This window comes from Giraffa tippelskirchi, chromosome 5, assembly GCF_054371585.1.
Source record: "Giraffa tippelskirchi isolate mGirTip1 chromosome 5, T2T-mGirTip1v1.2.pri, whole genome shotgun sequence".
Taxonomy (NCBI): domain Eukaryota; kingdom Metazoa; phylum Chordata; class Mammalia; order Artiodactyla; family Giraffidae; genus Giraffa; species Giraffa tippelskirchi.
In genome coordinates this window covers 181,937,028-182,067,575 of record NC_137279.1, presented here as the reverse complement: position 1 = coordinate 182,067,575, position 130,548 = coordinate 181,937,028, and the positions used below count along the sequence as shown (strand labels likewise).

At 45.7% G+C, this 130,548-nt stretch overlaps 5 protein-coding genes, 1 long non-coding RNA gene and 2 other non-coding genes across 22 annotated transcripts; 2 read left to right on the top strand and 6 right to left on the bottom strand.

Annotated features, from left to right (window-relative positions):
• Nucleotides 1-14,818: 14,818 nt before the first annotated feature.
• On the bottom strand, nt 14,819-14,921 carry LOC145508040 (U6 spliceosomal RNA). Its single transcript, XR_014055309.1, has one exon. It is a non-coding gene; the product is annotated as a U6 spliceosomal RNA (small nuclear RNA).
• Nucleotides 14,922-22,552: 7,631 nt separating this feature from the next.
• LOC145507809 (uncharacterized) lies at nt 22,553-25,735 on the bottom strand. The gene is made up of 2 exons (XR_014055135.1): nt 25,514-25,735; nt 22,553-25,361 (listed from the first exon to the last, which is right to left on the bottom strand). It is a non-coding gene; the product is annotated as an uncharacterized LOC145507809 (long non-coding RNA).
• Nucleotides 25,736-25,832: 97 nt separating this feature from the next.
• On the top strand, nt 25,833-33,418 carry MANEAL (mannosidase endo-alpha like). 2 transcript variants are annotated; one of them, XM_081495231.1, is made up of 5 exons: nt 25,833-26,455; nt 27,697-27,806; nt 29,906-29,982; nt 31,851-31,894; nt 32,128-33,418. In XM_081495231.1, exons 1-5 carry the CDS (start codon nt 25,912-25,914, stop codon nt 32,202-32,204), a joined length of 852 nt encoding a protein of 283 aa, XP_081351357.1. In that variant the 5' UTR covers nt 25,833-25,911; the 3' UTR covers nt 32,205-33,418. The 2 variants fall into 2 exon arrangements, with proteins under 2 accessions (XP_081351357.1, XP_081351356.1); XM_081495230.1 differs by having other exon boundaries at nt 31,851-33,418.
• Nucleotides 33,419-34,396: 978 nt separating this feature from the next.
• On the bottom strand, nt 34,397-37,815 carry YRDC (yrdC N6-threonylcarbamoyltransferase domain containing). Of its 2 annotated transcripts, XM_081495232.1 has the most exons (5): nt 37,415-37,815; nt 36,738-36,852; nt 36,497-36,616; nt 35,394-35,536; nt 34,397-35,065 (listed from the first exon to the last, which is right to left on the bottom strand). In XM_081495232.1, exons 1-5 carry the CDS (start codon nt 37,795-37,797, stop codon nt 34,996-34,998), a joined length of 831 nt encoding a protein of 276 aa, XP_081351358.1. In that variant the 5' UTR covers nt 37,798-37,815; the 3' UTR covers nt 34,397-34,995. The 2 variants fall into 2 exon arrangements, with proteins under 2 accessions (XP_081351358.1, XP_081351359.1); XM_081495233.1 differs by lacking the exon at nt 36,497-36,616.
• Nucleotides 36,820-39,097, top strand: C5H1orf122 (chromosome 5 C1orf122 homolog). 4 transcript variants are annotated; one of them, XM_081495237.1, is made up of 3 exons: nt 36,820-37,303; nt 38,155-38,356; nt 38,621-39,097. In XM_081495237.1, the coding sequence occupies exons 2-3, from the start codon at nt 38,309-38,311 to the stop codon at nt 38,714-38,716; spliced, it is 144 nt and encodes a 47-aa protein (XP_081351363.1). In that variant the 5' UTR covers nt 36,820-37,303; nt 38,155-38,308; the 3' UTR covers nt 38,717-39,097. The 4 variants fall into 4 exon arrangements, with proteins under 4 accessions (XP_081351363.1, XP_081351362.1, XP_081351360.1 ...); XM_081495236.1 differs by lacking the exon at nt 36,820-37,303 and adding an exon at nt 37,895-37,982; XM_081495234.1 differs by lacking the exon at nt 36,820-37,303 and adding an exon at nt 37,895-38,064.
• A 5,045-nt stretch (nt 39,098-44,142) lies between these two features.
• Nucleotides 44,143-81,220, bottom strand: MTF1 (metal regulatory transcription factor 1). Of its 9 annotated transcripts, none has more exons than XM_081495220.1 (11): nt 81,141-81,220; nt 78,936-79,394; nt 64,138-64,376; nt 63,161-63,292; nt 60,523-60,596; nt 59,930-60,066; nt 56,808-56,891; nt 51,102-51,198; nt 49,778-50,373; nt 46,128-46,191; nt 44,143-44,893 (listed from the first exon to the last, which is right to left on the bottom strand). In XM_081495220.1, exons 2-11 carry the CDS (start codon nt 79,341-79,343, stop codon nt 44,463-44,465), a joined length of 2,262 nt encoding a protein of 753 aa, XP_081351346.1. In that variant the 5' UTR covers nt 79,344-79,394; nt 81,141-81,220; the 3' UTR covers nt 44,143-44,462. The 9 variants fall into 9 exon arrangements, with proteins under 9 accessions (XP_081351346.1, XP_081351348.1, XP_081351349.1 ...); XM_081495222.1 differs by having other exon boundaries at nt 46,128-46,188; XM_081495223.1 differs by having other exon boundaries at nt 56,814-56,891.
• On the bottom strand, nt 51,898-52,019 carry LOC145508144 (small nucleolar RNA SNORA26). The gene has a single exon (XR_014055401.1). It is a non-coding gene; the product is annotated as a small nucleolar RNA SNORA26 (small nucleolar RNA).
• A 1,130-nt stretch (nt 81,221-82,350) lies between the features above and the next one.
• INPP5B (inositol polyphosphate-5-phosphatase B) lies at nt 82,351-122,685 on the bottom strand. 2 transcript variants are annotated; one of them, XM_081495219.1, is made up of 18 exons: nt 122,609-122,685; nt 105,630-105,726; nt 103,689-103,856; nt 102,443-102,544; nt 100,854-100,968; nt 100,104-100,220; nt 99,273-99,460; nt 97,522-97,633; nt 95,009-95,118; nt 94,006-94,141; nt 92,182-92,292; nt 91,108-91,270; nt 89,148-89,383; nt 86,561-86,674; nt 85,093-85,177; nt 84,596-84,723; nt 83,410-83,521; nt 82,351-83,170 (listed from the first exon to the last, which is right to left on the bottom strand). In XM_081495219.1, the coding sequence occupies exons 3-18, from the start codon at nt 103,823-103,825 to the stop codon at nt 83,028-83,030; spliced, it is 2,109 nt and encodes a 702-aa protein (XP_081351345.1). In that variant the 5' UTR covers nt 103,826-103,856; nt 105,630-105,726; nt 122,609-122,685; the 3' UTR covers nt 82,351-83,027. The 2 variants fall into 2 exon arrangements, with proteins under 2 accessions (XP_081351345.1, XP_081351344.1); XM_081495218.1 differs by having other exon boundaries at nt 91,108-91,234; nt 122,611-122,685.
• Between the last annotated feature and the right edge of the window lie 7,863 nt (nt 122,686-130,548).

Sequence of the window (130,548 nt, the reverse complement as noted above, 5' to 3'; positions counted from 1 at the left end):
TGCAGCCAGGACACAGGCAGCCCTCTCCGCGACCACCCCTTTCCCCAGTCTGCTCAGAGCCTGGAGTTTCCCCCTTTATAAACGCTCTCCGCCCACCCCAGGGACTCGTGAGGAAAGCAGAGGCCAGACTCCCAGGCATCAGCGAGAGAGGAGGAGTAATCCTCGCAGAGTTCACCCAGCGCTGAAGGAGTCGAAAGGAAACGTGGAGCACGACCTCTGTCTTGTGAAGGTCATTTATGTGCTGGCTGGGGGTTAAGGCGTTGATGGTGGGAAGGGCTCGAGCCCTCCAGGATGAGGGAGGCGGCTACTGAGCGCCACCTTCTGGACTGAACGTGAGCAGAGAAAGCTCCACCCACCCTGTGGCTTTTCAGAGCTCTTTTCTTGGGGGGCCTAACCCCTCTCCTTTGGAGGCTATATTAGCCAGAGAAGCTTTGAGAATGAATGTGAGTCCTGCATGGCCTGGATGTCTGTGCATTTTGTATATATGTATTCCACACCCTTCAGCCACCACTCACTGGGTGCCATGTTCTGGGCTAAGAATACCTGAGTGAATCACCCTGTCTCTGCACAGTCCATACCTCTATGAGCACCAAACGGAATGAAAATTTCTGACTTCGTAGAGCAATGGTCGTTTACAAACCACTTTCATGTGTCACTTCGTGTGTGTATGTGTGTGGTATGTGTACAAGCTTACTCAGAGACATACCTGCTGGACAGCAACAGTAGGAAGAGAGGCCGGGAGGAATTGAGTTCCTTTGCCCTTACAAAGAAAGGTCATCAGGAGAGGCTGAGGCTCGGAGACCGCAGAAGACAGAAGCTCGCTGAGGAAGCATACGGAGGTGTGGCATCGTGCAGGCCCTTGGATGCAGGCGGAGGCTCTGAAATCAGATCTACCTGAAGAAGGGCTCTTACACCCCCACCTCCTTCCCATCTTTATTCTCCACACGCTCGATTTTCCCCTCCCCCTTTCCCCAGCGCTGGGAGATGGTATTTTTAGAAGCTGCTTAGAGACCCAGGACTCCTTTCATTTCAAAATGAGTCCTCACTCAACCACTCCTCATCCCTCTCTTCAAAACGGGGTCCCATCTTTTTTGCAGTCTCTAAGGCTCCAGCCACGGCTTCTTCCCTGAACTCCGGCGACTTCAACCCAGAGGTTCTGACCCCATGTACTAAAACAAAATGCAGCCTCCTTATGATCCTCACAAGGATCATTCAGAAGTCAAGCAGATGGAGGAAATTGTCCGAGGAAAACCACATAGAATGACCCAACAAATCCCTGGTTGTCCGGAGTCTGTTTCCCACCTCTCCTATCACACATCCCTGCAGGCTTCTCGGGGAAATCACCAGATCAAGACCCTAGTAATAGGGAAAGAAGAGGAAAAGAAGAAGTGAAATAAACCTTGTCTTTCTTCATCTGAACAATTCATCTATAATAAAAGCAAAACGGAGAAGCCCCCTGTGTATGCAGATATATGCAAATCAGCTGGATCTTAATAAGAGTCGCTCTAAGGCGACTTCACTCTCACCAGGAGGCTGTGGAATAGACACCTCAGTAAAGAAATTCAGGAGGGCTTCAGATGGAAACTGAACTGCGGTTTATTGTGAGCTTTAAGTGCTAAATATAAAGGCGGTCAACCAGGAACCAGGTTAGATCCCTCCATAGAACAGCAAGTTTGTGGCATGAGGGGAGAGCAGGGGGTTCTGTCCATGGTACTTAATTATGAGACCAAGTGTTAATGGCAGTCTTGTTTCTTTCCATGGTGCCGAACCTACCAGGGTCAGGACCCTCCATTTTCAACTGGACCTGGGACTTCTCTGCTGCTGCTGCACTGATTCTCAGCCCAGGTGTCTCTGCCTGCCCCTTCAGCCTATCACCAAAATCCAAATATTCAAGTCTCCAGAAGACAATCAGCCTTACTCCCTGGAATAAGAGTGGAGGGTCCTGGAACGCTTCCTGAAACTCCAGTTTTCTCTGCTACTCCTTTCAAACCCCATCTGACATAATGATGCAAAGGATGCTTCTCTCTACTTCTACCTCATTGTCTCCAGGATGCTGAGAGAACACTTGGTTGAGCTGAGAAGCTTAATTCAACATCCAAATATAGAGAAGTGGTCTTCCAGGGAGCAGATCCAACTTTCCTGCAATGTCCATCTCCAAGTTGTTGAAAGTTACACATCTGGAGGCTGAAATTTTTATCTCTTCCTTTTACACAGATGCAGAAAGTACATTTGTCATGGCTGAACAGAGAAGGTCATCTCCTTCATGAAAAAGACCAAGATTGCTCCAGAGAAATCAGGGTCAAGCCCTGATCTCAAGAAAAAGGACAGGGAAGGTGCAAAAAGCATTGGGGCCCCTACTGCTCAAAGAAACATTTCTAGTTTGTCTCTTTCCTCTTCTGTTCCATTTCCCACTCTCCAGACTAAGAAAGAAATCAGTTCAGTTCAGTCAGTCAGTCGTGTCCAACTCTTTGCAACCCCATGAACTGCAGCATGCCAGGCTTCCCTGTCCATCACCAACTCCAGGAGCCTACCCAAACTCATGTCCATTGAGTTGGTGATGCCATCCAACCATCTCATCCTCTGTCGTCCCCTTCTCCTCCTGCCCTCAATCTTTCCCAGCATCAGGGTCTTTTCCAATGAGTCAGCTCTTCGCATCAGGTGGCCAAAGTATTGGAGTTTCAGCTTCAACATCAGCCCTTCCAATGAACACTCAGGACTGATCTCCTTTAGGATGGACTGGTTGGATCTCCTTGCAATCCAAGGGACTCTCAAGAGCCTTCTCCAACAGCACAGTTCAAAAACATCAATACTTTGGTGCTCAGCTTTCTTTATAGTCCAACTCTCACAACCATACATGACTACTGGAAAAACCATAGCCTTGAATAGATGGACCTTTGTTGGCAAGGTAATGTCTCTGCATTTTAATATGCTGTCTAGGTTGGTCATAGCTTTCCTTCCAAAGAGTAAGCGTCTTTTAATTTCAAGGCTGCAGTCACCATCTGCAGTGATTTTGGAGCCCCCCAAAATAAAGTCAGCCACTGTTTCCACTGTTTCCCCACCTATTTGCCATGAAGTAATGGGACCAGAAATAAACATACCTAAAGGTGAATTTTTCCTAGGACACTCAGGCAAACATAATGTTTAAATTTTATTGTCTAAGGCAAAGAGACTATAACGCATTAAATTTATTGACTTTGAAAATTAAGCAGTAAAACTTTAAATTATCAAACACAAGTGCTTAGCTTTTATGTGCCTCAACTTTCCTATCTGTGAAATAGGGATAAAAACACTTTTCAGAGTTATTGTGAAGTCAAAATACATTCTAGATGCATGGCCCAGCTCAGTGCCTGGCACATTTTTCTGGTATATTTTATGATTCAACTCCATGGTTAATTAAAGTAAAAAACAGAAAGAAAAAAGGGTAAAGGAAATTAGATGTGAGGTAGCAAGAGAGAGATAGTCATAGAGGAAAAGACAGAATGAAAGATAAGGAAAGAGAGAGTTTGCTGGGATGAATGTGGCCAGAAAGCACAGGAGTCTGAAGGAAATATGCTTGAAGAGACAGGAGTGTCATCAGGGCAGACTGGCTAGCCAGCTGCCAAGTGGCCTCAGAGGTGACATAAATGTTGAATTCATCATGGTCCAAGCTCATAAACTTGACTTTAACAGCGCTAAGAGAGAGCCCATATATTGGGTGGGGGTGGGGTGGGTGGGTGGGGAAATAGATAATACTAGCTCAGCTCTTCGGAGAAGGCAATGGCACCTCACTCCAGTACTCTTGCCTAGAAAATCCCATGGATGGAGGAGCCTGGTAGGCTACAGTCCATGGGGTCGCTACGAGTCGGACACGACTGAGCAACTTCACTTTCACTTTTCCCTTTCATGCACTGGAGAAGGAAATGGCAACCCACTCCAGTATTCTTGCCTGGAGAATCCTAGGGATGGCGGAGCCTGGTGAGCTGCCGTCCATGGGGTCGCACAGAGTCGGACACGACTGAAGCGACTTAGCAGCAGCTCAGCTCTTAGTCTGCTATTTGAGGGGAAAAAAAACACACACAATGTATTAATATACGATGAGAAATGGAACTGCCAAAGGGGCCAGAATGTTCACATTGCCATGTCCAGCAATTCTTCTCCTGTAGAAAATGTGTATAGGAAGCCAATTTATGATGTGAAGGCTGCTTTGAGAGTGTGTGAGAAGAGAGTTGGATGGTTTAAATATCTGATGGCATCAGGCTCTGAGAACCTTGTGCCTCCGAATCCCCGGTAAGAATAATCCTGCTGCTGACACCTAGTGACTCTACATGGGCCAGAGCTGGGGATGGGACCCATTAACATATGCTTCTCTCTCTCTCTCTCTCTGTTTTTTTTGGTTTGTTTTTTGTTTAAATCCTTGTTCCATTTCTTAGAGCCCATTTTAAGATCAAAGCAATTGTTTTACATGTATTTATTTGTTTACTATTTAATTTTCTCTTTTGCTGTGTGACTTGTGGGATCTTAGTTCCCAGACCAGGGATTGAAGCTGGGCCTCTAGCAAACACTTAGAAAACACTTAGTCCTAACCACTGGACCACCAGGGAATTCCAGTCCTTTTAAATTTAAATCACCAAGATAACATAAACTAATAAAAATGCTGCAAGTAAAAAGTGAAAATATCCATTCATTCCATCCCATATAGTCCCATTTCAAAATTTAAACCATGCTAATAGATTAATATGTACTCTATCTGGTATTTTCTTTTTTTTAAAATTATTTTATTTTGGCTGCAATATGTCTTTGTTTGCAGTGCAAGGGCGCTTCATTGCAAAGGGAGGGCTCAGTTGCCCTGCAGCATGTGGGATCTTAGTTCCCCAACAGGGGATTGAACCTGAGTCCCTCACATTGGAAGGTGGACTCTTAACCACTGGACCTCCATGGAAGACCCTCTGGTATTTTCTGTACACACACACTAATATATCTGTTAGTCAGGTAAAGAGCACTGATTATTTACCCAAGACCTTGCTCCTCTCATGTTTTTAATTGTTGAGAGAGCCCCAACTTTGTTTGGATGTTCATCTTCTATACTTCTTTGCTCAGAGAAGATGACCAACCCTCTCATCAAATTCAGGGAAGAGTAAAGATTGTTATTGGCTAATCATTTTCATCCCATTCCATGTGTCATGGTTAGCTTAGGCATGGATATGTGACACAACCCAGATATTCTGATTGGAGGTTCTTGAAAAGATATTCCCTCCTAATAAAAAGAGATGTATGACCAGCAATATCCCACTTCTTTAAATCATATCTGCATCTGACATCTGCTGCTGCTGCTGCAACCATCTTGACAATATCAAGAGAAATATCTCAACACTTTAAGAGTTTTCAGTTGTATATAACTGGAAAACTGAGTAAAACTGGCTTAAACAAAAATGAGGATTTTGTTTTGGTTCATGTAACTGCGTTGGATAGATCTGTGTAGAACAGTAAGAATTTCCACTGGGATTGTGGTAGGGTGCTAGGTGATCTCCAAAGAAGTACAATTGCAATCCTAAGACTCAAACATACAACAATGAATTTAATACAATAAATGGACCTAATATCAGATTAGATACGACTCATTCTAGGACTAAAGAGCCAGAAGACAAATCAGTATATAATATCCTTACTGAAGTATACAGAAAAAGAAACAAACAAAAAATATATATAAAAGAGAGAGTAACAGACATGTGGGACATGGTGAAAAGGCCTAAATACAATAAATTAGAGTCCTGGAAAGATATGACAGAAAGAGTGAGAAAGAAGCAATATTTGAAGAGAGAGTAGTTTAAAAATTTCTGATTGATGAAAAACATATACCCAGTCCTACACAGGATAAATGCAAAGAAAACTGTATGCACCTCATAGTAAAACTGATGAAAACCAAAAACCAAGTATTAAAAGCAATTGGGGGTGGAGTGGGGAGGAAGATATGTTACCTCCTAAAGAACAACATTAAGACTAACAACTGACTCTATAATATAAATAATAAAATTCAGAAGACGATGGAATTTTTTGTTTGTTTGTTTGTTTTTTGGCCACACCAAGCAGCATGCGGGATCTTTGTTCCCTAACCAGGAACTAAACCTGTGCCGCCTGCATTGGGAATGTGGAGTCTTAACCACTGGACCTGCAGGGAAGTCTCTGAAATGATATTTTTGAAGTGTGGAAAGAAAATAACAGTTAATCTAATCTTCTATATCCAGTGAAGATATCATTCAAAAGTGAAAGAAAAATGTGTGTTTTCAGACAATCAAAATCTGAAAAAAATATCTGCTCATCAACAGACCTACACTAAAAGAAGTGCTAAAGAGAATTTTTCAAGCAGAATGAAAATAAATCCAAAGGAAGTATGACTATGAAGGAAGAAATATAGAACAAGATAAAAGGTAAACCTATGGGTAAAAAAAAATGAACAATGACTGTATAAAGCAAAAAATGTCTGGTAGAGCTTTAAACATATGGAAAATTAAAACACAGCACAAAAATGGCACACAGTGTGGGAACTGATAAATGGAAATAAAGTATTTTAAGATTCTTGCGTTGTTAATTTATATTAAACTTTAACAAATTAAGGATGCCTGCTGTAATCACCATGGCAATCATGGGAAAATAGTTTAAAAAACTATACCTGTATATGAAACAAGTGAATGTAGGAAAATATGGAATAATAAAAACAATCCAAAAAAGATTTAAAAGAAGAGAGGGAAAAAGGGAATATTGAACACGTGGGAGAAGTAGAAAGCAAGTACTATAATATTTTGAAACTCAAATGTATAAGTACATATTTTAAATGTAAGTGGAATAAAGTTAAAGAACAAAAGTGTTAGTTTTAATTATTTTTAAAATTTATTTGGCTGTGCCAGGTCTTGTTGCAGCATATGGCATCTTTAGTTGCAGCATGCAGGATCTAGTTTTCTGACCAGGGATCGAACCCAGTCTCCCTGCACTGGGAGTGCAGAGTCTTAGCTATGGGACCACTAGGGAAGTCCCCCAAAGCAACTTTTTACTGCTTTAAAAAATCTGAAATATAAGGATACAGGCATGTTAAAGGTTGTAAAAGACATACTATACAAGGAGTAGCTCAAAGAAAACCAGTGAAGCTAAACTAATATACAACAAATTAGACTTCAAGGCAAGAAACATCAGTAGATACTGCATAATGACTAAAATGCCAATAAACTAGGAAGAAAACAACTCTAAATTTGTATGCAACTAATACAATATCCTCAAAGACTATAAAAGCACACCATACATGTCACATCTCCAGGTCTGCAATATGAAGATCAGCGAACTAAGAGTCCTGGGCATCTGGGGAAAAAAAAGGATTTGCGTGGAGGAATGAATGTGGAAGACAGAGTGCATCCAGGGATGTGAACATAACCTAAGAGTATCCGTGCAGTTTAACTGCCAGCTGCTGCAACAGACAAACCTCCAAATTTCAGTGACTTAGCAAATTTATTTCTAGCTTTCATTACGTGTCTGGTAAGGTAGGGACTCTGTTTATTCACAGTCCTCAGGGAAAGAGGCTGGCAGAAGCTTTGACACCTTGACCCGGCACCACTGGGAACATGTGACAGGGAAAGAGGGTGATGGATGAGACACACAAACTCTTAACAAGTGAATGCTCAGAAGTAGCGAAAGTCATGTCTGCTCACCAATCATTGGCTAGATCCAGTCACACAGACCCATTCTAACTGCAAGTGTTACTGAGTCTAAGCTCTTACTGCCTGTTGCAGGACAGGCCAAAAAATTTGGGGGGTGAAGAATAGCAGTTTTATTTGGAAAGCCAACAGATGGAGAAAATGGTGGACGAGTGTCCCAAAGAATCATCTTCCCTGAGTTAGAATTCAGGCTTCTAAAAGGGAGGAGAGTTTAGTCCTGGTTCCAGCCAGATTCCAGAGTGAATGTATTCTTTTCTTCCTTCCTGCAGCCATTCACATGCAGTCCTGGTCAGGATGTTTCCTGTGAGCTAAATAAAGGTAACATATACACAGTGGAATATTACTCAGCCATTAAAAAAAATACATTTGAATCGGTTCTATTGAGATGGATGAAACTGGAGCCCATTATACAGAGTGAAGTAAGCCAGAAAGAAAAACACCAATACAGTATACTAATGCATATATATGGAATTTGAAAGATGGTAACGATAACCCTATATGCGAGACAGAATAAGAGACAGAGATGCATAGAACAGTCTTATGGACTCTGAGGGAGAAGGTGAGGGTGGGACGTTCTGGGAGAATAGCATTGAAACATGTATATTATCATATGTGAAACAGAACACCATTCCATGTTCGATGCATGAGACAAATGCTCAGGGCTGGGGCAATGGGATGACCCAGAGGGATGGGGTGGGGAGGGAGGTGGGTGGGGGGTCCAGGAAGGGGAACACATGTAAACCCATGGCTGATTCATGTCAATGTATGGCAAAAACTATTACAATATTGTAAAGTAATTAGCCCCCAACTAAAATAAATAAATTCATTAAAAAAAAAAAAGGTAATTGAGCTTAACACTCATTACCTGAGAGGCAGGGTTCCCAGAGATGGGCTATGAAGTATAATTTAAGCTTATGGGCAACATCCCTTTCGTGATTAACTTGTAATAGAACACGAAGGTTCTTACCTATTACATAAGGAGGATGGGAAATGTAGGGAAGCCCATGGAATATTCACAGATTCCTTAAATCTTTAGAGGAAAATATATTCTCTCTTGGTATATGACATTGTTTGAAAATTATGTTTTAAAAAAAATCATCTTTTCTACTTTCCCAGTTATCTCGCAGTTGTTCTGTCTTTAAAATATCATCCATTTTTCAACCTCTCTCTCCCTCTCTCTCCTTCACTCCCTTCTTCTTGCCCTTTTCTCCCACATAGCGTCTTCCTTTAGCTTATTCAAAACTCCTAGGAGATGGGGGAGGATAAATTAGAAATTTGAAATTACAGATATACACTACTATATATGAAACAGATAACAAGGACATACTGTATAGCATAGGGAACCATATTCAGTATCTTATGATAACCTATAAAGGAAAATATTCTGAAAATATTATATATATATATTAATATATATAATCACTTGGCTGTACCCCTGAAACTAACACAACATTGTAAACAACTATGCATGTGTGCGTGCATTCTCAGTCATGTCTGATTCTGTGTGAACCTATTGATTATAGCCCGCCAGGCTCCTCTGCCCATGGGATTTCTCAGGCAAGAATACTGGAGTGCTTGCCATTTCCTTCTCCAGGGGATCTTCCTGACCCAGAGATCGAACCTGCATCTCCTACACTGGCAGGAGGATTCTTTACAGCTGAGCCATCAGGGAAGCCTAAGACTATAAGCCTGGATTTCTTTACCATGTGAGATTCTCAACACAGCTGCTCACTTCCTCATGTTCACAGGAGAGTCTCTCATCTCAGGGGGCATCCAGTACCTCTTTTAAGGATTTTTTCATAATTAGTAAAGAATAATCTCCCTTTTAGTTAACACAGAATCAAGTGATTTGGGACCTTAATTACATCTCCAGAATATGTCTTGGCTATTGGCTAGTAAGCCACAGATTCCACCCACACTCAGGGGGAGGGGATTTCAAAAGGACATGAACACAGGAAACAGGAATCATGGGGACTGCTCTAGGATCCGTCTGCCACAGACAGAAATATATTTTTAGATATTTTTAAAATTAATTGTTTGGCTACATTGGGTCTCAGTTGTGGCTTATGGAATCTCCCTTGAATCATTTAAGATCTTTCATTGCAGCCTGCAGCCTCTCTGATCATGGTGTTAGGGCTTCAGTGCTCACAGGCTTCAGTAGTTGTGGCATATGGGCTTTGTTGCTCTGATACATGGGGGATCTTGGTTTCCTGACGAGAGATCGAACCTGAATTCCCTGTGTTGCAAGGCAGATTCTTAACCACTGGACCACCCGGGAAATCCCCAAACAGAAATAGTTAAACCTACTCAAGTGAATCAGCTGGAATCAAGATTGCCGGGAGAAATATCAATAACTTCAGATATGCAGATGACACCACCCTTATGGTAGAAAGTGAAGAACTAAAGAGCCTCTTGATGAAAATGAAAGAGGAGAGTGAAAAAGTTGGCTTAAAACTCAACGTTCAGAAAACTAAGATCATGGCATCCAGTCCCATCACTTCATGGTAAATAGATGGGGAAACAATGGAAACAGTGACAGACTTTATTTTGGGGGGCTCCAAAATCACTGCAGATCATGACTGCAGCCATGAAATTAAAAGATGCTTGCTACTTGGAAGAAAAGCTATGATCAACCTAGACAGCATATTAAAAAGCAGAGACATTACTGACAAAGGTGCGTCTAGCCAAAGGTATGGTTTTTCCAGTAGTCATGTATGGATGTGAGAGTTGGACTATAAAGAAAGCTGAGTGCCAAAGAATTGATGCTTTTGAACTGTGGTGTTGAAGAAGACTCTTGAGAGTCCCTTGGACTGCAAGGAAATCCAACCAGTCCATTCTAAAGGAGATCAGTCCTGAATATTCATTGGAAGGACTGATGCTGAGGCTGAAACTCCAATACTTTGGCCACCTGATGCAAAGAACTGACTCATTGGAAAAGACTAGGATGTTGGGAAAGATTGAAGGCAGGAGGAGAAGGGGACAACAGAGGATGAGATGATTGGATGGCATCACCCGACTCAATGGACATGAGTTTGAGTAAATTCTGGGAGTTGGCAATGGACAGAGAGGCCTAGCGTGCTGCAGTCCATGGGGTCGAAAAGAGTTGGACATGACTGAGAAACTGAACTGAACTGAACTGAGAGGGGTGGGATGAGGGTGCAGTGAGAGGTGGGAGAGAGGTCCAAGAGGGAGGGGAGATATGCGAACATATAGCTGAGTCACTTCATTGTACAGCAGAAACCAGCACAACATTGCAAAGCAACCGCTGCTGCTGCTGCTAAGTCGCTTCAGTCGTGTCCGACTCTCTGCGACCCCAGAGATGGCAGCCCACCAGACTCCCCCGTCCCTGGGATTCTCCAGGCAAGAACACTGGAGTGGGTTGCCATTTCCTTCTCCAATGCATGAAAGTGAAAAGTGAAAGTGAAGCTGCTCAGTTGTGTCCGACTCTTAGCGACCCCATGGACTGCAGCCTACCAGGCTCCTCCGTCCATGGGATTTTCCAGGCAAGAGTACTGGAGTGGGTTGCCATCACCTTCTCCATGCAAAGCAACTATAGTCCAAAAAAAAAAATTAAAAAAACAAGGGAGACGATAGAGAAAATACGAAACAAAACTTGCTGCTGGTTCTATGTCAAATATACGCTAAATGCCTTGTTTTCATTTAATCCTCACTACAAATATGTTTGTTTAGTCTCTGAGTTGTGTCTGACTCTTTTGCAACCCCATGGACTGTAGCCCGCCAGGCTCCTCTGATTTCCCAGGCATGAATCTGGTGTGGGTTGCCATTCCGTTTTCCAGGGAAGCCCCAGTATAATTGTATATAATGGCTACTGCCCTACATTTCCTTCTTCCCTTCCCATCCAAGATTCTAAAAGGGTTATTTACATTCACTTATCCATTTAATTTCTTTAAATTCACTCTTGTTTTTAATCAAATTATATGTAATGTTAAAAGTCAACTTATTATTAAAATAGAAAGTCCCAGCCTCTCTCCTACCCTCTCCCTGAGTTTCCTCCCCCAGGGTCAACTACTTTCAACATTTCTGGTTGTATCTCCTGGTATTACCTCACATTTGCTGCAGAAGGTACTGAGTCTGACACAAAGTGGACCCTTTGCAAGTGGGGTTCTTTCTTCTTCCTACTCTGCTGTACAAACCCTGGGGCATGGTCAGTTGGGAGTGATGAGTCTGTTAGTATATATGAAGCACTTAATGAACAACTCAGCTAACAGTTACTAGTTTAGGAGACAGTATTGCACAATGATTAAGAGCACAGGCAGATGTAGGCTCAAATCCTGCCCCATTCTCTTTCAACCTCTGTAAGCCTTTACTTCCTCACCTGTAAAATGGGAGGACAATACTCATGACGCAAGATTGATCAGAGATAAGGCTGTGGGCATGGGCAACCAAGTATCCTAGCACTTAGCTTCTGCTCCATTCCATCAGACAGAGAAACCAGGTCTGGAAGAGGTCTTGAAAAATGGGTGAATTTGAACGGAAGGAAAAAGAAAGGCTATTCCAGAAAAGAGAAGAATTGAAGAGCAGATGTAAAGGCAGAAATGAAGAGAGTGTGTTGGAGGAACAGTGAAAGTCGACCGATGTAACTGAATGTTGGATTTAGGAGTAGGAGGTCACGTCAGACAGGCAGCTGAGGAAAGCTCTGCCAGGGTAGACCACATTATTCCTTAGGGTGGATGGGCAGGAATGAGGCAGAGGGCAAAGAGCACTTGCTGAACAGCAGCCAAATGGACTGAATTCAGACAACGGGCAGACTCAGGTGTGGTATAACCAAGCTTTGCCTGGCTCTCCAGAGACCTGGTTGAGAGAGTTCTCAAAGAAGCAGTTCAGTTTGTGCCTCATAAGATAGCGTTATCCTAGATGGTCTCTTAGAACCCTTTCACTCCTAATGTTCTATAATTCTCTTACAGAATTTATGTAGTGACAGTGGAAATACAGAAAAAGAAGGAATCCAAGTGTTTGGCAAAGAGGGTCAATGTGACTTGTCACCATCTGGACACTGAGAATAAAAAAGTGCACTTAGAGTGACTAAAGTTTATGTACGGGTGTCTGAGACTGGAGTGCCCCTCAGTGGGGAAGCGGGTAGTGGAAGTGATGATAAAACATGCGAGGGAAAATTCTAGTAGATGCACGAAGAATAGATCAGGCATGGTCCTGTCTCCAGGACTTTGAACTTACTATTACCTCTGCTTGAAACTCTCATCCTTCAAACTCTCATCCTTCAAATGTCTGCACTGTGTCCTTTATGTCTCCCTTCAGGTCACCTTCACAGTGAGTTCTTTCCTGACTAGCTTACTAAAACTACAAACCTTCTCCAGTCTAACACTCCCTCTTCCCCTACTCCTGCTTTGCTTTTCTCTGTAGCACTGAGCATCACCTGGCCACTTCATTTTATTCATTGATTGATAGACATCCTCATATGGGAACTATGTAGAAACAGTATTCGAAGGTATCATTGGGTTGGAGAGTTTGGGGAATACAACGATGAATAAAGATATAGAAAACAAATCAAATGATAAAAAAGGAGGAATTATTAACCCCAGAAGAAACAAAAATTGTATAAGAAAGGAAGTATAATCATGGTTCACACTTGGCGCAATGGTGAAAAATACTATATAAAATATTAAGTTTATTGGAGACTCAACCTAAAATAATAATACCACCACATGGGGCAATCAAAGAGGAGAAGAACTGTGAAAGGAGTCGTTTCATTCATTCCTGGAGATGCTGTCCTGGGTGTCTTCCTGCTCCTCTGGGGTAGACTGCTCTTTGGACTTCCACAGATGTCATCCTTGTTCTTCAGTTGCTCAGTCATGTCCAACTCTTTGTGATCCCATGGACTGCAGCACACCAGGCCTCTGTGTCCTTCACTATCCCCCAGAGTTTGCTCAAACTCATGTCCATTGAGTCGGTGATGCCATCCAACCATCTCATCCATTTTTACCCCTTTCTCTTTCTGCCCTCAATCTTTCCCACATCAGGGTCTTTTCCAATGATCTGGCGCTTCACATCAGGTGCCAAAGTATTGGAGTTTCAATTTCAGCACCAGTCCTTCCAATGAAAAGGCTCTTCAGTTCCTCTTTACTTTCTGCCATTAAGGTGGTATCATCTGCATATCTGAGGATGTTGATCTTTCTCCCACCAATCTTGATTCCAGCTTGTGATTTACCCAGCGTGGCATTTCACATGATGCACTCTGCATGTGAGTTAAATAAGTAGGATGACAATATACAGCCTTGATGCATTCCTTTCCCAATTTTGAACCAGTTAGTTGTTCCATGTCTGGTTCTAACTGTTGCTACTTGACCTGCATACAAGTTTCTGAGGAGGCAGGTAAGGTGGCCTGTTATCCTGGGGCCCACTAGAGCTTTTCTTCTGTTGGATTTCCTTTTTACCAGATTTCAAGTTCCCCTTCACCTTTTAGAGTTATCCTCTTATTATATCCTTTAGTGGTTTCTTGAGAAGGAGGGCATAGGAAAAACAAAATGGAGACCTTGTAGATCTAAAAGTGTCTTTATTCCCTCCTCACACTTTAAAAACTGGTTATAGAATTCTCGATTCAATAGTACTTTTCCTCAGAATTTTGGAGGCAACTCTCCCATCTTGTTGGTTTCCAGTGTCATTCTAATTCCAAGTCCTTTTTTTTTTTAATCCCAAAAGCACTTGGATCTTTTATTTGCTTTCAGTATCCCAAAATCTCATAATGGTTTATCCTATGTGGATCTCTTTTCATTCATCTCTCAGTGGGAGGGCTACTGAAATCCAGAAAGTTATTGTCTAGGAAACTTTCCTGCATGAGTTAAGTTTCTCCTTTCAATGTTATCTATATTTCCCTTGTGGAATTTGTATTAGGCATAGAACTCCAGGATTGGAAAAATTGGAAAAATTTTCCCATTTTTCCTTCCAAACTCCACCTACAAGTTTGTTTTGCTTTCTCGTTCTACTTCTTAGGAGATTTTTTGGCTTTATCTTCCAAATTTTCTATTAACACTTTAAATTTCAGCTTTTTAAAAAAGATTTCTTTGGTTAGTGTGCGATTTTTATTTTAATTTTTTTAATGTATTTCTTTTTAACTGGAGGAGAATTGCTTTACAATGTTGTGTTGGTGTCTGCCATACATAAAAAAAAATATGGGATGCTTCTTGAATTTGCGTGTCATCCTTGCATATGGGCCATGCTAATCTTCTCTGTACCGTTCCAATTTTGGTATATGCTGCCGAAGCAAGCACAGCTCTCCTGCTTTTAATTTCCTGAAGTTCTTTCTTGCTCTGTAACCCACCCCTACCCCCACTTTATAAACCATCCTGTTCTTGTTTCATGAATTAAACATCTCTGAGGAATTAGATGGTGGCATTTTGCCTGTTTATTTGGCTAGCTGAATTATTTCTGATTCCTCCAATCTGGTTGCTCTTGCCCTCTTGCTCTTTCATTCTCCTCCCTTTTTCTTTGTTCTTTTTGTGCATTTGCTTATTTTTTTTATCTCTGCCTTTCCTACAAGAGGCTTTCACTCAATGTCTGGGAATCTTGGCTGCTTATTCTTGTTTAGAGCGAGGCACTAAGAAGCTGATTAAAGACCTGAAACAAGGGACAGATTTGCTGACTCATGCATTTCAGTCTGGGTTGATCAGGTATGTGTAGGTGTAGAATTTTTCTCAAGGTTCTTTTTCTCCAGAGAAGAGTCACTTGGACTTCTGCTTAGAAGGAAGTGTTCTAGGGGCTGGTCTTCCTATATTTATTTACATATTTTTACTCATTCCCCTGGATTTCAGCATGGCAACTCATCTCTTCCTTTGCTGCTGCTTGGTGCCCCTGAATTTGGAGGCTTTCTTGCTCCACTCTTCCACAGAGTAAATCTGCCATCTCTTACCATGGTTCAGATGGTAAAGAATCTGCCTGCAGTGCAGGAGACTTGGGTTTAATCCCTGGGTCAGGATGATCCCCTGGAGAGGGAAATGACAATCCACTCCAGTATTCTTGCTTAGAGAATTCCATGGACAGAGGAGCATGGAAGGTTACAGTCCATCAGGTCGCCAAGGGTCAGTTTCATGGTTCTCTCAACACAGTCTAAGTTCTATGAGGAAGAGGGGAGAATAGACTAGGGGCACTTGAGGGGGATATTCTTGGCTGTTAAGCCAGCCCTATTTCCTCCCTTCTTTCTGATTTTGTTCACACTTCTCTAATGGTCTTGGCAAGGGATTGGCTCAGGCGTGAGCCTATGGCACAATTCTGGCCAATGGGAACTGATGGGACACTGACTGGGAGCGTCTCAAAGAGTTTCTTTTACTCTTAAAAGGGTTACAGGGACTTCCCTGGCATCTGGTGGTTAAGAATCCACCTGCCACTGCAGAGGACATGGGTTCAAGCTCTGGTCCAGGAAGATTCCTTGCCATGGGGCAACTAAGCCCGTGTACCCCAACGACTGAAGCCCACATACCTAGAGCCTGTGCTCTGTAACAAGAGAGGTCACTGCACTGAGAAGCTCACACATCACAAGGAAGAGTAGTCCTTGCTTACTATAACTAGAGAAAGCCCATGCACAGCCAAACCTATATAAAAATAAATAAAATTTAAAACTTAAAAAAAAAGAGGGTTCCAAGACAACCATTTTCTTCTCTGCATCTGAAGACTGTCACATGGGCATGTGATGCTTAGAATTGTTTCCCTCTCTTTTCAACCATGAGAAGAAGGCCAAAGAAACCTCAGACATGATCTGATGCCCCAAGGTCTTTGCACCACTGGATTAACCATCCCTGAAGCTAGCCTAACCTAAAGACTCCTCGAAAGGTGGAGTAAAAAAGCCCACAATATTTTAAGTCCCCAAATGGGGTCTGAGCCCATCAGAATCAGCATTACCTGAGATCTTACTAGAAATGCAGAATCTTAGGCCTTACCCTTGACTTATTAAATCAGAAGTGAAAGTGAAGTTGCTCAGTCATGTCCAACTCTTTGCAGCCCCATGGACTGTAGCTTGCCAGGCTCCTCTGTCCATGGGATTTTCCAGGCAAAAATACTGGAGTGGGTTGCCATTTCCTTCTCCAGGGGATCTTCCCAACCCAGGGATCAAACCTGGGTCTCCCACACTGCAGGCAGACTTTTTTTTACCATCTGAGCCGCTAGGGAAGCCCTTTACTGAATCAGAATCTACAGTTTAAAAGAATCCTCAAGGGACTGATATGCTCATTAAAGTTTGTGAAGCACTACTTTAAGCTGTATTTAACTATTTCTCTTCTTAATTGCAGACTTCCCAGGTGACAGTAGTGGTAAAGACCCTGCTGCCAATGCAGGAGATGTAAGAGATGCAGGTTCAATTCCTGGGTCTGGAAGATCCCCTGGAGAGGGGAATGGCTACCCACTCTGGTATTCTTGCCTGGGGAATTCCATGGACAGAGGGGCCTGGCAGGTTGCAAAGAGTTGGACATGACTGAGTGACTAAACAGCAACCCACTCCAGTATTCTGCCTAGAGAATCCTGTGGACAGAGGAGCCTGGTGGGCTGCTGCCCATAGGGTCGCATAGAGTCGGACACAACTGAAGTGGCTTAGCATGCATGCGTGCATTGGAGAAGGAAATGGCAACCCACTCCAGTGTTCTTGCCTGGAGAATCCCAGGGACAGCGGAGCCTGATGGGCTGCCATCTATGGGGTCGCACAGAGTCGGACACGACTGAAGCGACTTAGCAGTAGCAGCAGCAGCAGCAGCAGAGCGACTAAACACAGCATAGAGCAACCATAAAATGGGAAATCATCCTGGAGTATCCAGTTGGGCCTAATGTATCAAATGAACTCTTAAAAGTACAAAAAGAGGAAGGTAGGTGAGATGAGGCAGAAGAGGAGGTCTGAGAGATTCTAAGGGTGAGATGAGCTGGATCTGATGTTGCTGGCTTGAAGATGATGGAGGAAGGGGTCAGTAGCCAAGATATGCAGGGAGCCTCTAGGTGAGAAAGATCCCCCACTGACAGTTAAAGAGAAAACAGGAGGGACTTCAGTTCTACAATCGCATAGAACTTGAATTCTGCCAACAATCTGGGGTATGGATTCATTCTCAATGCTTCCACAAGGGAACCTGGTCCTGTCAACCCTTTGCCTTGCGTGACTTTAGGCAGAGAACCAGCTGAGCCACACTGTGCTCAGAATTTTTACTTCCAGAACCTACAAGATAATACATTTTTTGTGCTGTTAAGCTGCTAAGTTTGTGGCAATTTGTTATAACAGCACAGTCAGGGTAGATAGTTCTGTGCAGCTTACATTTACTTCTAATTGGCAGCATCTCACTTCAAAGATACAACACATCTTTCTGTCCTAAGGCCAGCCTCAGGACCTCCTCTGATATCACGGAGTCTGCTTGTCACAAAGGAGATCAGAAATGTGAGGAAGTTAATAGCCCTAGAGAAAACTCTCAACCAGCAGGTGGAGCGGGGCTGTAGATTATTGGTTTAGCCTTGATCTTCTTAGTTCTGGGTGGTATTTGTATACTTCTCGGTAGTCCTGGTAGAACCAAGATCCCGTTATCTACAGCAGTGATGCAGAAACCCAGCCTCTGTATACCGGCATCAAATTGAATCTCAGAGACAGAGTTTTGGGTAAAGTAGAAAAGAATCGCTTTATGGCTTTGTCAGGCAAAAGTGGCCTCAGTGGGGTCATGCCCTCAAAGCTGTGCGTCCCAACCTGGACAGGGTAGAGAGAAGTTTTATCATAATGGTTCAAGAAGGAGGGCGTGATCAGCTTGTGGACATTCTTCTGATTGGTTGGTTAGTGGTGCGGTAACTGGGACTTAGCATAGTCAACCTGGTTCCAACTGGTCTAGGGTCTGCGTGCTTCCGGGCTGCATACAGTCAACTTCTTTCACCTGGTGGGGGATTCAGTATCTGCAAAACAGCTCAAAGATATTATTATGTATGTCCCTTGAGGGGGCATCAGGATCCTGTCCCATGGCTGCATTATTGTGGGGTTTTTTTGCATTAAATGTGCAGTTCAATTTTTTTTAAGTTGGAGTATAATTGCACTATTGTTTCTCGATTCTTCCTCCCTTTTCTCTGCATCCGCTCCCTTCCCTGATTAGTAACCATTTGAACCTGTCCTCTGGAACTCAGGGATGGTCGTGGAGGCTGAATGAAGCCTATTTCCTCCAAACAAGAAACAGGGAACACAGAGAGGCTTTTGTCCCCAGGAGCCCCACAGGGTCCTGCTTGGTGTCAGCAGCAACTTCCATAATACATCATCAGACTGCCTTTCTTTCTTTCCTGTCTCTTTCTCCTCAGTTCCTCACACTTGCTTCCGAGAATCTCCTCCCAAAGACCTCCCTGCTCCCAAGTCCCTTTCTCAGTCTCTGCTTGAGATTGACTGGTGTAAAAGTTGATGAAAGGAAACCTAAGTAAAGTGGAGTCAGAAGACACAAAGGTGGGGCTCTCCTGCATGTACCATTCTACATCAGGACAGACCCCAACAGGAAGAGAAGGTACCTTGCTTCTCCAACACAAAGTGACGCTACTTGATTGTATTGCCAGCAGGAGTGAAACCGTGCAACTGCAACAATGGGACACCCGGCCCCCACAGGCCAGGACTTAAACCCAGCTAGAACCCACTGATTTTATTTATTTAATTTTTAAAAAAATTTTGGCTGTGCTGGGTCTTTGTTGCTGCATGGGCTTTTCTCTAGTTGTGGCAAGTGGGGGCTACTCTTTGTTGTGGTCCAGGGGTTTCTCATTGTGGTGGCTGCTCTTGTTGTGAGCACAGGCGCTGGGCATGCAGGCTTCACTCTCTGCAGTATGCAGGCTCAGTAGCTGTGGCTCTTGGGCTCAGTAGTTGTGGCGCATGGACTTCGTTGTTCCTCAGCATGTAGGATCTTCCTGAACCAGGGATCGAACCCATGTCTCCTGCATTGGCAGGTGGATTCTTTACCACTGAGCCACCAGGGAAGCCCCCCACCATCTTTTAATTGAGATCACAAACTTGGTCTCAGGACTTAATAAAGCTCAAGTTCTTGATGTCTCATTACAGAAAGAATTCATCAAGAGACAAAAGTGATAGGTAAATAGAGGATCTATTTAGAGAGAAACACACTCTATAGAGTATAGGCCATTTTAGAAGGTGAGAGGCCCCAAAATATGGGGTGGTTTGTTTTTATGGGCTGGGTAATTTCATAGCTAATGAGTGGGAGGATTATTCCAACTATTTCTGGGAAGGGATAGGGATTTCTAGTAGTAGGGCCATTGCCCACTTTGGGGGCTTTTATAGTTAGCTCTGAACGGTCACATTGCTGGTGGGTGTATCATTTATCATACTAATGCATTATATTTTCATGCTAATGTATTATAATGAAGCTCAAGGTCCATTTGGAAGTCAAATCTTCTGCCATCTTAGACCTACTTGGTTCAAACCAGGTTATATAATGTCTGAAAGCTATTTCCTAATGGCAGAAAGCAAAGAGGAACTAAAGAGCCTGTTGATGAAGGTGAAAGAGTGAAAAAGCTGGCTTAAAACTCAACATTCAAAACACTAAGATCATGGCATCCAGTCCTATCACTTCATGCAAATAGATGGGAAACAATGGAAACAGTGGGGGTCTCCAAAATCACTGCAGATCGTGACTGCAGCCATGAAATTAAAAGATGCTTGCTCCTTGGAAGAAAAGCTATGACCAACCTAGACAGCATATTAAAAAGCAGAGACATTACTTTGCCAACAAAGGTCCAACTAGTCAAAGGTATGGTTTTTCCAGTAGTCACGTATGGATGTGAGAGTTGGACTATAAAGAAAGCTGAGCGCCAAAGAATTGATGCTTTTGAACTGTGGTGTTGAAGAAGACTCTTGAGAACCCCTTGGACTACAAGGAGATCCAACCAGTCCATTCTAAAGGAAATCAGTCCTGAAAATTCATTGGAAGGACTGATGCTGAGGCTGAAACTCCAATACTTTGACCACCTGATGAGAAGAACTGACTCATTGGAAAAGACCCTGATGTTGGGAAAGATTGAGGGCAGGAGGAGAAGGGGATGACAGAGGATGAGATGGTTGGATGGCATCATCAACTCGATGGACATGAGTTTGAGCAAGCTCTGGGAGTTGGTGATGGACAGGGAAGCCTGGCATGTTGCAGTCCATGGGGTCGCAAAGAGTTGGACACAACTGAGCGACTGAACTGATTGACAGCTATGGCATTCTTTTAAAGGTTTGCCCTGTCCCCTTCCCTCCTATTTCAGCAGCCATACAGACTTTCTCTTTGCCTGGCAACAACTCAGCCAATAAGAGACTGGCACAACTCAGACACTGAAAAGCCACTATAGTTCAAACTCCCAGTTTCCTCCAGCGGATTTTTTGTTTATAGTGGAAGTGAAAGTTGCTTAGTCATGTCAGAGTCTTTGCGACCCCATGGCCTATACAGTCCATGGATCCTCCAGGCCAGAATACTGGAGTGAGTAGCCTTTCCCTTGTCCAGGGGATCTTCCCAACCCAGGGATCAAACCCAGGTCTCCCGCATTGCAGGCAGATTCTTTACCAGCTGAGCCACAAGGTTTTGTTTATAGTGGCCCCTCCCAACTCTCCCTTCCCTATAAAGTTTCCTCTCCTTTGTTTTAAATGAGTGGTTCTCCAAATACTTGCTTGTCCCAAATTGCAATTCATTGCTTCTCCTGAAGAAACCTGTTCTTCAGATGAGACAACTGGCTGTTTCACTGTTTTAGGTTAATATGGGCAACCAATAAAGTCTGCTCCTTGAGCTCATCTTGCTTAGAATCAAAAGATAACTTATTAGACTATTTCAGTGTCTCACACTGAAACCAGGCCTCAAGGAAAACAAATCAGGAATGCCATACCACTAAGTTCTTCTCTGTCCCTGTTCCTTCTCTTTTAACAGCATTACCTTTTGAGAGAAAGACTGAATCTATCCTCAGCACCAGAGAGAAAAATTCCAAAGAAGGATTGTAATCGAGGACCCTTGGGTCAGTGTTCTTGATTGGCAAAATGGGAAACAAGGCGTATGTCCGTTCATCTTGGGTGAGAGTTCCAGTCTTGGATCAAACCATTATGGATGGGTGGTAGTGTCAAGGACTCCAGGCATGGCCAGTGGGGACCACTACTGCACTGCAGGACAGTCCCAGAAACAGTGAACTGATAGAGAGCTGGGGAACCTTCCCACTAGTTATCTAAAACCACTACTCATTCCCAATTGTCTTCCTCTTTAATGATTCTTTCTCAGTTTACTTCACGGGTTCTTCCTGTGCCCATCCCATATATGCTGGTATTCCTAACCGTCTCAGACTTTTTCTTTTCCTCTTATTTTTACTCATTTCCAAAGTCATCTAATTCCATTAGTCATCTAATTCCATCTAATGTCCAGAAGACATTATGGTCTTCTCCCCAACATTTAACTAACTTCAAAAATTTAATCAAATCCAGTCATGGTCATTCCATTCCCCCATGGCAAAAATCTGTTTGGGTTGAACAGGCCTAAATCATATTAGATCAATGTAATTCAAGGAAATGCTTGCTTAGGACTTCTGGAGGGCAGCTTTGCTCACCACTATACCACCAATACTGCTTTGGACTGTTGGGAAAGAGAAATCAGTTTTACTGTTGTTTGTTGGATGGCAAAAGGAAGTATACAGCCTCAGCTGTCTGTGGCCATCATTTTGTGTTTTGAGTGGAGCCAGTTTTGGTATGAAGTCAATGATGGGGATGGCAGAGCAGTGAGGTAAAAGCCTCTCAGGTCCCTGATGACATTGTTGAACCAGAGCATCTGCCCACGCTGCTCTCCTATTGGATTTCCTGCATTGTGAGATGGTATATTTCTATATTGGGTAAGCCAGTTTGATTCATATGTTTGCTATTGAGCTGCAATTAAAATTCTACTTGATTCACACTGTTTTTTCTCTTTTTTAAAATTTATTTTTTATTGACAGAGTTGAATGATAACGTTGTGTTAATTACGGCTGTACAGCAAAACGACTCATAGGCACATATTCTGTACAGCAAGGTATACATAGATATACATTCTTTTTCGTATCCTTTTCCATTATGGTTTACCACTGGATATTGAATATAGTTCCCCATGCTACACAATAGGACCCTGTTGTTTATCCATCCTCTATATACCAGTTTGCATCCACTAATCTCAAAGTCCCAATCCAACCCTCTCCTACCTTTCTCTCCCTTGGCAACCACCAGTTTATGTCCCTCATTCTGTTTCTGCTTCATAGGTAGGTTCCTTTGTGTCGTATTTTAGATTCTGCATGTAAGTAATACCATATGATATTTTTCTTTCTCTTTCTGACTTACTTCACTTAGTATGATAATCTCTAGTTGTATATATGTTGCTGCAAATGGCATTATTTCATCCTTTTTTATGGCTGGGTAGTAGTCCAATGTCTACAGACACCACATCTTCTTTATCCATTCATCTGTTGAAGGGCATTTAGGTTGCTTCTTATAGGTTTCGACTATTAGAAATAGTGTTGCTATGAACACTGGGGTGCATGTATCTTTTTGAGTCAGGAGTTTTCTTCAGATATATGCCCAGGAGTGGGATTGCAGGATCATATGGTAACTAGTTTTTTTAAAGAACCTCCACACTTTTCCATAGTGGCTGCACCATCTTACATTCCCACCAGCAGTGTAAGAGGGTTCCCTTTGCTCCACACCTTCTCCAGCATCTGAATAGCATTCCTTCTTGCTAAGGAATCACATGGGGTTTTGATCTGGATTATGTAAACTGTCAACAATACATCACTTAATGTATAGGCCTAACTCTGCCTTGATTTCTAATGGGTGAAACAGTTCTCAGATTTCTGAGAGGCTCTTCCCAGCTTCTAGTCCTCAAATTCTGCTCGAATAAAAATTTCCATTTCTGTCTTAGATCACCTGGTTAACTTTTCAGCAACACTACCACGAATTCCCTCGAATGCAGTTTCCTGGGCTCCAAAGCTACCCACATTTCCCAGCCTTGCTCCTCCCCTTCCTGGGTTTCCTACAATTCACTTACTCGTGAAATAAGAATCCAGTGCCTACTACTATGCCAAGCTCTGTTTTAGACACTGTAGATATAGTTGCTCATGAAACAAACTTGCTGTCTTCATGGACCAGAGAAGGAGGCAGACATAAACGAAACTTTTTCTGAATAAGTGAAATAATGAATAATGCACAGTCCGGACTTAACATTGAGTGAAAAACTTATCATGTCTATAGAATATTACACCAAACTATTCACTCCACAAGCAATCCTGGGAACTGAGTGGCAGACCCTGTTCTTCAAGCCCCTGGATTCTTAAAAGGTGAATGTGACCCAGGGCCTGCCCTCTGGAGCTCGGAGTCCAGAAGGAACTTCCAGCAAGTGTTGAGTGCTAATTTTGTTCGGCCCTGAAAAAGTGCTTTATGGTAGCCATCTAAAGAGATGGGAATACCAGACCACTGACCGCCTCTTGAGAAATCTGTATGCAGGTCAGGAAGCAACAGTTAGAACTGGACATGGAACAACAGACTGGTTCCAAATAGGAAAGGGAATACGTCAAGGCTGTATATTGTCACCCTGCTAATTTAACTTATATGCAGAGTACATCATGAGAAATGCTGGGCTGCAGAAAGCACAAGCTGGAATCAGGATTGCCAGGAGAAATATCAATAACTTCAGATATGCAGATGACACCACCCTTATGGCAGAAAGTGAAGAACTAAAGAGCCTCTTGGTGAAAGTGAGAGAGGAGACTGAAAAAGTTGGCTTAAAGCTCAACATTCAGAAAACTAAGATCATGGCATCTGGTCCCATCACTTCATGGCAAATAGATGGGGAAACAGTGGAAATAGTGGCTGATTTTATTTTTCTGGGCTCCAAAATCACCGCAGATGGTGATTGCAGCCATGAAATTAAAAGATGCTTACTCCTTGGAAGGGAAGTTATGACCAACCTAGACAGCATATTAAAAAGCAGAGACATTACTTTGCCAACAAAGGTCTGTCTAGTCAAGGCTGTGGTTTTTCCAGTAGTCATGTATGGATGTGAGAGTTGGACTATAAAGAAAGCTGAGCGCCGAAGAATTGATGCTTTTGAACTGTGGTGTTGGAGAAGACTCTTGAGAGTCCCTTGGACTGCAAGGAGATCCAACCAGTCCATCCTAAAGGAGATCAGTCCTGGGTGTTCATTGGAAGGACTGATGTTGAAACTGAAACTCCAATACTTTGGCCACCTGATGCGAAGAGCTGACTCATTGGAAAAGACCCTGATGCTGGGAAAGATTGAGGGCAGGAGGAGAAGGGGACGACAGAGGATGAGATGGTTGGATGGCATCACCGACTCAATGGACATGGGTTTGGGTGGACTCTGGGAGTTGGTCATGCACAGGGAGGCCTGGCGTGCTGTGGTTCATGGGGTCACAAAGAGTCGGACACGACTGAGAGACTGAACTGAACTGAACTGAACTGTAGGAAGTTGTCCAAGAACAGAGTGTTTGGGACAGCTGGGTCGGGAGCAGGCAGGGTGGACAAGATTTCTGGCAAGGAGACAGTCCTGATCCTTGGACTAAGGCCTGGTCCGTGTGACCTTGCGCAAGTTACGGTCTCCCTCGTTCTCCCAGGCTCTCGCCAGGGTCTGTAGTATTTTCCCTGGGGTTTTCTCGAAGCCCCTTTAACCCGGGATTCATATTCCTCTGGGGTGTTTGAGAAGGGGTCCGAGGAAGCGGGACCTAGGGCAAAGAAGGAAGATCTCTGAGACAGGTAGAGAAGGTGAAGTCAGTAAAGAGGGTACAGCGGGGAAGGAGGACCGAACTATCACAGGCACTGCTTTCTTCCCCACCTTGCCCTCTGCTCCCACGCCCTCCAGCGCCATCGCCCAGACCTTCTCTTGGGCTGCGGAAGGAGAGCGGTCCTTTTCCCCCAGCGGGCTCCTCCACCGCTGCCCCAGGCTGAAAGGCGACAAATCCTCCGCGAGCCGTCCGCCTTGACTCAGACCCCGGCTCCTTGACCCGGGATCTCTCAGCTCGGCCACCCTCGGTCTGGGTCCGCGTCCACTCCCCCCGCGGCTCGCGACCACTTGGTCTGCGCCGCCTGCATTCTCTGTGTGCTGGGCCCGCCCGCACTGCGGGGGAGAGGCGGGGGAGCCGCCCACGCCGCTCTCGGCGTCGCCGTCTCCCTGGGACGCGCGCCGGCTGCGCGACGCGCGGGAGCCGGGCGGGCAGCCATGGCGCGGCGCACGCGGAGGTAGCCCGGCGGGACGCGGGGAGCGCGGGCGCCGCCATGGCCCGGCGGCGGCGCCGCGCCTGCATCGCGCTGTTCTTGGTGCTGCTCTTCGCCTTCGGCACCCTCATGGGCCTGCGCACGCTCAAGGCTCCGGACGGTCTCCCGGCGCTGGGCCCCGGCCTGGAGCTGGCCCCCTTTGAGCGACACCCGGAGGGAGCCCCCGCGCCGGCTGCCCGGGCCCCGGCCGCCCCCGCCGCGCCGCCGCCGCCGCCGCCCCGCACCGCGGGCCCGGGCAGCTCCCCAGGGCCGGCCCCAGCGGAGGCCGAACCCGCCCCGGGGCAGAGTCTGCGCGTCTACTCGGACTTGCACGCCTTCTACTACTCGTGGTACGGGAGCCCCGGGCGCGAAGGCCACTACATTCACTGGGACCACGTTATGGTGCCGCACTGGGACCCCAAGATCTCAGCCAGCTACCCCCGCGGCCGCCACAGCCCTCCTGATGACTTGGGCTCCAGCTTCTACCCGGAGCTGGGGCCCTACAGCTCCCGGGACCCCGACGTGCTACGGGAACACATGATCCAGCTGAAGGAAGCCGCCATCGGTGAGCTCTCCCCTCCCCCATCGCTCGGGCCCCCAGGCTCGCCCTTCTTCGTTCCCACACCCCAACTCCCACTGCTCCTATCACCGGGCCTTTGGCCCCTCTCACTCAGCCTGGCTTCTTACCCCTTCTCTTCCAGAACTCTAATTCCGTGCTCACCAAGAGGCACCGCCCCCATCTCTTGTATTCCGACCCCTCCACCTCTGCCGTCTGACAACCCCCTCCCCCACCCTCAATTCCAGGGCCCTTTCCGATGGCGGAGCTGCTGGGAGGGTCAGTGGAAGGCGTTTGCACCAGGGCTGTCCCAGGGGCAGTGAGGAGAGGAGGGCAGCCTTCATGTCTGTTGGGCTTCTAGTTTTGGATAAGTGAGCCCTGGGTACTCTGGTCCCCGAAGGAGTCTGGAGTTCAAAGCAGTAGCACCTGGGATGGCCTCTGCTTTCACACCAGGGACAGGGTAGAGCCTCAGCCCTTCCTACTTTTTCTGGTAGCAGAAAGGAAAGTTTGCACATGTTGTATGACAGACCCTGTTCTATTTGCAGTAAGGGGCCTTGGGGGCTTTTTCATCAGATACTCTGCTTGAATAGCAGTCCATCTGTAGGCAGGCTGGGGTGGGGAAGCTGACATTTTGTCAGATTTTGTCACTGAATTCTGCTGGATTTTACAGTACATTTCAATTTCTCTGGAAATGGTTAATGAGTGTGAAGGTGGGGGGGGGGAATTGAATGCCAGAGACAATGGTGGGATGTATTCACAGACAAATAGCACAGAGACTGTCCCTCAGGACAGACAGAGGGTCGACAGTTGAGACAAATGTGATTTCCCACAGAAGGGTAAGGTAAGATGACCTCTGCTCAGGGCTCCTCTCCCTGGGGGACCTCAGAGATGCTCCTCTCCTCCAGAGATAGGGCTGTGGATTCCTATCTTCCAGGTGGATGAGGCATTGTCCACCCATTCCCCTTTAACTAACTACTTGCTAATGCAGGCCAGAGGCCATTCAGGCTCTAGGGCTCCTTCCTGGCTTGGAACATTGGGGTTCCTGCAGCCGTAGAGCTTCAGCACCGCAGGCGTGGACAGCTCCAGGACTCTCGGCTCAGGGATCTGATCTGCAAGAAAAGAACCTGGCAGGAGCGCCAGTCAAGATTTCATTCAGAAACCATTTGGCAGTTGGAGATGCTTTGTGAGGAAGCAAATCTCTGTTGTGGAGTACTGTGTGTCTCTGAAGTATCCTCTGTGTTGTGTCTCAGGCGTCCTGGTCCTGTCCTGGTACCCACCTGGCATGGCTGATGATAACGGGGAACCTTCAGATGACCTGGTGCCTGCCATTCTGGACACCGCCCATCAGTACAACATCCAGGTGAGTCTCCAAGAAGAGGTCAAATGCTCTCTAGCCCATTCTGGAGATGTCTCTTCCTCCACCACAGGGATGGTGCCTCTTGGCATTAGTCCAGGTATGCATATATATAGTAAGTGTGATGCTGGGAGATAGGGATCTGATAAATACTGCCTGTGTCACTCTTTATTTTTTGAGTTCTGGAAAAAATACTTTGGGAAAAATAAACAGAGGATAAATGGGAGACTAAATAAATATTACTTGGAAGAGAAGAAAAAGGTAAGGGAGAAAGGGAAAGATATACTCAACTGAATGCAGAGTTCCAGAGAATAGCAAGAAGAGATAAGACAGCCTTCTTAAGTGAACAATGCAAAGAAATAGAGGAAAATGATAGAATGGGAAAGACTAGAGATCTCTTCAAGAAAATTAGAGATACCAAGGGAATATTTCATGCAAAGATGGGCATAATGAAGGACAGAAATGGTAAGGACCTAACAGAAGCAGAGGAGATTAAAAAAAGGTGGCAAGAATACACAGAAAAACTATGAGAAGGTCTTAATGACTCAGATAATCATGATGATGTGGTCACTCACAGAGAGCCAGACAGCCTGGAGGGTGAAGTCAAGTGGGCCTTAGGAAGCATTACTATGAACAAAGCTAGTGGAGGTGATGGAATTCCAGCTGAACTATTTCAGACCCTGCAAGACAATGGTGTCAAAGTGCTGCACTCAAAATGCCGGCAAATTTGGAAATCTCAGCAGTGGCCACAAGACTGGAAAAAGTCAGTTTTCATTCCAATCCCAAAGAAGGGCAATACCAAAAAAATGTTCAAACTACCATACAGTTATGCTTATTTCACATGCTAGCAAGGTACTTCTCAAAATCCTTCAAGCTAGGCTTCAGCAGTACGTGAACCGAGAACTTCCAGATGTGCAAGCTGGATTTAGAAAAGGCAGAGGAACCAGAGGTCAAATTGCCAACATTCACTGGATCACCGAGAAAAGCAAGGGAATTCCACAAAAACATATACTTCTGTTTCATTGACTATGCTAAAGCCTTTGACTGTGTGGATCACAACAAACTGGAAAATTCTGAAAGAGATGGCAATACCAGACCACCTTACCTATCATGTTGAGAAACCTGTATGCAGATCAAGAAGCAACAGTTAGAAGCATACACGGAACAATGGACTGGTTCAAAATTGGGAAAGGAGTACGTCAAGTCTGTATATTGTCACCCTGCTTATTTAATTTATATGCAGAATACATCATGAGAAACGCTGGGCTGGGTGAATCACAAGCTGGAATCAAGTTTGCTGGGAGAAATATCAACAACCTCAGATATACAGATGATATCACTCTAATGGCAGAAAGTGAAGAGGAACTAAAGAGCCTCTTGATGAGAGTGAAAGAGAAGAGTGAAAAGCTGGCTTAAACCTCAACATCCAAAAAACTAAGATCATGGCATCTGATCCCATCACTTCATGACAAATAGAAGGGGGAAAAGTGAAAACTGGTGGATTTTATTTTCTTGGGCTCCAAAATCACTGCAGATGGTGACTGCAGCCATGAAATTAAAAGATGCTCGCTCCTTGGAAGAAAAGCTATGACAAACTTAGATAGAATATTAAAAAGCAGAGACGTTACTTTGCCAACAAAGTTCTGTATGGTCAAAGCTATGATTTTTCCCATAGTCATGTACAGATGTGAGTGTTGGACCATAAGGAAGGCTAAGTGCCGAAGAATTGATGCTTTCAAACTGGTGCTGGAGAAGACTCTTAAGAGTCCCTTAGACTGCAAGATCAAACCAGATCAAACTTCTTTCTGTAGTTTCAGGCAGCTAGTACCGATCACTGGGAGCTGGCACATTAAGTTGAAATCTATTAGCTTGCAATAGCCCATTGGAATGATTCCTAAGGCTCTGCTGTGGGAGGTGGGGAAACTTCTCACTCCTCTTTTTTTGGGCCCGAAGGGCAGTGATTGCTTTTATTTACATTGTGCCCACCACTGCCAGGTCTCTCCTGAACTCTGCTTCTTCTTCAGGCCATGGCTGGAGCACAGACTTCATAGATTTTGCCCCTGGACCGATGCTCACCTGACCAATATCTCTTGTGTTTGTGGCAGGTGGCCTTCCACATCCAACCCTACAAGGGCCGAGATGACATCACTCTGCATGACAACATCAAGTACATTATCGACATGTAAGTCTCCAAGGCTTGGATTTTGTTGGGGATCAAAATGGGGGCAGGGATAGTTTGGAGGTGTAGGTCAAGAGACAAAAGAGCAGAATGCCTGTGTCCCCAGCATCTAAAAAGAGTGAAACAGTACTGGGCTTGGAGACAGCAAGCTGGATTTGAATTCTGGTTCTATGGTCTCCATTTTGTGATCAGAAGCAAGCCTCTTAACCTTTGAGTCTTGTGAGAGTTGTTTCATCACTAAGTCGTGTCTGACTCTTTTGTAACCCCATGGATCACAGCCTGCCAGGCTCCTGTCCATGGGATTTTCCAGGCAGGAATACTGGAATGGGTTGCCATTTCCTTTTCCAGGGGATCTTCCTGACCTAGGGATCGAAACTGCATCTCTTGCATTGGCAGGCAAGTTCTTTACCGTGGAGCCACGAGGGAAGCTCTTTGTGCGAGTTACATAAGCTAATATATATGAAAAGTGGCTTGTAAATGGCTTGCATCTATCATTCATTCATTCAAAAAACATTTATTGAGTACCTTCCAGTGTCCAGACACTGTCCTAAGTCCCAGTTGTTTAGCAATGTGTAGGGCTAGCAGCGGAGAAGGCAATGGCACCCCACTCCAGTACTCTTGCCTGGAAACTCCTATGGATGGAGGAGCCTGGTGAGCTGCAGTCCATGGGGTCGCTAAGAGTTGGACACAACTGAGCGACTTCACTTTCACTTTTCACTCTCCTGCATTGGAGAAGGAAATGGCAACCCACTCCAGTGTTCTTGCCTGGAGAATCCCAGGGACGGAAGAGCCTGGTGGGCTGCCGTCTACGGGGTCGCACAGAGTCGGACACGACTGAAGTGACTTAGCAGTAGCAGCAGGGCTAGCCGAGTTTACAACCTAGCGTGTGTTTGGAGTACAGTGGAGCAGACAGTAGTTATAGACGACAAAACAAATAGTGACCCGTTCTATGAAAAAGTAATAACAGAATAAAGCAGAATAATGTGTTAAGAATGTGCTCAAGAAATGGCTTTAGAATGAGTGGTCAAGTGAGCTTCTCTAAGACATGTGAGCCGGCACTTAAATGAAGAGTCAGCTGTGCAGAGATCTGGGATAGGCAGAAAACCCCATGAAGAGGGCTGTCAGATGCAAAGGCCCTCTGATGGGACAACTTTGACAGCAGCCAGTATAGCTGGAATGTAGAGATAGATGGGGTCATAGCAGGAATGGAGGTGGGCAGGCCAGATCAAGTGGGTGGGGCCTTGCTGGTCTCAGTAAGGAGCAGTGAGATCTGATTTACACTTTAAAAAGAGACTGGATTAAGCACAGCCAAAAACTAAATAAGTAAGAGGCTGGATTATAGGGAGATGGAAGTAGGAGCCTGGAGGCCAGTTACGTGGCTGTTCAGTATAGTCCAGATGGAAGATGGTGGTGGTTTGGCCTGGGGTAGAGATAAGTGGTTGTAATTTGTTGTGTTAATCACTCAGACTCTTGGCAACCCCCATGGACTGTAGCCCGCCAGGCTCCTCTGTCCATGAATTCTCCAGGCAAGAATACTGGAGTGGGTTGCCATTCCCTTCTCCAGGGGATCTTCCCAACCCAGGGATCAAACCCGGGTTTCCCACATTGCAGGCAGATTCTTTACTGTCTGAGCCACCAGGGAAGTCCTGGGACGGGGAAGCGAGGCTTGAATAGAGGAATGACAAGGCTGGGGGGAGGGAGAGAACTGGATTCTTGCTTAGAGGCATGATGAGTCCAACTGTGGAGTCCAGCTGGATCCAAAATTGTGCTTGGGTATCAAGAAAGGTCTCATCCATGGCCAGTCCTCTGGGTGTGCAGGCTTCTTTCCTCTTAGGCTGCTGGCTCAGCCTTTTCTTCTTCCTGCTCCTCAGGTATGGTTCCCATGGTGCATTTTACCGCTACAAGAACAGCATGGGTAAGAGCCTCCCACTTTTTTATATCTACGACTCCTACCTGACGTCCCCTGAAGCGTGGGCCCACCTCCTGACACCAAACGGGCCCCACTCAATCCGCAACACCCCCTATGATGGGGTCTTCATAGCACTGCTGGTGGAGGAGGGCCACACCCATGACATCCTGGCCGCTGGATTTGACGGCATGTACACCTACTTCGCCTCCAATGGTTTCTCCTTCGGCTCCTCCCATCAGAACTGGAAAGCTGTGAAGAACTTCTGCGATGCCAACAACCTCATGTTCATTCCCAGCGTGGGGCCTGGCTACATTGACACCAGCATCAGGCCTTGGAACAACCACAATACGCGCAACAGGGTCAATGGCAAGTACTATGAGACGGCCCTGCAGGCGGCCCTGACCGTGAGGCCCGAGATTGTCTCTATCACCTCTTTCAACGAGTGGCACGAGGGCACCCAGATTGAGAAGGCCATTCCCAAGAAGACGCCGACTCGGCTGTATTTGGACTACCTGCCTCATCAGCCCAGCCTGTACCTGGAGCTGACGCGCCGCTGGGCAGAGCACTTCATCAAAGAGAAGGAGCAGTGGCTGATGTGAGGCGCCTCGAAGCCAGGGCGGGAGGTGCTGAATCCCAGCCTCTCTGGAAGATGGCACCACATGGGGCTCGGCTGAGGTTATAGGCACTTGCTCCCGAGTCAGCAGCTAGGTGCTTCTGGGCCCATCAAGTCAGGGCCCATGGGGAACGGAGCTAGTTCCTCAGGCAGGTGGGTGTCCTGCAGGGACAGGAAAACTAGGGGGTGTTCCAGAGAGGGAACCCCAGGGGCTGGCAGGGGACTGCACTTAGCCTCCGGCAGCTCCATGTCATCAGTGAGAACACTTTAAAACAATTCCTTCTAGCCTGGAACTCAGCTGGTTGGTGTTGTGGAGTCACCAAGTCACTGCTTGTAGAAGGATGTCAGGGCTCTGGGCCAGCATGCACCTGCTCTTCTGCCAGCCTGCATCCTCCCCAGGCCTCCCTCCCACATAGGCTGTCTTCCCCAAGTCTTTCCCTTAAGACTTTATAAAAGGGAAAATTCTCAGTTTAAGCTCTTCCCAGTTAAGATTCCCAGACCTGATTATCAGGATATAATCCTGAGCATTCACACATTTATTCAACACACCCTCGGCGAGCACCTTGCCACGTGCCAGGTGCTGGGGGAAAGCCTGCCCAGGAATGGCTCCTGTCTCCCTTAGACTTACAGGAGCCAGCTCTCCTTACTCCCTGTTTGGTGTGGCCTTGGAGCTAGTGCCTAGCACAGCTGAGTTTTTCCTGTTTGCAGCTTTGCCCAGTGCTGGGAGCTCACTTCATTTTCCTCGAAGAAAACACCTCTGTGCTCCGGAGCCTTCATTTTCCTAGATGAGTATTTAGCTCCAGGAGAGGACTAGGACACCCCCCTCCCCATTAGCTGCCTGAATTGAATGAGGCCCACTCACTAGAGCCGTTTTCAGTGCTACTGTGATTTGTATTAAATATGACGTGTTGTTCCTATTCTCCAGCCAGCTTTCCTTTTGCTCCCTTCAGGTCAACAAACTTTGACCCCTGAGTCAGATTCTGTGATGAACTGACAAGTGGGATGGGCTGGCTACCATATTAACACAATGGAAAAGCCAAGTTTGCTTAAGAAATCAGTAGTTTCAATAAGACTTCTAAAGGGAATATTTAGCAAACCAAGGCTTATTTACAAACTAATATGCTAACTGCTGGGATCCTTGAAGCAGGCCCTGGGATACCCTCTTGGCAAGATTCTTAAGATCTACTTGAAAACATGCTTTCGAAACCACTGTATTGAGTTTATGGGCTTAAGACTGAATCCCAATTCTGAGAACTGGGATATGAGGTGGGAGGGGAGGAAGTGGGCCCTACTGGTCGCCACAAGGATTTCCCAGTTCTGTTAGGTAATAGGTACTAAACCCCACCAATGGATGGGGCAGGCCTGGTCCCCTTGCTGTGATTCAGTTGCGGAAAGAAACCAAGGCAGGCAGGGACAGGTGAAAAGGGCTGGATGGTGACCTGGAGTAATTTACAAGGGAGTGACAATGAGGCTTCATCTCACACATACACATTTTTAAAAACACTAAAAGTATGGTCAGACCAGGGGGAAGGGGCAGTAATTCTCACACACTGCTGATGGTAATGCAACTTGATTCAGTTCTTTTGAAGGCTAACCTGTATCAAGAGCCATAAAAATGTCCATATACTTGGACCCAGTAATCCTACACCAAGGAAATAATTCAAAAGAAGAAAAATATACAAAGATGTTTAATAGCATTCTTTTCTATTAAAGAAAAAACAAAGTTCAACTGCCCAACAATAATTATGTTTAATACTTGATATATATATATATAAATAAAGGCTGCAGAGTAGACACTGAATTTAAATGAAGGTATTACAGGTATAAGTCATTATAATTTATATTATGAATAAATAAGAATAAATAAGAAAAAAGTGGCTAAAAAGAACAGCAGAGATTTTCCAACATTCTTTAATAATTTGGACCCCACCCCCCAACCAAGCTTAGACCAAAATGATGACTCTGCCAGGCAATTACAGCACAGAACCAGCCCTGGTTCAGAGGAAGTAGTGTTTAGCCTATGGCTCCACAGGTTTTATCCTAACCTGGTTCCAGCTTCAGAAGCACAAAGTGCCTTTGGTCACTTGAGACTCTTAAAAAAGCATCAACTGATGCATTAGATGATTTGGACCTTAAATGCCACTACCCACCAGAGAAGAGGCTCTCATTAGATTGCAAACTGGTTATTTATTTTTCAAAAATCAAAGGAAGAAGAAAGCTATCTGTTATCTGAACCAGGCCATCCTATAGGAATGGACTTAAAATTTCTATTCAGCTTTTAGCTAATATAGGAAATTTTAAATTAATATAACCTCCTAAACCAGGTGTGAGGCTTAACCAGCAGCTTCTGAGTTCAGAAAGAAACTCTGCCTTAAAAGATCCGACTACTAACACTGTAGCCCTAGCAGCCTCTGCAAATGAGGCCTTGCCAGCTACCAGCCGTCGGACACACAGTGTCCAGCACCAGTCACTGGGCCCGCCCTCCTCCCGAGAGTCACAGGCAGGATCCATGCGAGGGGAGCAGCCCATACTCCTGGAGGATGGCTGAAGTACTTTCAAGGGCACTGGGGAAGAAGGGGAGGACAAGTTAGGGTCAGACTCCTTAAAGCCCTGAGCCCACCCGAGTCTGGAGACCAGGGACCTCTAAACTCTTGGTAACATGCTCTGTTCATCAAACCTGTGATGGACCCTTTGAATCCTGAAGGCCAGAAAACCCTAGCAAACTTAGTTGCACTCCACCCACCACGTCTCCAAACTTCCCACCCAATTCAGGGCAAGACAGGAGGGACAGTGTTTTTTTTTTTCTCCTGGTCAAGGCACTTTTGTAAATTGCATTTCACAAACCCCCCTCAAATCCTATCCCTGTGCTACAGGGAAAAAAAAGAGACTCACCAACCAGGACGAATGATGCCAAACTTTCCAGGCACAGACAAGTCAACCACAGTTGAGCCTAGTCGACACTCTGGGCTCTGGCCGTCCCCAATTGGTCCCCCATCAATGATCAAGGACAAGTGAGGCCACAGGTCCTGGAATTCCTGAGAAGAGGGAGAGGCATCTGCAATGTCACACCACACACACGGCATATACGCAGAGACCACACAGCTCTAAAGCAGCAGGCATCTTCCTCTAAGCAGGGGAAGGAAACTCAAGGTCAGCTGTGACAAAGACACTGCATTTGTACCCAGGATACCACATCCTATGAGGTTTGGAGCTCCCTACATTAGCACCCCAAGGAACACCTATTGAGAGCTTAAAGAAAATCCTGCTATGGCAAGAGGAAATTCCACACACTGCTTCAGTTTGGGAGGGAGGAGTAAAAGGACTGGAGACCTCGGCGGGAATCCAAAGCTGCGGACTCTACCCTTGACTTTCCACCAAATTCTGTGTGACTGTATGCAAGTTGTTTTATCCAGGACTATAAATAAAGGGGCTGGACTGGATGGTCACTAAGGGTCCCTCCAGCCCTACCACTCTAATCCTGAATATCAGCAGAACTCTGGATCAGGGTAGTAAAGAGAAACAGGTGGACTCAGCAAGTGCATGCCATTGGCGCTCAATCCCTGGGCTGTGGAAAGGAGTTTCCCTTCAGAGCTGTGGAATGAATTGTTAAATGACCTAGCTTGTGGCAGAGCTAAGAGAACAGAAAAAGGAGTCCCTGGGATAAGTGATTTAACTTGTCAGTCTTCTGCTGGGGGGAGGGGAGAAAAAAAACATACTTATGACGTCTATTATTGTTAAAAAGACACTAAGGAAAAAAAAAAATCAATCACTCCCCCTTGATTCTTCAACTTTAAAACTTTACTGAGGTTATTCTGGATTTCTCCCACCCCACCCCCTGCCAAATGGGCAGACTTCCTACTATTAAACCAAAAGGGTGGCTCTCCTGCCAGGCAATTCCAGTGAACCATCAGGTGCCCCCCACCACCCCTGCCCCCCTTCAGAGGAAACTGTGGCCTGGCTGATGTTTCTGCGGGGAGGACTGGGTTTACTCTCACCTCAACATTCAGAGAGCTGGACTGGGAGCTGAGGTTGGCACTGGTGAGAGCCAGTGGCCCCTCAAACACCTGGGCCAAGTCTTGCATGAAGGCGTGGGCAGGAATCCGGATGCCTACAAGCTATGAGGCAAGGAGAAAGGGGATCATAAAAAGGTTGGAAAGGCTGGGGAATGGGCCTGGCCTGGATCCTAGCGAAAGCCAATGGCAGGAGTCTGGGGACACAAGTGAAAATCTGACTCACAGGAGTGAAAGGATTCAGGTCCTTGTTGAGCTCCTCTGAGCGTTCCATCACCAGGGTCACTGGTCCTGGCAACAGGTCCTTCAGGAGCCCCTCAGGTACTCTCACACGGCAGTACCTGAAAAACAAAGGGGGCGCAAATCCAACCAAATGAAAGGCACTGCTGGTCCTATTCCAGAACCTAGGAAGATCTAAGAAAGGTGACCTGAGGGACTACAATGGGATCCGCCTGTCTTCCCTTTTCACCCCCAAGAGCTTGAGCAGAAGGCAGGGCTCCAGAGGAGCACCCCAGGTTTGGATCCCACAGATCTCTGGTCTGCGAGACTACAACAGCTGCACCGCTACCGCGCTCCTAGTTTTATTTTCTTCAAAGTACTCTCTCTATTAATTTAAGCTACCGTGCTCCTCCTTTTTGCTTTAAGCCGTGGGAGTACCCCCACCCCATTATCACAAAAAACGCCAGGAGAATAGGGACCTCGCCTGCCTCTTTCATCGCTGAGTCCGGGATCTCGTTCAAGGCCTGGCAGACGCTAAGTGCTCCACACACATTTCCAGTTCCGGATTCCTGGGTGAGCCTGGACAAGCCCCTCCCGCTCTCTGCGCCTCAGTCTCCCAAGCCTGTCACCGGAAACCCCTCCCGCGGTGCCGCCCCCCGTGGGGCCGGGTCGGGGCGGCCTCACCTGTAGACGTCGGCCACGCGGCCCAGGCATACGGCCAACGGCTTGGTCTCGCTGCGGCCCTTGACACGGTACACGGCGCTCAGTGCTTCCGAGCAGCTCGCCGAGCAGGCCAGGCCGTACAGCGTATCGGTGGGGACGGCCACCACGGCGCCGGCGCGCAGCTCGGCCACGGCGGCCCGCAGCGCCTCGGTCCAGCCGCCGCGCTCCGGGTTTGCGGCCCGCACGGCCCCGCTCCCCGGGAGCCGCAACAGCCGGGCCCCCGGCGCCGGACTTGGCGGGCGAAGGAGGCGCCCGCTCCGGGCGGAGCCCGCCGGCCCCTCGCTCAAACCCATGCTGGCAGCCACCGCGGCCCTCAGCCCCCTGCACGGACGTGCCGGAGACATCCGCCCAGGCCCGCTTCCGGGAGGAAGTGACGCGTCCCGTCATCTTCCGGTCCAGGAGGCTCGGCCCCACCTCCGCGCCGGGCAACTTAAAGGGACCGCGACCCCCAGGAGGATTGAAGGAGACCGGTGGGGACGGGGCGGGGCGCTGCTTTGCGGAGCCCTAGCGCGGCGCTGGGGGCGGGGGGGTAGGGGCGGCCGAAAGGGGGGTGGTGGTTGGGCCGCGCAGGCGGAGATGGAATGGGGCCCGGGCTCAGACTGGTCACGGGGGTGAGAGGGGGCCCGTCGGGGCGGGGGGAAGGGGTTCTGACCCGGCGCAAGCGCCGGCCCTGACCGACTGTCTCGCTCTCTCCCGGGCAGGGAGGCTGCCGGCGTGGACCGTGGGAAGGCGGGGCTGGGGCTCGGCGGGAGGCCACCCCCGCAGCCGCCCCGGGATGAGCGCGCCCAGCAGCTGCTGGACGCGGTGGAGCAGCGGCAGCGGCAGCTCCTGGACACCATCGCCGCCTGCGAGGAGATGCTGCGGCAGCTGGGCCGCCGGCGCCCGGAGCCAGCTGGTGGAGGGGTCAGTGCCCACCCCGGGCTGGGCCTGGGAGGTGGGGACTGCCCACTGGCCGCACTTGCTAAGCCCTGGCTTCCCCTGGAGGGTGGACGAGTGTCCCCACCGCTTTACCCCCTACTGCCTTTCATCTGGACGAGAGGCTTTGAAAAAGTTAAGTGCTATCCATATGCCAAATGGCCATCTCTTTCGGGGCCTAATCCAAGGCCTTTCCTCCCAACCTCACTTTTTCTTTTCTTTCCTTTTTTTTTTTTTTCCTGTTCCAATCAGAATGTCTCAGCCAAACCTGGAGCGCCCTCCCAGCCAGCTGTCTCCTCCAGAGGTGGCTTTCCAAAGGATGCTAGCGATGGAGCTGCGGAGCCCTGACCATCCCCGAGCCGGGCGCCCTATCTTCTCTCCCTCCCCGGGGCTGGTGGCTGAACTCTGAACAACTCCCCTTCAATAAAGGGGCCAGTCTTCACTGGCAATGGCTGGTATTTGGCTGTCAGCCTGGGGAGGCAGCTCTGCTAGCAGCTGGGTTCACTCCCACTTCATCCTGGCTGAAGGCAGTGCTGAGCTCCGAAATGTAGCCGACGAATGAATACCCAGTCTGATTACCCAGATTTGGTCAGACCAGCAGTGCTCGCCAGAATTATCTGGCCTGCTTTTGGGGATCCAGGTGGTGTTACATGTCCATTTCATGCTTTGGGGGCTCCTAGCCCCACAAAACACTTTTAGCAGAGCCTTTATTAAAAGGAATCCTGCAGACTCTCCTGGTGACTGACCTTTCCTTTCGGTCCCCTCTCTGAAGACTCTGATGACTGGGGAGGGGGGAATGGTTGAAAACTGTCAGCCATGGGTAGGGATGGGAAGAAACGCCACAGATACTACCAGATTTAAATAAGCATTTAATTAGGATTTCATTAGTATTTAATATTGCTTTTTTCAATTCCAAAAAGTTAAATTTTCACTTCTTAGCAGATATTTTAAAGTACAATATTAAGTTTATACAAAATGAGCAATTAAGCAAACACCATTATTTCACATTCTTCAAAAATACAAATTCGTATTTATTCTTTTTTGGGTTTAGAGGTTTCTTCCTTTGGAAGTACTGAACCTGTAACGTTTTCATATCGCTCAGTGGAAGTCTGTTGTTCCCATGTTTCACAAATAAATTTGGTAGGCTTTTACATAATCCAAATAAAACTATTTGGGATTTTAAAAAACTTTCAACCAAGACCTCTGGCCAATGACTAGTGTGTGTCAAAAAAAGAAGGTTGTCGTGGGTCTTGCCTCTCCTGGCCAGACAATCTGAGCCAGAGATTCAGCAAAACCCTGTTTCCAGCCACCTTCCCCAAACAGGGACTAGGAGTTTACAGGGAAAGAGAACAGCCACCTTGAACTCCGACCCCCCACCCCCATATTCTCCAAAACAACAAAGGATGTAGACTGTTGAGTCAAACTGCGCCCTGGGGAGGCCTGAGGACACAGGGGGAAAGGGCAAGAGAAGCCTCTTGGACTTGGCACCACTATGAGGATAATAAGGATATTGCAGAAAACACCCCTGGGTTTGGTGAAGAAAAGATTTTATGAAAAATTTCCCCGTAAGAAAAAGAGTAGAAACTGGATTGAGCTGAGAAAGTGACATGACATCATCACCCAATTTGGGGCCCAGCAAGCACACCACCAAAAGGGCAGTGTGTGGTTTTAAACTTTGCTTCCAGTAAAAAAAGCTTGTACTATGTACACATTGGCATAAAGATCCAGTTTAATTTGCATTTTTCAGTGCAGACTGAGAAGCCCTCTCTTGAACAGGAGTAACAGAAATGCCCAGTGATCATCGGCTTCCCCAAAAGGTGTGAGAAGAAACATGGGACCCTTTCTCTTGCCTCCCAACATATGCAAAAGAAAAGAGAAAATAAACTGACGACCAATCAGAAATATGCTTAATTCAGTTTGGTTGCCTCTCCCCTCCCCAATATTTAGGAATGGTCAATTTCTGATCTATGTCATAGCAGAGCTATTTGCATATGATCTATGGAAATCTTTCTGCTTTGGCTGAAGTATGTTTTAAAACTTCTCTATTCGTTAGTAGCCTGAAAACTGAAGACAAAATGGGAGGGGGAGAGGAGTGAGAGGGAAGGAAGAAAGTTCATAAATCAGATTATTAACAGCTTTGTTTACTGGATTCAATGAGGGCTGGAGGCTTTTGCTTAAAGAGCCGACAGGACAGCTAGGGTTGTGACCCCCACCACCTTCCCCAAACATATTTCTGATTGGTGGTGTAGGAAAACTGTAAACTCATTAGCAATATTGTTGCAGTTCCACAAATCAATGATTTCAGTGACTCTGGAGAAGTCTTTAGGATTAAGGACAATGGCCCTGATTACAAATGTAAAAGTCTAGAAAGTGCCAGGTGTCTACCTAGGAACAACTGGTTTCTTCCTTTCAGGCATCACCGTGTAATGGTGAAGGGGGGAAAGATGGCAAAGGACCAAGAAGAAGTGATGAAAAAGGGCCTCAACAGTCAGCAGAAGAAAACAGGACCCGCAGCAGTCCTTCAGAGAGCCTGAGGGGGTGCCCTTGGGCACACAGGGAAGGTTTGCATAGATTGAGCAGTTGCTGAGAATGCATAATAGTGTTTCCCTATGGACAGCCTCATAGCACAGGGCTGACAAGAGTGGAAAAACGCGGCCAGGCCAGGGTCACATGGGACAACGACCGTCAAGCTACACATATTGCACCAAGGTAAGTGCTCTTCTTGTCACACCTCAATTTAACTTTTTTTCTGAGCAAAAAATAAAACTTTGTGGAAAGTATATATATGTATATATATACACACACAAAAGAAATTGCAGCAATTGAGTTAAAGATAAAATAACCTAAAGTGCTTTTTTTAAAAATTATTTCTTTAATACACCAATATGAGGTTCTGCAAACCCGTCCCTTTGGACACATTCAGCATTATACAAAATCTCTCAGAAAATCCCACCCGCCCATTATCCCCGTCAGTCTGCTGCCTTGACCCTGAAAGTAAAACTCTCCAGTCTATTAACTCTCCAGAGATGGTGAAAAGAAGTCCCTTGCTTCTACCCAGAGCAGTCTTCACACCTTAAGGCCCCTCCTGGGCTTTGTACCATGATCTCCTTCTAAAGGGGGATGGGGTGGGGTGGGGTGGGATTCAATGAGTGACACCAATTCCTGTCATCAAACTACTGATGCCCCCGAGAGGTTGGCCAAACTGCCAGGAAAGGTAGGGCCACTTTCCCTCGATGCCTCCCTCACCTACCTGGGAAGGGCCAAATTCACTAAGGCAATTTGGTGGTACCGACCAAAGTTTCTGGCCACCTGCCAAGCCCACAAACCCCCAAATTCCCCAGGCTGACTAGCACCCTGTAGAGGGGCAGTCTAACTGGAGATGCCAGTGGGAGCAGGAAGTCTCAGTCTACAGGGGGAATATGATTAAGGTTACGGCGGGAAGAAAAAAGGCGTGATTTTACCTGCTGGAAGTCTGCACACCTTCCCTAGCTTCACCCTAGGATCGTTCCTGGGTTTGAAAACCACTCTTCATGAAGCCTCTTTGTGGCTCCATTTTCAGTGGCCCTCTCTTCTCCAAGGCCCTTGGCACTCGAGACCAGGCTGACAGAAGGGGGGTAGGGTGGGGAAGAGTGCTAGAAGAGGAAGGAAATGAGAGACTGCCTACCCTGTGGAGTAAATCTGCTCTCCACAACCACTCACTAGCACTTTAAGCACATCCCTGATGTTTTCAAAAGCCCCCCTGTATCTCTAGTTGCCCTCAAAAGGCAGATGCTTCAACTAGAAAAATCTGTCAGCCTAAAACTCGGTTTCTTCATCACCCTCAACCTTAGGAGAGCAGAAAAGTCACTGACCTGAGCAGACCCAACACAAGCGCAGCAGTGGGGAAGCAATATTTCAACCATGGGCACTTCCGACGGCCTTCACCAGGCTCCTGTTTTCCACCTCAGCTCCCAGGAGCCACATCTCAGGCGAGCCTAGGGTGGGCACATGGGGAGGTCACTTGGGACCCCACTGTGCTGCTCTCTCTCAGAAGGTGTAGAGAAAACAGCCAAGGACCTACCGCAGAGCTTCCCACGAGCTCAAGGCGGAGCGACAGCCAAGGACAACCCATACTCAGCAGCTGTTTTCCAGGGAGATGAACCCACCGTGGTAACAGAAGACTCCTCCTGCCTTATCAACTTCTGCTGAGGTCAGTGGTCACCCAGAACCCACCAGTTTTTTGGACAAGAGAATGCGGAGGGTCAAAAAAGAAACGGATTCTCCTGACTAGACTGCAGGAGTGAGAAACCAGCAGCTGCTTTGTAGTTAAGCCCACTTCTCCTCATGGCAGTCACATTTACCACCTCTGCCCTCTCATCCGAATCTGTCCCTGAACATCCTGTTAAACGCAGGGCCCCTGGCTCCCAGGTAAATGATTACTCTAGATACTGTCTTGGCTGGCCCTGAGTAATGGTGCAGGGAACAAGAGAGTGACAAATGCAGATCTCGTAACCTTAGGGAGTGAAAAGGAAGGCAAAATTACGGCTGTTTTCTGCCCGACATTGTTGACTCAGTAGGGCAGCCGTGTGTGTGGCACCCTGCTTCTCGCTCAAGGCAGGGACGAGGCCCTTGGGAGGCAGAGGCCTCGTTAGACCTTGGGCCATACCTAGTTTCTGAGTTCAGTGAGTGTGGGGAGCACTCGTGACTACATTAATATAGCCAGTTAAGAGAAACTTTCCATTTTAGTGTGGATTGTATTTTATGTTTTAAGAGGCAATGACTGACTCGGAGCCCAAGGCAGAGAGATGGATATAATTCTATACACAAATAAAAAGAATTTTTTTTCCCTATAACACAACTTAATGAAACATTCCAAATGAGATAACTTATTGCAACATTTCAGGCTTTTTGGTGGAAGGGGAATTTTTTTTTTTACCCTGAGTAGAAGAACATCGCTGTTTTTTTTTTTTCGTTTTTTTTTTTTTGTTTAGAAATCATATGACTAAGCCGAGCAAGTCACATCCTTCTTTGCACTGTACTAGGCTGTATGCAAAATCCAGAGGGGTGAGAGGCAGAGATGGGGGGCGGGGCAACCAAAAGCCTGGCTGGAACCCAGAACCAGGATACCTGGCCTGCCGATGACATGCCACCGAACATCACTCCCATCAAGCCGCACCTTCTCCTGATCAGCAAAATGCAGCTCTTCTGCTCCGAGGAAGATGATACCATTCAAGGAAGGCAGACCACCAGCCAGCAACTGGCCATAAACCACATGTCCACTCTAGGACAAACAGGGATGTTCCCCAAGAAAAAATCATCACTGTGATCTGCAAGACCTGGAAACCAGCAGAGAGAGAGAACCCAGAGCAAAGAGTATGATCACGTTGATAGAGCCTGCTCTGCACAGGTGTCAGGGACAGACAGAGAGCAGTCAACAACTTGCCTGGGGCTCCCGCGGAAGCGGACAGTCCCCACAGCCTCGGACCAGGATTTTGGATGCCCGTTTGTGATGCCGCTGGCTGCAGGGTGACATCAGCCACAGTCACCCTCAGCTCCACCATCACCAAGCACAGACCACAAAACCACCTCGCCCAATCCCTGTCCAGCTCACGGTTGTCTGACCTGCCTTTGCCACTTGCCTCTTGGATGGAGTGAGGGTCTGGCCTTGCCAGCAAGCTTCAGCCTCAAAAGACACACAGGGCACTGCAACATCCGACACACTGAACGCCACTGCCCAGACTGCAAAGACCCCAGTGCAAGTGATGGGCAGCATCAGATTGATGGAAACCACACCCTTTCATTTAGAATTTTTATGCATACGAGTAACCTTAATTTCCAAGTTCACATGACAATAAGCAAAAGTGACATACAGTGCAGCCAAACAGTTCATTTATAACTTAGCTTTTTTTTGTGTTTTTGTTTTGTTTTTTCCAAAGATCGGTTCATTAAAAATGGATGCTCCTGGGATACGAATAAAGAAAATACGTCTGAAAGGTGAGGATTTCAAACAGTAGATTTCTTCATCCTTCAGATTGCTGACCCCCACGATGTTAGGCATCACACACCTCCTGCTTCCTGCTCGGCCAGCTCCAGGAGGGGAGCGCATGCGGGCCTTTCACTTGGAGAAGCTGCTGGTCAGGCCCATCTCTTCCTCTTCCTGCAGTAGTGCTTCAATGGGAATCAGATTGGAAGTGGCGTCCAGGCTCTGGAGGGACAGAAACTCTGACATATCTATGGCACGGAGCGGCTCTGTCTGCGGGTCTGAAGGAGTCACCACCTGTCTGCTTTGCTCGCAGGAAGAGGCGGCAGTGGAGGAGGATGACAGGGGGATCGGGGGTGGGGAGAAAGTCTGCGGTGGCAGCTTCAGGCTGGGCCCGTCAGGAGGCTGGGCGCTCAGCGTGGGAGGGGGCGGGGAAGCACAGCCCTTCCTCCTGCTGGCCGCCCGCTCCTTGGCAGAGTCCCGGCACGCACACTGACACTGACAGGCCTCCTCTTGTTTGATGATGATCACAGGAACACTGAGGCCAATCTGCTGTACAGCGCTCCCTGCGAGAGAGGCGAGAGAGACTGCTCTTCAAGTAGCCGCAGGGCAAGGGCAAGGGCAAGAGCAAGAGGACAGGAGGGTGTGAGACTAGCTGAGCACCACAGAGGGCAAGGGCAAGAGGACAGGAGGGTGTGAGACTAGCTGAGCACCACAGAGGCAGAACGATGGGAAGGGTGGATGCCATGCTCCGGGTTTTGTCCTGCTTTAAACTGGGCTGCGTTCTTCCTCAAGTAAGAAGCCTCTGACACTCCCCATCCCCTCCAAGATAGAAAAGCCACACACCATCTAAATGCACCCTATTCTCCTAGCTTCATCTCTGGCCACTCTCCCAGGCACCCGCCATGCCAGCCACAGCAGACGCCTCTGTCTCTGTGCAGGTTCTTCAAAGCTCTGGGCTCAAGAGCTCGTCCTTCTGCCTCAATCGTTCTGTAGAACTTCACTCATCTCTGAGTTCATTCCTCTCCTCTCCCAGTGCCTCCCGGCAGTGTTTGCAGCAGGCTTATACCTTAGGGCTGGCCTGAGGGCACTGAGAGCCAGTCCACACTGTACCATTCAGCCCTGCCTTCCCCAGAGGCTCTGACCTCCTTGAGGACATCCTGAACTTTGCAGCCGTGGTCTCGGACACACTTGTGCACACATTCCTTCTCTTTTGCATATGTCTGTTGTGCACAAGCACACTCTGAATTCAGACAGACTTCGTGTGTCTCAAAAGAGCTAGAGACCACAGGGCAAGAGAACAGGGAGGGGGCGAGGCTGGTCTGAGAACTAGTGCTTTGGCTCTGCCACAAACTCACTGATGCCTTTGGGGTACTCGTTTCATCTTTCAGGGCCTGAGTTTTTCAATGTATAAAATAAAGAGTTTGAGAAAAAGGACCTTTTAGCTTTATAGGAGTTTCTGACCCAGATGCTATTTCTTCATTACTGTAATTAGAAAAGAGTCCAGTGAATTAATAACTTCTCTCTTTAGCATTAACTGTGATTCAGACTTTTTTCTGGCTACATTAAAGGCTACATGTAAAAGGGGAAGAACCATTACTAAATGTTAAATCTGGTATTTATGCTATAAGTGCAGTAACTTTCAATAGCTGTAAGAATATGAAATATTCTAATAGAAAAATAATACATGAAAAATTTAATTAAAAAAAAATTAAAATCCAGGGCAAAGCAAGATTAACTAACTGTGCCTCAGGGGGCCTAGAGAGTTGACTTCCATTTAAATAACACAGAATTACATACCTGTGCTACTGGCTACTGGTACTGCAGTGGTAAAAAACACCTTCTCAACCTTAGATGCTTGCTGCTAGGGGAAAAAAAAAAATCACATTTATGGCTACTCAAATATGATAGATCCCCAAGGACATGAAGCCTCCCCAATTGTAACAGTCATCCAAGAGAACAGAAAACCCTTAGTGTTCAGGGATTTTTGCACTGAGCGAGGTTTTGTTTGTGCTCTGACATGAGGTCACCACACTGCTGGACATTCAGTGCTAACAATGTAACCGTCTTTGTCCCCTACTCCTTGGCTGTCTCCCAGCTGCTTAATCCAGTAGGTTCTATGTGCACAAAGGCTCCTCCAAGGTTGCTTTTCTCAAGTGGATGGTCTTCTCAGGGGGAGCCCAAGGGCTAGCTTCCCTTCTAAGCTCTCTCCTTACTCCCTGCTGACTCCCAGAGTTCTTTTTACCCCTTGAGGACTAAGCTGCCTGCTAAGGACAGGCCAAGACTTCCTCTCATAGGCAGAAGACCTCCTATGAAGGCCCTAAGCAGTATGGTGTAAGCTGCACAGGATGGTGCTCAAGGGTGGGCCCTGGACTTAGCCACACCAGGATTCAAGTTCAAGCTTGGTCACTTATTAGTTGTTGATGTCAGGCAAGTAATTTAACCTCCTAGTTTTGGTTTCCTCACCTGTAAAAACTGGGATGACAACCCAAAGACTCTCCCAAAGGCCCCAAAAGGATGAAATGAGATGATGCATGTGAAGCCTGGGGCACATCATGGGGATTCAGCAAATACTAGCTGTACATGTGATTACTGCTTAGGACCATCAAGTAAGTGCCCAGAAATCACCCCTCACTTTAGTACACTTCCTATTCAATTGGCTATGGGGTTTATGCTTTCTCCAAGTCATATTAAAAAGGGCTTTATCTTTCATCCTTTTAAGGAAAATAAAAAGTGCCCCTAGGATGAGTCTAGGAGGAATATGAATGCTTCTGGCTAAGTTATAGGGGAAGACATTATAAAACAATTATGGAGGAATGAGACTCACATGCAAATACATGAAAATGTGCATGTGCTTAGTCACTTCAGTCATGTCCAACTCTTTGCGACCCTATGGACTGTAGCCTCTGTCCATGGGGCTTCTCCAGGCAAGAATACTGGAGTGGGTTGCCATGCCCTCCTGCAGGGGATCTTCCCAACCTAGGGATCCAATCCAGATCTCCCACCCAAAGAACTGCAGGTGGATTCTTTACTGTCTGAGCCACCAGGGAAACCCACATGAAAATGAACTGGATGGAAAAAGAATCAGCTGTTCCATGCAGTCCCCCAGGGCAGCTCAGATCCAGAAAACAAGAGATAAAGAAACCACATGGAGGCACGTGGTTGCCAGAGAGGAGAGAAATAGGGGAGGGAGACAAGAACGACAAAAGTCCAGTTGCAAAACAGATGCGTCATGGGTATGAAATGTACAGTGTGGGGAATACAGTCAGTAAGTATGTAAATCTTTGGATGGTGACATATGTGGTGGTGTCACATATGGTGACTAGACTTATCGTAGTGATCATTTTGAAATGTACAGAAATATCACTATGTTGTCTAACAGGAACAGAGGCAGGTCCTTCAAAACAAACAAACGAACTCACTGAAAGATCAGTTTTGTGCTTACAGGAGGCAGGGGTGGGGTGGGGAGAGGGGGAATTGGATGAAAGCAGTGAAGAGCCAGACCTCCAGTTAAGAGATAAAGCAAGTACTAGGGGCACAGGGCACAATGTGATGGACACAATTAACACTGCTGTATGTTACATGTGAAAGCTCTTTAAACAGTAAACCCTGAAAGTTCTCACACACATTTTTTCCTGTATCTTTAATTTTGTATCTATCATGTGATGATGGATGCTCACTAAATTTGTGTCAAATTATTATGCTGTACTCCTCAAACTTATACTCTGCTATCTATCAATTATATCTCAATAAAACTGGAAAAGAAAAAAAAATGCCATTATCATAAATGAGATAGTAGGAGCATTTTCTGTATACAGCCATCACCAAATATAAGAACAGTAAAAATAACGGGAAAACAAATTTTTTTGGCCGTGTTGGGCAGCATGCAGGATCTTAGTTCCCCAACCAGGCATTGCCCTTTGCAGTGAAAGTGTGGAGCCTTCACCACTGGACTGCCTGAGAAGTCCCCAAAAATAATTTTAAATAATGAAAACAATAGTAACAACCAAAAAAATCCGACTACCTGGAGGCGGATTGGATTATAATGCTGAAGAGACCGTTCCAGGGACTCTGGCCATCTGAAACTAGAACTAGGGTGCCTCCAGAAGTGGTTGGCACCCATCCCATTTATGGAATTTGAGTGCTCTTACCATCAAGCTCTAACCTACCTTTCCAGTTTGTTTGATAGAATCATACATCCACCCAGACCTACTCCTACTTAGTGCAACCTTTTCTCCACCGAATTCCTACTCATGCCTCAAGGAGGCTCACCTGACCTGTATGGCCACGCAACAAGCCTTTAGTCTCTGAACCCCTCATGTGGCAGCACAAAGTAGCAATCAGGAGCATGGATTCTGGGACTGGTCTGTCTAGGCTTTGCCATTTATAAGCTGTGCGACCTTGGACTAGTCACTTAACTTCTCTGGGTCTCAGCTCTCCATCGATAAAATCATATCTACTTCCTAGGATTGCTGTGATTAAAATACTTAGCATGGGGGGTGACACATCTAGAGATACAAACATATAAAGATGTTAATAACCATTTATCAATATTAACTCACTTAAAGTAAAAGTACCACATTGATATCAGTTGTTAGTAATGAGGGAAACTAGGCTGGGGGTGGGCAGGGAGCAGCAAGTGTATGGAAGTTCTTACTATCTGTTCGATAAAACCTAAAAAATATATATAATCTAAAAATAAGGTACCTAAGGTAATGACTGGCACGTTAGATCCTCAATTTTAATAAGTGCTTAGTTAGCACAGGAAGCCCATACATATAGTAAGGGCTCAATAAGTCATAGCTATTGTTATTTTTTATTACCATTATTTTTATTATTTGACACTTTATCTACTGGTAGTACTAACTTTCTTTTAGGCATTTTAGCCTCTTTAACTAGAATATAAGTTTTTATCAAAAAGAAATCATGTTTTTTTCACTTTTCCAGGTTTCCAAGAGTATCCTGTGTGGTATCTGGTATACAGCAGGCCCTCAAAATATACTCAGTTGAACAACCACATCATTTCCTTAGCCGCTGAGACCACACACTTGGGTAGAAAATGGCTCTACGATGGACTCTGGGAACACAGAGTACTTCTGACTTGGCCACTGCAGTCCGTTTCCACCTGATGGGGTCCCATCAGTCCCTCCGTCTAGGCTGGACTCTGCCTTGGAGAACGTTCTCGGGCTCTCCTGTTGGAGCTGACAGAATCAGACCACAGCTGAAATACTTAGGTAAATTTGAAAACTGTTTCTCTGGCCCGCTATTATAGGTATTGACCGCAACATTCCCAGTTTTACACTGCTTGATTACGGGGAAATGGCGGGTAGAATGATGTGTTTCAGGGTAGAAATGACAGCCGTTTTCCTTTTTTGAAGTAAAGGCCTCTGAACATGTCACCCACAGAAATACACTTCACCCCACTGGAGCCCTTTCCACATCATACTCACCATTTGTTCTTGAGTTTGCGGTGTGCTGGTGGCACCATTTAGTATCCACTGTAAGTTCTGCTCTCCCATGACTAGGCTGGGCTGCAGGATAGCCGCGCTGGGAGTCGGGGTGATGGTTATAGTGGGATTACTAGTTAGGACAGAGTTGCCATTCAGGGGCAGAGTCTGGACCGTGGCTGGCAGGGGCTCAGTAGTACTTTGTGGCTGGGGTGGTGCTGCCATGGCTGATGCCACTGCCGCTGCTGACGCCAAGGCCCCAGCAACAACAGAGAGTCCTGGTACGATGGGCTGAGGTGCCTGGAGGTGTGGAAGAAACTCTTGATGATTAGCAGCAAACTGCGTGCTGTGGGCAACAGGCACTTCTGGAGGTTGTAAGAGAGCAGGGGGGTTGCCAAATGCAGCTTGCTGGGAACCAGTTCCTAGGGAGGGAGCAGGCAGAGGAGCAGATGGTGCTGAGGCTGGTAGTAGAGGCTGGGGTGGCTCGGAGATGCCAGGCTGCAGTATAAGTGGAAGAGATAAAGATGCTGAATGTCTTGTGGATGGCGGAACATCACTGACTGACTCCGCATCACCATTAAAACTTTCAATCAAGGCAGCTGGCAAGAAAAAGAAATAGAAATATAGATACACATTCCAACCCTTATATAAGCCACAAAAACACAGTCTCTATGGGCTACACCAAAGACAGCTGAAGTCTGTTAAAGCCGATCCCTTCACTGCAGACAGGCTGGCTCTCTGCTTTTCATGTAATGACCCCTCTGGTCAAAGTACCAGGCTTCATGATCAACCTCACTTTCTAAACATGAAGACCTAGTATGGGTCTAACCATAAAAATAAATGTGTCCTGTGGCTTTTGTGGAAAAGAGATTAGATATTCTTTTCTTGGCATATGACCACCGAACATACTTTCTAACTACTGTGAAGCTTCAGGGACATATTTTCATTCAAACACAGTTTCATCTACATATCTGAAGTTTGGTTTGTGAATTCTGCCCACTCATGAATGGGGGTCACATCAGAAGAAAGTGCTCACGACTCCTCTCATTTTTTGAAGCCAACAAAAGCTTTTGGAAAAGGGGACCCTCTTCATTTGAGGGTCTAAGAAAAGTAGATCCTCAAGTAAACCCTTGATGAGGGAAGCAGGGGGAAAAAAACAGATGGAATTGAGCTAAAAAGCCCATCCTTCTCTGATCCTTCAATGAAAGTACATTTCATTCAAAGCACCTGAAATATATCACTGTGCTTGACATCTACTGTGTCAACAAGTGTGAATTCTCCTTCCCAGTGCACAGATCTGAGCAGGAAGAGAGTCTGTGTAACAAACCTGTCTGTTGAGGATCTTCCTGAATTGCCGGATCATCTGACTTCTGGAACATTGGTCCAAAGATGATTGCTGGTGAGAGAGTGCTGAGATTCTGGCCCTGTGTCAGAGACAGAGACAAACGTATGAGGCGCACCATCCAAAAGCAGGTCTGCACCCCGAGACAGCACAGAGCAGCAGGATGAGAATGATCTTTGGCTATGCTTCTTGTTTCTAACTTCTCTTTTCCTAAGGTGACATTTATTCCCCTAAGCCTCAGACACTGAAGATCTGGGTCTTCAAACACTCTAAAGCAGGAGTTGGCAAACTGACTTGCTGGCTGACTGCCTGTTTCTGCAAATAAAGTTGTACTGGAATAGGCACTCTGGTTCACTTTTGAATTATCTCTATAGCTTCTGCACTGCAATGGCAGAGCTGAGGAGCTGTGCAGAGAATGTATGGGTCACAAAGCTGAAATTATCTATCTGGCCCTTTACGAAAAAAAGTTTGCTAATCCCTGCTCTGAAAGATAAAATCCTACATAAAAGTGGGGTTGTATAATATCTAGTACTTGGAACTTGCTTTTCTCATGTAATAAGATATTGTGAATATCTTTCAAGGTTATTATATAACATCTATAATATTCTAATATATACACATGGTGGTGAATCAAACAGACAATAATAATGGCCTTGTCCTCACCACTGTCATTCCAAGTTTCTTTCTTTTTTTTTTTTCCAAAGGTCAAGTTTAAATTTAATGACTTTGGTATTAACTATACACATACTAGTAAGTGCTAAGACTTAAAATCTTCTGGTTCGGTTGTGACTCCAGACAGGATCCAGAGAGGAGTTCTAAAATCTCTTCTCTGGGTTTTATGGAGACTTTCTTTACCCTCCTGTGTTAGCCTCTTAAGGCACTGCATCAGCCTTAAAAGGGCACTGGAAAGGGCGCCAAGTTTCTTTCTAACTTACAGTGAAGAAAAGGTCAGAGGCATTTTGAAAAGCTATGAAAAACCAAAACACCTAGTGTCCTGACTCCTGCCAGGCACCAAATAAAATGACCACCTCTAGGCTTCCCTTTAGTTTAGTTAGGGGAAGGGGAAAAACAGTTCTTTGTGGTCCACTTCCACTTCACATTTTGTAGGGCAAGAGTGACAAAAGCAAGATTCCAAGAAATTCAGTGAAGCTGACAACCAGTGTGATATACGGCTGGCCAAAAAGTTTGTTCATATTCTTTGTAACACGAAGGCAGAGACCTATGTCCAGCCTCTAGTCCAGAGGGAGTTAGGAATCACAGGCCAAGAAAATGCCTTGAAACTTTTCATCATGACACAAAGTAGGAAATTATATAATATATAATAATTTATTAAAGTCAAAGTCAGTCATGTCCGACTCTTTGCTACCCCATGGACTGTAGCCCACCAGGCTCCTCTGTCCATGGAATTCTCCAGGCCAGAATACTGGAGTGGGTTGCCATTCCCTTCTCCAGGGGATCTTCCCAAACCAGGGATCGAACCCAGGTCTCCTGCATTGCAGACGGATTCTTTACCATCTGAGCCACCAGGGAAGCCCAAGAATACTGGAGTGGGTATATATAAAAATTTATATCATATATAATTTATAAAATATATTACATACATATGAATGTATAACTGAAACAAGTCTATGAAACAGAGCCTGTCCTTATGATCTGCAATGTCTTCTATATTTTCGATTCTATTACTGTTCTCAAAATGTTGATTATAAACCACTATTTTATAACCCAATAAAGAGGCACCACCCAGTTTGAAAACTAGTGAGCTAACAACTACCACTAAGCCGCAAGCTTTGCAACTTCTTCATGGTTGTTATTTTTGTTCTACTTGTTTATGAATCATTACAGGAATAAGACTGTTTAAAAGGAATGAGTCTGTGTGACTTCAGAAGATGATGTACAAGAATTTTCACAGAAGTACTACTGTAACGGCTTCAAACTAAAAACTTTCCAAATGCCCAAGGGCAGGAAATAGAACATACTCTTATATTCACTTGGTGTAATAACTGTTCAACAATGAGAACAAATAATCTATATATTATCATATGCAACAACATGGATTAATTCCTCAAACAAAATGTTGCAAGAAAGAAGCCAGGACAAACGAGTATAGGTCACGTTCGAATTATAGAAAACATAAAAACAGGCAAAATTCATCTTAGGTTGTGAGAAGCCAGGATAGTGGTTATCCTTAGGAAGAGGTAAGGGCTGTTAAGGGACCTGATGGGGGTTTCTAGGGTGTTGGGAATGTTCTATTTGTTGATTTGCGTGCTGGTTATGACACAGGAAGGGGGCAGGGCACAACCTTTAAAAGAATGGCACGGCCTGTTGTTGTTTAGTCGCTCAGTCGTGTCCAACTCTTCTGCAACCCCGTGGACTGTAGCCCACCAGGCTCCTCTGTCCATGGGATTTCCCAGGCAAGAATACTGGAGTGGGTTGCCATTTCCTTCTCCAGGGGATCTTCCTGACTCAGGGATCGAACCTGTTGTCTCCTGCATTCCCAGGCAGATTCTTCCCTGCTGAGCCACCAGGGAAGCCCAGTGGCATGGCCTGAGGACACAACATAAAGTGATTAGAAGCAACTAGGTCCAAAATGGCCATGAGTTGTCTTCCATAAAGGTCAAACTGTGGGCAGTGGCCTAATTCCTGGAAATCCCCACCCTTTCCCCAAGATAGCCGGAATACTCCTCCTACTCATTAGCCTATGCAGTTACCCACCCCTATAAATTCTGACAGCTGGATACCCTGCTGCCTCTGGGGCCTCCCTTGCCTTCCGAGATGGCCCACACTCTTGTGTACGGAGTGTTTCCTCCCCGAAGAGACCTTCTTTCACTCTACTATGGCTCACTCTTGAATTCCTTCCTGCAAAAGCCAAGAACCTACACTTGGTGGCCATCCCAGGGACTCAGATGTGACCATCCTCTGTGCCCCACATTCTCGCTCCTGCAACAGTTACAGGGATATGATGAACTGTGATGACTCATCAAGCTGTATATTTATGACAGGGGTACTTTTCTGTATGTATATTATACCTCCATAAAAAGTTTTTTTTTTTTTTTTAATTAAAAAATATAAGTGCCAAAGGGACTGACTCAGCCACTGCCAGGATTCAGGGCAATAACCCTAGGGGCAGAGCGAGTGGGAACCACCCCCTCAAGTGAGGAGAGAAGAACAGGTTGAGCCTCTGGGACCTGGAGCAGAGAGAGATGAGAACACTGAGCTGTTTGGGAACAAGATGGATCCTGAGGCTCAGGGGCCAACAGGCCCACTGGGCCATTCCCCAGAGCTTCAGCCCAAATTCACACCTAGGACACAGAGAAACATGTAGGTTGCCCAGGAACCTGGAAAATGATGATCTCATAAAAATACATCATTTAATTTTAACAACTCATTATCATTTCTTTTAAAGCAAGCCAAGCAAAATCCATCCTATTCAAGGAACTTTGGTCTTAGTCTGAAAGACTAAATGCTGGAGGACAAGGACACAACATATAATTTGATCCCAAGGGAGAAAAACAGGCCTCCCTCTTGCTGTTGTGAATTATGGGTGGAAAAAGCTTTCGTTTTTTACAAGTACTCAATGTCCCCTCATATGGTTTCTCACCTGGTGACCTCAGGGCTCCAGAAAGCTCCTCAGTCATGTGTCAAGTCCCAGTCAGGGAGTGGATGCCTCAACCATTTCCCACGATCTCTGATATTAAGGAGACATTATACCCAGAAATCTTGCACCGTGTGGTTTAGAGGGCAGTCTTGGCCCAGTACTCTTAAAGCATCAGCTCTGAAATGTGAATACGCCAAACAATCATACAAAGTGCTTTTTTTTTTTTTGGTCCTTCAGATTGGTTAATTTCTATTGAGCTCTCTTCAATTCAACTGATTCTTTCTTCTGTTATTTCCAGTCTGCTGTTGAGCCCATTTGGTGAATTTTTAAATTTTGATATATTTTCAGTTCCAGAATTTCTATTTGGCACATTTTTTTTATAGTTTCTATTTCTCTGCTAAGATTTCCTATTTATTAAATCATTACAAGTAATCCTTAATATGCTTGAGCATTTTGAGAGCTACTTATAAATGCCTGTCCACTAATTCTATCATCTGGCTCATCTTGGGGTCAGTCTCCGTAGTCCATAGATGACCTTTTCTCTTGAGTAGAGGTAATGTTCTCCTATGTCTTATGTTTACTAATTTTGGATAACCCTGGACATTGCAGATGATATGCTGCAGAGACTCAGGATTCTGTTATACTTCTTGGAAGAGTATTTGGTTGTTTGCTATAACATTCCAGTGACTTGGCTATGCTCTAACTCCAAGCTCTATCTTCCCTGCAGTGGATGGCAGCTGGCATCTTCATCCAGCTCTTTAGCCTCAGCTGGACTGCTTGGGGTCTGCCCCACACACCCACAGTTCAGGGGTCAACTAGAGGTTTGGACACAGCTCATACACAGAACTTGGGACTCGACCTGTGTGTTTTCTCCTCTCCAGGTCATCCCCCGCCACTTTCCAGGTGCTGCAGTAGCCCTGAACTCTGTCCTCTGGGTAGTCACTCCAGGGAAGAGCGAGTGTTTCCTGAGCCTGAGCCATCTTATTTGGTATCAACTGGGCTTGCTCTGAGATGGATAAGCCACAAAGCTCGAAGACCCATCCAGTGCCACTGCTATCTTCCAACTGGCCCCTTCTTTCAAATGTTACCTCTGCCTGTTTGGATTGCTCTCTGGTGCCTTCAAGTAGTTGTCTTAATATTTTTCCCAGCATATATAGTTGTTTTCTGTGGGAGGGCTGGTCTGATAAGAGCAATTCTGCCATTACCAGGAGAACCCAGGCCCTGGTGTGCTAATATAAAATTGTGCAGTGTCAGGCACCCCTCCCAGAGGATATTGACTCAGTAGGCTTGGGTGAGGCCCAAGAGCCTACACTGTAGAAAGACTGTTCAAATACCTCCTATCACATTGATTCCTCCTTATTTATTATGTATATACTCACAGAAAATCTAACCTAAGCTATATTTATTTACCAGAGAAAAACAACCAAAAATGCATACTTAACCATCAGTGTCAGTGACCCAATAAAGCTCATGGATCCTGCTGAAGGAGCACAAGCTCAGGACTGATTCAGTGGTTTGCAAGACACAGCGTGGAGCCATGGGAATGGCAGAGAGAACCAAAGTAAGCAGATCAAGAGACACTGGGTTTGTGCCCTAGCAGTGGGCCTGTAGACGGGGTCCCCTTCAGAACCCCTGTGCGGTGAGCTCAAAGAAAGGAAAGGACGGACTCAGGTCAGACTGACAGGGCTTAAGAAAAGTCTGCAAACTGGAATCCTGGCTCTCCTTTATGGTGGATGAATTTTAAGCTACTCAAGGACAGACCCCACTTAATTCCTTACCACTACCAGCTCAGTACCAGCACTGCCCGACTGGAGTAGGCACTCAATAAATATTTGCTAAATAAATAAAGAAAGTTATTTTCTGGTGCGGGAGGTTATCAAGTGAGTGATCTGGGTCAAAAGGCACTATGCGTCAGAGAGAACAACCTCTCCAATGAGAGCTCTTATCAGGAAACAACATCAAAACACCCTAAGTGGTTAGTAATTGAACACAACTCAATCTGAAAGACTTCCAAGACTGGTCTCACTCAATTTTCCCACCAAAGGGAGGCTCAATTCTTGCACTTATTTTAATAACATCCATATCACAGGTACACTTACTGTATTGGAATTTTCTTGCAATTCAGAATCTGTGGACAGAAGGCTTAAATTCCTCAGACAAAGTGAGTGATTTGTATCCTGTTAAAGAAAAAAAAATTCTAATTGACAAACAATTGGGATTTACTGTATTCTATTATGTAATAAAACACTTGATTACAGCGTCCCTAAGATTCCAAATGTCTAGAGAATAAAAAACCATTCAAAACAAAGGCTACGTGAATTATTTCAATTTTTAAAATCCTGATATTCTTAAGAAGAAATCGTTTATGTTCTTAAACATGGTTAGTAGACTTTAAGAATTATCTCATGACTCAGGCTCCAGAGTAACAAAAGCTATAACAACATGAAATCAATAATATTTGCAAAATTGGTCTATCATTGACAAAGCAATTTTACGTGACTTCATTTACTATTCATATAATCCTCTGTAGTATTATTTCACATTCCCATTTTAAGTATGAGAAAGTTAATGCTAACATTAGCAGTGAACAGTCCAAAACTCATACTGCTAATTAACATAACACAGACCCAGTGCTTCTGACTGAAAGTCCCTCTTCCTTCCATTACTCACTACGTCCCCAACATGGGCATCTCAGGGACTGTTACTTAGAGTGGTACTGAGGGGTTACTATTCCTATACAGGTGTCTGGGCTAACTCAGAATTCTGGATTCCTAGAATGCCAGTTGTGATTCACATACTTTATGTGGTTGCCCTACTTTACCTCAGGCATCATATGTTCCGATTCGTGCATGTATTTAACAAATACTCACTGAGCATCTGTATGTATTAAGCCCCGTTCCAGGCCTAGGGATACAATAATAAAGTCCCTGCCACCAGAGAGCTTACATTCAGTGTGGGGAGGGGGCCAGACAAAAAAACAAATATACGGTATACAAGAGAGTTAAGGGGAGTGGAGAAGGCCAGGGTAAGAGATGCTCTTTTATCAGATTAGGAAGGGACTCTTAGATAAGGTGGCCTTAGAGCAGATACTGAAGAAGGCATGGGCCATGCACATATGTGGGGAAAGTGATTCACACAGCGGGTACAGCAAGTACAAAGGCCTGGAGGCAAGGTGGGCTTCCCCTGTTCAAGGAACCACAAGGTGGATGGTACGGCTCAAGGGAAATGAAGTGAAGTAAATGAAGAGAGAAGTGACCAGGCCAGAGTGTCTAGGACTTTCTGGACCACTATAAAGATTTTGACTTTTACCTTAAGTGATGTAAGAAGCTACTGAAGGGTTATAAGCAGAGAACAGACATGATTTGCCTCATTGTTTCGGAAGATCAGGGTGGAGTATCAGTGGGGAGAAGAGAGGGGAAAGGTGCTAAGAAAATCACTTAGCAGGTCATTGCAAGAACCCAGGCCAAACAATGGCAAGGGCTGGAATGAAGTGATCAGATCGGATTCTAGAAAGATGGAACTGATAGATGCTGGTGAAAGATGGAACTGATAGATGCTGGTGGGCGTGTGGAATGAGGGGAAAAAAAGAGGAGTCAAGAATGACGCCAATATTTTTGGCCTGCGCCACTAGAAAAACAGGTGCCATTTACTAAGATGTGGAAGACTGCAGGAGGAACAGGTTGGACGCGTCAGGACTGGGAAACGTAGGTGACAGCTGGGTGGAGACATCGAGTAGGAGGTTGAATACGTGTGTAAAGTTCAGGAAGAAATCTGGGCTAGAGATGTAAATTTAGGACTCAAAGGCAATCTTGATGGCTTTGAAAGCCTAAGACTAGAGCAGATTCCCTCCACTGGGGAGCTAACAGTCAGCCAAGAGATGTGAGGTCTGGACTCTGTGCACTGGGACCTCCGACGCGTAGAAGCTATTGGTGAGAAAGTGTGATTGTTCCAAAACCGAGAAAACTGATCATGACTTCATAAATGAAGCTTTGTAGACAGAGTCTCAAATCTTAGTGTTTTTATCTGGTTTTACAGACAGTAAGACTGAGGCACAAAGAAGCCATTTGCCTAAGGTCACGTGACTAGTGGTGGAGCTTGGATGTGAATTCAGACTCTTCACAACCAATGCTGTTTTGCCTCCTATGATGTGGGGGTCAAGAACCAGGCTCTGGAATCAGATGGTCTGCCTAACGGGCACTAATTACAAGCTTTGGATACTTAGGCAAGTTATTTAATTTCTCTTTACCTCGGGTTTCTCTATCAGTGGTATGGGAATAATAATACTGATCTCTTGAAAGCAGGATAATTCACTGAAGAAAACTTAGCACAGTACTTGGCATACAGTAAACATTCAGTAAATATTAGTTATTATTACCAATAAGATACAGGGGGAAGAGTCCTTTTAAAGGGATCCTTTGCTGTTTAAAAATCAGAAACCACAGAATCATGCTGTCTCTCCCCAAATCAAAACCATATTATACACTTTAAGAACCTCGTTATTCTAAAGGGGGTCAGTGAGCTTCCACTTTATTTATAAAATAGTAAAATAATAACAGTTCTCACTTTTTGGGTGCAAAAGACATATGGTAAGTGCCCAATACCATATCAGAAGTAGTAACAGTAAATTTATCCCAGGATCTCTCTGGAAAGAAGCCGTAGGGAAGAGGGCTTGGTAAAGAAAAACAGACAAAACTACCTCAAACTCTGCAGAGGCTTGTCTGTGGTTCAGTGCCTTCAAGGCAGTGGCTATTGAACCTTTTGGTCTGCAGACAATTCTAAAGGGCAGGAGACGCCCCCAGACTCCACCTGGTTCTCCAGCGATGGATTAATGGAAGGGTGAAGCAAATCATTAACTCGTGTCCCAAACCCAAGTTCAAATGTACCATTTTACACGACATGAATGGGAAAATAACACCCTCTGAGAACACCTGGCCAACCCTTTGGTAGCCATTCTGAGACCTCTGGTTCCAAGACACCTCTTCCACCAGACCTGACGGAGGGGAGGCAGAGCCAAATCAGGGGCTAACGCACAGGGAGCCTGGTGAAATTTCTGGCTTCTGCCACCCCCTCACAAAGACATAGATCTTGACACTGATTCCTTCTCGCTCACTAACGGACTTAGAGAGAAGGCATTTTAACCTTTTATTTTGAGACACAAACCACTGCCGCTGTTTTATGGTGCCCAGATCAAAACGAGAGACCAAACACTCCACACCTCTGATCCATTGTGACTCAGAAGTGCACTGTATGAGTTTCCTTTGTTATCGTGACCTTTCATGTGACTTTTGAGACTGTATTGAGTGCTGAATGTTTTCTCACAGCCATTACTGGGGCAGAAGAAGGGTCTTTCACCTGTAAGAATGAAAAGAGGTGTTAATTTCACCATGAAATCATTTCACTGGATTGAGACCTCTACCTTCCCCTAACACAGGGAAGTAAATATGCTAATGAGGGTTCAAGTAATACACTGGGTCAATTACCCACAAGTTAATCATCCCAGTCCTAAAATTTAATGCAGAGCAAAGCACTGAGAATGGCCTGCTTCTAGGAAGTTAAAAGAGAAGACTAGTTTCTACCCCCACCCCAGATTCTTTACTGAGTAATCTCTGAATTGGTTTTATTTCTTAAGGTTAAGCTCCTGAGTCCAGTCTTTAGATCCTTTTTAACATCTGAGAGGAACTCAAACATTATAGGTGAAGGCCAACTGATTAGACTTGCTCTCTCCACAAAGCTGTACAGGTCTCAATGGAAACACACGTGTTTACTGGCTCAACGAAGGTTAAAAGATAAAAATTAGCCTAAACTCACCAGTATGTGTACGGACGTGAGTTTTAAGGTGGTGGCTTGCTGCAAATGCTTTTCCACAGCCATCATGATCACACCTAAGGAAGTTGTTTAAGCAGAGAGGATAGCAGTCATTAACTAACAGACCTTTATCTTCAATATCTCTTGTAAATACAAACTTAAAACTGCTCAGAACACTATGATCAGATCGACAAAACAGGTTTTACAGATGGGAATGATGACGGGTCCCTGGAAAAGTAAGGTGACAAACCTGGGATCACAGGGAGAGGCTGGCCCAGGAAACGTGTTTCTTGTCCTACAGGTAAAGCACATGCTGAGAGCCCTAACAATAAAAGCCCTTTGATGAATGACACAACAGAATTCTACTGACAGTGAGAACGCATACAGAAAATCTACTGCAGCAAATGAAATATAAGGAATATCAGTGATGGGTACAGAGGCTTTCACATAGGCACAGGACCCCAAACACAACACTAGAGCAAAGTCAGCCAGAATACAGTGGCTACAATGTAATTATCTGTCATCTTCAGAGAACTTTTCTCTTTTACTTTCTTGATAACTAAAACCAGAGGTAATATTTCCCTCCTTAGGACTCCAAGGGCATTTACCTACATGCTCCTTTTATGGCACCTGGCATTCTCAATCTTATTTTATCTCTGTGCGCATACATTTGTTATCTCTTCTCCTAGACTGCAATTCCTTTGAGGGCAGGGTCCATGTAGTTCTTCACATCTGCTGTAGTTCTTGCACATAGCAGGCATTCAGTAACTATTTATATGAATGAATGCATTTAATTATAAGCCAAAATATTTTATTTTTTTAAACAGAAAGCTTCTCTAAAGCATTTTACTTTTTAAGTTCATAAAATCACTGTGTCTAAAGCCCCATCTAACATTCAAGAAAAATTAACAGTTTTAATCATGACAAAAACACGTATAATTGAATAGAAATCAGAATCCCCTTGACAGCCCTATGGGGGAAAAAGCAACCCAAGCTTCATAGCAGCTGGAGAGTAACCAACCAGGATCTAAATATTCTTGCCTTTAGAGGGGCCATGACTCAGAAATGTATCTGTAATTCTTAAAAACACATTTCCATTTAATTGGTGTTTAAGCGTTGACTGTCCCTGAAGACTTCCCGATTTTTAGGTGTCCTAATGAGATGAGTGATTTGAGAATAGAAAGGCAGCATATTTAATGCCATGAATGTAACAGCAATCCCTCCTGCCTAAATTCAGAGACATGTTTATAGGCTGTTTTCAGTAATATATCTATATTTAGGACGAATCCTTACAAACTGATTACCTCGTTAAAAACATCATATAATCACTCCAAAGTTGTTTTTCAATCCCTGCTGAATGCCCAGAACCACGCTATATGCTGTGAGCACAGGAGAAAGTAGATGATACAACTCCTTCCTTCAAGCTTATATTTATACATGTATGAATTAAATATATATGTGTTCACATATATATATATAAATGGAAATCTATAGATAAAAATGGATGCTCCTAGCACTGTTTACAATAGCTAGGACAGGGAAGCAACCTAGATGTCCATCAGCAGATGAATGGATAAGAAAGCTGTGGTACATATACATAGTGGAATATTACTCAGCTATTAAAAAGAATGCATTTGAATCAGTTCTAATGAGGTGAATGAAACTGCAGCCTATTATACAGAGTGAAGTAAGTCAGAAAGAAAAACATCAATACAGTATGTTAACACATATATATGGAATTTAGAATGATAGTAATGATGACCCTATATGCGAGACAGCAAAAAAGAGACACAGATGTAAAGAACAGAATTTTGGACTCTGTGGGAGAAGGCGAGGGTGGGATGATTTGAGAGAATAGCATTGAAACATGTATATTACCATATGTAAAATAGATCACCAGTCCAGGTTCGATGCATGAGACAGGGTGCTCAGGGCTGGAGCACTGGGATGACCAGGGATGGGATGGGGAGGGAGGTGAGAGGGGGGTTCAGGATGGGGAACACATGTACACCCATGGCGGATTCATGTCAATGTATAGCAAAAACCACTACAATATTATAAAGTAATTAGCCTCCAATTAACATAAACTAATTAATTTTTTTAAAAAAAAGATGCTCCTATATGTTTGTATGTACACATGACATATTACAAAGCAACAACCAAACAAGTGATTAAAAAAAAAAAGATACGTGCCCCACCAGCCTAGGCATCTTTACCCTCATCCCCGTTCCCTCCTCACCTCTTCTCAGGTAGGCACCCTCGGCCCTGTGCTCCGCATCTCAGTCTCATACTGTCTGGTTACCCGTGGTTCTTTTCCACCAAAGCAGACTGAGGTTCTCAGGAGAAAAGCCTACATCTTAGCATTTCTCTAGCACTGATGAGTGAGTTTCAGTAAACGCTTCGTAAAAGTGAAGGGAAAGAATGAGGCAGAGAAGCCATCATCCACAGAGCAGGTAGGGATGCTCCTGGACATCATCAGCCCTCCTTCAGTCTGCAGTAGTTTATAGCTATCCTGGGGAAAGCAAACACTGCCCGAAGAATTAGCAAAGGGAATTTCCTTCCCATTTTGAAAAATACTAGAATACATCAAGACACCCCCCTGAAACCTGGTCAGTGATAAATAGAAACCAGCAAGACCCACCGAAATGGCTTTTCTCCTGTATGGGTTCGAATGTGCTTCCTCAGATCACTGAGTGTGGTGAAGTACTTGCTGCAGCCTTCAGATTCACAGTTAAACGTCTTCCCTGTGTGAAGCCTCTGATGTGCTTTCAGCCTGCAAGATACCCCAGAGAAATCCCCTTTGTCATAATGCACGCCAGAGCTTTCCCACGTCAGCTTAATGTGCAGCAAGATCAAGTACATAGGAATTCTACAGTCCTAACGCACTAATATCAACGTTTTGTGTTCAAAGAGAAATTCAAAGAATTATACAGCAGAGTGGTGTGAGTGTGACCCTGAAGCCAGGCTGCCCGGGACTCAAATTCTGGTCTCCTCTACCGGAAGGGGATCTTGACCCAGTTACAAAACCTCTCTGTGCTTCCATTCCCTTTGCAGCACACAGGACACTGCCTACCACGTAGTGAGTGCTTTTTAGGTACGTGTGCTCAGTCGTGTCTGACTCTTTGCGATCCTATGGACTGGAGCCCGCCAGTGTTACCTATTACTATGTTTGTTATGTGATAGCCAATGCTGAAGACTAATATAAGTCTCCTGATATGAACAGTAGAAAAGAGAAATGGCTAATGAGCAGGCTACTCCCCACTTCCTGGGAGTCGAAAAAAGTTAATCTTCAAGTTGAGGCCGGGAAGGAAATCAAAGAATCCTTAATACCAAGCTCCTGAGCTAACAGGAGATATTATTCCATACCAACTACTAAAATCCTCAGGCCAGGATGTCATTCCAGGAGATACAAATCCAGACACAGAGCTCTGACTATAACTGACCCAGGATGTGTCCATATTTAAGTAACAGTTCCTCTGAGGAACTGTCAGCAGCTGAGTGCGGCTGCCCTCTTTAAAGCCCTGCACGTGAACGTCTACCCCGTGCAGGGGGAGCACCGTGGTCACGACAGAGCCAGGCTCGGAGGCTGGCAGTGCTGGGGGGGCGGGGGGTGCTGACCTGTACAGGGTGTTGAACGCCTTCTCACAGCCCTGCACGTCGCACTCAAATGGCTTCTCCTTCGTGTGCACCCGCACATGGATCCTGAGGCTGTAGGAGGTGAGGAAGGCCTTGCCGCAGCCCTCCTGATTACAGACGAAGGTGTACTCCCCTCGGTGGGTCTTCTGGTGGGTGCGCAGGTTGCCTGCTGTGCTGTAGGTGCGGGGGCAGCCCTCAAAGGTGCACTGGTACCGCTTTACCTGGCAGGCGGAGGACACCTCGTCAGTGGCACAACAGAGCTGCCCAGGGCCCAACTCCCCCCAGAGCCTGGCTCTCGGGAGAGGCAGGCGAGACACACAGGCTTCTATCGTCGACACAGAAAGCACCCTCTACCACAAGTGGGGAGATCTTCCTGCTGAGCAAGTTACACCGGGGCAACAAATGATGAGAGCAATGGGCAAGAGATGAGGTGGGGTAGGGAAATACTCTAAATGAATATAAGACCAGTGTCCAGTCAACACCCACCCCCTAAAGGTGGGCATATACTACAACACTCACCCACACTCAAATATAATTTGACTTGAAGGTTTGACTTAACCTCCTGTCCTCTGGCCCTGTAACCTGATGAAAACCAACAAATGTAAAACTGAGTTTAAAACATTCAGAAATTTATATACTCAGTCGTAGGTGTACTAGTTCAGTTATATACCAGCATGGTCTCTTCTATAATTTCAGATCTACAGAATAAATAAAATGTATGATGAATTTCTGGGAATATTTGGTAGTAAGGAATTTCTCAAACTGCCATCCTCTTGGTCTCCTCCCCTCACCACCCTTCCAGAAAGTGTGCTATCCACAGGAGCCTCCACTTCCCTCAATGCCTATGGAACCACTCGGCAAGGTGCCTTCACTGGACGAAACCATGCTCTTGAACTTGCTGGTGGTCAAACTCTTTCCTCCTCCCCAATTTTCCTTTAGTATTTGAAAAAAATTTCTCACTGGTGCCCTCTCCTTCTGAAAATGTGTCCTACACCACAAAGCAATTCTGTGGGGCTCTTTATCTTCTTCCCTGAGTCACTCACTCCTTTTCTTTAACCTCCATATGTAGGTTCAGCCCAAAGCTTCTGTCTCTTCTTCCAAACCTTCCCCATCTCTCCCCTGGGGAAGGGGAAGCATCACAGCCTTGGCTGGAGAAAAATGAATTACTGGTGCTTAGGTTCAGGACTTTGAGCAGGCCTTTCCATGTCTCTGAACTAAAGGTTCTTCATTTCTACACGGCAGAACTGAATGCCCTGCTGTCTTGTGGTGCTTGTGAGCAGAACAAAATGAGACAAAGCATCTGTGAAAGACTCTGTCAATGTCCTGATGCTATACATATCAAGGTGCTAGTTCCGCCTATTCTTCAGCTTTAGCAAACACCTGCCTCCTTTAATTCTCGTCGTTCTCCAAGCTTTAGTCTACTGCTCTTGCCACACTAGTGGTATTCATTCAACAGTTAATGAACTCCTATATGCCAGGCAACAAGCTAGATACCACAGATAAAAAGATGAACAAGACAAAAACCTTTCCTTTTAAGGAGCATCATTTTAAGAGGCACATGTGCACAAATGATTATAGACTGTGCTGAGTTGGACAATGTACACACCCATGGTGCTTGCAAAGCATAAAAAAGGGAAACCTAATCCTTCTCAGAAAGACCGGACTCAGTGCAGGCTTGGAAACTGAGGCATTCTGTCTGAACTGAGGATGTGGTTTTTGGTTTGCCTATTGGTCTATTTTTTAGGGATTAACTGAAAAAGTGTTCCTTAGACAAACTGGAAGAGATAGCCATTCCAGAAAGAGGTAGCGCCTTGAGAACTACATGCAGAGAGGAATGAGAACGCTGGTCCAGGAGACCACAAACACACCTCAGCAGGTAAGAGACGGGAAAGAATCCAGAAAAACGAGTGAAGCCTCCTCAGTTGAGCTATGAAGTAGAGGAATAGAACAATAGGGAGCCAAGATATCTTGGCTTTAACCAAGATAGTAACCCAACCAGATGAGGGGTTTAGAAGAGATCGTTCTGGAAGCCTATGGAAGATAGAATGGAAGGGTAAGTGAATAGAAGAAGGGGTAGTACAGGTTAAGAGAAGGGGGACAATTGTTCAAGATACAGGTGAGAAGAATCCAAACTAGGGAAGTGATGGGACTTCCCTGGCAATTCAGGGGTTAAGACTCCATGCTCCCAATTATAGGGGGGATGGGTTCAATCCCTGATCAGGGAACTAAGATCCCGCATGCCACAGAGCATAAATAAATAAAGTGACAGTGGACATTATGAGAGATGAATTCCAGAGAAAATAAAATGGGGGAAATGAGTGGCTCTAGTGACTAACAGTGTGCTGAGGCGTGGTAGCAATGAGGAGAGGCAAAGTCAAGGTCAACTCCCAAGATTAGGGCCTGGGTGACAAAACAGATGGTTACATACCAATTTTGGACTGGACAGAGGGTGGGGAGAGGTGATAAGTTGGGTGTGAGGTGCTGCCAGGTAGCAATGTCTAGTAGACACACATATAGGCTGGAAGCTAAAAAATAAAGTCTAGTGCAGGAGTCTCTGGTACACAGATAACAGGTGCCTTTACTACATAATAAAGCAGGCTGGTTCGAGGCCCACCTCTGCTACTTACTGTGTAACTTTGGGAAAATTACTTAAGCTAAGTCTCCAGCTCCTATTTACAACATAGAGGAAAGAAAATTAATCATTTTAGGGTTGTTATAGGGATTAGGGATAATTTGTGTGAAGTATTTCAACACAGGGACTGGCATATAGTAGATGCTCAATAAAATCTTGGCCACGAGGCCAAAGGATGGCCTCCTGAAGGTCACCAATGTTTAGGGACTGGTAAAAAGAAGAGACGCCATTGATGGGTGAACGGGTGATAGGACTGGGGAATTGGGAAGAGAATGCAAAGGAGATGGACGTCACAGAAGCCAAAAGATAAAAGGTCTTAAGGAAAAGAGAATGGTCAGGATGTTGTCAGAGAAAACAAGGAAGATAGGAAGGACTAGGGAAAGTATAGGATCCAGCAGCTAGGAATTCACCAAGGACTCAGCAAGACTAGTTTGAATGGACCGATGAGGTCAGAAGTCTGGCTTAAGGTGAATCATGAAAGGCAGCGATAGAGACTGGAGATGCAGAGCAGCGGCAGCGCAAGTGGACTTCTGAGCTGATGAAGTCCCATTTGTTTGAAGTAAGACAGGTCTTGAGCGTACCTGGAAGGAAAAAGGTCCTGGAAAAAAGAAGCTGAGGATCTGGGAGGAACATAAAGATGACAAGGATATTTAAAAGCCTGGGTGGAGGGAAAGGCCTCAGGTAGGGAGGAGATTCCGTTTCAGAGAAGGAGGATCTGAGGTTAGGAAGGGGTGACTCAGGGCCTTTTGGGCCATGTGGTCTCTCTTACAGCTACTCAACTCCGCTGCTGTATGTATGTGGAAGTAACCATTTGTTGTTGTTTAGACGCTAAGTTGTGTCTGACTCTTTTGCATCCCCATGGACTGTGGCTCGCCAGGCTCCTCTGTCCATGGGATTCTCCAGGCAAGAATACTGGAGTGGGTTGTCATTTCCTTTTCCAGGGGATCTTCCTGACCCAGGGGTCAAAACTACGTCTCCTACACTGGCAGGCAGACTCTTTACCACTGAGCCATCTGGGAAGCACCAAAAGTAACCAAAGACAATACATAAATGGACAAGCAAGGCTGTGCTCCAAAAAACTTTATTTATGGACAATGAAATCTGAACTTCATCATTTTCATATATCATGAAATAATGTTCTTTGGATTAAAAATAATTTTTAAATGTGAAAACCATTCTACAAAAACAGGCATCTGTTTGCCAAACCCTGAAAACCTGTGGGGGTGGGGAGGGAGGGGCCCTGAGTCCGCCCATCTCCCCTGGGCTCCAGGTCCTTCTCTCAAAAGCCCAATCCCTAGTAGGATTTTGCACAGGATTTTAGGTTCCCCAGACAAGGGTTCTCCTGCTCATTCACCCCTTTCCCTTCCCCAGGCCACACTGGAGGTGCTCCATAAATACTCGCTGACTTGAACTACTGACCAGGCATTCTCATGTCTCAGGGCCTAGTTTTGAAGTCAATCACCACCAGATTTATTCTAAAACAGTGCCCACACATGCCATTTCTCTGCTCAAATGATAAAGTCCCAATTCCCTAGCCTTGTATTCAAACTCCTTCAAGGTCCTCCTCGGGCCAATAGCCGAGAACTGTTAAGGCCCATAAGGGACAGTACCCTCCTTCCTAACTGCAACACTCGAGTCCCGCTTGCCTGCCTTTGCTCTCCCTTTTCTCTCTACTGGAAATGTCCAGTTCCTTTCTTCTCTGCTTTTCCCAATCTCTTCCATTCAAGCTTCACTACCTCCAAGGCCCTCCACTATCATTCCATATCTGTGTGACAGTGCCCGTCTCTTAACTCGAATAACATTTAACTATACCACTCACTTGATACTTAGCTTACGCAGTTAATTATCCTCTCATGAACATGTCCTGATTTCTCAAGACTGAAAACCTCTTTGGTACTTCGAGATGGAGATTTCAGAGTGACCACTGAGCAGGGAAGAGAGCCATAACTGTGAACGCTCTAACAAAGGGGTCAGCGAGTCTCAGTCATATAGCTTATGACAGCGGTGAATGACAAGAGCGGAAGTTCCTTAAGATCCTACAGCAGTTGATAACTTCCTAAGTAACAAATGAAATTAACTACCCATTCCTGTCTCTCTGCCAACTGCTGCTCTCATCTAGGTTTTCTTACTTGGCCAATTCAAGCTTCCATTAAGTGTTCCTTCCTCAGGAACCTGTTCCCTGACCCATTCCTATCCCCTCTCCGAATGAGAAGAGGTATCCTTATTACAGGGGCTTCCCAGTTGGCTCAGCAGTAAAGAATCTGCCTGCCAAGCAGGAGACGCAAGTTCGATCCTTGGGTCAGGAAGATCGCTCAGAGAAGGAAATGGCAACCCACTCCAGTATTCTTGCCTGGGAAATCCCATGAACAGAGGAGACTGGTGGGCTACAGTCCATGGTGTCACAAAAGAGCTGGACTCGACTCAGCGACTAAACAACAACAATTCTTATTAGAGGTTTTCATGGCATCCTGGGCTTCCCTGGTGGCTCAGAAGGTAAAGAATCTGCCTGCAGTGCGGGAGACCTGGGTTCGATCCCTGGGTTAGGAAGATCCCCTGGAGGAGGGCGTGGCTGCCCACTCCAGTATTCTTGCCTGGAGAATCTCCACGGACAGAGGAGCCTGGTGGGCTACAAAGAGTCCATGGGGAAGCAAAGAGTCAGACACGACTGAGTGACTAAGCACAGCACGTGGCATCCTGTATCTCTTTAAAGCACAGAATACCAACAAAATCAAATAACTACATAATTAAATAATTCAACAAGTGAAGTGGGAGCAAGGGCTATAAGTGACAAAGGGACAGAGTTTCAAGGAGGAGGGTCAACCAAGTCAAATACGGCAGAGGTGACTGAGGAAGCATTTCTTAGACTCAGCTCACAAGGTCAGAACTAGTTCAGCAAGACTAGTGTCACTGGAAGGGTAGGGGCAGAAGCCGGGACTTACCAGGCTGAGAAGCTGGGGAAAAGGAAGCAGATGGAGATGATGAATATAACTGCTGCAGCTGCTGCCAAGTCGCTTCAGTCGTGTCCGACTCTGTGCGACCCCATAGACGGCAGCCCACCAGGCTCCCCCGTCCCTGGGGTTCTCCAGGCAAGAACACTGGAGTGGGTTGCCATTTCCTTCTCCAGTGCATGAAAGTGAAAAGTGAAAGTGAAGCTGCTCAGTCGTGTCCGACTCTTAGCGACCCGCTGGACTGCAGCCTACCAGGCTCCTCCGTCCATGGGATTTTCCAGGCAAGAGTACTGGAGTGGGGTGCCATTGCCTTCTCCAATGAATATAACTACTCTTACACAAAACAGCAGAGGGGAGAGACAGGGGAGAGGACATAGCCTGAGGAAGGTGTGTGGATTTAACGGTGGGACACATGACTGTCAAAGCAAGTGCTCCCCAATACTACACTGAATAAATGTGTAATCTCACCCTATCTGGGAGAAGGCAGTAAATGGAAGTGCCAATACTGTCTTTCAGAATCGTTTTTAAACAGCATCAAATTTCACAAAAAGGGAAAACAAACCACCTCAAACTGGATCAGAGCAGGAAGTTGCAAAAAACCTTGTTACTCAGCAGAGGTATTGCAGCATTTGGTACATTTAAATACAATTAAAATTTATCACACATGTACGCATTCAAAAAAAAGTTCTGTTCCACGGATTATATTGTCCCAGGAGATAGGAATACAGAAAAAATGGCTCCTGCTCTCTAGAAGCTCAAAGTCGAGAGGAGACCCAAACAGATAAGAACAATAGGGTATGAGAAAATGTACAGATGTTAGAAAATAGGGAAATACAGAGAAAAAGACTGAGAAAAACTCAGGAGGCAGGAGGAGAAGGGAACGACAGAGGATGAGATGGTTGGATGGCATCACCAACTTGATGGACATGAATTTGAACAAGCTCCGGGAGTTGGTGATGGACAGAAGCCTGGTGTGCTGCAGTCCATGGGGTCGTAAAGAGTCAGTCAGACACGACTGAGCGACTGAATTGAACTGAACTGACTGAAGAAAAACTCAAGCTTGGGGATGACTAAGAACAACTTCTCAAAGGAGGTGATGCCCAACCTGAATTTAAAGAACTTGCTGCTGCTGCTGCTAAGTCACTTCAGTCGTGTCCAACTCTGTGCGACCCCAGAGACGGCAGCCCACCAGGCTCCTCCGTCCATGGGATTTTCCAGGCAAGAGTACTGGAATGGGGTGCCATTGCCTTCTCCATAAAGAACTTGAGGGACACATAATTAATTGGCCTGTTGAAATTAACCAGAGTAGGGGACTCCCCTGGTGGTGCAGTGGATAGGAATGTGCCTGCCAATGCAGGGGACACAGGTTTGATTGCTGCTGGTCTGGGAAGATTCCACATTCAGCAGAGCAACTAAGCCGGAGCACCTACAGCCTGTGTTTCACAACAAGAGAAGCCACTGCAGTGAGAAGCCTGTGCACTGCAACTAAAGGGTAGCCCCCACTCTCCGCAGCTAGAGAAAAGCCCGTGTACAGCAAAGAAGATCCAGTGCAGCCAAAAATAAAAAAATAATTTAAAAAAAAAATTTTTTTTTAAAGAAATTAACTAGAGTACCTGTAATATGAACATGTCACCAAAGATTCCATTGGAAAACATGCTTCTCCAAAAGAGCTTAAGCATTGCATCACTTAAACAGCTGTTGATTAGGGAGTTAGGGAGCTCAGATACAGCACAGGTTGGGATCAACGAGGATGGGGTCTAATGTTTCATTAAGGGCAGGAGGCATAAAAGTTTTCAGATGTTGATTTATAAAGTGTTTTGAGTAGTTCTAGAATAGAGAAATATTTAACAAAGATGATTGCCCTGGTAAGTCAACAGAAGCAGAGAAGGAAAGGTGAAATGAGATAAGCAAAAATGAGAAAATTAAACGCTGGAATTCTAGGAGACGAAAGCTTCAAAAAAAATTTAGAAGTGGGACTTCCCCAGTGTCCAGTAGTTAACAGGCCGCTGCAGGGGGCACAGGTTCAATCCCTGGTCAGGGAACTAAGCTCCCCACGTGGCGCACGGGGAGAAAAAAAAAAATCAAGAAGAGAAAAAAAGCCGAGTTTCTGCTGGAGGAAGAAGAAATGAGTCCAGCAGAATTAGATCCCACACACACTAACAGCGCCATTCTCAGTAAGGAAAGGGAGCCTCTGATTCTGAACACCAAGCATCTGAACACATTTATAAACCAATGCTCAGTCTGGCTCTTATGGCCGTGGGAGCTGCCCCTTCCTTCCCATCCCGCTCCCCAGCGCCAACTCCGTCCCCACTGTCAGTGATCTCCTCTCTCCGACTCCACCATATGCAGCCAAAGAGCTCAAAGAAGAAATGCAGGAGCTCTGCACTGCCCCCCTAGAGCTGAATTCACACACTGTCCCCGAGCCTCAACCCTTAGGGAAGCAGTGCCACCCGGCTGCCCTTCACGTCTCAGCCCTTCTCACAGCTACTGGGTTTCAGTGTGCGATTCTTGCCTCAGATTATTACGAAAATACAAAACTACCAGAATCCCAAACACAGTGCCTGGTACCTAGCAGGCACTCAACAGATGCCAGCCACCACCTAACCCTCTTGCCACTACCAGCAAAACAGGAGTCCTCATTCTTTAGCTGTAAGAGCCCTCATCTTATGAAGTCAGTCAGTCATGGGGATGTAGTGTACAGCATGGTAACTACAGTTAATAGATACGTATTGTCTATCTGAAAGTTGCTGACAGGGTAGATCTTAAAAGTTCTCATCAAGAGAAAAAAATTGGTAACTAGACTTATTGTGATGATCATTTTGTAATATATGCAAATACAGAATCATTATGTTATATGTCAATTTTATCTCAATTGTAAAAAATTAAAAATAATATTTAAAAAGAGTCCCAGCTTTGCCTGGTACCCCAACTGCCCACCATGGAAGGAACTTTTAGGGGCCTGCTGCTCAGGAATGCCAAGAAGTCCAAGGGAGCAAAGAGTGGGCGTGGAAGGTTACCTGTGGCAAGGGCTGCACCCAGAGCCCCTGCAGAGGGACTACGAACACGTTCTCCTTGTAAAACATGGTTCTAAATGGTGGGTCACATTCCACAACCGTACTAATACCACAGTTCAGCAAGTCAAGGGTGACTGGGCTCCAGGGTACCCAAACACACAATCTATAACCCTGTTTCAGGAGAAAACGCTTCCCAAAGAGTTCCAAACAAAGACAGTTTAAACTTTTCTTTAACAGGAGGATATGTCCTTCCATACCTCCTTCAAGAACCATGTGGGGGACTTCCCTGGTGGTACAGTGTATAAGATTCCACTTGCCAATGCAGGGGACACGGGTTCAACCCCTGGTCCGGGACAATCCCACGTGCCACCGAGCAACCGAGCCCATGTGCCACAACCACTAAGTCCACACGGTAGAGCCTGGGAACCACGACTACTCAAGCCTGCACGCCCTACAGCCCACGCTCCACTGCAAGAGAAGGTGCCGCAAGGACAAGCCCAGGCCCCGCAACAAAGAGGAGCTCCTCTCAACTCCGAAGCTAGTGAAAGCCTGAGCGCAGCAACAAAGACCCAGTGCTGCCAGCAGTAAGTTAAAACAAGAAAAGAAAAGAACCACGTCGGCCTACGAAGAAGAGAAAGAAAATGGACATTCACCAAACAACTACCAGACACGATCCTGAGCGTTTTATGCACCCCTTGTTGTGTATTTATAAATGAATAAAGCTTATTTCACCTTGACGAAAAGCGACAGGATATTTTTATTTCAATTTTACAAAAGAGGAAACAGAGCAGCTCGCCCAAGGCCACTCAGTATATACCAGACCAAGATGGAACCTAGCTCTAACTTATCCCTGTGCACATCACAGAGGAAACAATTTTAAGAATAAGCTAGATTTAAATAAGAGAAAAACATGAACATTCAGATTCTTTCTCCAATGTCCTACATCGAAATTTTAGCAATACTCAACAGGTACAGCCTATGTACGATGTAAATCTGGAACTGTTATTCCTGCAGCATTATGCTGGAAAACCAGTAGGAACGTAAAGTCGCCCTGGTCTCTCTTCCAAGCCAGTGGGCCTCAATGATGGAAATGCTGATGGCTGAAGAGAAGTACGTGACACGCATGCGGGCATGCAGGAGACAGTGCTCAACTGGCTTCATCTGCTGGCAAGGGAAAATGCTTTCAACCCTGGTTTCCTACCAAACCCCGCGCCTCCGGCCTCAGCGGTCTTCCTTCCGGACTCCCCAGAGTCGCTCAGGGCAGGGATTATTTCTTTGTCCTTCCTGATATTTGACAAATGCTGATGATACTCAATAAGTAAAAGCTTGTGGAAAGAATGAACAGATCCTCAATACTAGCATTTCAAGCAGCAACTGTCTCTGTCCTAGTTCTGCAGGGCAATTCTGTGGGAGTTCACAAGGGAACCTGTAAAGGAATAGAATCACCGCGAGCAAAGACTACAAGTGGGCGGTCCCCCCTGCAGAGTCAGCAACAACCTGGTTTGTCTGAGAGGATCCTCACACTGCCTAAGGGATTGATAATGAGCGATGAGACTGGAACTGGGTCCCCAGGGTAAAGGGCACATTGCAAAAAGGCTTTGAAACACTGGAGTCAAATTTTCCCCCTTATTCTATATCTTAAAATTTGTCACACGCACACACAAAAAGATCCCTTGGAATGTCACTGACCAATGTAGCAAGCAACCCAATTCATTAAGCATCCCTGTAGCTGTGCTTCTTGGTAAAAAAATATGTTCTCTCCCAATCAATGCTCTGGAACACGCTGGTGCATAGTGAAGAGCATATTTGGTATGTGACTCCCGGGTTTCTTCACCCTTCTTGGCCAACCACGCAGCAGAGAAGTGCAAGGTCAGTTGAGGGGTGCGGGGAGACACATTCACTGCTGTGGTTCAGAGGAGGAGGAACAAGTAACTCGACAGTCCTGAGACGGTCTCGGCAAGGGCAAAGACGTAAAAAAGTTTGGGAAACCAGCGACTGCATGGACTGATGAAAGGAAACATAGCTGCTTAGAAACCTGGAGTAAAAAGGTATTAAGGGAGGAATTCTTAAGAATGCTGGCCCTGAGAATGACAGATTCTCATTCTGACAGGTCAGAGTGACAAGGTTTTGATTTGCGAGTTTCTAAATCATTGACTCGATGAACTTAAGTCTTAGCAAACTCCGGGAGATAGTGAAGGACAGGGAAGCCTGGTGCACTGCCATCCATGGGGTCACAAAGAGTTGGACACAACTTGGCAGCTAAACAACAATAACAAGTCAACAGGCAGACAGCAGTAAAGTAGCAAGTACAAGAATAAGACAGGTGCAATTTGAATGGGAATGACCAGTGGCCCTGCAGAAAGAGGCAGGATCTGTAGCAAGGTTCTGGCTGGTTTATTTTTGCACAAAACAAGCACAAGGGAGAAAAAAATGAAGTAACAGGTAAGCCAACCACACACTATAGCAAACAATGGAACAATCTAAGGTAAACAGGAAAATCAAGCCAAAATCTGACTCAGAAAATAAGCTGCTTAGCAAGCCAAGAAGACTAGCTATCAAATGATTTGATTTCTTAAGAGTAACACCTGGGCATAGAGATGGAGAAAAAGACCATGGTTTTTTTGTCAGTTTTTTTTAAAGGTGGAGGTAGGGGGAATGTGAAGAAATCATGAAGAGTGTTATCAGACAGTCATAAACATTGGCCTCCTCATACCAATTAAATGGATTTAAATGCCAAGAAATAAAATAACATCCCTGTTACAACAAAAGCTACAGTTACGATGGTGCTCCAGAAAGGCGAGTCTACTGAATGTCTGGTCATTACGCACAATTTTCAAAGGCTGAAAGCCACTGCTGCTTCTCCCTCAATCCCCAACCAACCTCACACCTAATGATTTCAATCAGTTTCTAGAACCTTCCATGTAGGTCTCATGGATAGAATGGGAAAACATGGTGGGAGGAAAGCACAGTGAGCTAAATCCATGGTGGGCTGAGCAAGGTACTTGTCTTATTCAACATGATTATCAAGGATCAAAAGACATGAATGGTAAACCAGGCTTGCAAGTAGGATGGAGTGGAAAAGTGACAGCTCATATCACTGGTTGCGTAATCCTCCCTTCCCTACCATCTCCTCCTTTTCTGCCTAGATCAGCATTTCCCAAAATGTGCTCCACAAAACACTGCCCATGGGAATAAGACCTGAAAAAATGGTTTCCCAAGTTCAAAATATTTGGAGAATTCTGCATTTCCTTCCTTCTTGGTTATTATCAAAAGCTCTTGAGAAATCCCATATTAATAAAGAAATCTCTGTCTTAACTTAAATGTTTCCCAAACATCTGCTCTTGAAAAACTCTCACATAGTAATCATTAACTGAGGATGGCCCAAAGTTTAGGCCCTAAGCCATGTTCAGATTTCCTCTGCTAAAAAAATGATCCATTCCCCTTACTTACTACTGCCTCATCAGTTTTCTTCCTCCAACTACCCTATTAAAAAAGAGAGAGAAAAAAAAAAAACAAAAACTTGATGCTTCCTGCCTCCTGTTTCCTCACCACCCACTCATTTCTCCATCATTTGAAATCTGGCCTCAGCCTCCAGTGAACGTCTTCCCACGAAGTGATCAATTGCACAAGCAGCAAAACTAATGGCTCATCTTCAGCCCCTCAACCCCTCTTCAGGGTCACAAAAAGAATATTCACATTTCTTAAATCTCTCTTCCCTCAGCTTCCACAACATCGTGCTCCACCCATCTCCAGGACTATGTGATCTCTGGTTCCTCTTTCTCTTTCTAACCCTTAAATTCTCAGAACAATTCTTACTTCTTCTCCCTTGGGTTATTTGCCCACAGTTTGAACTACTGCACCTTCATGGATTCACAACTCTCATCCCAAACCCCTTCCTTGACTTCAGATCCACATTTCCAAACAGCTTCTCAACTTGTTCACTTTACTTTTCTCCAAGGACTATACATTCAATATACTCCAACCAGCTCACCAGTTTCCCCACCAAATATTCTCCTCTTCCTGTCCTCTTGATTCCTGTTAATGGAATCACCATTCTTGGAGGGCAAGGGGAACAGGAGTCAGCCGCTTTCTCCTCAGCCTGCACAGAGCACTCTGAAGAGGCCTCAAAGTACCCACCACAGTGGATGTGAACTACTTAACTCACTACTGAGATCAGAAGCTCCATGAGTCATCTGCGTGGCCACTGTGCTAAGAGACAGAAGACACTCAACATGCTTAGAAAAACAGATAAATCCTTTGAATCCGACTCAATTCACCACTCGTTCTCCAAACTTCACTAATAAACCACATTCTCTTATACTTCAACAAAAGCTCTGGATTCTTTCCATGTTAACCTTCATCAGACTCAAAGGAAATCCCAAACCTAAACTGAAACCATCTCCTAACCAGGCAATCAAGCTGCCACAGCTACCAGAGCAACATTTCTAAAATGCTACTCTAACCACATCACTCCTTGGCTCAGACACCTTCAGTGTACTTCCAGAACACAGTCCAGACCCTCTGCATGCTATCACTGCCTTCCACGTCTGGACGTCTGCTATCTTTTCATCCTTCTCTTCAACAGCTCCCTTTGTTCTAGTCTAGGGGAAGTCCAGGAAACCCAACGCCTGTTTTCTCCTGTAAGTAAAATTTTATTGGAATACAGCTAATTGACATTTGAGGCCAGACAATTAATTATTTGTTGTAGGGGGCTCTCCTGTGTACTAGAATGTTTAACAGGATCTTTGGATTCTACTCAATAGATTCCAGTATCATTTCCCCAAGGTGACAACCAAAAATGTCCTCAGACGTTGCTAAATGTCTCCTGGGGGACAAAACTATCCCCAGCTAAGACACACCAGTCTAGAGATTTTCAAGTGTCAGCTAACAGTAAGATGTCATTGCTAATAAAATACAGACCATATAGTAATTGTAGTACAGTGTCCAGATGAAGAGATAAGAGTCGCACGGTATTCGGTGCCAGCTGACTAACACTTGCGAGACTGTGTTGAATTACAAATTTTAAGGACTCTGGAAAATTGGAACTCATACAATCAAAAGTGACCAGGATGATGAGAAACTAGGGGAAGATGTCATAAGAGGGACACTAAAGTCAGTGGAGAAGATGTAGAGAAACCCGTAATCTTTAACTACCTTGATGGGTTGCCCTCTGTGGGAGGAAGGTTTAGCTCGCTGCTCAGAAAGGAAGATCAGCTGCAGGAAGGCAGATTCTTGGCTTCATATAAGCCAAAGCTTTCTAACAATCAGAGCTGGCCAACAAACTTTGTATTAGGCTGAACTGTGGAACACTGTGCTCTCATCATTCTGGAGGTATTCAGGCAGAGACCAGAGGAACTGTTGCAGAGAGATTCCTGCATGAGGTGGGAGGTACGACACGATGGTCTCACTAGGTCTCCCTTCCAGCTCTGAGATGCTAAGCCTAGCAAAGGAAAGCCATATGCCACGAATAATCAAATTCTCCAGTTTCAAGACCTGAATTACAGTAAAAGAGAAAAATACTTTGCGAAACAATTTACCCAATGGCTGTTTAGCAACATCTGACAGTTAGTCCCCAGCATTGCAACTACCAGGGATCTACGAGTTGACCTGCAATTAGTTCCTGGAAAATGTACATCACTACCTTTAAACCACATCTTTTACTCTGCTAATTATCACCACTTTGTATCATGCTTTACAGTTTTCAAAGCATTGTAATAATGAGTTACCTTACACGCACTAGCTAAATACGAGCATGAAAACTTTTAGATATACTGCCTCTTGCTCGAGTTCCTTACAAAACAAAGCTAGCCTTTATTATCCACTACATGTTCACTAATAAAGCATACTCCAGCAAACACTCATTTCTCCAAAACAAAGTATTTTTACACAACACAGTTATTTCTGCATCAGACACATGGATTTACCTCTGTGAAATGTCTATTTTATTGATAATCTGAGGAGGAATTTGGAAAAGTAGCAATTTAGCTTTCCCAGATTTCAAAGTAGTCATACACACTGAAAGTTTCAGAAAAGTCACAACAAAACATGAAGTATATCCTGTTAAGGAAAGCCACTGTAGGTCCTAATTCCAGGGGCTCTGATACTCCCCAGCTGAAACTGCCATCTAGTGCGATTTAACGACCCTCCCCAAAGCCAAACTAGGCCCTCACCCACTGCTTTACTTACTTCTTTACGTTTTGTTTCTGGACATTCCGACTGCAGAGTGAGGGTTGCACCTTCAATATTTCTTGGCATGGGCGTGGAACCAGGGTTTATTGTTAAATGGATCTGATCTGGTGAGATAATGTGTTGCACGTAACCCTGGGACATTGCTTCATGATCTATTAGATGAAAGCCCTCTTCACCCCCTACTAGAAAAGGCAAGTGTTCTCCGCACTGTCCATCGTCATCTTCATCCTCCAAAGTGCCAGGGTCCTGCTCGATAAGAACAGTCGTCCTATCGTAAACAGTTCCAGATGAGGAAGGCACCAGTCCGTTCTTATCCACAAACCTGAGCATCTTGTCATCGGGGGTCAGCTCATCTTCCTCTACCTCAAAGTAGCTGATGCTGTCGTCTGGACTGTGGTCCCCCATGGTTCAGTTGTGCTCAGCCCAATTGTGAGAAATGGAAAGGTAGTGACCTGTCTACAAGAGAACAAAACCAGAGTCAGAGTCATACCACAGGACCCAGGGACCTCACCTCTGCAGCAGTCATAAGACTCTTTTTTCCTCTCCATATAAGAGCAGGCCAGAGTAATGAAAAACATCTTTTTTGGGAATTTTTTCTTTAAGTTGAAAACTATCAAGTCATTTTGAAGGAAAAACAATGCCTTTTTTAAAAAAATGGAAGTAATGGGAATTCCCAGTGGTTAGGATTGCAGAGCCCAGGTTCAATCTGTGGTCTGGGAACTAAGATCCTACAAGCCGCTTAGTGCAGCCAAAGAAATTTTTTAAATACATAAAATACATAAATAAAATAAAAATTTTAGGTGGAAGTAATAAGTAGCAGCTCATTAGACCTTCCAAATGTGCCTTACTGCCAAACACTGTGAAAGTTAGTCAAAATACTTAAGGGGAAACAGGGATAAACTGTTTCAGGGCTGAGTTGTTATAAATCTTAAAGAAAGGAAACTCGAAATGAAACAGTGAGGCAGTAAGTCTATGGTGAAGAAGCAGGGCTTTGAAGGTAGGGTCACCTAGCCACAAATCCTGGCTTTCCTACTTCTGCCTGGGTAACTTTCTGTGCCTTACTTTTCATTTACGTAGGGTGGGACTGGTAATTTCTGTTCTCACAAAACTGTTATGCGGAGTAAAAGACATAATGTATGTTAAAACGCAATGTCTGACCACAGCAGGGGAATCACCAGTGAATCTGTCCTCTCCATCCCAGACAGATGTTTCAGTTTCTGGGTAGTGGAGCTAACCCCCTAATCAGGGATATCTAATGAAGATCACTTTATCTATTAATCTCCTAAAACAATCTGGTGTTCACTAGAAGCTAAGTTTTATAGGGTGCTCTCTGAAATGAGGGAATGATGAGTCTTATTTTAGTCCCTAGGCATGAGGAGTTCAGGAGATGTCAGTTAAATGAATTAAAGACTTGCAGATATACCCTCTTGGAAGGATATACTCTCTTGGGGAAAATACCAAACTTGAAGTTTTCCTGTCCTGGAATAGTGATTCTTCTTTTACCTGCAAACACACCGGTTCCACAAAGGCGGGTTTGGCAGACAGAATAGAGAATTTACAAATAATCAGTACATCACTTTTAGCTTTCAATCTGGCTTTGCACTTGATCTTTCTCTTCTGCTTCGGATCAGAAAGTGAACCTTTACTCGGTAGGGCGGCTAGACACAGTGGTAGTTACTAGAGACAGGCCAGGGGATCTGATTCGGGAGGAACCGGCCCGACCCCTTGCTCTGGCTTACGCAACCCGGTAGATGCACATTTCGCTGCATCTGAGAGGAGAGATAAGAGCACCGGGGGCCCCACTGGGCTGCCCCAGCACCACAGGCGGCAACGCAGAGACCAACTGTCCGGAACAAACAAGACCAGGAGCTTTGAGGATGGCAAACGAGAAGTACAAACGGAGCACCCTTAAGAGGAGACTGGGAAAAGGAACCTGTCTGAGATAGCCCCCGTCAAGGGCTACACGAAGAAAACCGAAGTCAGGCTGGGGGGCTCCAAGCCGGGAGAAGAGGGGCAGGGTCCGGATCTCCATGGAAACAGGGGAGGGGGGCTGGATACTCATCCCCATGGAAACGGAGGAGGGGTGGGGTCCCTATGGTAACCAGTCTGGGGTCCCTACTGGAAAATGCTTCAGGAGGAAGCCTAAGTCCCGTGCCTCCCGGAAAGTCCTCAGCCCAGGCCGCGTCTAGTTTCGCCTTTTACCTCCGCGGCTCCCGGCAACGGCGGCGGCGGCAGCAGCTTCTCCCCTCCCCAGCGGCACCATGATTGCCCCCACCTTCCCCGAACGTCACTTCCGCTTCCGCTTTCCGGAGGAAAGAGAAGATACGCGCTCCGCCTCCCATTGAAGCTTCTGGTTGGTTTAGTCAGTGTGGGGGCTGAGCTCGAGCCTCCAATTGGCGAGCGCGGGGCGGGGCGGGGCGGCGCGGGGCGGGCACCGCGGATACCTCGCTGGGCCGCGAATTCCGCCCGCGCGGTGAAGAGCCTGCCTCGTATTCTGCTTGCCGGAGTCCGGAGCTCCGCTCTAGAGGCACCAGATGCGAAGAAGAGGGGTCAGACCCGCTTATCACTAACCCGAAGTCGCCTCAGCGGGGCTTGCGCTGCCGTCTCCTTGGCAGCCGCAAGCCCGACGGGAAGGACCACAGTTAGCCGCTGAATTCCGGCCGGGACCGCAAGGGGGAAACCTGGAAAGCTGTGGCATTCCCGCGTCTCTCCTGTAGCTCCAGCTTCCCCTCCTCACCCAACAGAGTTAGTAGGCCGGGAGGGCCCCAGAAAGGAAGCCTGGACCCAAATGGCAGAAATGGGGAGTATTCCAGGCCTGGCCAGAGGGCGCCGCCACCTCTTCCCCCTCGCACAGGCTCTTTTAAGACGCCCAGCTTCCTCCTCACTCGCCTGCCCGGGCCGTGTCTCCCAAGTTTCTCTCCTCCAGAGGACTGCTGGCTTCCTCCGGACACGCACCCGGGCCAGGCAGTGCCACCTACTGGCCATTCCCTTTCTTTGCCGTTCACATTGTCGTACAGCCTGCCCCTGTCTAAATCACTACACTGCCGAGGAGTGGTGGTGTTCCAAGAAGCGATTTTGAACGCGCCTTCATTCTGCTCCAGACTTGTAAATGCTTGTTAGATCTAGCTGTCAGAACTTCTCATCAGCCACAACCGTCTTCCCTATAAGCTACTTCTCTTAGAATATTCAGAGTGGGACAACCCTCAGGAATTAGATTAGGGATCAAGGAGTTGGGGCCATGCCTGTACTAGCTCTTCCTTGAAAAATGTAAATAGTGGTTGTTATCACCAGACTGCAAGGCAAATATCTCTCTGGCCCCTGACCAGCTGCCCCCAGTGCTTAAGCCACAAATGTCCAGCTGCTGGGACCTGCCATCTCTAAAAAGATAAAAACAAGCAACCACTGTTAAAAATACATTCATCGTTAAAATATATTACACACAGAGGGAATGCATTATATACAGTTGGGAGGATTTGTTGGCCTGGTAAACTCCACTTGTTTTACCAGAACACCAGTTTCTTCAGCATTTTCATTTTCAAGCCACTGTATTGCCCTTGGAGGCTGAGTGGCCAGTTCCAGAGTTGTTGAGCCATATTTATGAGTGGGAAGCAGGGCAGGGTTTGCATATGTGTACACACATGTCCTTGGACAGAGCGCTGAAAGCACCTGGAGAGGCTGTGTGGCCTGTTTATCCAACAGCTTCCATTTACATTCTTTGTATTTGCATCCTAATTCATCCTTCAGGACTCCAAAGTTTGTTCAAATATCTGATCGTGGGGAGTTCGGCCCAAGCTACAGGGAAGGCACTGTATGCCTTGGAAGCAGGTTGAGCACAAGGAGTATGGCTGTTTAAACATTAAAAAAAAAATCTGTTAAAAAACTAAAGTTGAGCGCTGCATGTCAGTTTTATTGTGGTGGATTTCCCCTCAATGTCTTCACAACTCGTAGCAGCACTGAGTGTGATGGTCATGGTGGAGAGGGCAGTCTAGGCTCAGGAAACAGGCAGCTGCCACTCAGGCTTCCCTGTGGGCTTATATCCTCTTAGGGCAGCTCTGGAGCTGAAACAGGTGGGGCTGGTAACTGGCTGTCTCAGGCAGAATAGGAGAGGAGAGAGAGAGGCTCGGGGTGAGTGAGGAACTGGTGAACAAATTCTTGAGCCTTCTTCTTCTCTGCCATTTCAAGCTTTTGGTGACCAGCTGGGTTTCGAAGCAGCAGGCTACCAAATATGCTGGCTGCATGAAAAACACAGAAAACACAGAATTCAGCAGAAGTACTACTTATTCTCGTGTTCTAAAGAGTGGGGAGGGGTGCCCCCGTGGCAATAGTTTCTGCTTTAAAATAACTATCTGAGGGTAAACTTTGCCCAGCGCTTGAGGTTTTAGTTCCACTGCAGTGGACTTGGGACCTTCCTCAACCACACTTCTTGTAATGAGTCAGTTTGCAGAGTGCTTTCCACACATCCTTGGCTTACCTAGAATATTATCATCCAAATGATTTTTTGCTGAATTTTTCAGCAATTCTTGCAAAAACGCCATCAAATAGGTGAAGACATTTCTGTGGCAGGCAGGAAGGGTAGTAATGACCTGAGAGAGGGAGAATTGATATTTGTCTTTTTGTTCATTCAATCATTTCTCCAGTGCCTGTTACATTCCAGGAATGGAGTACACACGATCCAGGTACATGAGTAAGACTGTGTAGAAAACCCTGATCGCTCGTCACAGGTGCCAAAAGAGAAGCATAGATCAAGTGCTACGTGAATTTAGAGGGCAAATTTCTAACTGCATGTTCTCAAAAGTCTTAAGGGAACCAAAAACATCTCAGTTGGGTCTTGAATATAAGTGAAGATTGGACTTGCAGAGGTAAGGACTAGAGCAGTTAGGGCAAAAGAAAGTGTAGAAAAAGGCAAGATAAGGAAAACAGTGAGATAAGAAGAGAGAACCCATTGTGAGAAGTCAATTTTGGTAAGAGCACTACTGTTTGAACAGGCCCTAAGCCTGGAAGGGTTAATCAGGCTAGAATTCAAAAAGTACTCTGGCTGTCTGCATTTCAGAATTGGTGGCAAAGCTTGCACCAAATATATTTCAAAAGATTCTGATTCAGAGGAGGTGGGGAAAGGCTCGGGAACCTGTATTGTTAGCATATTTTCTAGATTATTCTGCTCTGACAGGTTACTTATGTGTACGACTAGGTGAGATCATAAAAAGTCCCAAATACTGGTTTACGAAAATCCTTATTTGGCAACGGAGAGTCTTTCTGACTAACGGGGACCTGATGAGAACTTTTGAACCCCAAATCTAATGGCAGTATGTAAAACCAATTAGCAGAAGCAGAGCATGAATGCAGGGTCCGGAACCAAGGAAAGTGGAACTGGAATGGAAGAAAGAAAAGTGACGGAGTAAGGGGGTCGTACGTGTGGAAGGTGAGAAGAGGAGGAGGAGGAAATGACTCCGTTTTCTGGGCTGAGTCAGTGGAATTATGGTGATGCCATTAAGAGGAAAAGGGACATGAGAGGAAGAATGGGTTTGGGAAGGAAAGACTTAAGTTGAGTTTCTAAGACATTGCATTTGGGGGATGGATGGTAGCCACTTTGTTCCTGTAGGCCGCATGAGACCCAGGGTTACAACATGAACATGGCAATGCTCCACGCTTGCCCTCACCTGTTTACTTGCTGTGAGGTTGCCGGAACACTCCAAGCAGTTGCGGTAGGCACTGTAACAGATGACAGGCTCTGGCAGGCTCTCCAGGAACAGCAGCAGGGCTTCGGCCACAGAATGATTGCTAGCAGCTTTGGGCCCATCGTTAAGGAACAGATGACGCTGCTGCCATGGTCACCATTAGGAAAAGGCCCAGGAGCCAGCACGTGCCAGAGTGCTGCGTGCCCAGCCAGGCTCTCTGCTCAGTGCTCAGATGCCGGACTGACATCGTGAAGGGGCCAGGCCGTTAGCTTAGTTAAGCTCTCCTAAATACCTGATATATTGGTTGCTTACGGTTGTAAAGTCTTCTCTATGCAAACTTTAAATAAGAAAAACATGACAGCTGAGGTCACAATGTCTGATTTTGAGCCTTAAAATATCACCCATTCCTTTTGCTCACTTCTCTTACTCATATGCACACACACATATACACACAGGTACACAAACATCTGAAAGGATACAGAGGTTATCAATCGTCCCAGTATCTAAACAGTCCCTGATATGATCAAATTCCGACCTCAGGCCTGGCTGCTGAAACAGATCTTCCTGAAAAAGGGAAGAGAGTCACAAAATAATTCTATTCTCAGAAAGGCAGCAATGATTTCCTGACCTAGAAACATAATCACCAACAGGGTACAGAAAGGGAGAGTGTGTTGAGGCTTTTGAATCACCCCAGTAGACAATGTGATGTAGGCTGATGTGGCTAATTCATCTCTCAGGCCTTCTCAGTCATGCTCCCACAACAGGTCTTGAGCACAATAATATATCTATTATGAGAGAATTCCCCGGAGCCCAGTGATCAGGATGCTGTGATCCCATTGCCGGGGGTGCAAGTTCGATCCCTGGTGATCTGACCGAAGGGAAAACTTTAAAGTAGCTATGGTTCCTGCAGTGTTAAGAGGGATTAACCAGAAAGGAAAAAAAAAAAGAAGAAGATATATCATTTATGAGATGGAGAAAGTTAAAAAGGTACCTCAGTCCTTTGAGAAAATGAGATTATGGCAATAAAGGTATTTCCATGAGTCCTAGGATCTCTTATATTCATTTGTTTTACAAAATGACTCAATGCCCAATAACTGTGAAGAGTAACAATATTATATGTAGTGCTCAAAAGTTATACCTGAAAGGAACTCTATAGAGAAGGTAGACTAGCATAGTCCTTAAGAAGGTGACTCCTATAGATTCCCTGGGTTCAAATCCCGATCCTGCCCATCTGTCAGCTCTGGGACCCTGGCCAAATTATTTCACACTTCTGAGTATCTGATTCTTCTTTTGAGAACTACTGTGAGAACTAAGTGAAGTTGTTTTGCAAAACACTTGGAACAGAGTTTGGGACACTGTAACGCTCAGTACCTCTGAGGGGAAAAGCAGAGAGAGATATGCTACGAGTGTACACGGCACTAAAGCGCCAGAGCCGCACTAGATCCGAGTTTCCATGGGTCTCCCGGGCCCCAGACAAACCGATCAGTGATGGCAGGAAGCTTGCCCAACCCACTCTAGAAATCAGGCTTCCTGACTCACGGCCTGACGGTTCCACGGTCCCGCTGCCCGTCTGGCCTGTCAGCAAGTGAGCCCCCCTGATTCCTAGAAGCTGGCAAGAGTTCCCGCAAAGGAGAGCAGGTTGACATTCTGAGAAGGTTCCAGATGCCTTTCTACTTGGGGGACCCCAGAGGCCCAGGGAGGGAGCGTGCTCTGCCGGGAAGGCCCTCCCAGGCTGCTTCCCCTCGGAAGAATTGGGTGCTGTATGTAATAGCGGGGCCCCATGGGGGTGTGGCGCGTGAACCTGTCAACCTTCACTCCACGGTGGAAGAGCAGTGTTCCACAGGTTCTGCAGGGGAAAAGTGTTTTCTGCCCAAAGTTCTCAGGGCTGATGCTCTTTCTCAAGGCAGCATGGCCTCTGTCAGGTGTGACTACCTCGGCGCCACCTACCTGCTGGATAGCATTTCGGTACAGGTAATCAACCAATATCCAGAGCTCCTTGGGGATGTCCATGGGTTTCTCCAATTGGCTCCCATTATCTTCAGTCTGGAGTCTCATCAGAGTCTGAAAAGAAAGGTCCACCAATGGAGCTTCCACCAGGCTGGCTTCAGGAGAACGCAGGATATAGGGACAGCAAACCCATGGGAGAAGGGAAGCGTTTTGATGTCCCTAAGCAAACGCTCATCAGGCAAAAATGAAATCAGGCGGCATGATCAAGGTATGAAAAGTGACTCTTCAGAATTGGGAGTGGCTTATGTCAAGTAGTTTCAATGAATCAGGTGAAATACGTAGCATCTTAGAAACAAACATCTTGCCTGTAGCACTTTCACTGTCAGAACCAGAGAGATGGTGTGGTCTGGTGAAAAAAGAGCACAGACTTGGGAATCCCAAAACCCAAAAGCAAGGTTGAGGTCCAGGGTTAACTCCCCACACAGACCCGTAACAAAAATCACTCCCCTTATTAGGCCTCTGTTTTCATCTATAAAATGGAGAGAATAGAGTTCAGGAGTCCCTAAATTAAAAACTGAAATGGAGAAAAAAGAAAAGCATACCTATTGCCAAAAATCTGTTCCAAACTAGCTCCCTTGTATTAGAATTATCTCCATAAGAACTTTTTATTTATTTTTTAATTTTATTGGACTACAGTTGATTAAGATGAGCACCAAATAATGGATGCTTTTGAACTGTGGTGTTGGAGAAGACTCTTGAGAGTCCCTTGGACTGCAAGGAGATCCAACCAGTCTGTCCTAAAGGAAATCAACCCTGAATATTCACTGGAAGGACTAATGCTAAAGCTGAAGTTCCAATACTTTGGCCACCTGATGCAAAGAACTGACTCATTAGAAAAGACCCTGATGCTGGGAAAGACTGAAGGCAGGAGGAGGGGACAACAGAGGACAAGATGGTTGAGTCACATCACCAACTTGATGGACATGAGTTTGAGCAAGCTCCGGGAGTTGGTGATGGACAGGGAAGCCTGGCGTGCTGCAATCCATGGGATCGCAAATAGTCAGACACGACTGAGTGAACTGAACTGACAGTTGATTTACAATTTTGTGTTTGTCTCAGGTATACATAAAAATGATTCAGTTATACATATACATATATTTATTCTTTTTCAGGTTCTTTTCTCATACAGGTTACCAGAGAATATTGAGCAGACTTCCCTGTGCTATATAGGAGGTCCTTGTTGGTTATCTATCTTATATATAGAAGTATGTATATGTTAATCCCAAGCTCTTGATTTCTCTCTCCCCACATTTCCCCTTTGGTAACCATAAGTTTCTGTTCAATATCTGTAAGTCTGCATATGACTCTTTTTAGATCTCAGAAAATTATTTTAGGATAATAAACCAAGTGATGATTAAAACAGGGAATTCCCTGGTGGCCCAGTGGCTGGCACTCTGAGCTCTCAATGTCGAGGGCCCAGGTTCAGTCCCTGGTTGGGGAACTAGGGTCCCACAGGCTACGCAGCACAGCCAACAAAATAAACAAAACAAAACAAAAAGTGATGAATAAAACAGGAAAAGAAATAACTATCATGGAGCAGGGACATGCATTGTCTTGGTATCTGTGGCTGAATTTCTTTAATATATTATTGTGAAGAATCGAAAAACACAGCAAAACATTTCAGTTTTCCCATCAAGAGGTGGAGTCTTGCCCCGTCCCTGGAATCTGGGCTGACCTCACAACTTGTTCTGATCAATAAAATGTGGCAGAAGTGGCACCATGTGAGTTTCAGAGCCTGGGCCACAAGGGGCCTTACAGTTTCTGCTCTCAAACTCTTGCCACTACTTAGGGAAGCTCAGGCCAACCTACTGAATGACAAGAGCCCATAGCGAGGGAGAGGCCCAGTGAGCAGCCAACACCAAGAAAGTAAGGGAGGGGCTTCCCCAGTGGCTCAGTGGTAAAGAATCCACCTGCTGATGCAGGAGACACAGCTTTCATCCCTGGTCCAAGAGGATCCCACATGCCGTGGAGCAACGGAGCCCATGCACCACAACTAATGAGCCTGGGACCTAGAGCCTGGGAACCACAACTACTGAGCCTGCAAACGGTAATCACTGAGCCTATGTGCCGCAACTACTGAAGCCCGCACGCCCTAGAGCCCAAGCACCGCAACTAGAGAGTAGGCCCCACTCACAACTAGAGAAAAGCCCATGCAGCAACCAAGACCGAGAACAGCCAAAAATAAAATAAACAAATGAAATTATTTTAAAAAGAAAGAAAGAGAGGGAGGCCTCCTTGAACCCTCTGGCCAGTACACCTGCCACTGACCACAAAAATGAGCCTGTGCGAGACCAGCAAAAGAGCCACGCTGGAAACTCACATGAGAAGCAATAACTTGCTGTTGTTTCAAACCACAAAAAAAATGTCAGGATGTCTGATAAACAACAGTACATATCTGACAGCATAGGCAAACTCTATGGAGGCTAGAGAATCCGCAGGTCCCTGGGAAGGTAGGCATGACAACCTCTCCCTTGACTGGCTTGGCTGCTGCATCCTTCTAGATGTTTCCTTGTGGCAAGTAACTCACCAGCTCTCTAATGGTTTCTAGCGGCAAGTCCAAAATTGGCTCCTTCATGTAGCACAATGTGTGAATGGGTGATCCGAAGCAGCTTGGCATGTAGTTCCCAGACACAGACAAGAAATAATCCTTTCCCCTGTCCAAGTGCAAAACCAGAATGTCCTCGATTTTGTCTTCACCCGAGTTGAGCTTTGTAGCTGTGGTCTTATTTACAAATAGCTCTAATTCAATCTCAACAGCAGAATCTGAAAAAAAAAAAAATGTAAAAAGAAATGCTGGTTGGCGGGAGGCCAGAAGGAAAGGAGGAGAGAAGGGCTGGCAGACGGTCGGGCATACAGAGTTAGGGGAAGGAAATAAGAGGTATCAGCCAACCAGCAAGAATTTACACGCTCAGCACTCAAGAGACTCCTCTGAGGAGGGCTTGGTGGCCCACTCCAGAATCTTGCCTGGAGAAACTCATGGACAGAGGAGCCCGGCAGGCTACAGTCCACAGCATCACAAAGACTTGGACATGACTGAAGAGACTGACCGTGCACACATGCACATACTCGAGAGACATGTGAGCAAGGAGTTTATGGTCCAAAGGGGAACTGAAAACAGTAAACAAAAACATGAATAGGTAACTGCTATTAAATTCATGTTCTAGGTCGCACTGCTCAAGCTAGAAACAATTAATAAGAAGGTGTGGATCCAGTAGAAAATACAACATGTTATTAGACTGTGAACCGTCCACTTGCTTTTGTTCAGATACTAAATCGTGTCCGACTCTTGGCGACCCCACAGACTGTAGCACGCCAGGCTCCTCTGTCCTCCACCGTCTCCCAGAGTTTGCTCAAATTCATGTCCATTGAGTCGGTGATCCTATCTAACTATCTCATCCTCTGCCATCCCTTTCTTCTTTTGCGTTCACTCTTTCCCACCATCAGAGTCTTTTCCAAGGAGGCAGCTCTTCACATCAGGTGGCCAAAGTACTGGAGCTTCAGCTTCACCACCAGTCCTTCCAATGAATATTCAAGAGTTGATTTTCTTTAGGATGGAGTGTTTTGACCTCCTCACCGTCCAGAGGACTCTCAAGAGTCTTCTCCAGCATCACAATTTGAAAGCATCAATTCTTCAGCACTCAGCCTTCTTTACGGTCCAGCTCTCACATCTGTATATGACATGTGCACTGACCACAAAACAGGCTAACCCTTTTGCTTCACAGCACAACACAGTGCCGAGGAGAAGCTGGGAGAGAGATACAGGTGGTTGGGCTGGACATAATTTCTGGATGACCACCCTATTATGTTTACCACAAGAGCAGACAATTGGGAGTTGATTATAGTGAGACAGAAGGTGAGAGGGTTCTTGTTACAGCCACCCCTGCTTCACAGAACTCTTGTGTTTTCTCTGTGTGAAGTTATAGAACATCCACATGACTGAGAATACTTTTGACATTGAACTCACACCCTTTACTATTTTACATTTTATTTATGGATGGATCTCCATCTTGAGAGTCCCTTGGACTGCAAGGAGATCCAACCAGTCCATCCTAAAGGAAATCAGTCCTGAATATTCATTGGAAAGACTGATGCTGAAGCTGAAAGTCCAATACTTTGGCCACCTGATGCGAAGAACTGTCTCATTTGAAAAGACCCTGATGCTGGGAAGGATTGAAGGCGGGAGGAGAAGGGGACAACAGAGGATGAGATGGTTGGATGGCATCACAGACTCAATGGACATGAGTTTGGGTAAACTCCGGGACTTGGTAACGGACTGGGAGGCCTGGCATGCTGCGGTCCATGGGGTGACAAGGAGTCGGACATGACTGAGCAACTGAACTGAACTGAACATCCACAGGGCTTTGAAAAAGTTTCAAGCAAACAGCAAAACATTCAGAAACAAAAAGTTTATTCTAGGAGAATGAGCAAAAGACAGGGTAGGATGTTCCCCAAACCAGCCAGCAGGAAGCCAGGGACAGGGGCCTTACCTGGCAGGAGGAACCCTCGGCTGGGGCTGGCTCGCAGCCACTGCTTACAGTAGGACGCTTCGTTGGGCTTGCTGATGAACTCAAACTGGCATGGCACTTGCCCATTCCGGATGGTGAAGGACTCCACCTGCAGATGCATGTACTTCACGTTCTGAAAACAGAACTGGGGACAAGCCCGGGGCCAGTCAGACCAGTGCCCTCTCCTTGGCAACCTGCCCAACCACCCCAACTGGGCAATCCTTGCCCTTCCTGGGAAGAAAACGAAGGACCAGCTCTTTCAAATCATGCTTTTGCTTTTAAGTATTTACCTGGGAGACCACAACTGCTACTACTAAAGACCAGTTGTTAGTGTTTAACTCAGAAATCCTAAACTCAAAAAACACAAAAAATTCCCTAACAGAATCCTAGTTTAAATCTCCTATACCCAAAGACCACATCCAAAATATCCTTCATACATTCCACTCCCAAATGTGAAAATGAAGCTCCTCCTTCCCTGCAGCTGGACATCTAGGGCATCAGAAATACCCTCACCATAAATCCTCATTTAATTGACTTTTTTGGTACTGTCAATTCTGAATGATCTACGCTGTGGTACTTCTCTGAAAATCTTTAGCCCTAAATTGACTTCTCCCAATGCCTGTTACTTTTCCATATTGCCTTCCCTCTCATCAACTCATAGGTATCCCACATTTTGGACTCAATCTCAAAGCAAAGCATCAGCAGGAAGACAAACCCAGGCCAAGAATGCACACAACTATACTAAGAGCAAATGAAACACATTTTGGATCCTCTGTGACTTATTTAACTCATGGAGGGCTCATGTATGGGTAAAATATAGGAACCACAAAAGGTTACAGGCTTTTGGTTTAAAAGATCAAGAGGTGAACCAAATCTAAACCAACAACCCCTCTCCTGTCGGCTGGCATCATCAGCTTCACTTTGTTTAGAAGCAGCCAATCAAGGAAGACTAGAGTCCAGGAGCCTGACTGGTGCCCCTTCGAATTTTGAGACCTAGCAGATGAGGTTTATGTTCTACGAAGAGAAGAGCCAGATGCGTTATCACATCCTTCCTACCTCTCGCTTGGAGAGGGACACGGAAGGGATATTGGCATTTTCCATCTTATCCAGGGAGCGAACAATCTCCTCCAGAGTTTTCCGATACAGATCTTCATTGATGACCCTCACCTGGAAGGGAAACAGCAGAGACTTAGTGCCTTGGCTTCCACCCACTTCCTCTTTTTCAGGGTCCCCAGTCTCCAGAATCTAATGCCTGATAATCTGAGGTGGAACTGATGTAATAATAATAGAAATAAAGTACACAGTAAATGAAATGTGTTTGAATCATCCCCAAACCATCCCCTGCTCTTCCCTATCCATGGAAAAACTGTCTTCCATGAAACTGGTCCTTGGTGCCAAAAAGCCTGGTGACTGCTGCTTTTAGAGGACATTCGCAGCCTTGGGAAATAGCAGTTGATAGCAACGCAGAAAGTAAATGCTAAACAGATTTAATTAATGAACACAGAAGCCAATTAACAATTAACAATACATGTAGAAGGGTCCCCCAGAGGCAAAGCCTCTGGTAAAATCAACTGCTTCCCGATTAGCAGAAAAAAGATACAGGGGTAAAAGCTGGGTGGGCGGTTCTGCAGGGTCTGAGGCCCAGGGCAGAGAGACACCCCTGCCTGTCTCTGCCATGCTTGCTGCTGCCGCCAGGCCCGAAGGCAGGAGCTTCTCGAGGGCTTTGAGTCAAGGCAGCATCTCACAGGCTTTTTAAACCTGTGGTCCATCAGCCAAGAAGCTTTTGTCAGGCTTTCCCTTCTATATTTTGAATTACAATTCTGGTCATCTTCCAATAATAAAACCTCAGTTATAACATTCATTAGGCTTTTTCCAAACCACCCACACCCTTGTGGATTCTGAGGCACCTCTGCCTGCACCCTTGAGAACTGATAATACACAAAGAAACACAGAAGTCACTGAAGAGGAGATACAAGTGGAGAATACATACATAAAAAGATTTTTTTTTTTAAAAAAAAGATGTTTACTGTAAGTCAACGATACTTCGACAAAAAAAAAAGAAACAGGAAAAAAAAAATGTTCAGCTTCACTAGTAATCAGGGAAGTATAATCTTAAAAGAATGGAGTATCTTTCTCATTTGGCTCACTGGATTGGTAGAAATTTAAAAGATTGCTAAAACCCAGTATTAGCCAGGCTGTGGGAAAAGAAGCTCATCCATGGTTGGCAGAAGAGTAAAATGGTAAGGATGTTGGGAGGACAATTTTGTAGGTTCAAATAAATATAGAATACATTTTTCTCTGAATCACTCATTTCACCTCTAGGAACTTCATTCTACAGAAATGTTCACATTGACACACAAAGATATATGTGAAGGCTGGTCACTATAGCAATGTATATAATAGCACCATTTTGGAAACAACTTAAATGATCAATACAAACATGGTTCATCCATACTATGAATTATGTTGCAGCCCTTAAAAATAATGAGGATGGAGCTCTATCTGTACTGACATGAAAAGATCTTCTAAAAAATAGCCAGTGGGGGAAAAAGATGTTCTCAGAACCATGGGTGTGATATATTTCTTTTACAAAAAGGGAGAAACTTCCTCTATGTTATATATAGAATACTGACACACTTGCATAGAAAAAGGTCTGGAAAGAAACAGTCCAAAGAGCAAAGGGGAACTTCCATGTATGTAGAGGCATAAAGTAGAACTCTATAAAACAGTTATGAATTAACTTTAAATTAAAACCAGTTTTAAAAGGAGCCTCCTCTCACTCAAGGTGGGAGAAGGAGACCAGAAAGACAAAAGTGGTCTCAGCTGTGGGGACCAATTCCCTAGAGGACGATGGCAACTTGGTCCCAGCTGCCCACCTACCCCGATGTCAAACACTGAGCTGACGGGCTTGTGGTCGCTGGTCTTCAGGGCCATGTGGCTCTGGTAGCTCAGCTGAGTGATGTTCTTCCCTTTCCAGAGGACCCGGTCACACCAGGCAGGAGCACGACACTTCTCGCTGAAACGCAAAGTCCACACTGAAAGCCCTCCGAGGCACAGCAGCACCTGATGCCTGGGGTAGCGTGTATCCTGCGGGTGTCACCCCCAAACAGCTGCGAGCACTCAAAACCAAAACGCTATTCAGGATGATTTCTGCTCTCCACCTTCCCATGGGGATCAGGCCAGAGTCACAGCCATCCGAGGGTAAGCACTCTGCGGGCCTCAAAAGATGCTGGTTAAAACAGGTCGAGAATTCCTACTGCTTGGCTTCAAATCCTGCTTCAACGCTTGCCTGCTTGGGAGGATCTTGAATTTGGAGGTGGGGGCTTTTGTTCCCCAGTCTATAAAATGAGGATAATAAATCATACCTACTTCAATGGGTTGTTGAGAAGATTACATGAGATAATACAAGTAGTGAAAAGCATCCCATAGGCCCTAATGAACTACCATGTAATGACCAAGTACGAGCTCAGTCTGTTGGAATCATCACCCTAAGCATAGCTGGAAGGGAAATGAGCCTTAAGAATTATTGTGGGGACTTTCCTGGGGGGTCCAGGGGTTAAGACTCCACGCTCTCAGTGCAGGGCACCCAGGTTTGATCCCTGGTCAGGGAACCAGATTGCACATGCCTCGCAGGGCAACTAAGCTCTGAGCCACAACTAGAGAGTTCGTCTGTCACAACGAAGATTCTGCGTGCTGCAACTAAGACCCAGACCAGCCAAATAAATATTTTTTTTTAAGTGTAGGAAAGCAGTCTGCTTAATGAACAGATACTGAGAGAAAATGTTTGACCTGAGGAAGAAGTGACAGGAAACCTATCTTCTTCTGTAGGTCCACGAGGGAAAGGACTTCCACAACTTTCTGAGTTTCTATTTCTCTGACCTACCTGGTATCCCAGTCATCGGAGCCAGTATCATACTTATAGGTAGGCTGGAACGTGAGCTCGCCCTCGCTGAAGCCCTCGAAGACAGCCTTTGCAGCCACCTGAGCTCTCAGCTACACAAAGGATGGAAGAAAAAAAAAATCTCAGCATAAAAAGGTCAAACCTTGAATTAGCAGAAGAAAGGAAATCAATCTGGAATCCAAACCCTAACCCCAAAGGAAAGGCCCATGAGAAAACTATTCTGCGGGAATTCTCTGGTGGTCAGGACTCCATGCTTCCACTGCAAGCATGGGTTTGATACCTGGTTGGGGAACTCAGACCCCACAGGCTGCACAGAGTGTCAAAAAAAAAAACAAAAAAAGAACAGAAAGAAAGTTACTCTGTAAGACCTTGAGTTAATTAACTCCCAGGAAGAGGAGCATGCTGACTATTCTTCTGCCTGCTGTACAACTATTAAGGCTCTTTTATAAAACTGTATCCACGTCTGAGGGGCCTGAGCTCCATAGTACTGAGATGCCCCTAGGAGGATTAGGTACCAATGGATATAGTTTCTCTTCCAGGTATCAAACACATCATCTGTCTAGCACAGGTGTTACAATATACAGAGAGATAAAACTGCATTAAAAAAAGGTCTGTAAAGATACAATCCAAAGAGCAAAAGAGAACCTCCAAGTATGTAGAAATATATAGTAGAGGTATAACCAAACCATTATGAATTAAGTTTAAACTAAAACAATTCCTTAAAGAGGTTTGTCAAATCAGTTATATGAACTGGGGGGAGCTCTATGCTTTGGTTTCCCCATCTGTAAATTCTGGATTTATAATAGAATCTGCCTCACAGGATTGTTGCAAAGATAAGCTGTCAACTTAGAACAGTGCCTGACACATTACAATAACTGGCCTCCTTGCTACTGCACTGGTTCTAAGAGCTCCTTCTCAGCAAGAGAGAAAAACTATGGGTGTTCCTATCCCCTCCCTGGAGCACCAAGCTTGGTGTGGCCTGGTGAAGAACTGTAAGCTCTAACTTTGGTGAAAGGGTCAGCAATCCAGGGGACAACAGTTGACAAACCCCAAAATAGGAATTCCTAAAAAAAAAAAAAAAAAAAAAAACTATTAAGGAAAAAGCAACAGGAAATTAAAATAGTGTAAGATGATTCTTTCCTTTTTGCTTTTTTCTGGATGTACTGCATGGCATGCGGAACTTCCCAGACCAGGGATTGAACCCACGCCCCTACAACAGAAGCACAGAGTCTTAACTCCTGACCACCAGGGAAATCCAAGATGACTCTTAGATGGGTAAATATGAGGACTTCCTTGATCGTCTGGTGGCTGAGAATCTACCTTCCAATACAGGGGACTTGGTTTTGACCCCTGGTTGGGGGAACTAAGATCCTACATACCTTGGAGCATCTAAGCTCTAATGTGGCAACTACTGAGCCTGCATGCCCTGGAGCCCATAAGCCACAACAAAGACTTGAACATAGCCAAAATAAGAATACTAAAAAATAAATTTTAAAAAATGGGTAAATATAAATCTTGAAACCATTTGGAAAGCAGGGAAACATACAAACTGGGTACTATTACTTAAGAAGAGACCAGAAAAGAAGGGAAGAAGAGATGGTATTGAACTCCCAGGGAAATGAGAATGCTGCAGTCTAGAAAAGAGAGACAAGAGATAATGCTGAGATGGGGAATAAAGAGACTAATTTATCAAGGAAAGGAGTGGGAGAAAAAAATGGGTCACTAAAGAGATTATTCTATAAAGAAAGACATAACAGACTTGGGATTTTTTTCCCCTTAATTGATCTCACTGGGAGAAAAATAAAGGTAACGGAAAGATTTAGGCTAACGACAATACAAAGATGATTCAAAGGGAGATAACAGGCTAGAAAGAAAAAGGACTGTAACATCCCCAACAACTCTGACCGCTTGAACAGTTGCAGAATCTCTTGAGAGGAGGACCCTGAAGAAGGTCAGAAACAGGTTTCTCTCGTCTTGGGAAACAGCTAATGCTCTGAGAAAGGAATGATAACCCAAACAACAGTGGAGGCAGGCAGGAGACGGAATGGATTCTTTTCGGAAGTGAAGACAGCCCTTCAGAAAAAGAGTGGTCCTGCACACGGCACAGGTCTGTCGAGGGGCAGGGGGAGTGGGTGGCCCATTCAAAACATCAGTAAATCATCTTAAATATACCAAGGATTAATATCTTCCTGATGAGAAGCTTGGTTCCCTTTTGGCCCCAACTTGAATGACTGAATGAATGGGCACATATGAGACAGACAGAAAGAGAATAGCTCTTGCCTCCAGGGGAGACAAACCTCAAGGGAAGGAACAATGGGGCAGACAGCTGTAGGAGAGGGAACACGGATGGAGGAAAGGAAGGAATGACGGGCATCAGCTCCTCAGGGAACCCTCCCAAGATGAGGAAGAAGAGGCTGCAGCTGGGCAGCCAGGCTTTCTGTGCCCTCCCGTGGGGCGGAGGGTGGCTTGAAGAGGGCCCAGGCGGCTGCTGGTACCTGGTCATACGCATACAGGGTTTGAAAGGCCTTCTCTTCGATGAGTTTTTTCACTTTTTCCACATCCGGCTCTTCTATCCTGTAGTTGAGGTCCCCCAGCCACAAGATCACACTGCGAGGACAGAACACAAAGGGCACAGGGCTTAGGAGGGACTTCGCCCAGCCTACCCGGTGTGCTGACAGAAGGCCCCGGAGGCTCAGTCTCTTGGGAGCTGCGTGGGGGAGGAACTTGGCTGCTCGGGGTCTCTTTTCCTCTTGCCATCCCATTTAACACCGTGTCTAGCATGCCGCTTACTCAGTTATCTTGGTCCAAGTTCACTGTCAACAGCCTTGTGTTCTCCTTGACTATTTTATTCCTGTACAGCTGGAAATGGAGGAGGGCATGGCAACCCACTCCAGTATTCTTGCCTGGAGAATCCCATGGACAGAGGAGCCTGGCAGGCTACAGTCCATGGGGTCGCAAAGAGTTGGACATTACTGGAGAGCACAGCTGGAGAGATAGTCTAATAAGATCTAAAAGCAAGACAATAATTTACCTCTCCTGGGAAGAGGGGAAAAGATCAAGTATTGGGAGTCCTGTCAATCACTCAGGGACCCCAAGCCAGATGATGCCACGATGCTGCCTCTGCTTCCATGCACACTCCAGCCCCCAAAGCACGCTCTTAGCCTTTGTTTCTGAAGCAGAGTTCCTCTGAAACAAAGCCTAACCTGTCCAGTGGCGTCTCGGTTTAACCACCACTGCGTTACTGGCTGGCTCTTCCTGCAGAATGTGACAGGTGTTTTCTTACACCTGCTGCTTTGGGAACATGATCACTGGATGCTCCCAGGTAACACTGCACATTCTGTGAAGACCAACACTGCTCTATGTGAAGCCAAGAGCCAGGTTATGAGAGAAGCCGCATGGCAGCATACGCACACCAAAATGAATGCGTCCACGAGCTAAATGCATACAAGCTGACATGCAGCCTCACACAATGGGATGCTGCCGGGTCAGCAGAATGGAAGACCCAGTCCCTGCTAGGTCCCCTGGAGACAGAAAGCCATTCTGGCAGCTTCCAGCACACCAATCAAGATGGTCCTACGGACTCAGCAGGCGGACGAGAGGCTGGGCTCTGCGTACTCCCTTGGCAGACACCACAGCCCCAGTGGCTTCTTCCTTGTTATAAGAAGAAGGGGGGTCAGTTTCAAGTGTTACTGTAAAGCCTGAAATTCCAATATGCCTTGAGTTCAAACAGAGAGCAAGTACTGGAGATAAATGAAATAAAGAGAACAAACATCAGCACAAGATACCCCAAGCAGCTGCAACCAACATTTGATTCCAAAATGTTGAATCAAGAGGCGAAACAGACGACGTGAAGACTGGGAAATGCAGCCCCATCCTCAACTGCACGTGCTTCTGGAGACAACAGGCAGGCACAACCCTCAACCACACTTCTAAAACCTGTGCTCGAGATGCCCGCTCTGGCGTGGCTTTTCTCATGACGCTGCATCAAGGCGGACTGTGTTAAAAAACATCTTACACATTTTCCAGGAACAAATGGTGTCTGAGAATATTCGAGAGGTTGGCCAGATGGTAAGTGGGGAAACTAAAAATTTCCAAGAGGTGTAATCCCTGCATAACCGAGAGTTGGCTGAGAGTTCCCACTCAGGTGGTGGGAAGCCTACCCAGGTCCCCTCCCTAATGAAACAGAGAGCCCTCGGCTTGAACCGTGGGGCCCAGCACACTGCTTGGGGTGGAAAGCCAGACTCACTCGTGCTTGCTGATGGTGAGAGGGGGCAGGCTTGGGTCAACCTGACAGAACTGCATTCGAGAACAAATGTCTTTGTAGTCCTGGTTCCGCCTCTCGTACTCCTCCGTGTGGGCTGCCAGGTGGGAATTGACCACGCAGATGCTGGTGTTGTGAAACTGGAACCGGATGGCCACGCCCCCTTTGTTACCCTGTGAAAGGGAGCCCAGAAAAGGCACAGTTCCCAGCTTCACTGTGATAGTCATTCAAACCCACGGGCTTTCAAAATGTTCTCTTTTAGTTGGTCTGTGTCACAATCCTGGGAGATGAGTAAAGCAGGGTTACATATTTATAGGTGGGAAAACAAATGCAAGAAGACAGAAGGACCAGGTGGCCAGCGGCGAAGGCGAGTCCACTCTGCAATAGATCGCAGGCAAGCCACACACTCTCCCTTCCCCCGGGAAGCTAAGCTCTCGCAGTAGAACCTAAAAGGAGGACTTTAACAGCTTCGAGAAGAAAAACGGCAAACCTATTATTAGCATTCTTTCTTTATTTTCCTTGGTGATTCAAAACAGCTTCTGCGACATGGGTCATGCATTAAATGGAAGGACCCACTTGGAGGCTGTAGAGTGGAGCGGCCGTGAGGATGCGGGCTAACTGGGCAAATCAGCCAGCAAGTCATTAAAGTACGATTTTGGAATTGCCTCCTCCATCAATCTCTGCTAGATCATGGGGGGACTGTTCATCTCATGATGCCAGTACCCTCAAGCTGGGACACAGGCAGTTGTGGTATCATGAGAAGCAGGCTCAAGACCTTAGGGACCAAGGCCCTCCCCGTACCAACGAGGAACTCACCATTCTCCCCATGATTCCTGTCCCCACTGTCTCAGCTTCCACTTCTGAGATGTATGCGGCATGCTCCTGTTTGACATACAGCAGCAGCATAATCCCAACCAGTCGGATGAGCTTCACCTGGAAGAGAGGCATGCATTCAAGTCATGGCATTAATGGGGAATTGAAAGGAAAAGTGGACAGGAAGCTGGCTGTGAGGCTTCCTATGTCTCCTGCTCCACACCAGGAAACAGGGTAATTACCCGAGTGACTCACTGAGCACACTCTGTGATAACCTCGCCAATCTACAGGTGCTGAGACCTGAGACACATCTCCTGGAACTGAACATCACAGCATCAACAGGACTTCCTTCCTCCCTTCCTTTCTAACTGGCTGTGTCTTCACTGCTGTGAAGGGGCTTTCTCTAGTTGCTGCGAGGTGGGGGCTACTTGTTGCGGTGTGCGGGCTTCTCATTGAGGTGGTTCTACGGAGCACAGGCTCAAGACATGCAGGCTTCCGTAGTTGTGGTGTGTGGGTCGGCAGTTGCGGCTCCTGGGCTTACTTGCCCCGAGGCACGTGGGATCTTCCCAGACCAGGGATTGAACTTGTGTCCTCTGCATTGGCAGGCAGAGTCTCAAGCTCTGGACCACCAGGAAAGGGACCACTGCCCATTAAGGCTGGCTTTTGATGAAAGTCGCAGCAGAAGTAAAAAGTTGTCTTAGCATTTCCCTGCATGGCAACACAAAGTCAGAAGGTCCTGGACTCCTCGCATACCTTTGCATATTTGGCGTCTGGATGAAGACCCTCTGATACAGCTTTAAACCACTCTTCCTCCTTTGGGGTATCATGGAAGAAAAAGGCTTCCTTACTCAGATCAAGCTCCTGGAACCTATTAGGAGAAGCAACCAGTCAGGGAGTAGAGAAGGGTAATGTGCGAGATGGCACATTCTCAGATTGGTTAAGCTGTGTAAGGCCTAGCTTTCTAGCTAAACTGCAGGACCCTCAAAGAGGAAGAAAAACAAACACTTAGAGACAAAGGACTAAAGGCCCAGGAACGTACCAGGTGCTTTCTCAAGCGGTGGCCCTTTTCGTCTTCATAATGAGCCTGAAGTACTTGGAAGAGTCTCCGTTTTACATCTGAGATCACTAGCTTACATAAGCACCAGGTGGCAAATAGACTGAAACCTGCTGCTGTTGCTAAGTCGTTTCAGTCGTGTCTGACTCTGTGCGACCCCATAGATGGCAGCCCACCAGGCTCCCCCGTCCCTGGGATTTTCCAGGCAAGAACACTGGAGTGGGTTGCCATTTCCTTCTCCAATGCATGAAAGTGAAAAGTGAAAGTGAAATCGCTCAGTCGTGTCTGACTCTTTGCAACCCCATGGACTGCAGCCTACCAGGCTCCTCCGTCACTGGCATTTTCCAGGCAAGAGTACTGGAGTGGGCTGTCATTGCCTTCTCCAAGACTGAAATCTAGCTCTCTATAAATTCCAAATTCTAGTCCCTTTACACATTACCACCCAGGCTTCTTTGCTGCTCCCTCCCCAACAATAATATTTGGTATAGTGGTAAGAAGACAGTAGGTGTGAGGGAAAAAAAAAAAAGACTGATGAATGGGGCCCTCCCTGTTAAAATATTTAATTATTTGGCTGTGCCAGGTCTTAGTTGGGCTTCCCTTGTGGCTCAGCTGGTAAACAATCTGCCTGCAATGCGGGAGACCAGGGTTCGATCTCTGGGTTGGGAAGATCCCCTGGAGAAGGGAAAGGCTACCCACTCCAGTATTCTGGCCTGGAGAATTCCATGGACTATATAGTCCATGAGGTCACAAAGAGTTGGACACGACTGAGTGACTTTCACTTTCACTTTCAGGTCTTAATTGTGGCACAAAGGATCTTCAAGGTGGTCTGTAGGATCCAGTCCCTTGACCAGGGATGGAACTTGGCCCCCTGCATCAGAAGCACAGAGTCTTAGCCACTGGACCACCAAGGAAGTCCCTGGATGGGGCCTTTTCTTTTCCTTTTAAGCTAACCTTCTTTCCCTCACAAAAGATATTTTTGCTTTGTGACCAACAAAGTGTTGAATGTCTAAGTAATGAATTCACTTCAAGGTGCATGCTTTTAACAGAGGGTTGCACTCAAAATTAAATATTAGCATTCCAGTGCCAAGTACATCACTTTAATATTGCCAGAAATTTGTTTACTATGAGGAAGAACACAGAACAGAGGAGCAGCTGTTATTCAGCATATGCTCGTTTTTCAATCCCTTCACCTGCTGCGAATTCTCAGTTACAGATTCATGCCCCCATCCCTTCAACCACAGCTACACATTCTGGAAAATGCAGAGACAACTAGAAAAGAGGCACTCACCCCACACAGTACACATCTGGGGCCTGGGTATCGTGGCTGAGCCAGGGCTGGAGGCACTCCTTGGGGGACTGTCCATTCACATTGTACGTTCCTACAAAAAATCTGTTGCCAAAGACAATCAATCGGTCGCTTGGGAGGACTATGGACATGACAGGGAGAGCGCTGGATGCCGACTCTGGCTGGTTTCAGTCTCTCTGGGCTGGAATTTGAAGACGTAAGAAACATCACAGCTATCCTAGACCAGTGACTGTGGCCCCAAGGGGTGACTTGCAGTCTGCCATGACATTTGTTGCTTTTGTGATAACTTCAAACAGTAGAGACCCACTTTGAACATTCCTACTTAGCTTTAATAGCCATTAGAATGCCACAGTCCACAAAATGACTATGTACTGTGTGTGCTACTGAAATGAAAAAAGAAAAGTACCCTGGCAACTACTTTTGGAACGAAAGCAATACCAGTGTTCGGATAATTCACTAGGGTTTTTTCTGTTGTTTGATTTTTTTTTTTTAATTTTTTGGAAACTTTATATTTTGTATTGGAGTATAGCCGATTAACAATGTTGTGGTAGTTTCAGGTAAGCACCAAGGGGACTCAGTCATACATATACATGCATCCATTCTCCCCCAAACTCCCTTCCCATCCAGGCTGCCACATAACATTGAGCAGAGTTCCATGTGCTATATAGCAGGTCCTTGTTGGTTATCCATTTTAAACATAGCAGTGTGTACATGTCCATCCCAAACTCCCTAAGACAATTCACTATCTATATCCCTAGAAGCAACATTACTTTGTCTCATAGTCCCAGTGCAGTGATTTAAAAGACCTAGCAAACCTGCACCCTTTATTCATGTAACTTTCAGTCATCTTGTCTAAAAAGATTACCAATCACTAACTTCATGTGATTAATTTCAATTCAAACAACTTTCTTCAAAGGCCCCAAATGACCAAGAGATACACAGAGGCATAACCAAAAATCAAGATCTCTCTCCTTCTTCCACACAGGGGTATTTCTTCAAATATTTCTGCAACTGTTTGTTCCAAGTTGTGTCACTCCCACCACACCACACCTCCCACGCTGCCTGGCCAGAAAAGGCACAGAATAAATGCCTGATAAGGAAGAGTGAAAGGAATCACTCATTCAGAAAACGATGGGAGGGATTTTGCATGGTACAGAGAAAGCACTTCTGTTTCAGAGAGCTGAGCGATCACTTTGTCATGGAAACAGTCTAAGATCCAGCGAGCTACCTGAAGTTCTGGATGTAGGTATAATCCTCTTCCTTCTGTATCAGATGTGATTTCACGATTGTATCTCGCAGTCCAAACTTCTGCATCGATAAAATGTGAGCCTTGTCTGATACTGTGATAGTGGAGGAGCGAACCATGTTGGTTATTTCAGATTTGGACTTGTTCTGTCTAGAAAAACAACAACAAAAAAATGTTTTTATAGAAAGTTTTTATCAGGGCTTCCCTGGTGGTTCAGTGGCAAAGAATCTGCCTGCCAATGCAGGAGACCCCAATCTGATGCCTGATCCGGGAAGATCCTACATGCTGTGGAGCAACTAGGCCCATGTGCCTAAAAAAAAGGGGGGGGAAAGGGAGAGGAAAAAAAGTTTTTATCATATTTTTTTGGCCACACCACACAACATGCAGGATCTTAGTTCCCCGACCAGGGAATTGAACCCAAGCCCCCTGCAGTGAAAGTGCAGAGTATTAACCACTGGACCACCAGGAAAGCCCCCTTATATGTTGTTGATTGTATAGTACATTGATCCAGAGATATTAAGTTTATAGAATCACACCAGAAGGAAACCTGGAAAATAATCTAATCTAACCCTTCATTTTTCAAATGAGAAAAATGAGACCCAGCATCATGAATGATTCATGAGGCTAGATGGTGGCAGACTGTGAATTAGAACTCAGTTTAGACAGTGCTATTTCTGGACTCTGGTTCTCATGTAACAAGACTATAGAACTGTCTAGATCTTTTGACTTGATAATTCTACTGGATCTCTATTCTACAGGAATAATCTGTAATAAAAAAGAAAAGCAGTAAAAATTTATATTTTATTATTATTTGTGTAGTTTTCATAGCCATACTAAAAATTATTCAAATGCCAACATTCAAAGTTAAGGAAAAATAAAGTTAAGGAAAATTTGACATATTTTTATAACAGAATCCTAATAAATACTCAAAAATCTTTTGTTGAAATTACTTAATGAACTAAGATATATTATATAAAACACTTGAGGCAATTTCTGACATTGAATAAATGCCATTTAAGTGCTTAATATTTGATGGTCATGTATTAATACATACTAATGGAGGCTATGTAAAAATGCATCTATATATGTCAGGAAGGCTCAAAAGTGAGTTGAGAATGATAGGTTTAGCTACATTTAAAGTGCAGGGATTGTTCATTGCTATTTAGGTGCATAATTTAAAGTGAAAGTGTTAGTATCTTGGCTGTGTCCGACTCCTTTTGACCCCATGTACTGTAGTGCACCAGGTTCCTCTGTCCATGGAATTCTCCAGGCAAAAGTACTGGAGTGGGTTGCCATTCCTTTCTCCAGAGGATCTTCCCAACCCAGGGATAGAACCCAGGTCTCCAGTACTGCAGGCAGATTCTTTACCATCTGAGCCAGGAGGGAAGCCAGACCCATGGAAGCTTTTATCTTGACCAGATGATTCCAGCTATGATCAGTAGGGGGAACTGGAGTATATACTAAATACAATGGCATTAGAAAAAAGAAAGGAGTAAATAAAAACGAGGGGAAAAGAAGTATCTTCAGGTGAAGAAACTTCTAAAAGAACGAGGGGGAGAAATCGAATGTTTCTAACCTACATTTCCAAGGTAGGGCTAGACTTCAGTTTCGAATCCTAGATCTGCCACCTGCTAGTTATGGATCTTGGGTGAGTTATGTAACGTCTCTTTTTCACCTGCTTCCCTACTTGTGAAACAGAGAAAATAATGGTACCTACCTCTTAGGTTAAGGGAAGATAATCTCTTAACCTAAGTGTAAGTGTATGATGCATAGCACATTACATAGTAAATGCTCAATAGAAGTCTAACATGTCCGAGGCCAGTGACTGTGGAACAACGTACATTATGCACAGTAGTGGCCTCAGCTCTTCAGTGAGGAAAACCGCAGCCCCAAGACGCACAAGTGAAGGGAGAGATGCGCTACCTTGAGAGTGAGTTTTCTGGTTTATTCTGACCCCAGGAGCTTTGATCCACAGGCAGGCCCTTCCCATTTGGTCTCAACTCGTCAGAGGAAGAACCACCTGTGGGGAGAGGGAAGGAATGAAAATATACATATGCTTTAATATAGGGGTCCCCAACCTCTGGGGTCTAATGCCTGGTGATCTGAGGTGGAGCTGATGTAATAATAACAGAAATAAAGTGCACAATAAATGTAATGCACTTGAATCATCAGGTGGTGGGGAGAAACCATCTCCCCACCCCCTGGCCCTTGGAAAAATTGTCTTCCATGAAATCGGTCCCTGGTGCCAAAAGGTTAGGGACTGCTGCTCTACCACACAGACCACAGCTTCTCAAACTTCGGTCTGGGAATGACTGGTGGTTTATATATTGCTTGAAGGCATAGGAAAGGCCTAAACTAGTGTCTGTATGAAGCTCCCACAGAGCAGGTCCAGGACAGGGTAGGGGGGTGATGGCAGCAGGAGATATTTCATCCAGATGTCTTTACTGCTGAAAACACAACTCTCCCAACTAGTCTGACCTGCTTTTCTTGGAGATGGAATGCATTACTGAAGGAACAAAGCTAAGAAATCTGCAGACCTAAGTTGTACCATCAGCTCTGCTATTTTGTAATCTTTTGACTTTGGGCGACCATCTAACCTCCCCTGATCTCAGTAACCTGACCTGTCCTGCCTTCCTCAAAGGTTTATTGTGGGAACCAAATAGCTGGCATGTGAGTAAGCACTTTGAAAGCCACATAATATATTATAAAATATAATGTAGTGACGTTATTACCATTTACTGTAAGACTTCAGCTTCAAGGAAGAAGGCAAGGGTGAGAGAAGTAAAACAGGTAAGGCCCTAAGTACCCTAGAACATGAGTAGCGCTTGTCATTGTCAACAAACTGCCCTGAAAACCGAGAAGCCCAAGGACTTGCAACAAAGCAATGTTTGGGGAAAGCTGTCAAACCAAGAGAAACCAGAAAAGGAAAATTAATCTGCCAATTTATTGCTTCTTTGCTCCTTAAAAGCCAGATTGCTTGTCAACAGGGAAGTGCGTGAAGAGGTCACAGAGAGATGCTGCTTCGATACGCAAGGTCCATGGAGCAGTGTGGGCGTGAAGCATCACTAAGGAATTCTGCTCTGAAGACTATTACTAAACATGGATTTGTCAACCATGTGTTCACAGCAATGAGAGGAAAAAAAAAAAAACTTTGGAGTTGAGAAAGAAAACACAGTCATTTGCAACATGAAAAAATTACATTTCAATGCCTCTAATCAATCACCAAAGGCTTTCAATTCTGCTTCCTAAATTGCATCTCAAGTCAATATATTCTCCAATGTCTACTAGTCTAGGTTACCAACAATTCCTTGGAAGTAGTTGAGAGAGACCTCAACTAATCTCTCTGCCTCCTCTTTCACCCCACCCTCTCTAATCCAATCTCCATGCTGTGGCCAGAGGATTTTTGAAAGTCTGATAACATGGCATAACACCTTTTAAAAGCTCCCCTATGGATAAATCCAAAACCCTTAACACAGCTGCCAAGTGTCTTCTCAGCCTGGCTCCTGCCCACCTCTCCAGCCATATCACTCACACAGCCCCCATCTCCTTGAACGCCATAGTCCAAGTATACTAAAGTTACTGCAGTTATACAACGATCCCATTGGAAGCAGACTTCCTTCTTCCTCACTCTGCTTTACACGGCTAACTCCTACCCACCCTGTGGCCAGGAAGCAGCAAACATTTTCTGTAAATGGCCAGAGGGTTAACGTCCTAGCTTTGCAGGCCTCATAGTCTCTGCCACTATTCAACCCTGCCATTAGATTGTTAAAGCAACTATCAGCATGGCTGCTACTGCTACTGCTAAGTTGCTTCAGTCGTGTCCAACTCTGTGCGACCCCACAGGCGGCAGCCCAACAGGCTCCACCATCCCTGGGATTCTCCAGGCAAGAACGCTGGAGTGGGTTGCCATTTCCTTCTCCAGTGCATGAAAGGGAAAAGTGGAAGTGAACTCGCTCAGTCATGTCGGGCTCTTAGCGACCCCATGGACTGTAGCCTACCAGGCTCCCCCGTCCATGGGATTTTCCAGGCAAGAGTACTGGAGTGGGGTGCCATTGCCTTCTCCGATAAGCATGGCAGTATTCCAATAAAACTTTATGGTCACTGATGTTTAGATACAGCATAATTTTCACATGTCACAAAATATTATTCTCTTTTAGTTCTTTTCAAACGTTTAAAAATGCAGAAACTATTCTTAGCGCATGGGCTGTACGAAAGCAGGCAGCAGGCAGCTTTGGCCCAGGGGACTGAAGTTAGCCAACCCCTGGCGTAGGGCACATCTTAGAGGCCATTTCTTCTGAGAAGCCTTCTCTGACTCCTCCCAGACTGGTTCAGATGCTCCCTGGTTCCCATAGCTCCCTGTACGTCTCCTATCACAGCCTTGATGGCTGTGTGTTGTCTCCCCATTAGCCTGTAAGCTTATGGAGGACAAGACTGTGCCTTAGTACTAATCCCATTTGATATCAAATCTTATACATACGTATTCATTTTTTTTATTGGATGCTATTTCCACTAAAATGTAAGCTGTATGAGATAAGGATTTTGTCATCTTCATGCTGCTTTCCAGGGATGTGGAGCAGTAAAGGTACCCAGCAGATACTCAATGTATTAAAGGTAAGCATTAGGGAACTTAGGTTGAAATCTAGCTCTACCATCATCTTCCTGTGTTACTTCCTCTCTTTGGGTCTTCATCTATAAAGTTAAAAAAAAGAACAACTCATACGGCTTCACGACATGCAAAGGCAAACTTAGGAATAGCACTTAGGTTCTTTCTGCATGTCGGTGCTTTCTGAGGACTCTGTCAGGCTATCTCTTGGGGAACAAGTGGTTTGTCCCTGTGGACTCTGCTTCCACCCAGAGCGGGCAGTGTACAGACTGGGAAACCACCTTGCTGACCTGTATCTTGTTGATCCCTCCACCCCGTATCTCTCTCAGGACTCAGTCCAGCAACAACTGGAACGTCGTCATTCATGACTTCATGTATGGAAACTTTAAGGCACCGCTGGGGGAATTTCCAGCCACAGGGCAGCCTTCTCGGAATCTCTTCTCTCCTGAATCTGGCACGGAAGTCAGCTGTCAGCAGCTCTTTACCAAGTTCACCATCGCGCAGCCCATGGTTCCCTCTCTGGCCACAGCTTCCTGCCCTTCCTCTTCTCCTGCTTCCCTACTCCCACTCTGCTCTTTTTCCAACCTCAGACCTCCCATCCCTTGTCATTCAAACTAACAGGTGACATCTGGATTGTTTTCCTTTCTTCCCATGTCCCCAAAGTCCTACAAATCCTCTCTCCTAAATATTTTTATACCTGACCGTCTCCCCATCCCTACTGCCATGCCTTAGTTTAGGCCCCTAATATTACTGGAAAGCACACCCAGGGATTTCCCTGCCACCATTCTCATCCCCTCCAGTGGATTCTACCAGCTGCTAGGAGAAAACATAGATCTGAGCAGGTCTTTATTAAGCAGGGCTGAATAACTTCTAACACCTTTGTAACAAAACCCAAACTTCTAAGTATTACATACAAGGACCTTTATAATTAGCCCCAGACTACCTCTCCAGACCCATCTTCCACACACCCCCCCGACTCAAACCACCCCTTTCGGGACTTCCCTGGTGGTCTAGTGGTTAAAATCCATCCACCAATGCAGGGGACACAGGTTCGATCTCCGGTCTGGGAAGATTCTACATGCTGCGGGGCAACAAGGCCCGTGTGCCACAACTACTGAAGCCTGTGTGCCTAAAGCCTGCGCTCTGCAACAAGAGAAGCCAGTACAGTGAGGAGCCGGGGCACTACACGGAAGAGTAATCCCTGCGCGCCTCAACTAGAAAAAGCCTGTGCTCAGCAACAAAGGCTCAGCACAGCCAGAAATACACAAATAATTTTTAAAAAAAGATTTGTGAATAAACAGAGATTTTAAAACAAATACTCCTTTCTCACCCCTAATCCAGTCACACCAAAACCATTTATCTTTTTAAGGGTAACCCAGTGGTTAGGACTCTGCGCTTTCACTGCTGAGGGTGGTGAGTGACGTTTATTTTTTTAAATGTCGCCTCTTCAACCCGCCCCTGATCCTCAGTATAGCTTAACCACCCCTCAAACCCACCTTCATGTGGCAAACTTCAAACTCAGTTCAGGAGTTATCTCCTTTGAAAAGCCTTCTGGGGCCCTCTCCCCCTTCTTACATACCTAGTGCTCACCTTTAAGGCATTTATTTATCACAAAGGAATTGCAACCGCGTTTAACTCTTTTCATTCATCTTTTTTCTTTAGCTAGACCTCAGCTTCTGGGAGCGGGGACTGATATTTTTCCTCTGTGACCCTGAGCCTACCATGCATGCATGTTATGCATGCTAAGTCACTTCAGTAGTGTCTTTGCAACCCCATGGAATGCAGCCTGCCAGGCTCCTCTGTCCATGAGATTTCCCAGGCAAGAATACTGTAGTGGGATGCCATTTCCTTCTCCAGGGGATCTTCCAGACCTGGGGATTGAACCCTCTTCTGCTGCATCACCTGCATTGCAGGTAGATTCTTTACCCACTGAGTCACCTGGGACGCCCCTATCCCGGCCTGCCACAACATATGAAATGGACCAGGCAGTCAGTAAACACATACTGAACAAACAGCCTCCGGGCAGGGATTAAGATCAAAGTCATTTCTGAGTGCTTTCTTTTTTTTTTCTGGGTGCTTTCTGATGATCATCTTTCATACCTACAACTGAAACCATTTCTGAGTAAGAACCTCCTAGTAGGTAAATGAAGAGTGATAACTGCAGCTTGACCTAGATATGCAGAAGTACCATTTTTCATGTGAATCCTGTGCATTGCACTGCTCATATTACAGAACCCACACCCCTCTCACACCCCTGTCTAAACAGATAACACTGCTCTTGGAGGCACCGACACCTCTTTTGGCCCAAGCAGCAGTAGCAGTCCAGTTCAGTTCAGTTGCTCAGTCGTGTTTGACTCTTTGCGACCCCATGGACTGAAGCACGCCAGGCTTCCCTGTCCATCACCAACACCCAGAGCTTACTCAAACTCGTGTCCATTGAGTCAGTGATGCCATCCAACCATCTCATCTGTCATCCCCTTCTCCTCCCACCTTCAAACTTTCCAGCATTAGGGTCTTTTCTAGTGAGTCAGTTCTTCACAGCAGGTGGCCAAAGAATTGGAATTTCAGCTTCAGCATCAATCCTTCCAATGAATATTCAGGACTGATTTCCTTTAGGATAGACTGGTTGGATCTCCTTGCAGTCCAATGGACTCTCAAGAGTCTTCTCCAACACCACAGTTCAAAAGCATCAATTCTTCAGCACTCAGCTTTCTTTATAGTCCAACTCTCACATCCATACATGACTACTGGAAAAACCATAGCTTTGACTAGACAGACCTTTGTTGGCAAAGTAATGTCTCTGCTTTTTAATATGCTGTCTAGGCTGATCATAGCTTTTCTTCCAAGGAGCAAGCGTCTTTCAATTTCAAGGCTGCAGTCACCATCTGCAGTGATTTTGGAGCCCCCCCAAAAATAAAGTCTCTCACCACTTCCACTGTTTCCCCATCTATTTGCCATGAAGTGATGGACTGGATGCCATGATCTTAGTTTTCTGAATATTGAGCTTTAAGCCAACTTTTTCACTCTCCTCTTTCACTTTCATCAAGAGGCTCTTTAGTTTCATCACTCACCTAGAGCCAGACATCCTGGACTGCGAAGTCAAGTGGACCTTAGGAAGCATCACTATGAACAAAGCTAGTGGAGGTGATGGAATTTCAGTTGAGCTATTTCAAATCCTAAAGGATGATGCTGTGAAAGTGCTGCACTCACTATGCCAGGAAATTTGGAAAACTCAGCAGTGGTCACAGGACTGCAAAAGGTCAGTTTTCATTCCAATTCCAGAGATAGGCGATGCCAAAGAATGTTAAACTACTGCACAATTGCACTCATCTCACAGGCTAGCAAAGTAATGCTCAAAATTCTCCAAGCCAGGCTTCAACAGTACGTGAACCGTGAACATCCAGATTTTCAAGCTGGATTTAGATAAGGCAGAGGAACCAGACATCAAATTGCCAACATCCACTGGATCATCAAAAAAGCAAGAGAATTCCAGAAAAACATCTACTTCTGCTTTATTGACTACGCCAAAGCCTTTGACTGTGTGGGTCACAACAAACTGTGGAAAATTCTTAAAGTAGCAGTATAAGCTAATACAGATCCATAATCCCTTATCTGAAACCCTTGGGGCCAAGCGTATCTTGGAATTCAAAATTTGGGGCATTTTAGAAAGGTAACACATAATCTGTGTTGTATGTTATACAGCACCCAGCAGAGTCAAGGGAACATCCAGAAATCAATCACTTCAATATCTTCTTAGTGCAACTTGTAAGTAGTAATGCTTAGTGGGATAAATAAAGCCTATAAATAGTTTCCTGGCAGTTCACACAAGTCTTAACTGCCAAACTGAGCTTGAGCCAAACTTAGGAAAAAAAAAATTTTTTTCCCATCTTCAGAGCTTTTAGGACTTCAGAAATGCTGATAAAGGATTAAGGGTGGTAGTTAAGAGCATGGCCTTAATGCGTCAGAAAAGACTGGAATATGTCTACGTACATATATACCACATGTTTATAAATATACATATATATGTATATATTTAGACACACATATACACATGGGAAAGTCTGAAAAGCATACACTAAAGGTTAGTAGTAGTTATTTCTCAGTGGTAATTCTTTTTTTTTCTTTTTGCTTATAGGTACTTTCAAAGTTAGGTAAAATAAAATGTATTTTTTTTTGGTGTATATACATACATGGGCTTTCCTTGTGGCTCAGCTGGTAAAGAATCCATCTGCAATGTGAGAGACCTGGGTTCAATCCGTGGGTTGGGAAGATCCACTGGAGAAGGGAAAAGCTACCCACTCCAGTATTCTGGCCTGAAGAATTTCATGGACTGTACACCATAGGGTCGCAAAGAGTCGGACACGACTGAGGGACTTACTTTCACTTCACTTCATATATTCAGTTCAGTTCAGTTGCTCGGTCATGTCCAACTCTTTGTGACCCCATGAACTGCAGCACGCCAGGCCTCCCTGTCCATCACCAACTCCCGGAGTCCACCCATATATATACAGTGTACTATAAATATATAAGTACTATATATATACATCCTGGAGTATGAAATGGCTACCCACTTCAGTATTCTTGCTTGGAAAGTCCCATGGACAGAGGAACCTGGCAGGATACAGTCCATAGCGTTGCACAGAATCAGATACGACTGAGTACATACACACAAATATGTTCAGTTCAGCCATGTCCAACTCTCTGCGACCCCATGGACTGTATGTAGCCTGCCAGGCTCCTCTGTCCATGGGATTTTGCAGGCATGAATACTGGAGTGGGTTGCCATTTCCTTCTCCAGGGGATCGTCCCAACCTAGGGATCAAACCAGCATCTCTTATATCTCCTGCATTAGCCAACAGGTTCTTCACCACTAGCGCCACCTGGGAAGTATATACGTACATCAGTTCAGTTCAGTTCAGTCGCTCAGTTGTGTCCGACTTTTTGCTACCCCATGGACTGCTTTCCTGTCTGTCACCAACTCCTGGAGCTTGCTCAAACTCATGTCTGAGTCGGTGATGCCATCCAACCATCTCATCCTCTGTCATCCTCTTCTCCTCCTGCCTTCAATCTTTTCCCAGCATCAGGGTTTTTTCCAATGAGTCAGTTCTTTGCATCAGGTAGCCAGTGATTGATTTCTGTATTGGAGCTTCAGCTTCAGCATCAGTCCTTCCAATGAATATTCAGGACTGATTTTCCTTAGGATAGACTGGTTGGATCTCCTTGCAGTTCAACAGACTCTCAAGAGTCTTCTCCAACACCACAGTTCAAAAGCATCAATTCTTCGGTGCTCAGCTTTCTTCATGGTCCAACTCTCACATTCATACATGACTGCTGGAAAAACCACAGCTTTGACTAGACAGAGCTTTGTCAGCAAAGTAATGTCTCTGCTTTTTAATATGCTGTCTGGGCTTTTCTTCCAAGGAGCAAGCATCTTTTAATTTTATGGCTGCAGTCACAATCTGCAGTGATTTTGGAGCCCAATAACATAACGTCTCTCACTGTTTCCATTGTTTCCCCATCTAGGATGGGACTGGATGCCATGATCTTAGTTTTTTGAATGTTGAGTTTTAAGCCAGCTTTTTCATTCTCCTCTTTTACTTTCATCAAGAGGCTCTTCAGTTCCTCTTCACTTTCTGCCATAAGGGTGGTGTCATCTGTATATCTGAGGTTATTGATATTTCTCTCGGCAATTTTGATTCCAGCTTGTGCTTCATCCAGCCTGGCATTTCACATGATGTACTCTGCATATAAGTTAAATAAGCAGGATAACAATATACAACCCTGATGTACTCCTTTCCTGATTTGGAACCAGTCCGTTGTTCCTTGTCCAGTTCAAACTGTTGCTTCTTGACCTGCATGCAGATTTCTCAGGAGGCAGGTAAGGTGGTCTGGTATTCCCATCTCTTTAAGAATTTTCCAGTTTGTTGTGATCCACACAGTCAAAGGCTTTGGCTTTTGTACATAGCATGTACATGTACGTACATAGCATGTACATGTACGTACATAGCACTATATATATATGTGTACACACACACACACACACACACGTATATATATAGAGAGAGAGAGGCTTTGGAGTCAGACTTGGTTCCATTTCTGGCCCTGCTACTTACTAGCTCTATGACCTTGAAGAAGTTATCTCACTTCTCTAAGCTTCTGCTTCCTGAACTGAACAAAGATAACAGTATCTGCCTCCTATGACTGCTGTCTTCTTTTCCTATGGTTAATCGAGGCTACCCCTCACTGCGTGACCAGAAGGGGCTCTAGAAGTCAAACCAGTAAATTCAAATCAAAATTCAAGTACTCTATTTCTTTTGAGAACTGCCCAAAACGCAGCTACGTTATTTCTTATTTCAATTGCTCCTCTTGCCCTGGCTTCCCCCTGCACGTCCCCCAGTTTTTCACAGATTTTCCCAAGATCCAGGCCACTGCAATCCAACAGATGATGGAAATGCTCTATAACTGCCCGAAAGAGTAGCTATTCGCTACACCTGAACAGTTAAAATGTGGCAGGAGTGAAAGAGAAACTGAATTGTTAATTTTAGATACCTAGAGTAAATTTAAATAGCCACATGTGACTAGGGACTACCACACTGGCCACTGCAGTTCTAGATCTTGTTTTTTTCTTCTCCAAGAATCATTGGCCATCATGGTCAGTTCTAAACACAGCTACCCAGCTGTGTCTGGGATCAGGCCCTCTGCTGCTCACGTCTACAGGACGCTCTGTGCATGGGTGGGTCCCAGGTAAGGCTGTGCTTTGACTTCTGGCCTTCCCCTGGGCTCTCCCTTCCATCACAGCCCAGTCATCTCTCCGTCAGCCTGGTTTGCCAACCTGCCCTTCGCTCACCCCTCTTCTTGGGTCGCCGGGTCCAGTTAGCCATCCGTCTCTTCATTCTCACCACTGCCTTCCGCCAAGCCGTCCTCTCCTCGCCTGTTACATCAAGAGCCTCCCAACAAGAGATCTTCGTGCTTCTCCTGACCCGATCTGCCAATTTTGTCTCTGGACTTGGCCAGGTTAAACTCTGATTTCATCTCTCCCTGCTCTAAAACTTCCAGTACACCACTGCCTGCAGGTGAAGGTCCAAAACTGGTTGGACTGGCACAGGAGGCCCTTTGCAAATTGGTCCTGCACTCTCTCACCATCTGCCACCTGAAGACAGCCGATTCTAATCAGACAGGTTCCCCGTGCACGTCGCCCTCACTCTGACTTCTGGACCCCTCTCCTCAAAGCCCAGTCTCAACTCCTCCATCACCAAGCCCTCCACGACCACACTAGCCCTCGGCAGTCATTTCTCTCAATTCTGAAGGCCTTCCAGTCTGTACGACTTGTCTAGCATTTTAAGGGTCATTTGAGTGTTTTCAGAAAAGCCATGGGGCTTTGGAATAAATGACCTGGCCATTTTACTGGCTCCATCCATAACCTCACAGGAAACCTCAAGCAAATTACTTCATTTGTTTTCTCATTTGTAAAATGATGATAACACCACTACACTTAGAGAGAGGCCGAAAGAATAAACAAATGAAATTCTAAACAGGTCAAGAACCTTGCACCATGCCAGGTACACAGCACATACACAGGAATGGTTAGTTCTCTCCCCTCTGCCTTGCCACTCCTCATCCCCCTCAGCCTTGATAATGATGACGGTCATTTACCAAGTCCCCTCTAATATTAATAGCTAGGCTTGCGCTACATGCTTCATGTGTTATTTCTGATTATTGGCCTTATTTTACAAATAAGGATACTGAGGTCCAGAACAGGGAGCAGACACGCCCAGCGACACAGAGCTAGCCCAGAAAAACAGCAGAGTTGGCATTAACAGTCAGAACTCCGCAGCCTCCCTTTTGCCAACATGAGCACAACATCTTCAATGAAACTACGAACTCTTAGAAGTAAGTACTATATAGAGAGAAGGATTAAGTCGGTTTGGATAACAAAGCAAAAGTACCACCCTGGTCTGCACAGGTTGTGTGGGTGTGTGGCTGTCACTACTGGGTGACGGTCATGTCCTGCCGCTTTCTGAGCATCTACTAGATAAGGCTAGGAGGCGGTGTCCCTATCTCCTCAGTCACTGGCCCTGGCATTCCATTTCCAGCACACTAGAAGAACCTGCAAAACCATGTGAGCAAATTACTCGGCAATTCCAATAGGCAGGATTAATGCTTCTTGATGCTGTGTACACACCACCAGGGGGACGCCCCATGGCCTCTCTGAGTCTAAGACAAGCAACACATACTAGCAAGAGATTCATTTACTTTACAAGGAATCAGACCGATCCCGATCCAGTTACCCAGATCTGAAGTCAGACTGTGTTAACAATGACAATGATAGTAATATTATCATGAATAATATTAATCGCAAATACTTGAGGCTTACTGCATGTCAGGTATGGTTTTAACCTCCATATGTATACTTAATCTTCACAACTCCTCCATGAGGTAGATGGCATTATTATCTCCACTGTACAGACTGAGAAAAATACAGAGAGGGTAAGTAACCTGCCCGAGAACACACAGCTAATTAACAGTACAGACAGGATTCAAACCCAGGGCATATGGGTCAAGAGTCTGTGCTGGTAATCAAAAACTATACTAGCAGAAAAAGGTGACATGCAGAAAGCATTTCTGGCAGAGGAAATAATTCCAGCGCAGAGACATGGCATCATGATATGCTCAGAAATAAGTCATAACAAGTAGTATAAATAAATAGACATGTAAAGTTTTGTTTGAGGAGCATCAGGGGGATACAAAAGAAGAGTGTTAGGGTTAAGGCTCAAGCATTAGATTCAAACAGATGACCTGAATCCTATTCTCACAGTCACTTATCCTCTCTGAGCCTTAGTCTCTCCATGTGAAAACTGGACAACCTCTTACAGAACTTTTCGGTGCCCAGGGTGAGGCCCACATACCCAAAGTAAGCGCTTACTAGATGTTAACTGCCAGTGATAATAATAGTCATAAGAATAATCGATTTTTATTTATAACTATAATTTTATTGTTTTCATTTATTAGGAATAGATTTTTATTATATGTATCAAGGCCAAACTGTAAGACTCTGAATCCCAAATGGAGTTTGGATTTGACGCTTATGACCAAAGGGAGCTAAATATATAGCACACACAGGGCAGAGAACTCTTGAGAGAAGCCCACAGCCCAGGGCACCCAGCATTATAAGAATGGAAAGAATCAATGATTCCTATTCCAACCTGGCAACCATTCCAAACAGTTGTTACTTTTTTGAAAATCAAATAACCATGCTTCTTAGTCCTTTCCTTCCTTTCTTTCCATCTTCCATCTTAAAAAAAAAAAAAATTCCCACTATCTCATGTCTTTAGGAAAAAACACCATAGTTTTTAACAATTCACGTGAGCAGAGGCATCTCTAAAAACACATCCCAGGCCCTGCAAACCTGTAAGCCCTGGTCTCAAAATCCAATGTGCCCCCTGTGCAAATCCAACTTGGGCTGTTGTTGTTGTTTAATCACTCAGTAGTGTCCGACTCTTTGAAACCCCATCGACTGTAGCCCACCAGGCTCCTCTGTCCATGAGATTTCCCAGGCAAGAATACTGGAGTGAGTTGCCATTTCCTTCTCCAGGGGATCTTCCCAATCCAGGCATAGAACCTGCAGCTCCTACATTGGCAGGTGGATTCTTCACCACTGTGCCACCAGGGAAGCCCCCAATTTAGGTTAGCAAGGACTAAATATCACCAGCAGCCACAGGTTATAACGGTCACAGGCTACTGGAGAGATGACTTGACTTTTTCCTCCAGGCTCTCGCTTTGCTGGCCTTCTGTGAACTGTCTGTGGTCTGGTGATAAAACTGAAAGAGAAGTGGGCAAAAGCAAACCAGGAAGGGGTTGAGGGGTGGAAAGAAGTGCAGAACCTGCTTAAAGAGGAAGGAGGCAGGCATCCTTCAGGCAACAAAGCACTTGAGCTAGGAACTGTTCAGGTCTCAAAGGTTCAAAGACATTTTTTGAGCACCTACTGATATACAAGGCACTGGGCTGGCATTTGGGGAGGAGACAGGATGCAAAATGCTAAGAGCAGCACGTTGGAGCTTGTACAAATGCAGATGAATGAACAGCCAACAAAGATTTGAAAAAGCACAGAAATAATAAGCAATCAGGTCTGAAGTAAGAGGAAATGAAGGTGAGGTGGGGATGATAAGGCTCCACAGAGGGGCTGAGGCCAGGCCTGCAGAACTCAGATGCCCCACTGAAGAATCTGAACTTTCTTCCGCAGGCTACAGGGAGTGGTGCAGCATTCAAGTTCACAAACAAAATAGCAGGGCGTGATAAAAGTTACCTTCTAAGGCAAGCCCCAAGGGAGGAGAAGACCTAGGGGAAGACTTGTAAAGACAGCACTGCACTAGTTCAAGTAAGAGGACACCAACGTGAACTACTGGGACTTAATCTCTTTAATTTTCAAAAGATTTTTAAATTGCAGGGGAAAAAATGGACCAAATTTGGTTATTAGACATGGGGAGGGAAGAGTCAAGGATGACTGAGGTTTGTAGTGATTGTATTGACAGAAAAGAAACTGGAGGAAGGAAAGGAGTAAAGACGAGAATGAATGGTGTAACTTGGAACAAACCAGCCTAGGAAAGGCCCTGAGGAGGGCAGCCAGTTTCTAAGCTCTTGGAGGTGGGCACCTGCAAATCCTAAATGGGTTTCCCAGAGGAAGCCCCCCCTAAATTAGAATTTCTACAGTCCTATGAGACCTTCTAGGAGGCAAACTTTCACTCCTATCTTACAGACAGAAGAGAGGAAAGTCAAGAGGAATGTCCAGTGTGATACTAACATACAGTAGAGAAAATAAAAATTAAAGTAGGCCACGTAGACATACACTTTGCTCAAATCCTTAGCCTTCATCCTTCGAGCTTTAGTTCACATATGCTCCACTGGTAAAATCTACAAGTGTGTTACAGTAGTTTTTAAGCAGCAAACAAAACAAGCAAGCTAGTGAGCGTCTATGTCTGCAGACTGTCTTTCCTCTAGTAAATATTGATGCCTCCCTCTTCCTGAACTGAGGACTCTCCCTGAGGACTCTCCTGTGCAAAGCACCCCTTCTAAGGGAATGTTTGTGGGTCATCTCACTTGCTGCATGCTCCCACTGTAAAATTCCACAACCTGTTTTCTGAAGGAGAGAAAAGTCTTCAGGGGGTTCTCCTGTTCAAGAAGCAAGGGGAAGGGAGAAGGGAACAACACAAGAAGGAAGAAAAAGGAACAGAGTTCTCTTTTGTTTAAAGAAACAAAGTGAGCCCAATTAATTCGCTTAGGAGCCAGCAGAGCTTCCCACAAAGGTGGAGATGATGGGCAAGAGTTCAACGTGTAAGATAAACATCTAGGAAAATTCATTTTCTCTGTGCTAAAAGGGTATGTCAGTCACACAGATTTTATTTATTAAGAGGAGGAGGAGCAAGGAGACTGACTGACCCCAGGGGCTGTTTTTCCAACATTCTCACTGGCTTCTACCCTAGTAATCTAGGTTACCCTTTATGCTACCCTGAGTTATAAATAGCATTCATTTCCTTTCTCAGGCCACACAGACTTCAATGCTTTATTTCCTGGGTCCAAGGGAAAAAATACCCATAGCGCATCTCATTCTGAATTTGAGTTACTACAAAGCCATCTCGTTTTGAATCAACCATGGAATCAGAAAACCACTTCAAAATACCAAAATGAGTCTGTTGTTACCATTTCATTGAATTAGCCCAGAATAACCCCAGTGGGACTTCTGAGTGGCTGCTTCCTCTCTAGCCCATAGCTCAGAGTCCTCCAGAACACAGCTCCAGGTCTTTGAGGGTGTGTGGGATGAGGCAGGTGAATATTTTACACAATGACAGGGTAAGCACTGAGTCAGATGCAGATTCCCCAAGGGGTTTTCTGGATAAGAGCACCTTCAGTTGGCTAGACAGAAACAGGAAGGCATTTCTCTTTATTTCTTTTTAAGAAAAGAAAAAGCTACACCACAGAGCAGTTAGCTAAGTGAAGAAGCATAAAGACCCCGTACTCACAACAGCTACTTGTGTGGGACCCATGCGAGGCCTTGACATCTGAAGAGGGCAAGAGAATCAGGTGAACAGGCTGTCGCTCAACCAGAAGGCTTATATCTCACTTCCACATCACAACTTAGCTCAAAGATCCTGGTTTAAACCTGAGAACACTGACCCCAGCCGAAAACTAGCTGCATTTCACCTTTCTGCAACCTCTACCAAGTTTGGCCTGACACTCCTGAAGGCAGGAAAGACAAATCAAGAGGAAAAAATGGACATTTTGGAGAGATGCATCCAAGTGAGATGTTTCCTTTCTCTACCAAGACAAAGGCAGGGAGTGAAAACCAGATTCACTTTGCTCCCCAAATAGTTAGACCTTGACTAGCCCCACAAGGTCCCCTTCCTGCTGAGCCAACCCCACACTCACTCACCTCTGTGAATCATCAGATCCCTCTCTGTCACTGTCAGCTCCTTGGAGAAGCCCTGTTTCTTCTGATGCATATCACACACAGCATTTTAAAGCAATGCTCGGGTTCGTTCCCTGAGCCATTAGGAAGTGGGTATTTTTATTACACGCATATAGGAAGCAGCAAATTCCCTATCTGTTTCCCGCTGGGTCTGGACTGTCTGGGACATTCAGAAGAGGTCCCAAGGGTTCCCCCTACTTGTTGTAGATGACATGACTCTCCTCTGAGACCTCTGAGACCTCTGAGACCAAAGAACTCTGCAAACACAGCTACCCAAACAGAACTAGAGGTCCGCTGCCATTTCTTACCAGTTGTAATATGAGCAACTTAGCATTTGACAGTGTAATCCCATTTATTGTAGGGATTATGATAGGGACAAATCATTTCAAATTAAAAATGAAACCAGCACCTTGACAGTAACTCTTTACCAGCATGCAGCTAGTTTAGGATTTTTGAAAGATCACAAGAGTCTGAGATCCCTTTGCATTCACAACCCAGCGGCAGATAACTGCTTCAGAGCCATCCTGTCTCCTCACAGAAGACCTCCCTCCACTCAGGAGATGAAGTCCTTCAACAGGATCTGGCGTGCTGGCCGAAAAGACAGAACCCACCTCCTTCTGCTGCCATCGGGCCTGTCTTCCAACTGTCTGGATGCTGGCAGTCTCTTCCCAAGGGCCAGGGAAGGATATGTTCTTAACCTGAAATTGTCACCTGTCTCAGTACCAGAGCCCAGAATGTCATGGAAATTGATGCAAAAGCTGTCTCAAGATCAGCTCTTCACGAACTGAGATAAGCCCATGAGACACAAACTATCAGCACCATCAGGTGCTGTGACCGCGTCTTGCGGCTGCAAAGAAGGTAAAGCACAAGCACGAAGGAAGTCCTTTGCTCGCTTCGCTTCCTCTCATTTTACAAACTTGTGCAATGTGTTATTCCCCCCCACCCCTCACAGTTTCCAAACCTGGTAAGAGCAAGTGGAGTGCCGGCCCACGCTTACACAGGTACTTGACAGTTCTCTATCAAGTGGCTGAGAAATGGGACACAAGTGGGTACTCACAGTCATGCCAAAGCTTGGACCTAACAGGAGCTGCACGGGCACACCCAGGAATAAAAAACGCCAGGGAGCCCTGGACAGAAAATCCAGGAGCTGGACAAAAACTACCTCCTCCCAAAGCACCAGACTGACCCAAATTTCAGCCGGGGGACTCTCACTCTCCAAAAGACAACCTCCTGCTCAACAATCGGCCTTTTGTGCTGCACAGCCTTATCCAGCAAGGGCTGGGTGGATTAAAAAAAAACCTAGTCTCTTTTACCTGCAACCTCACCGTGGCCTCCAAGGCCCAGGGTGGACAGGGCTCTCCTGGACTCCCGGTCTGCGCTGAGTCCAATCTCTCAGAGGGGCTGAGGACCGACAGGAGAGCCAGGCAGCCCCAGTACACACACCAGTCCTCACCCAAAGGAACGCTCTGTGATGGGGAGTGCACCCCCACACAAGTGAGACTCGAACGTCAGGATGGAGAAACTGAAGCTCAGAGAGGGGCAGCCACCTGCCCCGGGTCACACAGCGAAGCAGGAACAGAGCTTTACTACAACCACAGTCCCGGCCTCGGGATTCCTGAATACCCCCACTGGCCCGCGCCTGCCCTCATCACGGCGGGCTGAGAACAACTAACATCCCCACAGCCCTTCAGCCCCAATGTCCCCGCCTCCGTAGGGCCAGGACCTTGGTCTTCGACCCAGGCGTCCGCCGGACAATCCCGCAGACCCCGCCCGCCCGAGGGCCAGGCCCACCACCGCCCCTGACCCAAAGCCCCAGCCCAGCTTCCCACCTCCCACCACACCTGCAGAGTTGCGCTCCCGAGAGCCGGCGGCGGCGGACATTTCCCTGCCAGCTTCCTCAAGCTCTTCATCTCGCTGCCCGAGCCGCTCCGCCCCCAGCCCCGCCCCCCAGAGGGGCCCGCCCCTGCGTGCGACCCCCGCCAATCGAAGGCCGGCCTGCCCCGTAGCCCCGCCCCCAAACAGAACGGGCCCCGTCCCTGAGGCCAGGTCTCCTCCAATCCCTTTCGCGCCTTCCGAGACCGATACCTGCCTCCGCCAATTCTGGCACGCCCCGGCCAGGTGCCTGGGGCCGAATTCCAGGCTTGCGGCGTGGGCGGCGCGGGCTCTGGCTCAGTGCCCCTGTATCGAGACAGCCACAGGAACTCAGGATCTGGGGTCGCTGGGTCGAAGCCTGTGGAAGGAAAAAGGAGGGAATACTGAGCCACGGGCTCGAAGAGCCGGTTCCACCGCGGCACGGTTGTCCGTCCGTGAGCAAATCGATCAGCTTCTCGGGGAGGCTCCAAGTCTGTTACCCTCTCGCACAGGGTGCACCTGAGACTCAAATACAATAATAAATATGAAAACGAAGTGCTGTACCAAGGTAGACCAGCGCCACTCCTCCGACCTGGTGGTGACTATGTGCCTAGGTCAGTGCTTCACAAATATATTACCTCCGTAATTCTCACAACTAACTTAAGGAAGAAGGAAACTGTCCTTCCGTAGCAATGATTATCCCATATGCCAACTCAGCCCAGGTGCAGTCTAAGGTGGAAGAGTGAGTGGCAGAGTGGGAATTCAAATAGATGTCAGTACTAGAGAGCCGGTTGGAGGCTTTAACTACCCATGATCTCCATCAACAACTCCCAGGCCTCTCCAAAAAACACACTCTAAGTAAAAGCAGTGTGCTTGCTATGAATGACACATTTAAGAGAAGCTCCATGGTTCCCTCTTAACCAGATTGCCATTCCTCTTTCCTAGAAACCCTTGAGTCCTCTCTGCCTCTCACTCAAACCCAGGTATGCCTGACTCCCAAACACTTGCTGTTTCCTATGCTATCCTGCCTGTCCCCCTTGTAGAACTGCATGACCCTGACCAAACTGAACTGGATTTGTAAGAACATCACAAATGAAAAGACTTGGGTTGCAGGACTGATTATGGCACTGCCAGGCATGGCTTTTAAAATATTTTCAGCATTTACATGCTATTAACCCATACTGTACCTCATCTGATCCTCACAAAACTCTTAGAGTAGTAAGTAAGGCAAGTTCATATTTCCATTGTACACATAATAAAGCCAAGGCTTGGAAATTCCCTGGTGGTCCAGTGGTTAGGACTCTGCACTTTCACTGCATGGCTTCAATCCCTGGTAGGGGAACTAAGATTACACAAGCCGTTCAGTGCAGCCAAAAACAAAATACACACAAACACACACACTCACACACAACAATAAAGCCAAAGCTCCAAGAAATTAAATATATTGTTCACATTCACAGCTAGGAAGTGGAAGAGCTGGGATCTGAACCAAAATCTCTGGACTCCACGGACTTTGGAGGTATAACTTGGGGTTCCAAACCTGGTCGTATTACTGCAATTGATGAATGACTTCTGGTAAGGTACTGTGTGTCAATTTACTCTATCATGTATAAAACAGATACCTATACTTTGCTCAAAAGACTCAGCAGAAGAACATGGTTGTTGTATGTTGTCTGACTATCTATAAAAATGTATGGCACACAGTAGGTACTCAATTCATGTTGGCTAATTTTTTTCTCTAACTGCAATCTCTTGACCAAGACACTTCTACTCCCTGACCTTTTGTGCTGCACATTATTCACCAAGGACTGAGTGGGAAAAACCTAGTTACTTTCACCTATAACCTCTTCTTGGACTCTGGTCCCTTTATCTATAAAATGCAAGGGTTGGGCAGGTGGATTTCCAAGAGCCTGTCGGCTCTGAGAGTCCCCTCTCACCCAATTCCTTTCTGAGGAAATCCGTCATGACAGCTACTCAGAGAACTTGAGTTAGTATAGTTTCCTTGCTGGTTACCTCACACGTAGACCCCAGGAGTAGGGAAGAGGAGTAAGCCTAAGAGAGGAAAATCATCGACTCTCCTCTCTCTTTCATTCTCACAGACAGACATCAAGTTCTGTTACTCCATTCAACAAATATTTATTGAGTGCCTACCAGGTGGTGCTAATGGTAAAGAATCTGTCTGCCAATGCAGGAGACATAAGAGACTCTGATTCAATCCCTGAGTTGGGAAGATCCCCTGGAGTAGGAAATGGTAACCCTCTGTAGTATTCTTGCCTGGAAAGTTCCATGGACAGAGGAGCCTGGTGGGCTACAATCATGGAGGCCACACACAGTTGGACACGACAGAGCATATGTACACATCTAGGCACTGTTGTAACCACAGTGGGTTAAGTTGTAAACATAACCCGAACTCACTGTTCCCATGGCACCTTCGTTCTCATCAGTTTGATCTCTCCAGTCCATCCTCTCCTCCCCATCCCCATGATGACCCCTGGTCCAAGTCTCATTTTTTATGCCTGAATCACTGCAATACATCCCCACTGATCTCCCTGTTGGATGTTCCCTCCTTCTGCACCAGTTGCTGGAGGAACTTCCCTAACATGCAAATCCTGCCTTGTCACTCCTCATTTTAAAACTCCATCAGCTGTCCACAGGCTCTAGAAAAGTCCAAGCTCTTCATTGGTCATTTAAGACCCTTCATGTACTATCTCTGTGGACCTCTCCTGGCTCAGCTCACTCCACAGCCTCCTCCCACCCCAACTTCAGTCCCACCCAGTGACTTGCTCTTAACTGCAAATGTCTCTTTTCCTGCTTGTTGCCTGCTTGGGAAAAACCTCACTTGTCCTTCAAGTCTCCATTTAAACATCACCTCCTACATGAAATCTTCCCTGAGCAGTTTAGATGGGATGGGTTGGCATGAGTTTAGGATGCATTAGAGTGAAACTCAAGAGGTCAGGCTCTGGAGACTCTCTAATCCAGTCTAATGCTGCCTCTATTGTTTATACCAGCTATGTATTCGGGCAAGGCACTTACCCTCCCTGAACCTCAGTTTCCTCATCTGTAAGATGGAGATATAATACCTGCCTTGAAGGGTTGTGGTAAAGAAAATGAGATAATGTGCTGAAAGTTCTTCAAACAGTGTCTAATACACAATAAGTCCATGATGAGTGTTAGCTGAGGAAATAGTTTCTGAGTTCCTTCTATGTGCTGGGCATTTTCGTATGTATTGTTTCATTTAATTCTCACAATTCCCTGAGGAACATATTCTCTTTTTTTTTTTTCCTCCCAGATATGTATTTATTTTCGGCTGTGTTGAGTCTTTGTCCCTGCACTCAGGCCTTCCCTAGGTGCGGAGAGCAGGGACTTCTCTCTAGTTGCAGTGTGCAGGCTTCTCCTTGCGGTGGTTTCTCTTGTTGCAGAGCACAGGCTCTAGGGCGCTCGGCCTTCACTCATTGGAGCAGGCAGTTTCAGTAGATGTGGTGCACAGGCTTAGTTGCCCTAAGGCTTGTGGGATTGACTCAGTGTCCCTTGCATTGCAAGGCAGATCCTTAACCATTGAACCACCAGGGAAGGCCCAGGATATTCCCTTTTTTTTGCCTTGCTGTGCAGCCTGTAGGATCAAACTCAGGCCCTCTGCAGTGGCCCTCAGAGTTCTAACTACTGAATCACCAGGGAATTCCCAGGAAGATATTCTTTGCATGTAGAAATCTATAATCAAGCAAACTCAACAAGAGGTCAGATTTGTGGCTACCAGAGGGAGGGGTAACATGGGGGGGAGGAGGGATTACATGAAGGTAGTCAAAAGGTCTAAAGCTCCAGTTATAGGATAATTAAGTACTAGGAATATGATGGGGCTTCCCTGGTGTCTCAGCAGTAAAGAATCTACCTGCCAATGCAGGAGACATAGGTTGGATCCCTGGGTCGGGAAGATCCCCTGGAGAAGAAAATGGCAACCCACTCAAGTATTCTTGCCTGGGAAATCCCATAGACAGAAGGACTTTGGCGGGCTACAGTCCATGGGGTTGCAAAGAGTCAGACATGACTTAGTGATTGACCACACACAGAAATATGACGTGCAACATGATACATCTAAGTAACACTGCTGTATGTTATATATGAAAGTTGTTAAGAGAGTAAATCATGAGTTCTCATCATGAGGAAAAAATTTTTTTTCTATGTCTTTTATTTTATATCTATATGAGATGATGGATGTTCACTAAACTTATTATGGAAATCATTTCATGAGGTATGCAAGTCAAATCACTATGCTGTGCACCTTAAACTTACACAGTGCTGTATGTTAACTAGAGTTCAATAAAACTGGAAGAAAAGGAGGGACCTCCTGGTGATCCAGTGGCTAGGACTCAATGCTCCCAATGCAGGGGGCCCATGTTCAATCCCTGTTAAAGGAACTAGATCCCACATGCTGCAATGAAGATGAAAGATCCAGAGTGCCACAACTAAGGCCAGTGCAGCCAAATAAATATTTTTTCAAAAAACTGGAAGAAAAAAAAACATCTACAAAACCAAGATTCAGAGCGGTGAGGTGGTTTGCCCAAAGTCATATGGTTAAGGACAAGCAAAGACAGGTTTCAAATGCAAGAGATCATATAGACTTCAAAGTCCATACTCTTGGCTGTTATGACTACCATAATTTTTTTTTAAAAAAAACCTTATCAAATACTTTCTTTTTCTTTTTCTTCAAGATATTGTTCATTTGTATTCTTTTGTGCACTATCCATCTCTTTTGCTCAGTTTTCTATCAGAGCATTTATCTTCTGAAGAATTCATTTTTGATGCAGATGTACTGAAGGCTTTTTGTGTTTATGCAGACAAAGGTATCAATCAAGAACTATAAACTATTATTGCTTCTCATACAACTACCAATGATAATCATAAAACAAGTTATCCTTATTAATTGAAGGTTTGGAGATGAATTTCTCTCTGCTTAGAAAATCAATCCTTTAACTCAGCATTCAAGGCTCTATAATTTTGTTTTCTTTTCACACACTCCCCTGTTTGCATCCAGTCAGTCCACTTCCTGCAAGAAGTTGGAGTGGCCAGACATTCCGGCTCCATGATGAGACCAGGGAGCCGCCCCCCGCCCCCCCCCCCCCCCCCCCCCCCCCGCCGCCAGTTCTGCAGAACAAAGATGCTGGCTAGAAAAGAAAGAAGTAACAGTGCTGGGTAAACAGCCAAGCCCCAGCACCTGGTGGCTCAAATTTGCATATTCTCTGACTGATCTGCTCTGAACGAACTCTCTTTTACCTGCCTGGTTAATCTCCTAGCCTAAACAAATTCTGCCCTAGAGGCCACTAACCTCTCTCTGCTAGTTCAAAGATAGACGATTTTCTCAATTGCAGTGGGGCACAGGGTTCAAGGGCAGATCTGCCTTGGTTCTAGTTGTCACATTGGCAGAGAGAGGGAAGATGGGCCTCTAGAAGCTGCTGATCTTGCTAATTTACAGAAGATTCTGTATCAGAATCACACCTCACCCTGTTCAGCCCTGCTCAGAGCAAAGAGGGCAAAGGGGCCCTGCTGGAGTTAAAACTCAGATCCAGAAATGGAAAAACAGAAATGCAAACACCATGGCCAGCTGGTGACCTGGGGGCACTGTGGCCTCATGCCAGTAGCTTTAAGAGGGCACAGAAACTGTGGAGTGTTAGTTCAAAGTGTGCAAAGTCAACTGGTGGTGGGGAGGTCAATGCCCAGCCACCCCCTCCCTCCCCCCTGCCATGGGGAGCCTGGGGTCTCACTTACCTGGACAGGCCCTGGCAACTTCCTGGAGGAACGTTCTGGTGTGTGAGCCAAAGGGGAGCTGGAATAGGAGGCTGAGCTCTGCTGTGTCCAGCTGGATGGTGACATCTGAGCCTATGTAGGGGAAGCAGGACATGAGCTCTTGGCCTCTGAGATGCTAAGGTGCATCTTTGGGGTGGAGCCTCCAGAATGGAGCATCAGCAGCGCAAGCTCCCAAAGCCCCTTTTACCCTTAAGCAATTGACTTATAGGTCAACTTAATGACTGTTGCTGGGACAATAGGGAGCCCTTTGTACCCCCAGCTCCAAATTAACATCACCCTCAGTCTACAAGAGGGGGTTGACCTAGGCTCTGAAAAACCAGTAAGCCTTGCCACAGCCTTCTGGATGGAGACAGAAGAGACCAAGTTCTCAAACTATAGTCTACCCGCTCCCCTACCCCACCACCACCACCACCCAAGTGGAATGAAAAGCACACAGAGGTGGACAGAGGGGCTGTCTGTCAGTCAGTCTCCCTGACTGTGCCAGGGACATGGCACATGGAAATGGGAATACTGTACTGAAGAGATCAGACTGTGGATGGTGTCTGGCTTACAGTGTAACCTGAGCACCCAAAACACGTTCTGAGCTAGTGAATAAGTAGGAGCAATCTAGCAGACTGATCAACAGTGTGGGCTCCAGGGTCTGCAGTCTAAGTTTGAATCCTGTTCCTACCACTTACTGAATTACTTAATTTCTCTGGGTCTCCATTACCTCGTCCATAAAATAGGAATGAAAGCAATGATGACCTCATAGAATTGTGAGGAAAGCACCACCTGATGTATGTAAAGCTCTTAGTATAGTACCTGGCCAAGATCATCATTGATCAAATATTCATTTCTATTATCAATATTTTTATTATGACTACTACTTCACTACTGTGACTATAGTCTAGCAAAAAAAAAAAAAGTGAAGAGGAACTAAAGAGCCTCTTGATGAAAGTGAAAGAGGGGTGTGAAAAAGCTGACTTAAAACTCAACATTCAAAAAACTAAGATCATGGGATCCAGTCATCACTTCATGGCAAGTAGATGGCGAACAATGGAAATAGTGACAGACTTTATTTTCTTGGGCTCCAAAATCACTGCAGAAGGTAACTACAGCCAGGAAATTAAAAGATGCTTGCTCCTTGGAAGAAAACCTATGACCAACCTAGATAGCATATTAAAAAGCAGAGACACTACTTTGCCAACAAAGGTCCATCTAGTCAAAGCTGTGGTTTTTCCAATAGTCATGTATGGATGTGAGAGTTGGACCATAAAGAAAGCTGAACGCTGAAGAATTGATGCTTTTGAACTGTGGTGTTGGAGAAGACTCTTGAGAGTCCCTTGGGCTGCAAGGAGATCCAACCAGACCATCCTAAAGGAAATCAGTCCTGAATATTCATTGGAAGGACTGATGCTGAAGCTGAAGCTTCAATACATTGGCCACCTGATGTGAAGGACTAACTCATTGGAAAAGATCCTGATGCTGGGGAAGAGTGAAGGCAGGAGGAAAAGGGAACAACAGAGGATGAGATTGTTGGATGGCATCACCGACTTGACGGACGTGAGTTTGAGTAAACTCCAGGAGTTGGTGATGGACAGGGAAGCCTGGTGTGCTGCAGTCCAGGGGGTAGCAAAGAGTCAGACATGACTGAGCAACTGAACTGAACTAAACAGTCTAGCAAAGAAGATAGATATTAAACAGATCACTATAGGTAATTAGGGGTTTCCCAGGTGGCGCTAGTGGTAAAGAACCTGCCTGCCAACGCAGGAGACTTAAGTGACACGGATTTGTTCCCTGGGTCAAGAAGATCCCCTGGAAGAGGGCATGGCAACCCACTCCAGTATTCTTGCCTGGAGAATCCTATGGACGGAGGAGCCTGGTGGGCTACATAGTAAAGAGTCCGACATGACTGAAGTGACTTGGCACAGCACATCAGTAATTAAATCACTGTGAATGACAGAGAGGTGGCAAGGTTGAGAAAAAGGAACGAGTGTGAGGTACAAACACTTTCAGGATACAGGCAATCTCAGGAGTTCAACAAAGGCTTTCTGGGGAAACTGAGTGTGAAGTGAAGCCCTGAAGGAGTGAGGGCTTCGAGGAGGAGGGAGCTGCATATACAGGGCCTCCGGAGTGAAAACTTGTCACGT

What these genes read in the sequence shown, in the direction of transcription:
- C5H1orf122 (XM_081495234.1), top strand. Translation starts at nt 38,030, where the DNA reads ATGGAATGGGGCCCGGGCTCAGACTGGTCACGGGG. An exon ending in GGCTCAGACTGGTCACGGGG is followed by an intron (nt 38,065 to 38,154) that starts GTGAGAGGGGGC and finishes TCTCCCGGGCAG; the next exon opens with GGAGGCTGCCGGCGTGGACC. An exon ending in CGGAGCCAGCTGGTGGAGGG is followed by an intron (nt 38,357 to 38,620) that starts GTCAGTGCCCAC and finishes TGTTCCAATCAG; the next exon opens with AATGTCTCAGCCAAACCTGG.
- MANEAL (XM_081495230.1), top strand. Translation starts at nt 25,912, where the DNA reads ATGGCCCGGCGGCGGCGCCGCGCCTGCATCGCGCTGTTCTTGGTGCTG. An exon ending in GCTGAAGGAAGCCGCCATCG is followed by an intron (nt 26,456 to 27,696) that starts GTGAGCTCTCCC and finishes GTTGTGTCTCAG; the next exon opens with GCGTCCTGGTCCTGTCCTGG. An exon ending in ATCAAGTACATTATCGACAT is followed by an intron (nt 29,983 to 31,850) that starts GTAAGTCTCCAA and finishes CCTGCTCCTCAG; the next exon opens with GTATGGTTCCCATGGTGCAT.
- INPP5B (XM_081495218.1), bottom strand. Translation starts at nt 122,650, where the DNA reads ATGTCCGCCGCCGCCGGCTCTCGGGAGCGCAACTCTGCAG. An exon ending in TGTCCCTCTCCAAGCGAGAG is followed by an intron (nt 91,235 to 92,181) that starts GTAGGAAGGATG and finishes ATGCATCTGCAG; the next exon opens with GTGGAGTCCTTCACCATCCG. An exon ending in TGGGACGATTGATAACCTCT is followed by an intron (nt 84,724 to 85,092) that starts GTATCCTTTCAG and finishes ATGGGCCCAAAG; the next exon opens with CTGCTAGCAATCATTCTGTG.
- MTF1 (XM_081495220.1), bottom strand. Translation starts at nt 79,343, where the DNA reads ATGGGGGACCACAGTCCAGACGACAGCATCAGCTACTTTGAGGTAGAG. An exon ending in ACAGGAGAAAAGCCATTTCG is followed by an intron (nt 60,597 to 63,160) that starts GTGGGTCTTGCT and finishes CAACTTCCTTAG; the next exon opens with GTGTGATCATGATGGCTGTG. An exon ending in TCACGTCCGTACACATACTG is followed by an intron (nt 60,067 to 60,522) that starts GTGAGTTTAGGC and finishes TCATTCTTACAG; the next exon opens with GTGAAAGACCCTTCTTCTGC.
- YRDC (XM_081495232.1), bottom strand. Translation starts at nt 37,797, where the DNA reads ATGTCTCCGGCACGTCCGTGCAGGGGGCTGAGGGCCGCGGTGGCTGCC. An exon ending in CCAGCTCTCTGAATGTTGAG is followed by an intron (nt 35,537 to 36,496) that starts GTGAGAGTAAAC and finishes CCCTCTTCTCAG; the next exon opens with GAATTCCAGGACCTGTGGCC. An exon ending in GGCATCATTCGTCCTGGTTG is followed by an intron (nt 35,066 to 35,393) that starts GTGAGTCTCTTT and finishes CTTCTTCCCCAG; the next exon opens with TGCCCTTGAAAGTACTTCAG.